The sequence below is a fragment of the Agelaius phoeniceus genome, chromosome 1 (genome assembly GCF_051311805.1).
Source record: "Agelaius phoeniceus isolate bAgePho1 chromosome 1, bAgePho1.hap1, whole genome shotgun sequence".
NCBI lineage: Eukaryota > Metazoa > Chordata > Aves > Passeriformes > Icteridae > Agelaius > Agelaius phoeniceus.
Genome location: NC_135265.1, coordinates 124,405,465 through 124,524,534, shown reverse-complemented (window position 1 = coordinate 124,524,534; position 119,070 = coordinate 124,405,465). Strand labels below are relative to the sequence as shown.

Here is a 119,070-nt window from a genome sequence, read left to right as displayed (position 1 = left end):
AGACAGAGAGGGAGACTCCATGACCCTCCCTGAACACGAAGACCAAAGCGAAGCACATCAGGAGAAATAATCGTGTAGCGTCGGCAAAGCATCCAGCGTCTCTGGATGGATATGGGCAGCAACTTGGATGGTGTCAGGGTCCCTCCACCCTCAGCACCCAGCAGCTGCACAGATGGGTGCTGATGTGTGGCCTTACTGGGTGTCCCCTTGCTAATGAGAAAACTAGGGCGACTACAGGAAAAACAGCGAAAAAAAATGTTTTCAGGTTCATGCCCTGAAAACAATTGCAGACAATGCACCCTTTCCCCCCCTTATTTTCTTAAATGAAAGAGATGCTAATAAAAGATTAGTTATCTTGATGGAATCTCCTGCTACAGGATAACATTTGAGTATGGATGTTTTTGGAAAACAGTGCCGCTAAATTGCCATTGGCTAGTGAATATAAATAATGCTTGATACATATGGAAATTTTTCTGATTATTTTACAAAAGGTCTCCACATTTTTAGCAACCAAAGCATTTCAGTATTTCTTTTTTCAAGCCATTATTTTAGAATTACTTCTTAAGATCTTTTATTTGTCTTTCTTGTGGCAATATGCCGTGAGCAACTAATAAAGTTTTTCTAAAGTACAATAAATCTTATAGAAATTACTGCTGTCTTTACAGGCACATGCAAATAATTTCTCTTCTTATGTTAGACAAGTTGGTTGGTACAGATTCACTTGTCCATAGAATCTCAATTACTGTCCTTATCACAGCACATCTGTGAATGCAACACAAAGAAACAAATACATTAAAACTACATTAAATTGGAGATTATGGTCATGTTGTCGTTTCTGCATCCCCTTAGCGCAGAACAAATAGATCCAGATGCTTCATGCTAAACAGCCAGCATGTAAATCATGACTAATATATGATTAAAATCATAGTTTGAGACCAAAAGCATGGGTACATATGGTAGTTCCAGCTGCAATTTTTTCCAGTGAATTTAGTAAAAAGTACATTTCAGATTTCCCTTTGGTCTCTAGAGTTTATGCTTATAAAATTACAGGCCATGCCAGAAGTAACTAGTTTGCTACCAAGTTGCAAAGTTCTAAATGATACTCTAAATCTTTGACACAGAACTTAAATAAGCCTATAGCTAGCAAGCATTTCCTGATAAACTTATCATTTGGATAGTGGATCAGAAGTGCACTTCCTTTCATGATATTTCCATATGTGGATTGCAAATTCAAAACCAGAGGAGAGAAGATGTTCTCAGTTTAGTGAAGGGTTTCCTATTAGAGGTGAATTTTGTTTGGTTTTGTTTATCGTTTCTCTTTGAAATTTCAGGGTTTTTTTGTTAAAAGCAGGGGCATATATATATAACAGGGGCATAATAACTTCAGGCCACCTACCTTCAAGTGTCTCAGTGTGGTGTCCACATCTGAGGTAACTGTCAACTTCCCTGGCACAGTCTGTAGAGATTTGTCCCTGTTGTTGATATGGTCTATGGGATCTGCCCGGCCAAAGTATCATCTGTTCCAGGGTAAGAGACAAGTGAATCACCAATATCTGCCTCAGAGCAGGATTCTGCTGAAAAACTAAAAGGTTCTTTTGGCTCTTGTGGCTGGTGTCTGAACATGAGTTGTGCAACTGTAACTGTGGACAGCACGCTTTAAAGGATCCTGATGCTGAACAGGAGCTGTCTTTTAACTGTGGTGTCTGTGTGGGGAGCAGGGGACAAGTCCTCTGTGATCACAGCCACTGTGCTACATGAATGCCTTCACAAATTCACCTTCATACTGAAAAAAACCCCAAGCCCATATTTCCTTCTGTAGACCTACTCTGCCAAACTCAATGTTTGATGCAATGATATTCCTATAATATTTAGGATTTTTTTTTCAAACCACATGCTAAATTTATTAATTGCTAGTTAGCATCATGTATACTTGTGCCAACATTTATTTCTGGCTTATGTATTTTATTGTTTATCTCTTTTATACGTTTATAGGGAACTAGCATCCATTCTGTTTCAGTATTTGGCTTGTCAGCCTAAACAAAATAGAGCTCTTCTGCACTGACTTCAGAAGCTATGCTTTCCATTTCCATAGCCACCATGGTACCCTTTATTTATTATGGTACCCTTATTCCATGTTAGTTCATATTTCATGTCTGATCAGAATCTTAAACTGTCCCAGAGAGGTGATCTTATCACATCACTGAGACCTCTTTGCCTCTGCTGGGAATGTTTCTATGAATACATCTTAGGTTACATTTGCTATGCTATGGTAAGCCTGTAGGCACTAGTATATATTTAGCTCCTCTTCCATATCAGTTGTTTTGTGGAGTCAGCAATGATGATAGAAATTTTTGCCTCTAAAAAGTAATGCAGCCTGAGCAGCTTCCATCCTGAATGTTCAGAGTCCTGAGTGTTTCTGAGAAGAATCAGGAAAACACAGCCCTAAATCCAAAATCTATAAATTCCTTACTCGAACTTTTTTCAAAGAATTGAAATACAAACACTAGCCCAGCCATGCTCACCCGTGCCCAAACTCCAGAAGTTCCAAAGAAGAGAGGTAAAAGTCAGTCTGAGGTTTGCTCAGATATTAAGCAGGTGTGTAGAGAGACCACCTAACATTGACACAGTTTCCAAAAATACTCAGGTCTCCTTCTGCTGGCCAGTAAAGGGACAGGTTTTTATTTTTTGTTGGTAAAAAAAGGAGTCTGCCCACAGGGATAAGTTGCAAGAGATAAATGGTGAGTTTGTGATATATTAGAAAAATCCATTTTCCCTATGGTTTGTGGGCATAGATAAAAGTTACAGATTTGTCTAGATCATTGGTTGCATAAGTCAGTCATTTTCAAGTGCCTAGAGACATGGAGTCATGGTCTAAGATTTGAAAATGTCCTGAATTTCAAAACTTAGGGAAGCAAAGTGACACCAAATCTTCCTGCCAGAATCTGTCAAGGCCTCTTGCAGAAGGACTGGAGGATGGTCCTCACAGGTCCCAGGTGTACTGCTGAGATGTAAACTTGTCTTTTTGCTTGTTTGTGATCGGTGGATGCTTATGACTGGCACAGCCTGACTGGCAAAAATAAATTCAACTCATTTCCTGTGTGTAAGCCCTGTTTGTCATGTAACCACTCTTGTGTGAGAGATGCCTGGAAAGGTAAAGGATATATTTGGTAAAATGTAATGCAAATAGCTCTGACATTTAGAAATACTCATACGTCCAACAGTCACTCCAAATAAAGGGGGTTTGCTGTTGGAAATGGGCTATGAATCTTATAAGCAGTTTAGACAGGCCAAGAGGAGCTGTGGAATAAATATGTCTACCTGTATATATCAATATAGAAAAATCCCTACACTGTACTTTTCCAAATCTTCAGTCATTTTAGAAAAAGACTCTGGGATCCAGAGTTTTGACAATACCTTGCCCCTGGTTTTTGCGAAGCAGTGCAAATAATTTCTTTGGGATGGAAGTGTCAAAAAACTACTAAGTCCTGTAAAATGATCAGAATTTCATTAACATTTCAAATGCTCTTTTTCACCATTTGAATCCCTGTCACAATGACTAAAATCTTTATAAAAAATCAAAACCTTTCCACTATCTTTCATGTTAATAATGAACACTGGATAAAGAAGGATCTCCCAGAGCGGTATTTTAATTAATACACTTTGCACTGTAACTAGCTTCTGGGAATTCAGATATGCTTGCACAGGGGGACTTTAAAATTTAAATATTCCTAATAAGCTTTTTCTTACAGTTAACGTTAATTGAGGACTACAGACAAGAATGATTACTCTCCTACTAAAATAATTCGTCAGTTGAATTCCTGCAAGAATGCCTTTTGTTCTTTTGTGGGTTATAGTCAGAATTTATATTCAGGAATGGAGTATTGTGATTTTGCTATCAATCTTTTTAGCTACCCAATTTTTTTTCAGTAGAGTTTTATAGTTTTGTTTGGTGTGGTTGTCCCAGATTAGACAGAACGAGACCAGAAACCACAATAAAACTTGGTAAGCAGTACTAGAGTGAACAGTTTGTGCTCTCTCAGACCATGAACTGCTCAATTTATAAAGCTGATTATAAACTGAAAAACATAAAAGTAAATGAGTTATAATAATGCCCAAAGGACCAAGAAAATATGAGTTTAAATTCTTGTCAGCTGTTGGGTAGATCTTCTCAAACTGAGTAGCCAGTAATAGAAGAAGACCGGGGTCTATGATTTTATCACTGGATGTAGTATCTCTGCTGGTTTCTTATTTCCATATATTGGCTTTTGCAACATGTATAACAATCTTTTATATGTTGGGATGTTATCTTTTACAATTCTACTAGCAGGGTAGGTCTTAAAAAATAAGAGGGCAATTCAGAATACAGAATATGTAAGTGAAACAAATTGACTTTTGGTAAATCCCCTGGACTGTGTTTATTTTCCAACACACTTCCATGCTTCAGCTTGCTGGTTTAGGACACAATCTGTTTTATAAGGCAAAACACAAGCCAAAAGTGAGAGATTACTGAGAAACAAAACAATGCTGCAAAGTTGATTTTGCAAAGCCAGAGAGTTCCACAGAGCACTTTATGTGTTTGTCTTTCCTAAATGTTTACTTAGAAGATGGACTTTGCTAGGTAGACATGTAAAACTTGGGTGCATCTATGTATTCTATGACCAAATTCACCACCCAGCTGGTGAAATACTTTGCTTTTCTGCTTTTCTGCCTTGCATGGTGAATAAAATTAAGCTTATACATATAAATTGAACCATGATTCTGTCAATGAGATGAGGTGATTTCACCCTTCAAGGCAAATTTTTTAAATTAAGAAATTAAAATGTCCTTATAAATTAATCTAAATTGATATTGTAATTTGATAGCTTATTTCTTCACTATGCAGAGGAACAGGTCATAGTAGATCATGGTAAGACTAGAAATTCTGTCTGAACTTAGATTTCGTTTCAGAATAAAATATTCTGAAGGGGTAGATGGAAAAGTTTCCTTTTTTATCACCTAAGATACTCAGCTCCTTTCCGAGAATGTGATCTTGTGATCCATCTGTTCTTCAACAAAAAACCTGGACAGATTATGCAGTGCACATCACCCCTTATCACATTGTGAGATATGACTGAATTTGCACATTTGCAGTTCTTTCAGAATACATAGCCATGAATATGCCAGTAGAAGTCCTTCTTAAATTATTTTTACCTAATAGTTTTGCAAAGAAAGAAAACACTAAAAGTTTCATCTAGTTTTAGATGAGCATTTAGTTTTGTCTAATCCAAGTATCTTTAAATTTGATGTACTTTTCCTTAAGTTAAACAGAGAGCCCAGTGAGTGAATTCTCCAAGCCTGTTCCAGTTGTAGCTGATCTCCCATGATTGTCTCTATTTATTTTTCCTTTCAAAGCCACAGACTCACTCCCTACGTTTCTTTGGCCTTTCTTGCTCTATCTCTTACCAGTAATATTTGTGCATGACCAAGGTAAGAATTCCCTCTGCCTTATAATGGTTTATGATTTTTTTCCCCCAAATGCTAGATATCTGCATGCCCATGTTGTTTTCTAGTATTAAGATGTGTCAGTGATTACATCTACTGAGAGTGTGGGATGAAAACTGATGCTCCAGCCTCTCTAACACCCAGCTCAACAGGGTATTGCAATCAATTTCTTTTTAAGTGTAGATCAATACACTAGGAGTTTTCAGGAAACTGAAAATAATTGTGGCAAATGTGGTGGCCCTCAGTCTAAGCTACTCTGAGATGGCTTTCTCTGTATAAGTTTGCTTTGCTATGCAATTAAATGCTTGGATAAAAAAATAATTTTACCATATGATGCAACTCCACTGATCTTTCCAGCTTCATGTGAGTACTTATGGAAGAATCTTGTCACATTTGGCACATAGTAGATTGTAAAACATTATTACTTGTGGTCATGAATGGTTGCTCATGAGTTACTTCAATAATTACTGTAGATTTAAATATAAAGAAAAAATGCTGCATTTTATTTTCTAATTTGCCATCTGGCAGGAAGTCTTCTGTGTCTTTATAAAAACTCTCCAAATATACACAGGCTTGAGCAAGAAACACAGAAATATTAGTCCATACTTTCACTTTGGGGAATGGGTCCATCAAACTGAATCATACTGGAATATATATCAGCAACTGGGTCGTGACATAGTTCTGTTTTTAATCTCAGAAAAAGAGGGGACATATGCTAGGTCACAATAATGTTCACAATATATTTTTAAATTTTTCATGCCATTTGATCAAGCTGTAGAATTTAGAGGTGCAAAAAAAAAAATCTTTAATTATTTGATTCACTGGATAGTATTTGATTAGACATAGCTTTTCCTTGATTCTTCTTTGGCTTACTGTGATATTTCATATTGATTTAAAAGATTTACATACATCGATCTCAGTAACTGAGTCAAGGTTTCTGTTTTTATTCAACAGCATGAGACACACTTTGAATTCAGAGCCAGCTTAAGCTGATATTTGCTCTAAGATACTGAGTGTAAAAAAACCACTAGTTGGATATAGAAGCTGTTGCTTGTGAAAAGAATATTCAGCAACTATAGAAGTTTCTTGATCTCAAGCCATTACTGACACTGGCAGAGTGAGACATTTAAAGAGGAAATGAAAGCACAAAAACCACAAGCAGAATGAAGAGGTGAAACTGTCCCCTCTGCCTCTTTTTCACAATCATCTTCTGTTTTGCTTGAGGAGAGGTAAATATTTACAAAATAAAAACTTAAGTATGTGATTTTGGCTTTCATTTAATAATGGGCACAAATGAGATTTTGGGAATCAATGTATTCCTCATTGACTATAATATTTTAAGATGGGATTTTTGTTTGTTTCATTTTCCTGATGTCACTTCTGTGATATTTGTGAGGATTTTGCTGATTTTAAGTGGGATTCAATTTTATTTTCTCAACAGATTATATATAACATAAGATAAAATGGGCCAGGCAAAATTCCTCCAATAAATATTTTTTTGTTTTCTGTCTCTGTACATCAATATTTCTTATGGGCCTCTTCTTAGTCTTTAACATATGAACATGTTTTAAGTGTTCAGTAGGTTTTTGTGTCCATTTAGATCATAAATGTATCAGGTGGTGCCAAGTATTGTCAATTAAAATGCAAAGGTGTCAGTCAGAGATCAAACATAGGGAGTAATGAAAGAAGAATAGTATTTTGCTGGCAGGCACTGCTGGTTGTCTCTTTCCTTATTGATTCCTCCCTTTGATTTTTCTTTAAATACTTTTGGAGAACTAATTCTATAAAAAGTCTCATTAAAACTGAAGGGAGCAACAAGGAACTGAAACTGGGCTTCAAGCCCAATTTTGTATTTTCAAGTATGCTTTTTTTGTGCATCTAACTTCAACTAAGCCAGCAAAAATCTTTTACAGCTCTAGATACTGCTTACACTTCCTGAAAATTTTGCAATATGGAGTCCTCTTACCTACATCTCTGTCTACCTCCCTCTGATTCTAGGGACCACTTCATTCAATTTCCACCAGTGTGAAACTCTTGCTTTTTGTGGCCCTAATTCATTAGCAATAGAACAGAAAGACCTGGCTTAGCAATGCTGTGCAACTGGCTGTTCAGGGAGAAACTCCACTGAATTCTATTACTCCTCTGAATACTTTAAATCAGTCTCTTGTGTTACTTTCATGACTTGATTTTCTCTTAATATTTCAGATTAGGCTATTTCCAAATACTCTCTCCAGGTATTCAAACATCTATTTCCAGAACTTTGCTCTCAAGAATTGCTCCTGCAACCTCAGGTTCTTCCCTCTCATTATTATTTCCCTCACTGATTTCTGTATTGTAAGCAGAATCAAATGAGGCCAGCTCCTCATTTGCACTTCTGATCTGGCTTGGATGACTATGTCTGTATTATCCCTTGTATCCATTTTATGCACTATAAACAAAATTGGGGACAGCAGAGTCAGTAGGAAACTACTTACACCTACCTTTTCCTGAAAACAAACTTATGCATACAAATGTGATTTGACCTTGTGAAAGGAGATTCTTGGGCATCTCAAAGTACTCCAAATTCTCTCACCTGTCCAGTGTCCTACATAAAATCACCATATGGAGTTGGGATAGATGGAGGCTGTTCAGCCATGCCTTGAGGGCCTGGGGCTGTTTGCACTTCAGAGAAATGTGTGACTAAGTGTGTTTCAAAGTCCCTGCAGTACAAGCAGACAAATGAGGAGATTTGCTTAGAGCATGGTGGCTGAGTCACTGTAAAGCAAGGCCCATTTACGTCTTACAAGTCAGCCCTTTGCATACCTGCTGAATACAGCCTTTAGCCCATATTTACAGATAGGCATGCCCTCCCTGCTGACCAGTCCTACAGGATATGTTACCTCAAGTCTTGGTGTCTTCACCCTCATGGCAGAGAGAAGGAATGATGTCCTGGGCTGCACTGACAAAGCATTGCCAGCAGGAGAAGGGAGGAAACTGCTGCTCTGCTCAGCAGTGGTACTTGGTACCAGTGAATACCACTGCATTGGAGTACTGCATCCCATTCTGGATAGCCCAGTGCCACAGAAATATGGATGTACTGGGCCTTCCAGTGGAAGGCCATGAAGATGCTGAAGGGACTGGAGCATCCCTCTGATGAGGAAAGCTGAGAGAGCTGGGGCTGTTCAGCCTGGAGAAGAGAAGGCTCAGAGGGATTTCATCCATGTGTGGAAATACCTCAAGTGAGTGGGCAAAGAGTGCAGAGCCAGGCTCTTATCCACAGTGCCCAGTGATGGGACCAGGGGCAGTGGGCACATACCAGCACACTGGAGGTTCCTTCTGAACATCAGGAAAGAGCTTTTTGCTGTCAGGGTGACTGAGCACTGACACAGGTTACCCAGGGAGGTTGTGGAATTTCTATTCTGGTACATATTCAAAATTCACCTGAACTTGGGCATGAGCAGCCTGCTGTATGTGGCCCTGCTTGAGCAAGGGAGTTGGAGCAAATGACCTCCAGAGGTCCCTTCCCTCCTCAACCATCCTGTGATTCTATAATTAATTTCAAACACAAAAGTCCAGCACAGTTCCTGGAAGAACCTGAACATCCCCTTGTACTATTATTTGTCTGTCAGAATTACAGTGTTATATGAATGAGTAGATATCTCTTAGGTCATTCAGTTTCCTTACATTCAGACCTCAAACTTTTTGGATGTTGTACCTCGTATTTGAATTGTCATTTTAGCTCTTTCCAGTTCTGTACTTCCCTCAAAGTCCTCCACAGAAATCTCAAATGTAATTTCCATCAGCTGATGTGTTTAATCCTCCATTATCTTAATCAGTCATCTTTTGTGTGTTATCCTATAGCTGTGTCAGTTCAGTTAATATGTTTGATGCATAAACATCTGGTTTGCTAACATAATGATTATTATTTTTGCCATAAACAGAAACAAGAATTAGAAGCAAATGCTGCCACTGACATTTTTTGAGGTAATTGGGTTTTTCTTTGCCAATGGCTTACAATTACTGTGTAGCTATTTTTGTATATAACAGATTTCATGATTCTAGTAGAAGGGATGAGGTCACTGTTTCATATCTATGGAGATATGGATCAGCATGCAGTATTCTACTTGATACAGTAATTTTCAGGAGCATTCATTTACTCTGCATTCATTTTGTTTGCACTGTGAATTTGGAAATCTGTACTTGCTATCAAAATAGCATATGCACACCCTTTAAGGCAAATTCTCCCCTCTTTTGTTTGCAGAGAAATTCTTTCTTTCCTGGTACCCTTTCAAGGCTTTTGTTTTCACCTTTAAAACTCCTGCCATTCCTAGTTTCAGGAAACACCGTTTTAACAAAAAGCATTACTTATTTATGAAATATTCCCATTACTGCTATGGATCATTTAAACCACCATGAAAACACCAGAGAAGCTGAATTTGGATGCTGCTGTGGTACAGATGATTTATGTCCTTATGCTTCTTTTAGTAATGCTTTGTGAAGTGATATTGACAGACACAAGGTTTTCTATGTGCAATATGGTTGTAGGCCTTGGCAAGGAAACTATTTTAGCTTCATTTTCAGATAGACCAAATTTTTTTAAAAAACAAAAATTTTCCTTTTCACAGTAATCACTTTTGGCTACAGTTCTTTTAAATGACCAGTAGAAAGCCTTTGTGTGAGTGGAAGGACATCCCTTAAAGTATGAAAAAATTTCTTGCTCCAGTGAGCTGCATGCTAAATAATCAGGACTGCAAAGTACTATCCAACCAAAACCAGGTGACTCGATATGGGTTTGCATTGTCATTGAATATCAGAATAACAAAACAAGCTTATTGTGCCTTTTTCTCACAGCAACTCCATTATTCCAGAAATATTAATAATAAAAAAGTATAAATTCTTCTCTATGCCTGAGAACAGATATGAAATACCATTTTTATATGTTTTGATCATCTTGTCTATGCCTATTAATCTGTCTGCTGCGGGGTAGAAAAAGAGATTGCAAAACCTTTTTTTTCAGGCTCTGCCTTTCATTTTGCAAGATGTGAACTTTTTTTCCCTTAATAATAACTAGAAAAGTTTTTCTTAAGAAGTTTGACCTGGGTGCTTGACTTTTTGTTTAAAGAAGGCTACACCCACGTAATTGATGTAGAAAAAATGTGACCCCTTGTTATCGACAGATGCTAACATTCTGTTTTATCTTTTCATGGGTTCAGTATGTGCTTCCAAACCCATCAGCCTGAGATCTGACCTCACATTCTCACAGTTTCTTACATTATTCTGAGATTCTTATAGTTATTATGCAAACCTCTCCATCATTTCAAATAGGATTTTGCTCGAAGGAGTTGTGCAGAAATGCTCCTGTTTTTATTAGAGGTGAATTCCTAAAGTTGTAAAGGTTCAGTGCAGTTAGGAAAATTGTAAGTAGGAGTAGAGAGTGAAACAATGATGTGGTCAAATGCCATTACAAAAATGATGTTGGCATTTGCCTAACAACCCTCCTGAAATCCAGGCAGGCCCTTAAAAAGTACTCCTTTCCTTCTAACAGCAAAGGCATTCAATCCCAGAGCTTTTTAGTAAGGCATGAAGGGACTGCTCCATAGTCTCTTCTTCTACATTCCTTAATTAACCAGTAAGACTTCATTAGTAAGGGCTATCATTCTCTATCCAAGTCTTACTAACAGGTTACAAAAAGCAAATGTCACCAATTACAACTGTCACAACTGCAATAATCTATTGTAACTTTTTCATTGGTGAGTTCTTCCATGTCTGTTAACTCGGTCAAGATCTGTGAGGGGAACAGAGCTCTCTCTGCAGTAGCCTCTTCCATAAAAAGTTTTTTACTGTAAAGCTTGTGCTGCCAAAGTGACTGTGTAGTCCTTTGGCATCTGAGCCTCTGCCCAGAGAGGATGCTCTGCCTGACTGGCTGTGCCACCTTTCTACTCAGGTCCCCAGAAGCATAAGCTGTCTTTGTTTTGGTACAGAGCACTGGCTTACAGGACAAGCTTTGTAAGTGTTCTTTCCTTAGTGCAATACAGTCAAGAAAAATGCTTGAGAAACTTGATAAGAAATGGGTTTTTTTTGTAAAAAAGAGGAAGAAGAAGAGACTGACATGATCTTAATAGGCATCCATCTGCTATGTGACTTCATAGCTTGTGAATGCTATGCTGCATCCATCTGCTATGTGACTACAAATGGCTTCCTGAAACTCTTAAAGAAAAGGATCTCACTATCTCACTCCATAACTCAGACTTGGAAGACTTCAAAGATGAAAGGGGCCAAGGTGAAGGGTCAAAAACAGAAGATTCACCTACAGCTATTCAGGAAAACAAAATTCTGACTTGTCTATGCAATTCTTGGAAGATGCTCCTGTCTGGGATATCTGACTTGCTGTTGGAAGATCCAGTCCCACCTGGAAGAGAAAGGTAACATTTTCTGTGACCAGCAGAACGAAGCCCAAGACTTCTAGAACCAGAGTTGCTAATGACACAGTTCAAAAAAGAGGAATGAGGCTGGGAAATTCAGAGGAAGGGTCCTCACAGAAGCAGCAAATAAAACCTGTCATTGCAAAGAAATCTAACTCTTCTGCTCTTTTCATAAAAATGGTGCTGTAAACCAGAAACTTGAACAAGAAGTGTGATGTTTATCAGTTTCCAGATAGGATAAAACTTGAAGGCATGTAGAAGATATCTGTTGCTAATGCATACCATTATATTAAATTAGCTAGTTCCATGTATTATATATATGCATTAAGTGATCTTATTTTTTACTGTTATATGAATTTCACCACAGTTCCATTTAGGTGACTATTTTGTGAGACAGTTTTGCATAATCTAGCTGTGATGAAAGAAAAATGAACTCAGCATTATATAATAAAACAGTAGCAACAATAATAATAATAATAATAGTAATCTCCTCTCATGACTCCTTAAAGCCTCAAAGCTGAATGTCAAATAAATATGAGGGGAATGAAAATAATCAAGATTTTGTTTGTGTTTCAAATGTATTGTTTGATCTTCTGAACTTTCAGAACAATATGCTGTTCTCAGATACTGCCATACAGCTGTAAACAGTAACAGTATTTGTAGTCATATGTTCAAAGAAAGAAGTGAACTTTGAAGTATCTTCACTGGATTCTGTTAAGAATAATTTTCTAAGATACAGACATTTTGCATTAAAAGGAACCCCAGTACACCACTGAACACCTCCCTCCTCCCCTCCACTGATGGACCTGTAGTAGCAATTTTCAGCAAATGCCCTAAGAATAAATGCGTCTATGCAGAGATTTAGATCCTGATAAAATATGAAGCTGCTTTACAGCATGGATTTGATGCAGAAATTACAGGGTATGGTTGACTCCTGCCCTAAAAGCCAATAAATAAATGTAATATTCACTTCAATACCATTACCCTAAATTTACATGACAGGAGCTGAATTTGCCTCAGCAGTCTCACATCTACTCAGGAACAATGGATTTCAGAGAGATGGAGTCAAGGGAAATGGCCCACTTGTAAATTTATTTTTTCAGCTGACCACCTAATTTCAGTTTCTCACTTCATCAATTTCTCCAGTCCTACTCATAGATTTATGCTATATTTTTCTGTCATATATATACCTATTTATATGCACATCAGATAAATCTTTCTGTTAAACACAGCTGTATAAGTTATATTTTTCCTATTAGTCTTAAATGTATTTTCTTAGTGAAGAATAGGTCTTTATTTTTAAAAGTGTTGTCAAAATATTTGTCTGGAATACTATAAAAGGAACTGCCAGGTCAGAAAAGGACTAAATCCAAGGATTTTGTAGATTTGTTTTTCTTCTGTTCCCAGATTTCATTCTTCCAGTCGGTAAAGGATGTCTTTGGATTTTTTTATGAATTATCAACATCATACACAAAAAAGGCAGGTTGTGTTATTAAGTTAAAAACCCTAGGATGGAGAAGCAGGGAGTAATTGACAGCTTCAAAAGCAGCTGTTTATCACCAACCTTGCCCAAAATTAGCCTGGAATATTTATGCCAGAAGGAAATCTGCTCTCGGATGCCAATGCTTAGTTGAGTAGTTTTAAGGTTTAATAGTTTAAAGATGTTTTATTATTCTTGTTGTTGGACAGAAAATGTTGGCTATATCTAAACTTCAGATCAGTTGTGGCTTGTGATCTCTCCCATGAGAAGAGTTAATAAATCTTGGACTGTGCTCATAAGGAGGATGCAACACTTGCAATTCCTTGTCCTTTGAGGATGCTTAGGCTGACCCTGGGTTATGGGCATGGAAATGTGATCTGCAGAAGTCGTGTGCCTGTACATAAACCTGTAAAGAATAGTACAAGGTGATGTCTAAGACCTGCTTGTCAAGGATGGAAATGTCTCCTTTTAAGCTTGGGATGCCTTTCTCTTCTTTGGCTTGACTACTCTTATTAAGTATGCAAATTTCTTTGAGTAGCTCCCTTTGAAGATGAAACCATCAATCCTAGTCTTTTTCCTTAAAGAACATAATCAGTGTAGTTTTGGACCCATTGTGAGGTAATCTAGTGGTTATGGCATTCACCCAGAAGAAGGTAAGTAAAGATTTAATTTTCTTTTTACACAGTGGGGAAATGCTTTTAAAGAAAGTCTTGAGAATCTCAGCACCAGAATACTTTCTTGTCTAGAAGGTAGATGGTGGAGATTCAAAGCCTCAGACAAATTCCCAATTCATATGGGAATTATGCTAAAGCTTTGATGCCACGGATCAAAGATTTATTTTTCAAACTGTTGTGGAAACAGGCACTATTGCTAAATCCTTTATTAAAAGTGGTGTGCTAGGAAGAATGACAGATTGAGACACAGTATACTGTCATGATCATCTGGCCTTTTTTTTCATGTATGCTTGAGGTACTTTCTTTAAAGAGCAAAACACCCCAAAGATCCTGTGACTTTCAACAGGAAAGAGGAAGAGATCTCACCTTCAGGCTCAAAGGGACACGGCATCTGGACCTTGAGCTACGTTTAGGACTCTTACTTAAGGTTTTGAGTTTTGACTTTAAAAGACTATTGGTAAAAGTGATCAATAGCTGATCAAAAGAGTAGGAACTTGCATTTCTGGAAGAACAAAGGGTTAAGGGAGCAGCTCTGAGTCTTGTACTCAGTGGCTGTTATATTCAGAGCCACAAAATGAGCTTAGTCAAAAACGATCCTTGTGCAGAACAATTCCCTCCAACGTTTATTTCAGCTCTCTGGCAAGGACAAGTGAGCATATTGGCTCATGGCTACAAGATGGTAATTGAAAGAGAGGGCTAACCTTTCCTATGTGTGAAGCTTCAAGGTTATATGCAGCACCTTCACTTCATGTACAGCACATTTGTACTTCCTTGTGATGCTATGAACCAGCCTGGCAGACTGGTTCATAGAAATCACAAATTTTAAAGCTCAAGCTGTCAAACTACACCCTGAAAGCTTTTAAGATAAAATTGTTTCCTTGTCTAGTAATGTGTCTTGAAAAAGCTTACTGTATTATCCTTACTGGAATATAAAAACTAACAAAGACATTTGAACTAAGAAAAAAATAATCTCACCCTGCCTGGACTTGTTAGGTATTATAAGGCTCAAGAAAAAAATGTTCTGCTTTTCCTGTGTATGAAGCTGAAAAAAATAATAACTGAATTGCCATGTGATTATGGTTGGTGAATTGAGCAATTTCTCTGCTTGGGGAATTGTACTCAGATTATAGACAACAGAGAAATATAATATATACATATAATATCCCTATATATCTATATGCTTATATCTGTATACAGGTGGCTAGTATATCTCTATGGCTATATCTAATCCATATGATTAGATGGAGATATAGATATAAATAAAGATATATAGGTCTAAAGATAAATATAGATATTTTATTGATGCACAGCATGGTTCAAGAAGCAAGTATTAAGAAGGGGCACCTTTCACTATACTGAACTCATTCACGTGTTAAGTGGGCAAAAAAACCTATTGCTCCTGGCTGAGTGGTGGAACAGATTGATTTTCTTAGTCAGTGTGCCCCCACATTATGAAACAAAGCCTCATCCCTCTGAAACCCTTCCTAAGTGTTCCCGGTGCTGGAGGCAAAAGAGCAGAATCACCTTGAAGCTGTAAGCTACAGAGTGCACATGCTTCTCTGAAACTGCAATTTCCTATATAAAAATGTTTTTATATTTTATATTTGACTTTAATATTTGACTTAAACAAGCCAAATGGGCTAATTTTTAAAGCATTAAAAGTAGATGTCTCAGGCTTAAACAAGCAATGTCTTCAGAAAGTGGAGAGAGAAATGTCAGAATATGGTACAGAAATAGTAAAAAAGGAAATAAATTTATTAATATTTATGAAACACGTTGTCATCTTATTGCAGAAGTTCCACACCTTCTTGGTGATTTCTCGTGGGCACCTCCTCACAGCACTGAGTCAACCTCCTTCACAGCACAGCCAACAAACTCCATCTCCCTCCTCACCCTGCTAACCCACTCTTTCATAGCACTCATCCTCACTGGACACAGCTGTGGCCTGTTAAGGGCAGGACTGCTCCTAATCTTTGGTGATTAGTACAGCTGCAACTCCTCAGGGGTGAGGTTACCTTCTGCACTATCTCTATTCTCTTACATTCCATCCCCCCACAGAAACATAAATAGGAAAAAAAGTTTTAGATTATATTTAATTATATTAAATTCTATTAAATATATTCAATTTCTGATATTACTACTGGTTTAATTTGTTATGCTAGTTCTGCTACATTCACTTTGCAGCATTAAAATGGAAAGAACACAGTACAGATGGAAATACCTTCCAAGTTGACATATATCTTCTATCTTCTACCTTCTTCTATAGGTAAGTGCAAAGAAATAAGATTATATGAAATACAGTATCATCCTGTCCCTTTACACTAAAATAACTGGTACAACTCAATCCACAGCTTTTTCACAAAGGAAGATGCTTTCAAGATTTCACATAAAATTTCACACAAAAAAAAGCACTGAAGGTGCTCTAGAATGACCCTGCTTGAGCAGGGAATCTGGACCAGATGATCCACTGTGGTCCCTTCCAACCTGACCCATTCTGAGACTCTGTGAAAAGCAGGGACTTGCAGCTGTTACCACTGGAGACACTTAATTGCCAGCTCAGTCATGTATTTTATGTGCAACGCAGTTGCTAAAGTGAACAAACTCCAGATGCCTGTTGCTGGGGTTATTGATGTCCTTTCTTTAGAACCTTGCACAGCTGGTCTAATTAGTGTCTTTTGAAGTACTGCTTTGATTGCCAGGTCAAATTGGGTTTTTTCAGGTCGGTAGATTGTCATATGTTGAGCAGTTGATCATTATGTTTAGGAACTGCAACCTTGCTGTGAATCATCTTGTGTCTAAATCTGCAAAACTCCATTCACCCAGTTAATGTAGTTCATAAAACATAATGACTATAGTGAAACTGGTACATATGTTTGTGTCATGGTTTAACACTGGCACAATGCCAGTGCCCCCATGAAGATACCTTCTCCCTGGTTTCTGCTGTGAGATGTGACCAGGAATAAGCAAAGCAGGCTCCTACTTAGGGAAAAAAGAACCAGAACTTTATTAACTACTCTAACACTACAGATAAAATGGAACACACACACAGGGAAAATGAAAACCTCACAAATGCATTTCCTCCTCCCCCCACCAAATTTCCAACACAATACATTTGTTCCTCAAATCACCAACTCTTGGTCCAGCAGCACCTTTTAGACAATCAATCCTCAGTTCATCAAGAGGAGAGGAGTCCTTCTTGTGCCATGGGCTTCCCCTGGAAACACAGTCGAAGCCTCGTGTGTTTCCGTGTCACTCGTGGCACTGCCCGGAGTACATCTGCCATCGTGACCTCTTCCTTTCATGTCCAGTGCTCTCACCACTGAACACGGACCAGAGCTGCTTCTAGGGTGGTCTTTTTAAGGATGCTCTGTCCTGATCCAAAAAGGCACAGTCTCTCCTTTGGGACACGTGTCCCCACAATCTCTCCTTTGGGACACTTGTCCCCCCCATATTTTTTCACCCCTTGGGGCCAAGGGGCACCAACACTGAACCCTCTTGGTTCTGTGGCCATTGCCTCCCCCTGGATGCAGTCTCAGTGTCACAAGGAACATGGTTCTGTCCATGGCTATACAAAAAGAGTCCAGCAAACACCACTCCATCATCTCTTCCCACTAGGATTCTTCTCTATTCTTCCACTACTTCTCACTTGCCCAGACCTCTCTCACACTTGCACATTCCTTCCTCATCTTCCACTCTATCTTCTAGAAAAGGTCAATGTTCTGTGAAGTTCTCATTCTCCAAAAAGGGGTTAAAAGCTCCTACAAGCGGCCGGCTGAACCCCCCCTTCTTCTCCGTCCCAGCCGTGCTGCCGGCACAGGCCCATGTTTATCAAGCTTCAAGGTCACAGTCTCAGGCAGCGGCTCTTTCTCTCTCTCTCTCTCTCTGTCTCTCAGGGGGGCTGCCCGATGGCTCCCGGTGTCTCTCTCTCTCTCTCTCTCTTCCACCCTTCCACCCCGGGGCTCAGGCCTACCTCTCTCGGCCACATGGCTTTCCCCTCCCCCTGCCCAGCCAGCAGCTGGGCCGGGGCAGAGACCCGAACTCTTTCCCGCCGGAAACCCAAGAGGGCCCTCCCAGGGGAGAGCTCTGCTTTTAACCCCGTGTTCTCAGAGGCGTGTCCATGTCCCAATGGCCAGATTAAATGCCAATATTAAAGCCTGAATATCCATTGGCCAAAACCACAGCATCCCAAAAAACACATTTCCTGTCAAACCACCACAGTTTGAAATACTTGTTCACTTGTGATATGAGCCTTTGCTATCTCATTTCATGAGAAAGGGAAAAATTAATAGAAAGTCAAGGTGAAAAGACAAGTTTGTGAGTCCTGATTCTTCATTGTGTAGGTATAAAGAAATATTTGTGCTGAAATATTTTCCCACTGAAGGGAATTGTCCATGTAACTAAACAGGAAGTCCCACCAAACACTTTTTATAGGGTGCAATTCAAAGAACCTAAACTAGATTGTGCTCCTTAATCATCCCCTGGAGAAGCTTCTCTCTCTCTCTCTAAACTCTCTCTCAGCCCAAACCAGTACAATTGGTTGGATGAGGGATAGGAATTTCTGGGTTCAAACTGGGGCAATGTATTTGGTGAAACTTCAGGGCAACAAATACCCCATTAATTCTCCTTGTGATTAAAACTTGAACACCAAAACTTAACCAGCTGAATCTGCTTCTGGTCAGAGTATATCTCCATGAGTTTTATACTTCTCCAAATTTGTTATCTTTAGTGAAGATAGTTTTTATGAGATTTCTCTATAACCTGTATAAATCAGATCCACATTTTTTAAAAAGTGTTATTTTTGCAGAAAGTGCTGAGCACTGTCTAGTAATTACTGTGTATGTACTGTGAAACAAAACTCAAAGCAGTTGCTTGCTTTTTTTTGTAGCTTGAAATAAACTGCTTGGTTCTTTACATTCACTATTACTGTGAAAATTTTCAGGATCTGGAATATTTACTGAATACTTTTATATGTCCTAAACAAAAAGAAAAACCAGGAGAGAAAAAAAAATACTTTTAATACAGCAGATGAAAGTAGTAATCTCTAAATATTTTCTGACCTCACAACACATGAATAGCAGTCATTGAAGTATTTTAGAGAAACAGAATAAAGCTTCAGAGAGCAGCCTCTAAATATCTAATGGAAGAAAGTAAGGAGGGACTATAAAGAGGCTGTGAGGTCTTGGGAAGATGTTGACTGGCCTTGAATGTTGCTGACATGGAAGCAGGTCTCCTGCAGGTAAAACAGCAATTAAAATATTATCTTGATAGATCTGCATGCAAGTTTTGCAGAACTACTGTAATTAGGGCCAGGGTTTGCTAAACTACCATGGTAGAATAAATAAGGGACTTTGTCTTTTGAGAAAAGTGTCTTCAGGACAGCACAGTACAAGGTGCTGACATTTACATTATTGTCAGATATTTTGTGGCCAAAATTTGGTAGAAGAATGCTATTTGGTAAGGATGTGGATTTTTTCTACAATATTTCATATGTGAACTTGTTTTTCTTTGACAAAGAGTCACAGAATCCTTGAAAAAGCTGAGTTGGAAGGCACTCTGAAGGACCATAAAATTCAGCTCCTGGCCCTACATAGCACCATCCCCAAGACACACCATGTGCCCGAGGGTATGGAATGTCTGCCTGATTCTCCAATCCTTGAATACTTACACAAACACACATATACATATATGGAAAGTAAATAGCTTTCATCAGACAGGTCTGTAATTTTCAGCTCTGAAAAACCAGGAAGTTTTAGGGAAGAATATGTTCCCAAACAAAAGCAACAGAATTTACAACTTACATGATTCACAGGTAGGTGGCTATGTACATTCAGGTTGCCTTCATTTCCCTGGAAGAAAGCTGTGCATGCAGTAGAACTGTGTTTGCTGAGAGAGCAATTTGTGGTTTTAGAGTGATACAAGGACAACACCTTTGCTACATATTGAAGAAATTCATTACTATGAGGGTGGCAAGGTGCTGGAACTGGTTGCCCAAGCCAGTTGTGGATGCTCCCTCCCTGGGAATATTCAAGGATGGGCTCTGAGAAACCTGGTCTAGTGGAAGGTGTCCATGCCCATGGGAGGGGGGTTGGATGATTTTAAGGTACCTTCTAGCTCAAACCATTCTATGATTCTGTTTGGAAGTACCATTGCAAAACAACTTACCATCCCTGTCATAATTGGTATTACAATATTCTGTGGATTCTGTATTTGTGAAAGCACAAATAAGCTACTTTAAGGGAATGAAATTTCTCTGTGGCTTTGTCTTATGCAGAACAGTTTCATAATCCTAAATGATTGGTCACAAGACTTGGTGGAGAAGGAACATATTCCAGACAGTGAAAAGAGAAAAAAATTGTTGATATAAAATTGAACCTGCTGCTGCACTACATCACCTTTCAGACATTAGGAAAGAAGGTAGAAAACAGGTTTACTCACCAGAGCCCTCTTCTGTTCTTCCTTTCTCTTTGAAACATCTTGGGTTACTTATGGTAATAGCCAAAAAATTCCTTTATTATTTGTCTTTTTAAAACCTAGTTGTTTGGCCTGGATCATGGGAATAGCACAAGGAAAGAGAGGTCTATCATAAACACTCTGTAATACTTTGGAATTTCCCTTCTTATTAATTTGACTTGATGACATTTCTGAGGGTTTTTTGTTTGCTTGTTTGGGTCCTTTTTTTTGTGTTATATTCTGAGGTTTTTTTGGGGGGGAATTCTAGTAAGCACAAACTTTCCATAATTTTCAGATGATTATTCTTTGGTTTTGCTATGATGACTATTTAAGTTTATAGCATATTTGATATACTCAGATTGTTAACTTCCTGATAGTAAATGTTACCAGGAATGTACAGTATATTGTCTGTGCTGCCAGACTGGTGAACACAGGCTGGAATTATTTTGGCTGTCCTCAGAGCTATCAGAGTTTGCATGAAGACCAGCCAATAATGCATTTCTGATTTCAGTTCATCTACTGAAACCAGTTGGAAGGCCTACTTTAAAACCCCTGGTTTATTTCCAGTAGTTATGGAAATCTTATTTATGGGGAACGGGTGCAGTGCCTGGGGAAGTTCTGAAAAATAATGTATTTTAAGAGATTAAGTACAAAAGGCAAGGCCATAATTCAATCATGTAAAAGATATATTTACAATACTCTGTTCTCATGATTTTCAATGCTTTTTCTCAATCCCTTAATCACCCTAGAGCCATCGTGGCTGTTTGGACCTTTGTTTCTATGGGTTGTTTTAATTTTGAATCCTTCTATGTAAAAATACACCCCAGTGCCACCAGGAGGTGTCCGTGTGCCATTTTTTGGTTACTTTTCGGGGTGCTTGCCTTTTTTTATTTTTGTGGGGAGAGCTCCATAATAATGCCATAATAATAGCAGTTTCTACAGAATCATTATTATTAATCTTATTATACACTGTTGCTGTTTGCATTTCCAAACAAATGAGGATGTTGTGTTTGTGTCCAGAGAGTTCTTCATTCTTTCCACGGATGAGAGAATTACAGATGAAAAAGACCTGTTGAGTCATCCATCTTCTTCCCTTCTGGCATGCCCTGTTCTCTGAAATATACTGTATAATGTATTGAGTGAGGATATCAGTCTGTTGCTAGGGAAATGATGACTATAATCAGATGTTACACAGTCTACATTTTGACTGCATTGCAGGATCAAAAATGAGGCTGTGAAAACAAAGATTTTTACTGAAACACTTCAGTTGTGCCCTATTTGTACTTGTGTATAATTTCCAGGAAGACTGGAGTGTATACTTCAAAAAGCTAAATATCTCACAGTATTTTTATGTTGTATATTCACATTTGGTCTGTGGTGTTTAATTGGAAAGTATATAGTGTAGTTTCAGTGCAAATACAGGAATAAAATATATACAGATCCATAGAAAATCACAAATAACTATAAGAAATTCTATTACATTTCAGCCTAAAGGAGAGCAATTTTTATTACCACATGGATATTCAGAATTATACATCAGAGTGAATAGTAAATCTGTTTTCATCTGAACATCAGTTTGGGAGGAAAAATTAATTGATAAAATATGCCTGGTGATAGAAAGTATGATTCTGTTGTACTCCACAGGGTGTCTTGAAAATCCTGTTCCAACCAACCTAAAGTACAGTGTATTGCAACAGTCACAAGCATTACCTGCAGATCCTGTGTCTGAGGGAGGGCTGTGTGCAGGAATGACACCTTTTTCATGGCTGTACAGTCAGATTGAGTTTTTCTACTTCTTACTGCATCTTCCAACCTATTTATTTTGATATAGTGCACACAATCCTTGTTGAGAAGAAGTAACATGAAAACAATTTCCAAATACAATGGTGTGTTGTATGGGTTATGGCAAAACTTCTTAAAATGTTAAAAGCTTTTTAAGCTTGCAGATCTAATTCAGTAGCTACGTTTCTGTGAGAATATGGTTTTCAGGCTACCTGTGTAACACCCCAAGTTTCAAGCCCCCCTCTCTCCCCAAATTTTTGCATAATGTTGATGTTTTATATTCATCTGTAACTATAATTTTCCACCAAAAACCTAGCATAGCCTCTTCCAGGGCCAGTTATTGAATTCCCACAAGTGATGGCACTCCCAGGACTTTTTAAAGTAGATCCTGACCCCAAGGTCCCATCTATGTTCTGTTCTATTGATAGAGAGAAATATTAAAGCAGCAGATACCTATCATTACAGTACATGTGTTCCTGCATCAATAGTCAGCTGCTCACTGAACTGGAAAGAATGTGGGTAACAGAAGACATTTTACAGGCAAGTGAGTTACTGTTACAAGTGAGTTACAAGTGAGAACATAATGTGGGAAACACAGTGAAATTTCACTGAGACTTAATGATAAGCTTCCTATATCAAAAACATGTCTAATACACATTGGCTAGATACTTGCCATTTGAGGACCCTAATAACAACTGAATTCTACTAAGAAAAATGCATGGTTTTTCTGATGTGCACATTCTGATGCTGAGTTTCTTTGCACAATCATGTGTTGTTCTTTTTTTTATTGAAAAGAAGAACCTGCAAATAAAAACATATGAGTAATGAAACTGAGCTATTAGCATGCTGTGTGGTTAAAAATATCCTGTTTTCTTTGCAACCTTGGAAGCCTGTTTTTCTGGGCTCATACTTAATAAAACTGTCTTGTGTATCTGTTTGCAATACCCATGTTTGATGAACACAATGACACATAATTTACATGCTAATACAACAAACCAGATGTAGAATAGATCAACTTACATGCAGAGCTTCTCAAAATTTAATCTCTCCACAAGGATCTCCCATACTTCTGGGTGATACATCACTATTTCCTGTAAATTGCTGCCAAGCTACCTTTTTAAAAAATTCATCTCTTATCCTTTTGTATACAAAAACCTGATTAATTTTTCAGGTTCAATAATTTTTTTTTCACAAAACTAAATCTAAGCATTAACTGATTAACCACTGATAAAATAGGTTTATCATTCAGCAAATACAAAACACTTATCATCTGTCTTTGCTATTGAAAGAAGGTGGTATGAATTTTTTATGAATGTTTTTGTCTCAGAAATTTTGGGAGCACTCAAGATCACCTGCGTCAGCTGAACTTTGTAAAACTATTTGCTAACACACTACACTCATGGATCAACACCAGAGAATTTCCTAACAGCAAACAGGATTTAAAGTGTATACTGATGGCTAATTTACTAAAAACTTACCTCAAGAACTCATAAGCAAGTCATCAGTAGCACTGGTCTTTCTATGAACATTTTGTTTCAGGGTACTGAAGCATGTGTTGCCTGAAAATACCAAGAGATCATTTATACAAACACACCATGTGTTGACAAGTCTGTCCTGTCCTCCATTCTGAATTATCAGCAGCTCCTAAGCCATAATGTAAAAATCAATGTAAAAGGACAGAACGTGAAGTCCTGCAGCTTTCAGAAGATGGGGATGATTTTTGTAAGCATGAGTGCACTATATTTTTGTTTAGCTTTACTCTCTGCTTTAAAACTTCTTCATACTCACTATTAGATAGTGAGCTAACACTCATCCACATTGATAATTTCTGTCCCTATTCTCTCGCAGAAAAAAATAAGTTCAGCCTGAACATGTAGAGAACATGAGAATGTTCCTGCCACTACCTTTATTCTTATAATTTTATTATCTGTTAAATGTTTCTGCTTTTTAAGAGCGTTCTCTGTTCTATGTTAGAGAACAAGAGACATCTTTGATTTCATTAGAACCTGGTGATACTAGGATTGGTCTCAAGGGTATGTGCCCCAGATTTATGGATGCTTCTGTTCTAGATTACTGTTGAGAACTGTAGTTGGTTCTGAAATCAAAATATCACCTAAAGTTGGAAGAATTTGTCTTCTTTTTAGCTATTATAAACACATCCTAACTGTTCATCGTATGATGGAGGAAGCTATTTTGTGCACTGGGCCCACCTGCCTTGCTATTAAGAAAAGATATCCTCCTTATATTGCTGGCCTGTCTTCTTGAATTCAAACTTCCTTCCTGGCTGTCTTGCTTCTCTCCTGAAAAGAACTTTGAAACAAATCTCACTCTGTGCATTGACCAAAAAGATTAAGTGAAACAGTCTTTCCTCTACAAGACTTTAGTCAGTCAATATACAATAATATAGCACTCCATGTATTTCTAGGGTATTATTTTACACTAGGGAACCACAAAAAAAACAAAAACAAAAACAAACCAGCCAGAAAGAAATTCAGAGCAAAACAAAGTAACAAGTCAGCAAAAATACAGCATGCAACACACGAACACTGCTGAGGTAAGGCAAACTGTCAAATCTGAGGTTACTACACTGTGCTCAGTCTCAACAGCAGCTCTCAGACTTTTCTCTGAACAAAATTCAGTGATGTTTCTGAAACATAAAATTAAAACATTAAGAACACCTGAAATTCTCCGATTTAGCTGAGAAAGGCATTCATACTGTAGAATTTCCATCTTAACCCCTTGGTAGTTGCTCCTCCTAGGCACCAGATAATTAATTATCCATTTGCACTCCTATGAGGATTAACCTTTTTCCATTTCAAAATTTTGGAAAAAAATGCAAGAAAAATTACACAGATGAGGATCAAGTACACTGACATTTTTTCCCATGCAGTAATTGTGTTATCAAAGGTCATGGTGAATTTTTGGCTCTAAAATGATGGTTTGATGAAGTAACAAATGTGTGTGCTTGCTGCTGTCTTTTAACCCATGCTTTTTGAAGCACATGGCCAACATTAATGGAAATAAGCTGAAGAGAGAAATGGCAGTATCTCTGTCCAATTATGGTGCTAAAAGTTCTGCTTGTTTGAAGTGGACAGGGAACTGAACCCTGAAAGTGCAATGAATATGGCCATAGACTTCATTATGGAAAAAAGAATGTGAATGCAGAGACTTTTTCAGAGATGGACCTTCAGAGTGACCAAAGCACTGAAAACATCTGTCTAAAGAGACTGTAAAAAAACCCCTAAACAACAAACCCATCACCATCCAAGCAAAGCCAAACCTTTTAAGGATAAAGAGTATTCTATTACGCTGATATTCCAGACCTAACTTTGTTGTGTCTATATAGCTTTTTGGGAAGATCTTTCTAAGGTAAGCATGGATTAAACAGACATTTAACTATCATGAACACCAGTAAATAGAAAGAAGATACTGGGATAGAAGCCAGAGTGTCAGGTGAACTGAAAAAGATAACTAACAAAAGCAAAAATAACCCAGTCAAAGTCTGGTTTTGCAATCAGTGTCCCTGTTATATGATGTGATTACACAGAAGTAAAGGTGTGAATATATTTAAAGTAGCTCCTCTGTAATTGCTTTGGTAACAATAATAACACTCAAGTTACAGTGCTGTGACTTGGCACAGACTAACCACATTTACATTAAGTGAGGCCTGCTTGTAGATGCTACAGAAATATCCAAAATTAAGACAGCAAGCACAGTTCAAGTGATAAATCAAGCACTCATACACTTTTGGGGGAAGAGGAACATAAATAGCCTTTTACTCCACTAAAATTAACGCTATTTTCCATCACAAAGAGATTGGTTTCAAAAACTGCAAAAGACACCATAATTAGTTTAAAAACAAGAAAAATAAAGAGGAGAAACAGAAGAAACAGGTACAAAATAGAGAGGAAAGGCTGAAATTAATTTTATTTAACAACACAAAAGAATTAAGAAGGAAAATATACCGAAATAAAGAAAAGCAGTGAAGGAAAATAAGGAAAACCATCACTTTAATATACTGTAAATACTTATTTCACTATTGCTTTTTCTGCAACATTTTACTGATGATGTTTCATGGATCGTCAATAACGTAACACTATAAAAAACCCTCTAGAATCCTATTTCCTTCTGGCAATTGTGCTAGATTGACAGTAACTAGTCCATGACAAAGGGCAACCAGTTCAGCTTGAAGACTTGATGCAAGATCGAAAGGGGGAGGGAAGATGAAAAAAAAGGTCAATAATAATGTGTTAAGTTTGAAAGGAACACCAAGTGAAACAAATGACTAAGAATTGTTTAAGGATAACAGTATTTCCAAAGCAAATGGACTACTTCTCTTACCAAGAAGATAGGGCATTTGACAGCTAATAAGACAGCAAGGCATTCAGCTTCCAAACACCAGAAGGTGAGAGTTAATATTACACGCATGAGCCACAAGCATACGGCCGGCTTGTTTTTATTAACACTAATAAATGATCTCATAATACTGATCAGAAGTGGGTTTTTTCCCTCCACATATCTCACAAAAAATTTTCAGGTGACAAGTACTATGATACATATGGTAGAAACAAACATCTGTGGCCACAAAGATGTTTTGTTAACTGATGATTAATATATTCAGGAAGCAATCACACTATTCATTAGTAAAAGTTTACAAACATTAAAAAGTGCATAACATTTGAAACCAACAACACAAAAATATATATAATATATATATACTATATATAAAGTGACATCACCTCCTATTAATAAAAGAAAACAAATCTTCTGACCTTGTGATTGGTGCTTGTGTGATTGCCATGGTTTACTATCAGTCACTCTCTTCACTCACCTTAGTCACACAGAGGTGTGGCTGCCCCATTTTGCAGCATTCAGCCTCATGAATGGCCTTGTCTATTGGGGCAGGACAAGGGGGAAAAACAAATCAATCAGCAATAGCTACTGCAGAACAGGTTATTAATCTGTAGATATTTTAAGTGATGTCCTGGATGGACAAGCTATCCTGGTATTTTGATGAAGGCCCAGTTTGGACTGCCATTTTGGAATAGATGAAATGGGAAAAAATCTAGTCTTTGGGTGCTAGATGCCAAGTCTCTCGCCTCCCTTTCCAACTCCAAGCCACAAGGCTACTGTAGCAGATTCTAGCACATGGCTGTTCTGGGCGCATCAGTAGCAGGCTACTGGCTATGCAAACCCAACAGCCTGATCAACTGAGGCAAAGGCAAGGAATAGTAAAAATCCAACCCCTGGCTGGATCCAGCCCAGGACCCACTCATTGGACTATACTGCATTCTAAAACTCCTTTCAGAATACATAATTGGTGATAACCTATGCCAGTTATTTTCCCATGTGTAAACAAGGCCTATCTTTTACAACGTGAATCAGGAAAACCTCTAGCACCATGGAATTAGTTTGAATTTTAACCCATATAAGGTTATAAATGTATTCTTAAAACTACTGTAACAATAAAATACTTGGAATAACATTTTAAAAAAATATCTCAGAGAAAGATTAAGAAATTGGGACCAAAATTAGAAAAATGGGTAAGAATAACATAAAAGATTCAATTTGAGTCTCTGATATGCAACTAACTACAGGTGAGTGGCAAAACTGTACCAAGGACACAACACACGCTCAAGTATTCACATTAACAAATCGTTTTGAAGGCTCATCTAGTAACAAATTCGAGTGTTGCTGAGTCATTCAGGTTTAGGCATAATCAATTTAGCAGTTGATGTTTAGATCTATCATGTGCACATCACCACCTTATGCAAAAAACCAGCCCTTTCAAAACGTGTGGTAGAAAAATTCACAGTAACAGAAATATTCTTCATAAGCAGTTGAGAAGGGGCAGTGTGGAGCATCTAAGTCGTACAATACAAAAACCATTGTAAATAACAGAGCTGTAAAACAGATGCAAAGTTCTAAAAACAGTGCTTTCTTTACAGTTCTTATAATGGGCAAACACTTTGGCCAGAGAATTTTAAACTCTGAGGATCACACAAGCCTTTGCTTAAGATACACAATTAGATCCTCTGATGCTTCAAAGGCCATTTGCTACAAGATTTACCTGCTCTACTTTCTAAAAGTGTTCCCATCGAGTAGTCATTATGAAGGGATCCATCTGATGACACTATCCCAAAAAATCAATACATGTTCAACCATTGCTAATGACAGAGGTAGAGAAAATTCTGTCTTCTGTCACAGCTTGTACCCAGATTTTTAGCATTGTGTTGAGTGGGTTCCAGCAGTGAAGACACATGCACTTTCTTTTCTACCAGCTTGCTCATGGAAACAAATTTGTTCCAGCACACTCTTGTAGCCTGAAAACATCCAGCAGCTGCTCCACTCGGTCAAAGTCGGATGTCAGCTTTCTTGCTTTGCTGCCTCCCCTTGGGCCTCCCCGGTTTGCTCACTTGGATTTCGTTGTGCATCTCCTTCTCCTTCTATAAGACAGGAAAAAAGGATGAGTAATCCACCCTAAAATAAAGAGAACCCTGATTGTTCATCCATCAGCTTGAAAAACAAAGTAAAAAGAAATTAAAACTGAAATATGAAACTCTTTACTACTAAGATAGCTATACTTTTAGAAAGTGTCTCTTGAGATGCAAATTCCTAGCTGCAGTCACAAGTATCACTAAATAAATAAATACCAAAGGTAGCTAAAAATTAATGACTTTAACAAAAACAGTAGAGTATTTTTGAAAATGTCTTCACTATGATGCTATAACAGTGTAAGAGAAAAAACCTTATTGCACCAATCTGAACAGTTTGCTACAAAGAGATGCAACTTCAATAAAAACAATAGTTTGTTAAAGCCGCTTTAGTTCTGTGCATCTGTTTTCAGCATCATGTCCATGGTGCTCAGTCCAGCTCAAACTGCAAACCACAGAACGACCTGAGGAACAGCTCACATCCTACAGAGGCACAGTGAGCAGGCAACTCACTGTCTAAAGAAGGCCAAGAAAAGCATTGTTAAATACACTTACTATCTATATGCAAAGTATTGTATTTTACATAACAATTAAAAACCTCACAGGTTCAGGCAACAGGAAGGTGAGTGCAAGTGAGACACAAGTCCCTGAACACTGGACTGATCAGCTATAGATACATGACAAGGAATAATGTTAAGACATACATGTCTCTTGTATGTTGAAAGGATTCTGAGTAATTTGTATGGAAATGGCTTGATAAGGGAAGAAAATTCCATGGCTAGGCTGTAAGGAGGTTTAGATAGATGTAGCAGTGCCTCTTAATTTTAATCTATAGATCTTTAGAATGAAGGCAGGGTTCTCATTGCAGATATTTATTGTTTCCTCATTTTAGATCACATGTTGCATCTGCAGATTTATTTCTGTTTATAGAAATAAGCATCATAAACGCCTTCTCTTTTCTGTGTAGAAGAAAGGGCACACTGGTAGGGGAAAAAAGTTCTTTGCCTTGCAAAGAGCATTGCAAACAACTTAGACATGACAGCTGTGTTTTGTGCATGCACTGAGTAGGCATGCACAAAAAAGCAAATGGAAAATGCCACAAAAACAAAAAAAACAAAAAGGAAAATGCCACAAAAGATACTGTGAACTATTACATTCAACCTGATGAAAAGTTGCATGGAAAGTCGATTACCTATTAAACAGTGAGGTTTGTTCTGTACATTATGGGTTGAGTAGTAAATACACAATTGTTTTACAAGGCCCTTTCCCAGAAAACTCTTCTTCACTTTCACCTCTCAAATTAGAAAGGATTCCATCAGGATGGATCTACATGTGATTATTTATTATTAGACAGAAATCCCTTTTGCCCCAGTTGTCTAAACACTTTCTAAAAACCTCCTACATTTATTCTGATACTGCAGAAGATGTGATGAGTGTCATTTCAGGGGGTAATTTCTTTTCTGCCTCTCTGCCCTCCATTTATTCTGACTACTACTACATGGGCAAGCCAAACTTTCCTGGTGGAAATCTTATTAACAAAAAGAATAGGGAAAAAGTCCCAAAACTGAAGAGCAAAAAACACTCTTGCAAGGCATTTTTGTTTAAAAGAAAAATCACTCTTGGACAAAAAGCCCAAACATTTCACTACCTGAGTGTCAAACACAGAACACAGAGACCCAGGAAAAGAGCACTAAGGTTCTAATATACCACTTCTTTAAAGATTCTTCTCAACTTGCTGAAAAAACTCATTAATCTAAACCCATTTAATCTATAATACACTATCTTGGTACCAGCTTTTTCTTTCTACTGGCAGAGTCTCTTACCAAAGGCTTTAAAATATATTTACAGAGATAAATTTGCTTTTAAGTTCTGAGAATCCCAAAACTACTAAGCACATGGCTGATCTTCCTTTAAAACCTGATGGCTAGAAACTCTCAAGAGCAAGATAGTAATTTTTACACAGCATTTTGAAACCATCAGGCAGTATTAAAAAAAGAAACAAAACTAAATAATACAATACCCTGAGCCACAATACAGTTGTGTGAGTAGGTCAGCTGGCTAGAGTTACCATTCCTGCTAATGTACAGCTTTTAACTCAGTTTTCTTCCTGTAACATTACTGACTCTACAGTGTCTATACTATTCCTCCTGCTTACACCCAAAACATTTCTACCATAGACTAAAATCAATTACTTTCACTCACTAATTTCTACAGCCAGTTCTTCATTTGGGTTATGTAGGTGTTTAACACCCTATTACCCTCATTAATTGTAGATGCTTGGACAACTACAACTTTTACAAGGAGATGTCCCTTTCTGTGTTCTATAGCACCTAGAAAAGCATCTGTTTTCTATAGCACCTAGAAAAGCAGTAGTTTGGTTTAGAGATTAGATTTGCAGAGACTTGTCCTCATTCCTCATTGTACTTTTACTTCACCACTTCATTTAGCTACAACCTGCAAGATTAAGTTTCTTGGATTGTACTGGTTACTTTGAGAGCGTTCAGCTGGAGCGCTACCTGCTGATTTCCCTGCTAAAAATCTTCCTTTTGCTTCTATCTTAGGATTTCTCTTCCAGTTTTCTATCTACATAGTGTTGCTTTTACATAATTCAGATAAAACGTGTTGACACAGACCTTGGAACCTGTATTTTGGTGTTTGGTAAATATATCCATTCCATAGATAATAACAGGTTGTTAGCTTGCTATGGACAAAGAAAACTGGGACAGTTGTTTTGAAGGGAGAGTGTCATACAGTAATTATGCTTATTATACATAATTATGCAGTAAACTCTTGATTATCTGTCATTGGCTCATTGATGAGGGGATTAACCATTACTCACCTCAGGTATCAGCTACTGAGTAACAGAAAAATACATTGTCTTTGAACAAGTCTAGTGCTGTTAAAAGCTGTTCTGTTTTTTTACAGGAAACTTATCTGCAGGCTTTCCAAAGTGAATGTACTAAATATGCTCGGGTAGTTTAATTTACATATGTTTTATAACCACCTTTTTTTTCCTTTAACATCTGCATTATCCTACTCTGCCATTACTCCATGCAGTTGAAAGAAAACACACTTGCAGTTTTGCAAGAAAATGCATGCAGCTGTAAGAGGAATAAAAGGAAGGAATCGAAACTTGATGTCTATATTTATATAATTAAGTTGTACTTAGCATAAATTGTTTGACATGCACCTTGAAAGAAATAAGATATAGCCCCCAAATGTGTTTTCTTCTTAATCCTGTCAGATGTGATGCACATATGCATCCTACAAGCATTAATATATTCCGAACTGGGATTTTACATGCAAAATATTTTTTAGCCTCTCTTGATTTGGAATGACATGAAATGATAATACACTAATACTCACATGAATGCTAGGTAAGACAATGCCTTTTTCCAGTAATTTTTGGAGGCTTTTACTTGGCCCTAGTTGTACTAATAATACAGAATTTAAATGTGTTTTCATTTTATCTAATGGAAATTGAATAACCTTCTGAAGAAGTATGCAGATGTTTCTGTGCTTCTACTATCTAAGGTAATTTTATTAACAGCTCTGTATGTTTTTCTGTATTGATTAAGTTACTTGGGCTTCAAAAGGGATCATCAAGAAGAACTAAAGAGGCTCCTGAAAACACATTTCTGGCTTATAAGAACTCCACTGGTTAACTTAAAAATAGGGACTGTTTTTATTTTCTAAATGGACAAGATCAAAGAAGATTTTGATAAGTGTAAATCTGAGACTGAACGTTGGCATTATGCCATTCAAATGGCCCCTACTTTTTATTTTTCCAACATTTTACACCTGTCCCCACTAAAATAAAATGACACACCTACACACATACTTATAAAGCATTTTTTAAACAGAAATAAACTAAAGGCCCAGCCCAGCTAGAACTGCATGCATATAGAATCTCTAAGTCCCAAACTGGCAAAAGGAATGACTTAGGATGCACGTTAGTCCCGAAGCCAAAACAAGAAGCCCTCCTTCAAAGCAGCACTACAGCCACCTCAACACCTTGCTGCCCACATGTGACTGTCCTGTGAAGAGACTCCCTCTCAGAACTCTTGTCTTTATCTCTGAGAAAAGCATGTGCACAAACAGGGCAACTGCTTACCAACAGTTTCGTCTTTGCTGCATTTATTATCTTCTGCTATTATTAAAATAAGTAAAACCATGCCTTCCCTAACATCTGAAAAAGGCTAATATCTGTAAGATCTATTCATTAGCTGCTATTCATCTAACATAAAAATAAATACCCAGTCATATTGCTACTTTTATTTCATGTAAGGTCCACTCTCCCTCCCTCCTCTCAACTGAATATGCAGAACCTTTTAAAAATGTTGGTAATATTAAAGATTTAGGATTGCTATACTGCTTGTCACCTTAAAAGAAGGACAAGTATCAGCAGAAAAGTGAAAGAGACAATTTACTAAAAAAAAAAGATCCAGGTAAAACAAACATCAATGCATTCCTATTGCTTTGACCTTTGGCAGCTGAAAAAAAGTTAATTTCACAACAACCTTTCAGCAAACACATGGCTTCTCCTACAGGCCTCAAATCAGAGAGATGCACAAAAGGATATTATGCAGACTTGGGTTTTAATAAAGACTTCCTTATTTTCTTCCTTATACTCTAATTTTCATAAAATTTATCCTGATTTGGACCCTGCCACTAGACACTCACTGCAGAACAACTTTTCTTTATTCAAGGATGTGTTGTACTTGCAAATAGTCACCCTTTCCATTTATGAAGTCAGTGATTTTTATTGCAGGCAACCCATGTTGATTAGAAAAAAAATAAATTTCTTCTGCTGAGGATCAAGGGAATAATGTGGGCACATAAACCATGCTTTGTGTACTAGTTCTCATTTTAGTTTTAAATAAATATAATAAAATCCCAGAACATACTCACCTGTTTTGTTTATATCAAGCTCTGATAACTTTAAGGCTAGTTCACTAGAGTTCCCACCCGGAGAGGACACAAGGATGTCATGTAATGCATTTCTTCTACCTGTTCTTCCTGAAGCAATAAAGTCTGCATATGTAGATTCCACATCAGTCATTGCTAACAAATATCCACATAGCAGTACCTGGATGGCAGGAAGAAAAGAAAAACAAAAACCACCACTTAGACCACCAGAAAATCAGATGACTTCATGGCTTAGGAATAGAACTAGAAGTTCCCATTACAGAGTAGATTGACACATCTTCTTTTACTGATTAGCCAGTCTCAAAATTTGGAGAAATTAGAGAAGAAACAGAGTAGAAAGCAAAAACAGCATGTGTATTTTATGCCATCTGTATTCAACAGTATTTTAACCAACTTCATTTTCCATGCTTCATAAAGTGATAGTGAGTACTTTATAAAAGCAATGACCTCAGCAACATAATTCCTTTACAGAGTTGTCTCTGCTTTTAATATTAGCTGAGATGTAGGAGGTAGGCAGGGGGTGGAACAAAGTTCTTTTCTACAAAAAGCAGAGTGTAACGAGTAAGAAAGTACAAATTGATAATGCTTTTGTGTGCAGAACCCTGTGCTCATACACAAGACACTGTTATGTTTTGTATATTTTCATTCCTGTTAGTATTAGTTTTGGCATTGTATACAGACCTCTTCAGGCTCAACTAATTTATTTTGGCGTGGAAATTTCCCTGATGTACATGCACATTACCATAATGGTCCTGAAATGAGGGGAGACATGCTACCAGAGCAAGCAGAATAGCTAAACTAGAATGCAGAGGTTTGAAAGCAGTGCTCTGTAAGCTAGGTATAATCTCAGAACTTCTTTTCATTAGAAAACAATTATTTCTTGTGTCATTATGGAATAATGTGATGATGTGCATTAATGCAAGACCTGACAAAGATACAGGAAATACAATATGCTATTTCAATCTTGGTAGGAGAAAGAATTGCCTCTCTGCTGCAATATATGTTACAGATCTAAGCTAGTAGAATTTTATTTTCCTAGCATATAAAATGTTAAAGAGTATGGGGAGGAGCACTTTCTCTCACTGATCACATTGCTTTTACAGTAGTTTCATGTGTACGTGTCTAGGTTTTCTGCAAAATGCTAGGCAACCATGCTTTCCTCATGTTTTATGTTTCCATGTCATAGGGGAATCAGGGAAGCTTTCTGCTAGAGGAGTACTTTAAAGAGAAGAAACACTGCAGAACTACTCAACCAAAGCAGCTCCCCCACAGTTGTATGCCTCCTTCATTTTAAGCAGAATTTCTCTGGTTCTGCACACTGCAGACAGAGGACATGGCCATGCAGGCAGCAACTCACAGCTGCCTACAGCAAGAGGCTTCAGCTGTTATTACTAAAGTAGCCAAAACTTCACATTGGCATAGAATTGATAAATCTTTTTAATCAGTTCCTACTGCAGGTGCTGGACACTGAAGAAGCTCTTGAAGTCATCACAAACATTAACAGCAGCAAAAGGTTCAGCTTTCTCTCTTCAAATAAACAAAAAAACCCCTCATTTTTTATAAACACTTTTTATTTTAAAAATAGATACAAAAAAGACAACAGCCAATCCTTCTCCACCCTCACCTCTGAATAACTTTACAAACCCTGTTCACTCCTCATCTTCATTCCATTCCTCACCTCCCCAAATTCAGTCAGCTGTATGAGGGTGTATATATGATGTGTGTGAGAAGCCAAGAAAAGAGTTCTACACCATATTTTATTTAGTCTAAATATAACTACATCAAGTATCATTGCAAGACTGACTGACTTGAAAAGAAGTTCTCTGCTATCAAGCTTTGGTGTCCCATGCCAAACACTGAATGGCTGACAGGCTAATTTTACTCTTAAGATCAACCACTATGATACAGGAAACTGCTTAAAATAAACCAAACCAACAAAGAAATAAAAACTCCAACAAATCAACAACCAAAACAAAAACCAACCCACAAAATCTAACACCACCACCTAGGGAGGGAAAAGAGGTCAGCATTGACTGAAAGCCTGCCTGACACACATAAAATAGCGCAGTGCCTCTGTTTAATAACATAAGCCTGCACGAGAATGAGACCACACGCATTTCTTCCTCTGAACTGCCCTCTTATTGAAACACTGCAAGAATATTGAAGCAAGTGAGAAGCCTACCATTTGTTCTTTGCCCAAGGTGCAGACACTGCAATGCCAAATACATCAACCATGTAGTAATGCAGCATGTAACTTGCAAAGGTGAGGGGAAACAATTAGGACAGTTTCTATCAGAAAACAGCACAAGTTTTCAAACTTATCTGACCCATTCACTGAATAGCATTCACCAAAATCAGAGACGAAAAGATTTTAAGCAGAAATCCCTTATATTTGTGCATGCTTTTTATTGCAACTGACTTGTAGAAAAGGAAGTGCAAACCATGAAAGCAATCAATAGTATTACAGCTTGGATTTCATATCAGTGTAGGACCAGTCCAAAGTCACCGTAGCTATCACCCCCATGAAGACATTAATTTATTTTAGCATAGAAAAAACCACCACAGAGTTGTTTTCTTTTCTTCTTTGAAAGGTGCATATGAGTGCATCAGGCCCAGAATAACTAGAGAAGACCATGACTGAGGTGGAACAAGCTGCAGGGCTGCAAGACTTGCAAAATAACCCAGGTTGTACTCCATGAGAAATTCCCTGGATGTACAAACTGCACTCCACAGAATATTCTGTAAGATTGTACTGCTCTTGAAACATTCCATAAAAATTGAGAACATCAGGAGAAATCTCAAGATTATTTAGTTTCAGCTACAAAACAAGCTATAAAGGCATGGAAAAATGTGCTTGTAGAGAACTTTTTAAATGTTCTTTTCTGTATGCTCAATATGGGATTACTAACAACATTCTGATCAAAAAATAATGTTATCAAACATACATTTATGACACTTCCAAATTTTCCTGTCTGTGTCTCCTCCGAAATAACAAATACCATTCTGTTTTGTATTGGCATTATCTTGAGACATTACTGCATAAATATGGAACTACACTGACATCACCCAAGAGCTCCCCTTCCAATGAATGGCTCAGTGCCCAGCAGTTTGTACTTATTCACTGAACCAGTCATTAAGGAATTAACATTCACTTCAAAAAAATCTTTTTTTCCCCTTCAGTCTCTGTGGAAGGAGTGGAATTTGCTAATAACTCTGTGAAATATAATTTGAATTTCCTAAATAACGGCATTAACAGGTACTCCTGCATTAAAGATGTGGTCACAGTCCTGCTAGTTCTATGAATATAAATTTTTCAAAAAGTTGCGAAACCAGTACTCTGCTATGTGAAATTAAACTGAAACAAGAGGGCTGCAAACCTCACTGTTTCTGCCAACTGAGCCAGCAAACCGAAGAAAGAAGGTCTAGGAGAATAAGGATTAATGAAACCTGCTGTTGGAAGATTGGATTCCTTAGTAACTCATAAGATACGATCCCACCAGAAATCCCCCCCAGCTGTGCTTTACCTTCCCTCCCATATAGAGTCACTATGCCTGATATGGGTTAGAGTTTGCATCACAGCCCAGAGGATTTTCATACAGCATCTTTTATTTCCTCAGATTCTCAATTTCATAAACATCAAGAAATGTGGGTATCTTAGAATTTTTTCTCTTTCCCCCAACTCCTTCCTCACAAAAAGTTGTGCTGAAAATTATTTACTTAAGAAATTACAGAGGATGAGAATGGTAGAGTTGTTACCTTGGATTTTAGCCAGTCTATCAAGACATGCCTGTATTGTTAATGAATATTCTGTACTGAACATAAGGGGTAGAGTAAGTATCTAAGGAATGCAGAAGGAGAAAAGAAGGATGCCAAGCATAGGTTCAACAAGGCCATGTGCTGGGTCCTTAATTTGCACCAGAACAACTCCATGCAATGCTACAGGCTGGAGGAAAAGCGGCTGGAAAGCTGCTCAGTGGAAAAGGACGAGGAGATGCTGGTCAGTATCTCTTGAACATGATCCAGAGAGTGCCCAGGTGGCCAAGAAGGCCAGTGGCATCCTGGCCTGTATCAGAAACATTGTGGCCAGCAGGAGCAGGGCAGTGGTTGTCACCCTGTACTCAGCACTGGTACAGAGGCTGCACCCAAATCCTGTGCTCAGCTCTGGGGCCCTCACTGCAAGGACACTGAGGTGCTGGAGAGTGTCCAGAGAAGGGCAACAGAGCTGGGGCTGAGTCTGGAGCACTCCTGTGAGGAGTGGCTGAGGGAGCTGGGGGTGCTTAGCCTGGAGAAAAGAAGGCTCAGGGCAGATTTTATGACTCTAAACTGCCTGAAAGGAGGGTGTAGCCAGGCAGGGGTCGGTCTCTTCTCCCAAGTAACAAGTGACAGGATGAGAGGAAATGGTATCAAGTTGCACCAGGGGCTGTTTAGATTGGACATTAGGAATACTTTTTTCACTGAAAGAGTGGCCAGATTTGGAACAGGCTGTCTGGGGAAGTGGTCAATCACCATCCCTGGAAAAGTTCAAAAGATGCATAGATGTGTCACTTAGGGCCATGTCTTGGTGTTGAACATGGTGATGTTTGGTGAATGGTTGGACTTGATGATCTTAGAGGCCTTTTCCAATCTTAATGATTCTATGATGAGAACATTATAATTTAACAGGTACAGAAAGGATCAGTATTTGTGTTTTCAGAAATTTACCAGAATACTCCTTTAACTCCACAATCAATTTATGTTAAATTTTCCATTTCCCCCCTATATATAGCAAATGTTACCCCACAAGTCTCAGAAGATAACAGTCAAATCTCTGTAACTGAAAAAATAAAATCTTAAAAAGTTACTGATGAGTTCACAAACGTAATCCAAATTTGACTGTGTTCTATAATCATTCAGTGAAACCCAGTATTACACAGTGCCACTGTTTTCAAGGGTTTGGGAGGAAAAGTACAGAAATTATGTGGTATACCAGCATAAATTAATAATCAGTGTCTCTATTGCTTATGGGCTAGAGGTACCCAGGGTTGTTGAACTTAAGTCTGTTTAAGGGACTAGATACCTAAAAGAAGCCCAAGTGAATGTGAAGTACCTGTGCTAACTGGTTTCATTATTATTTCAGAAGGAAGACAGAACAAGAGCAGGCACTTGACATACATACAGCTTGTCTATGAATTTGGCACATGCTGCTGGCAAGCACCAGAGAGCTGCCATTTTCTTGGCAAACCTGTAGTGTAAGGCTAAGAGGTAAATCCTTCAATGTATGCTCCCGCTCTTTCTCCATCAATGCTTAATGGCAGCATCAAATAAAAGATTTTCAAATAAATCTCTCCCAGGCTTTGGCTGCTAAATGTTGTATCACGATCAGCACATTATTTAAATGTAATTATCTATATTCAGCTTTCACAAGGGAACAAAAAAAAAAAGAAAAAAAAAGGGAGAATTTGTCATTTAATAGCATGTCTGATTTAGAGAAGATGTATAATTATGCTTTTAAAATAAATTTTGGTTCCAAATCTAGCCTAAGAGACAGGGCTAGCGGGCTCTTTCCAGTGAGGATCCAGACCTATTCCACAGCAATCTGTAGCTAGATTTCTACCTTATGCATGGTCTTCTAAGCTGAAAGCAAAATCAGAGGAACAATTCAACAAAAGCATTTTTCTTCCACAGAGATTCAATCTATTGTGTTATACAACAATGTGTTTTTGCACACACAGATGAACAGAGAAAGAGAATTAACTCCTGAAAGCAAATGAAAGAAAACATTAATAACAATGCAAGATATAAAGCTGGGCAGTATTTCAATCTGCACTTTGAAAATCATTCATGTAGTTTTTTTCTGTCTGATGTTTCTGAAGTGACCAGCTCCTTGAAACAGTAATGCAGAACAGGTCACTTGCATTTGACAATTAGCATACTTTTAGGGTGCACATGCTATACATAGCCATCCTAGTACTACTAAGATCTTAATAGAAATTAACAGGCAATTCAACTGGTTAAACAATAAAATAGAACTAAGGAAATCAACACCTGAGATTTTATTCCGGAAAAAAACCAAAAAAAACTTGTTTAAATCTGCATAAAAAAGCCCTTTGAAGTGAGATATCCTTCAGCTCACAACCTATACAGGCAGATCACTCACAAAGACAGTTAATAGGTTCTCCTTTTATGTTATCTAAATTGCAGTTTTCCTAAAGAGATCTACAGAACTAAAAGCCAAATAGTTACAGTTCTTACTATGTCCTTGCCCAAGCAAATTTCATTATGCCCGAGACCATAAGAATTTGGGCTATCATCCACCACTTTTCTGAGTTCACAGATTTAGTTTTAGCTTCCAGTGTTCCATGAAACTGGGCAGTGAATAGCAGCAGCAAATTAAAAAAAAAAAAAAAAGAAAAAAAAAGGAAAAAAAAAGCAAACATAACCAATAAAGCAATACTACAAGGACCTCAAGGACCTTAGTTCTCTGGAAAGATACAGCGCAGATATCATTGATGGTTCAGGAAGTAATTAAAAAACAACAACAAATGTTTTGATATTTTGAAATTAACACCCTATGGAAGAAACTAATCACAACATTTAAATATCTACATAGGGACACTATGTTAGGGAGCAGAAGAGGGTGACCTAGAATCTACCATCACTGTTCACTGCCTAACCTAAAGAACACTAATGGCAGGCAATGTGTTTGTGAGGAAAGGCATCCACTGCTGTGTGACTTTTTACTTGCAGCTTGTGAAAGAACCTCTTGGCTTGTGAAGGGAAGGAGCAGAGTGTTTTCAGGACACTCTGATACTCTCTATGAACAACTAAATCCATTGCAAGCACCTTACAATCACAGAGATAAAGGGCTCAAGCCAGGTGAGAGCATTTCAGCTCCTCACGCGACACACACCCGGCAGCCCTGCTGAGCATTCACACATCCATCTGAGCTGAAAGGAGGTCCATGTTTTAAGGTTCTGGGAGGATGAGGCCAGGTATGCAGCACCTGAGAATACTGTGCTGCTCTGAACCAAGGAACACAGGCAGAAGAACACTACACTGAACAAATACAGCGTTTGTTCAAAAGGACTGTTTTCAGCCTTTGGAGAAAGCCTGTCTATTGGGGTCTTTATATGGCAATTTAGAAGCACTTAACAGTTAGATGAAATAATAATTTTTGTCATGAAGACTACAACACAAAAATCTCCCCTCAACAATAAAAACAGGCTCTTCCTCAACTGCTGGGTTACTGGAAAAGACCAGTCTACTGAGAATCCATAACTGACTGGCAGCTTGGAAACACTCCGTGCAGGAAAGACAAGAATTGCTGTAGAAATGTGAAGTTGATGTCTGCTCAGGATCAGGATGTTTAGTAGGGGGGATGGGGATTAGGGGGGAGGTAAATTTGTGTGGGCTTTGCTCATGAAGCTCCTAACCTTGCCTTTAATTCAGGATTCGTGCTGTAATCAAGTTTATTCTCTCAGACACTTCTGTCAGTAGTGCCAGCATTCACAGCCAGTGATTTAAAGGTATTGATCAACACAGGTCTCATTAGGTGAGACTCTGTTCCTTAGAGAACTTGATATAAGCACTGCAGTGACTATTTTTGTCTCCTTTAGTCACTCCTACATACAACAGGCTGTATACAGATTCATAGGGGAAAAAACTCCCAAAACATTGAACAGTCATCATCAGTAACCTGCAAATATTTTGAGCCAAAGTGCTGTGAGCCACTGTCTTCCTTAAGGACAACTTTCCACTTAAAAAAACAAAAACACAGGTTTAGCAAACTTTTAACTGAAGCTCTGATAGCAAGATAATTCTGTGAATTATCCACAGGCAGGTATGAGCCTTCCAATCAATGGTATATAAGCAGTGATGTGGAAGACACTAAAAAAAAGGGTTTTCTATGGACAGATTTCCAATTTTTGGCAGAAGTTTAATGCTGTGGAAGGGGCTAAGAATGAGATCTTTAGACCATGAGAACTGCATTTGTTCAGCCTTGAGGAAAGAAGGTTTTAGGGGACACCTTATCACCATCTTTCAACATCTAAGGGGTGGCTAGAAACAAAATGGAGACTCCCTTTTTACAAGTCACATGGAAAAGATGAGGGGTGATGAGTACAAGTTACTACTGGAGAGATTCCAGTTGGACACAAGAGGAACATTATTCACAATCAGAACACTCATCCATTGGCATAATCTCTCCAGGGCAGTGGTGGATTCCCTAGTATTTGACACCTATAAGATTCAGCTGAACAGGGGGCTGGGCCATCTTGTCTACAGATGCTTTTGCCAAGAGAGGTTGGACTAGAAGATCCTTGAAGTCCCCTTCAAACCTGGTATCATATGATTCTATGAATCCTAACTCTAGATGCCCTAAAAGGATTGTGGTCCATTGAATTTTTTAATTCAGCATCCATAAAATGCTTATCCATGTAAGAGCTATTTCCCTCACTATCTCTCTTTTTTTACTTTGCAGTTATACATTTTGTTAGATATTACTTAACTAGTACTATGGCTTTTGAGGTCAAAACAATAACACCAACATGACCCCCCCAAAAAAAACTTCAAGAAAACCCCAACAAAACAAAATAAAATCCAAACAAACAAAAGGGAAAACCTTCATTCTCATTAAAAAATAAAAAACAAAAAAAAAACCAACAAACCACACAACCAAAAAAATTCAACAAACAAACAAGAAGTGGCATAAAGACTGTATGCAGTACATTGTGGTGCACTTTTCCATTTGAATGGGAACCAGCTCTGTTTTCCAAAACATAGTTCCATAGCACAAGGCAGCCTCCATTTCTTTATAAGGGCTCAAATACTCAGATGAACTATAGATTGGAATGGCTAAATATGCCTTAGTAATTCATTACAGTTGTTGCAATTCCTAACAGCAAACCATGAAACTAACATGAAGATTCATGCTCCTTTGTCACAAGCCAAGAAATGCAGCCCATTTTTTCTACATTAACATATGCCCAATCTGGTAAAATACTTTGCTATGCAAAATAAAGCTGTGTTATGCAAAGTGTAAGAGCTTGCTCTTCATTGTTTTAAAATATCAGTAAAGGTAATGGCTAGCAAGAAGATATTAATGAGCACTGCCAGGACTTATCCATGCATGTGCTGGGCTAGGGGAATATGATGGCATTGTAAGAACACAATATGGATGTGAAAGAATCAGATTACAGGTGGGGAGGTACGATCCTGACAGGGAGTCCATCTGCAGAACAAGACTAGACATGAAGAAAAAAGTATTTGGAGGTGGGGAGGAAGCAGCAATCACCTTAGATAATTAGAGTTCAGTTGGAAAAACCAGTTTACAACCAAAAAGGAAGACTGTGGTGGACTCTTCCAGCTGCCCTACCAAACAGCTCCCAGTGGGATAACTTGACTCAGGGACTTGACACAGGGCCACTGATTTGAATGCAGGGCTTGGCTCCCCCATTGCAATGGGTCGCTCCCATCCCCAAGTTAGCTGAAGTTTGCATTTTGTGATGCTCAGCACTCTGTCAGTTTGACTGATATGTTTACAGCATCTACAACAGCTGTCTGCAGGTAACAAAGCCTTTGAAAGGGAAAGCATGCAGTTAGAACAGCAAGAAGAAAATGTCTAGATAACAGTATCATGACAGCATTTATAACTTAGCATTTATAAAAGGAGGATGCTCCAGCATTTTCACAAGGTTCCTTCCACACCTATTTGCTAGGATTCTTCAATCTTTCAGTACAATGGTGTAGTCTGGCCATCAAATATTCAAGCTATCTAAATGCTCTACAGTTAAGTTGTCCTTAAACTCTTCCTTATTATTAAAACAAACAGCTGTTCCCCCTCCAAGTCACTTTTTTTCAAATCTTTAGGGTAATGTAAGCTACTAAACAGAAGCAGCATTTGTTGTATTACATATCTTTTCAGCAATTTCTGGTGAAATAGCTCAACTGTTTGCATGTGATTACCTTTTAAAATCATGCAGTCATGACTCATCAAGAAAGTATGTGTTGCAGCATCCAGAACAGAAAAGCTTGAGCTTATTACTGTTTCTTTTCGGGCAGTGGCAAATACTGTACTGAAAGGAAAGGATTTGCCTTTTTTTGATAGCAAGATCAACCACAACCATGTACTTCTAAATATTAAATATTGGTTTCCTATTTGCTTTTAATAAAATCAATTACCTCTCAAAAAAAAATAAAACTGCTATAGGATGATTTGCTTCTGTGAAGATCTCACATTTCACGTGCAAGCTTGGAGTTTCCAAAAATACACCCAATGACATCACATTTTTCAGTATTTGCAAAGATAAATACCACTGGGCTAGCCTGAAGACCTGTGAACACGACACATCTAAAGTATATTTTCAATGCCTGGAAGAGAAAAAAAAAAGATGGAAAAGGCAATTTATAAAATACTGATTAATGTATTGTGGCACAAAGACATTCACATTCCTGGTTTATCTGGTCAGCTTTTTGATTTGTTAATAACCAATTGCCTTTCCCATCCTTTTTTTTGTCCTGTGGAAGGCATTTTAAAACCTACTTTACATTTGAATTAGTTTTCTCAGCCATCAGACATTCTGCCTTTTAATTACTATCTAGAAGCTGCAAAAAAAAAAAAAAGCAAACAGTTTGGCTAACAGCATTTCGGTTTTTTTAACTTAAAAGCAGTTCAATATATTATACCTCACAAAACAGATTCACATTTTATATTGTATATCATTTCACTTTGGTTTCTCCTATTCTCAGCCTTACATTTTTCAAGGTTTCCATCATTTTTGCATTCTGTTCCCATGTGTACACTGACTACTTTAGAGACTAAGGACTGCCTGGCTCTGTTGCTATGCAACAGCATAGCCTACTTAGGGCTTCCTGAAATAATTGTCTCAAATGTGCTTTTTTTAGACTTGTTTCCAGCAGGAATACTTTACAGATTCTTTATAATGGACCACTGATATTACCACAATGTTAGATAGTGGTCAGCTGGGAAGTACTGGTAGATACTTAGGATTAAAACAAAGAATATTATTGCTTGCAAAATTCTGGACATACCTGCTGCATTTTCACAGAGAGGTAAATATCAAAAATATCCCCATATTTTTGCCAGATGTTATTCCTGTGTATGAGAGCCATATATTTATCAGAGGGAAAAAATTCTTAATTATTCTTTGTTTTATTTTATTTCATTCAAGGGAAAAAAAAGTTCTCTATGTAGAGTATGTCACCCACCACTCAGGAAAAATGAACCCTCTTTATACAGAGTCTAATATAAAGTTAATCATCTCAACAGAATGAACACATATGCAAATACTCTATTGCAATTTATTATCAAATAAGTTGATGTCAGAATTCTTTAGGACAAGGTTCCAAATTTTTAAAATCACATTATGGATACCAAAAATTGGATCTGCCTTTGCTTTTTGAGGTATCTTCAAGCAGCCCCTGAGAAACTGTCCTGTGAAACCTTCAATCTTTCCAGCCTTCAAAAGCATTTTTCTTGTTACAGCCTTCTAGTGCTCCTGCTTCAAGAGTGGAAAAATATGTTCTGTTTTCTTATAGCTGGCATAATTGGGAATCTAAGGTTAATTAATTTCTGTAAAAAAACATAGAGCAATATAAATACAAGTCTCTTAAAAACAGCATTGATTAATTCCAGAGGGCCAAACGTCTTACAATACACCAGGCTGAGGGATCAAAGCAAGGAGGTTTAACAGTCCAGAATATTTTAATGAAAGGAAATATTTTACCTCTTATTCTTTTTTCTCTCTTGTTCACCTTAGCATGTTCAGCAGCAGTTGCATCTACAGAGAGCAGCGTGTCAGTCCAGAATTGTGATAAAGATGTTTGTCAGAGCCAGAGAAAATAGGAGCAAGGTTTAAATTAAGGTCCCTGCAGAGGCAAGTCCACCTGCAGCCTTTTAAAGGAAGAGGGGGAAGAGAGCAGCAATTTCATACTATTTGCAAGATCCTAAGTCTTAAAGATGACTTTTTCTTAAACAGAGTGGACGGTTTCTCAAAACCAAATGCAGGAGGTGGCATAAAGGGGTAATTTTCCATATTCATATGCATAACCACATACATGCATAATAGCCAAGCTATCCAAGAATATGAGTCAGCAAGGTTCAGTGAGTGGGACTCTCCCAGACTTCAAGTCTCTGTTCTTTAAAACCACATAAGTAGTACAGCTCAGACTCAAATCTGTAACGATACTGTTTTAAAAGATAAGATAGCAAGACCTGAAGCGCAGCAACACTTGGAAGGATCTCCTTTGTGGCAAATAACCAGTTTGAAACCTCAAAAATGACCCAGAATCGGGTGGAGGAGAAGAAAGCATTAATAAAGACTCTATAATGGTGAAATCTGTTGTTATTATGTGCAGTTTGTATTTTATACTTTGCAGTATTTATGGGCATTTCAAAGATAGGCCAAATAATTTCTTTTTAGACAAAAGAAATCCCTTATGTTTACCACAATATGCTTGAAGATAGGAACCTTAGCAGCCTTTTTTGCATGTCCACATTTAAAAAAGAATTTAATTAAACAAAGAGGAAAAAAGTGAAACTAAGTCTCTTGCCAAATAATCCTTTGTCACCTAGGATCATTTTGTACACTTTGTATTGAAAACTATGCACTAAAACTATGCACTATAGAGTACTTTTCTGATAAGTTTCCATGTGCTGGAACTAGATGGAAAGTAAAAAAAATTAATTATTGGCTTGCATAGACTAATATTTAATTAGCAATTGTGCTGCATTACATAATCTGTCCATGACACTCAGATTTAAGATGCATTTCTAGATGCAAACCCAGGTATCCTGACAAACACAATACCCAGCCACAATCAAGGAACATAAAAGTTCTGCAAACCACAGCTGCTTAGAATCACTGTTACAGCTTTGAACCTGATGGTCAAATATTTCTCTTTGCCTCAATTTCAAATGAAATTAAAGCTCAAATACTTAACTCATATTCATCTAATGTCCCAGTTCTTCATCTACAAAAAGAAAATGCCAATCTGGGCAATTTACAAGGCAGTGATGGAAGCATATAAACAAAGTAGAATTTTCTGGACTCTCACACAGCTCATTGATTTCAGCCAACCCTAACAAATTGCTCAATAACTTTAAAAGATGGCCTATTAAAAACCACATACAGTAGACATTTTATATTCATGCCAAGAAAAGTTATCCAACCAAACACATATTTCCTGCAGCTCAATTTCTGCCTTGAAACTCTCCCTTTCACAGAAGTTGCTGGCCACTAAGAAATGTTAGAAAAGCCTAAGAAGAATCTGAACGTACAGTTCCTGACATATGCATAAACTCAATAAAATATAATAAAGTGTAAGCCATATTTTCTGGTTATGAGCATAAACATACAGGTATAAGCAGAAACAGAAGAACTTACAGAACCCCTTACAAAATTCCTGAGAGGAATTCATGTTGTCAGAGTACACAAATCCATCTGTATTTGAACAGCTTACTTGAGCTTCAGGGCCATGTAAATTGCGGATTTCCTCCTTTTTACTACCTGCTGGTGGATAATGAAACGAAGTACCAGCTGTCTGCTTACAGTAAGAATGCGTATGTGGGCAGAATACTTCTTAAGACTTCCAATTCTTAAATCCTGGCACAGGGAAAAACCCTTCCAGATCAAGAAGCACCCACAGATGTGAATTCCTGGATACCATATTCCCCATAAAAGGCAAGCTGCAGGTATAAATTCAGAGGAAGAAGGTAAAAATATAAAAAATGTTGCTCAAAATCAGAGGCAATGAAATCCACATCTCATAGTCACTAAGGAAGTGTCTTGTTTGAGTAAAGCTAAACTTTAGCACTAAAGAGAATAAAATAATTAAGTAATTGGGAGACAATGAAAAGACATATGGGCAGAGCACAGTAAAAAAGTGCATGAAAACAAACCCAAATAGACTCTCAGACTGAGAAGGAAGAAAATCAACTTGAAGTGTCTCCTGACAGAGATGAGACTGATTTTTATTTATTTTATAGTTGTCATTCCTCCTGGCAAAAATCTTGGGATGCTGACAGCTATCTCTAAGCCTCTATCCCATCCCAAGTACAACTATCCACCTTTATACCTAGAAAACCATGAAGGACCATAACACCAGAGAAAACTGGTAGAAACCAGTAATGTTCCTATGCAACAGTTTGAGTGTTCAGGGTTAGAGAGCTTTGAATATGACTTTATCTACACATGTAAATATATGTAGGTATACCTGCTGAGATGGGCATCATTAAATATTCACTCCATCTGCATAACTACTTTCATCTAGACATATATAGCAGTACAGTCTGTAAGCTTAGTAGATTTTCCATAAACTGTAAGAGAACTGCCTTACATCCCAAACCTTTGTCTATTTATTTGTGAAATAATTAGCTTTAAAGAACCACTTGTGGGTTGACCTTGGCTGATGTTCACCCTGCTCTCTCATTCCACCTCAACAGGGGGACAAGGGAGATGATGGTAAGATGAAAGAGTAAAGAACCAGCGGGTTGAGATAGAAACAGGGAGATATTGTAGTAATTATAAGCAAAACACTAGCAAAACAGACTCGACCTGGGGAAAACTAACTTACTGCCAATTAAAACAGTTTGGATAATAGAAACAAAGACAAGTTAAACCAACACCTTCCCTCCACATCAGTCCCCTAGCTGCCCTCATACCCCTGTGCCAAGGCTCAGCTTTACTTCTGTAGTTTCTGACTGCTCTAGGCTTCCCCAGCACCCAGCAGCAGCCCAAGGGGACAGGAATGGAATGTGCAGTTACATCACTCCCTAACAGTTGATGGTCCTGCTGCTCCTTCCTCCCCACACTCTTCCCCTGCTCCAGCGCTTTTCCTCTGCTCCAACATGGAAGGGAGCTGTTCCCACAGGCTCCAGTGTGGGCTGGAGCTCTTTCAGGAAAAACCAGGGAGCTCTGGTGGGGCATACACTGGCAGGCAAATACCTACTTCTTTATCTACTCCACTGTGGTCTCTTCCAGGGGCCTGGAGCAACACATCCACTTCCTCCTTTTCCTGCAACCTTTGTACTCCCTGTGCTGTGTCTCACTATCTTTATTTCTCCTCTACCTGTGTGTTTAGTGTTTTTTTTATTCCCTTGCTTAAATATGTTTTCACAGAGACACCACTGTCCTGGTTGAGGGGTTCAGCTGTATCCTGCAGTAAATCCATGGAGCAGACTTGATCTGTGTCTAGCATGCAGCCCTTTCCCCATAGAGGCTGCCCTAAGGCACCTCACCACCAACACCTACCCAACAACAAAATTCCTGTCCATCAGAAGATACTCAGTGGCTATAAATGACCATAAGTACTTACTGTGCTTTCCAGTGTCTTCCTTAAACTCCACTAACTGCTGAGACTGCCCTCCTGTCACTTTCCTTCACTTAAGACTTTGAAATCACAACCATGTGAGGATCTCACCCTGGTATCCCACAGCTGATAGGAGGTAGCCTCTTTCCAAGCACAGGCTATGTGGATGAGCACATTAACACCATGAAAGATAGTCACTAAGGCACTCTTCTCTACTCACCAGCTTCTACCATCACAGACCAAGAGAACCTCAGTGCTCATGATCACTGTAGCTGGGACTTTTATAGCACCAGAATCGATGTGTTTTTCCCCAAGACTGTAGCCCTGTTTTACACGAATCTTTTCTGTTATTTTAAATGATATTAGTACAAAATTAACTTTGACATTTTAAGGTTTCTGTACCAAGAAAGGTAAGAGAGGAGTATATACCAGCTTTTCAAACTTAACAGCTATTTCCAAGAAAGCATTCACTATAGAAAGTAAATTACAAGTTTTTTTTCAATATCACACCATATTATTCAATTGAACTAATGCTTCTCAGAAGAGCCAGAAGTGCCAAGAATGCAAACACACTGCAAGAAGCAACATGTTTGTTTTTGGGTCTACTCTAAGCATTGATTAGCTTGTTCATAAAGTAAACATTCCAAAAGAACAATAGGTAAAAAGATAATACTTGCCCATATGCCAAGTTTGCATAAGTAATTAGAGTATATAGAGACTCATATTCTCAGTTTCAGGTGACCAAGATGGGATACTACAAAGAACCTTATGATTCAGAAATTTGTATGAACTAATTTTTATAAAGTATTTAGGGTTAAGTAGTGAAATAAACTACCAAATGCAAGCCCTTTTATCACTTTTAAAAATTTGACTCAATGTAATGTTGAAATGTAGGACACCACCCATGAAATTTGAAGATAAAATGCAAATTTCAAGACCAAACACTGATGAAAAGAAAACCCCACTTAGATTTCAGCTCAGTCGGAAGTTCATCCAGACTGTAAAAAACATTAAGGGAGAAATACAGAGGGGCAGAAGAGAGAAGGCAAAGACCCTTTTTTTCCTCCTCCTAACCAATTAATGCCCACATTTTCTAACCTGCCTATTTACACCAGGATTAAAAGCTTCACTGAACATACACTCCACAGGTATTCTTTAGGTAAGAAAATTTTAACTTTTAGTGCAATACATTTGAAATTTGCTATCTCAACCACCAAGAATTATCTTTTCTACCCTGCCCTTTAACAAAATTTTCCATTGCTACTACATACCTTTTACCTACAGCCTCCTCATGATCCAGGAGAAACACTGCCAGTATTTTCAAACAAATAGCACTGATATTTGCACAGCAGATAACATTCCATATTTGTTTTCATCTGACTCCAATGAATTCAGAGCCAAGATAAAAATGGAAAGGCGATGTATCTTCAGTTCAGAAAAGCTTTTCAGCAGTCTGAATGAAAGAACATTCTGGTAAGACACATCTTAACTATACCATGCTCAGCCTCAAAGTCTTTTGAATCTTTCTGCACAAAATGCTTCTACCCCGCCTTAATAATTTGCTTGTTACACTTTGTGGGGAATATCTTTAAATACGAGTTTCAGAACCAAGCAATATTTTCTTCCTTTTGTGTTTTGCCACTCATCTTGTTCAACCCCCTGTAAGGATTATTCAAACGTTAGCACTCAAATATTAAAATCAACTAAATTACAAAAACCATTTATCCTGTGAATTATGAAATATAAAAATTTAAACATGCAAAGCACTGAAAGGAAAAAAAACCCCAAGAATCTGGAAGGCTAACTGCAATAGAAAACTATTTCCCCAGGGATAACTTTTGGATGAAGACTCACAAACTCTGGGTGCTACATTCCTGTGTGAAGCACTGCTGAATCCACATATCTTGACATGTGTCCCCTCCTTTCCACAGAGCTATTTTTCATGATGTCATTACAGGATTAATATATTTGTAACCAGACAGAAATGATCTACGTGTGACAAGATGTTTTTTGGGAATCACTCCAAATCTTTTAGCCATTTGACTCGTATGGAAAATGAAGCAAACTTATCTGTAAAGTCAAACTTGGTTATTGCCTGAAACTCCACATCTATCACACTACAAAACATGATGATTCTTAGGCTCATTAAAGCTATTTTACATAAGTTTTCCCATTTTTTGGCCTACTTCAGGATGCCATTTAAGGGACCTCAAAAGTTAATGGGGTCAACAGAAATTAATATCAAACTTAATCAAAATTTCCCCATGAAAAAGAAATATTGAAGGATTTTTTTTTCCTTTTCTTAAAAAAGATAAAACTGGACTGTAAACATGCACAGATTCTCTGAGTCTTACATTCAAAAGAGGATATTATATGAAGACAAGAATAAATTAAGTGCTATGCCATCCCCAGTAAAAACAGTAGAACAGGAAAAGGCATTCACCAAATTTGCTCTAGGAATATAAGGAGAAAGAAGGGAGGGGTGTTTATCATTAAAAATGAAAACAACTCTCTATAATTCCATGAAACACAAGCACATCTCTTCCACTCATCACATCCAAGACCAAAGAAATGCTTCTTACCCAATGAAGTTTAGTTGGAACAATTTTAACCAGTTAACTTTCTGGTTAAAGGACAAGTTGAAGAAAAAATAACCCAGAGAAGCTAAACAAAACAAACCACCACCTGTAATTTGATTAAATAGAGATTATGATTACACTGCCAGCAAAGGCAAACTGGTTTAGTCTGATTATTAAGCAGGTAATCAAAGATTCCACTGAGCTCTAATGTTACTGCATGAAGTTTTAATGAAGCAGCACAGCATCATGTCTTTTAGATGTTACACCAGTAGCAAGCAGGTCTTTTAAAGCAAAACCATATGAGACTCAGGTAATTTTTCTCTGCTCAGTTTCATATCATGTTCTTTTCTCTGCATTCTTCCTACTAATCTTGGGCACTCTAAAACAACAGCAATAGAGCAGAAGAGGTCCAGAGATGGAACAATGTCTGATACTAGGTAAGAAGGTTCTTAGAAACAAATTGTGATGAGGTACATCTAGAAGAATAAGTACTTCAAGTCAGATCACATGCTTCATTAAGAAAATTACTCTCATTATGCCATTATAAGGCTGAATGTAGTTTTTTCTTAAAACACACTGAGCTTTGAAGAAGACTGGAAAACATTGTGCTGATCGTGGTTCTCACCGAATAGATTAGGACAGAATTTAGAAGATAATATCCAATGATAGTTTTGTTATAAAAAAGCAAGAATTACAAATAGGAAAAAACAAAGTATAAACTATAATAGTGCAGCATGCATAAATAAAAAAACCCCTGTGCTCTATAGAAAGTGCTTTACTTCATATAATGCCACTAGCAAAATTACCACCAAATATACTTTTTTTTTCCTGTGAACTGGGAAAAAAGTGTTTTCTCTAGCCAGAATGAATATTTCTTAGTAGCTTTTCTTAACAGATCTGTACAGAAAGAGTTTGGCAGTTGTTTAAAATGAATGAACTTCAGGAGAAAAAGCTACAGGGTCTCCTAGAATAATGTTGACAATATTCACAATTAAAAATTAAAAAAAAAACAAAAACACAAGAAAAACCCCAAACAGTCTTGAAATTCCATGCTCTTTAATGGATTTATGTGGTTTCTTGTGTCATTCCCTCCCAGTACAATATGAAAAATATACTGTTATTAATTTAAATTAATTTACTTCCCAGGGTTCTTTTATGTTTCACAGATTTCAGCATGTGATGGAGCTTTTCTTGAATATCTTCTACGTGGGTGGATTTTATAGAAGGATAAATTTAGTTTGCAAGGCCTGTTGTCACATATCTGTGTTTTTCTGCACCAGAGTAAGGTACATTAAACAATGACAAAGTCATTAATACCTAAATATGGAATTGCTTATTATGTTCATATCTCATTGTCTTAGTAAGAACTTCATATGGAAAACAGAAATCATCTCTTTACAAAAAGGCTGTGGTCATGTCTTGCAGGTTCAGGAGAAAGGCAGCTTGCCACCACTCTCTCCTACACGTAGGAGTTTGAGACCCATTTCATCTCAGCACTTGAGCATTGCTCTGCTGCATTTGGATAATCTCAGGTGTAACTGAAGCTCTGTCTCTTGCATGATCCTTGATCAGCTTACTCCTGTGAAATAAGCACTGTGTGATGGAAAAGGTTGTCTTGAGCATAACAACGAAAGCTAAGAGGACTTCCAGAACTGCTCATGTATTTTACTCCAGAGATCATGAAAATCAATGCACTTAATCTGAGGAGCATGATCCAGAAGTGGAGGTCTCCTGGTCTTCAGCACACAAATCATAAGACTACAGAGTTAGGCATCCTCATCTGCAAGAAGGCACAGGGCCAGAAGGAAAACAATTACGCTTGCAACTGATAAACCAATTTCAACAGACCTTTTATACTGAAGGCTCTGTCCATGGGTTCCTTGAGACTGAGAACAGTCTGGATTACAAATCTTGTCCTTCCACAGAATGAAGCTATTATGTGGAAAATGAGCAGTGACATTCATTCACTTCTTCCCTACTTCCACACAGGTTTTTGAGTTAAACTTGAACCCTGAGTCAGGACTGATAGGTCTGTATGGGCACACCTAGTAAACCACCACTCTGAATCACAGAAAAACTTTGGAAGGGATATCTGGAGGCCATCAAGTCCAACAACCATTTGAGGTTAGGCAGGCTAACAGTCTGGCTGCTCAGAGACTCAGAAGAATTTTGAGTATCCCCAAGGCTGGAGGGTCCCCAGGCATTATGCCAAGCTGTACCAGTGCCAAGCATTTTCTAAGTGAAAGATTTTCCCTCCATGTATCTGGAATTTCTTATTGCAACTTGTGGCCATTGCCACTTATCCTTTTGTTGCAGAACTCCAGGAAAAGTCTACAGCATCTCCACAATGCCTCCTTGGGTAGTGTTGTTACATCTTGTAGTGTCCTTTTCATGCTGGACAAACTCAGTTCCCACAGTCCCTGCTTGTACACCATGTGCTCCAGCCTCCTGTTTTCTGTAGCCTGTACTGCCCTTGAGTAGGCATGTCAATATATCCCTGTTGAAGCAGCTGTCCAAATGACTGTGATGGCACGCTGGTGCCTCTTAGCAAGTTCAAGATCTGAGAGTCCTCATTACCACATCTCAGGTGACACAAGTACAAAGGTATGCAAAAACAGAGTCTGGCCAGCAGTTCTAGGTACTTACTGTTTTTAAATAAAATAGGAAAGATTAGAGTCTTGAATTCAGTTTCCTAAAGGCTGTATGTAGTTCTCAGATTTTTCTTGGCTCAAGAGTCCAGTCTCATTAAAAGCACTGGAGAAGTGAAGGATACAGGAACATTGGTCAATCCATGATTAGTGAGTTTAAAAAGTTATCATCATGTCATAGGTGAAATACAGCCCTCAACTAAGATACATAACTGGCAAGACAATTCCCTCACATTAGTACAGCCTGCTCCAGACTTGCTCGTTCCTGACATATAGTACAAGTAATTAAATATTTTCTGTCTAATCACACAACTGCATGGTGTTTGTAAAATCAGATTTTAGCCTTCTGCTTACTGGAGCCCAGGTTTACACTGAAGTTGATACGCCTTTGAATCCTGGTACAATGCAAAATGGTAACATTACAGGCCATTAATCTACAAAGGATTAAACTACAACATTAATCCACAAAGGATGAGAGTTCTAACTCTACACAAGAAACTTGTCCTCTCAGCTTGTGGTCTCATGCAAAGACTACCTGGGTTTCTGCTTACAGGCCTGAGACTCCAGGAGGCTGTCTGCATGAGCCAGGCTCTGAAAGATCCAACTGTGAGACAAGACAGCGTGTTTTAAATTACTGTCTGTGTAATTAGGCACAGCAAAGGCCACCTTCTCATGTGGAGAAAGACCTGTTAATTACTTTGCTGCCCCTATTCTGCTGCCATTCCTTGTCCTAAAGGACCAGCTGCCCTTTTCATCTTTCTCTGTCTTCTGCTCAGAATCTATTTCCCCTTTAGAAAAGGGGACCAATATCTACCTATCCCTCCCCTCCCACATAACAGTATTCAATTAGGAACATACCCCTTGATATTTTTAAGCCCCAAACTGTGCAATGGATTGAGTAACCATTAAAATTTGATTAATTAAGGTTGCAGAAAGTAGAAGTCTAATCTGATACAAAATTAATGCAAAGTGTTCTCAGGATACCAGCCTTAATTAACTTTACAGGAGAATTTTCACTGGCTGAATTCTCATCAATTTCTATCAATACAGTCAAAAATATGTAATTTCTCAAGAGAAGATGAGGATTTGCATACTTAACTTCTGAACTTGCAAGAATGCACATTCTCTGGCCTTCAAGCTTGATGATAGCCTAAAGGCTGTTATGCATTTTTCTTTTAATACATATACTATTCTATCTAATAAAGTCTTACATATATACTATACCTACCAGGTCAGTAGCATAGTACAAGAGGCAGAACAATTATCTCCTTTATAAACTGGCCCACAAATGAGCCTTTAGAACACATTGGGCAGGCACTGAAATAAGATTTTCTTTTCAAAAGAATTTTTGAAGTCACAAAATAAAAAAAAAATAGTAAGAAATTGTATCTGTTAACAGCATCTGGAAAAAATGACTTAATTATCCAGTTTTGTAGAGAGGTTTCCTCATCAGTACATTGCAATTATGAACTTCCAAAGCCTTTGTTTTCAAACTAGGAATTTGTGAAGGAAGCTAGGAGAAAAAGCAGCGGCTATATAGTATGAAACAATCACTCAGACATATGGATTGAGCGCAGAGATGACATTTCACATTGTTCTTAGAGAGAAAACAAGAAGAAAGGGGAGGGATACAAACACAGAGTAATCTTGAACTGCTAGAGGCTGAAAACAAAGGACTCTGCAAAAGCAATTTTCATATGGTGTTCTGGACACAGCATAGCAAAATATCTATTTTCTAAATAGGGAGGGCTTGGGGACTCTTTGTTTGGTGTTTGGGTATGTTTTAGTGGCTTCTTTTGGTGTTATTTTTTAAACTGCTTCTCGAGACTCCTTGAAAGATCTTGTTTATTATAACTGGTGAGCTTTTTCTTTGCATTTCTTCATCTTGCATTTCAAATGTCAGTTTCAATAACTGATTTGAAAGACTCAGTCAGCATGCTCTGACTGCAACAGACACAAGAGGTTCTCTTCATGCTGCTAGATAACATGCATAAGGCAGAGCTGGCAGTCTTCTGTTTCCACAGCAGTCAGGATTTCATTCTATCTCCTACAAGAGGAGTAGCAAAGATAGTGGAACCTTAAACCACTCCCTTGATTTTTCGGCAACATGCTGAAGTCAGGAAGAATCTTATCCTGTTGTAGATGGAACAAGGAGCTGCAATGGAGAACAGCCTGTACCAAAGTTTAAAATGCAAAAAGACAAATAAAACTAAGTTCTTACTGTCCAGTACAAACAAAGTAGAAAGAACCAAGACACACAAAATAATGACAAGAAATTAATGAGGTGCAAAACATTTATTGAGGCAAACAAAGTGATGAGTCATTTGGAAAGAAACAGAGATGTCCAGTTTCAGTGTTTCAACAGTTTGACAGTTTTACAGCAAGAAAGGGACCATTTTAGTGGATTTAATATATAAGTTTGCAATGAACAGGATCACAGGTGCATTACATGTAAACAGACAAAATTGCACTAGTCATGCAGGTCTTTTAGATGGTCTGGGAGAACTCTTAATCTGCTTTGTGCTGCCTTTGAATTCTCCTAACAAACATTCTTAATGAGCCTTAGGGAGAGGTATTTTTAAGACACTGTTGAGAAATTTGCTATACTTATGTATTCTGAGTAACAACACTTTTGAACAAGTAAACTTGGTATGCATTTCTTTGGTTTCAGAGTTTTATTTCAAAAAAAAGATTTGTGTCAAGGTAAGTTATCAGTAGGAAAACAATTCTTTCCAAATGGTACAAAACAGCAGCTGTATGTGACATCATGCAGCTCTCCAGATATTCACAGCTCTTTTGAGCACTTCTGAATTCTGTTTCTACTCTCTGGTGTAGGAAAAACTTCCCTCTTGCTTTATTTCTTGGCAGGGCAGGTGAGGGAGGGGGTGGTAGTCAGGGAAGAGACAGAAAAGTAAGGGAACACTCACAAATATTGCAAACCATTGCAGAGACAGAGCAAAGAAGGGAAAAACAGGCATTTGCCTTCAAATAGATAGTCATTGGTATTTTCTGAGGAGGCAAGACTCTCACTCCATCTTTTAGGAGCCTTTTCACAGTGGACCCAGAAAGAGCTGCTTACACTCTGGGCCAGTGCTGATCTAAACAGCACTATGAAGTACTTTTTGGGAAGTTATCACACATATAGCATATAGGACAGGTACAAAAAAAGCTGCAGTGGGTAATTCATAGGTATGAACTGAACACATCTGAATGCTGAAACTACTAACTATTGATGTTATGTTGAAATAACATCAATTTCTATTTTCATTGAGTAACATAGGCTTAATAGGGTATTTCTTGTAATCTCCAAAATATGCAAAGCCAGCATGTCAGGGTCTCTTTGACAGGATCTTTTTTTTCATTAACCATAAGTGATTTGCATTAATTATAATCCTGTCTCTCAATATACTTTACACTTACAGCTTTGCTTTTTCTACTGTTTTGCCTGGGATTTATCAGATCAACAGACCATGGTAAATAAGTCATTATATTCACCTTTTTTTGTAGAAGAAGATCTTAGATTAGCTTTCTTTTGACTTCTGTAATTTCCTTGCTATTCAAAAAAAAAATTTAAGTGAAGAGTACATAAGCATGGAAGAAGGAATGGTGAACAGTTCAATTGAAATTTGAGTGACACTGTTGGGCTTTTTAAGCAAGTTTATCCAACAACGTGGGACAAATAAATTCCACTCTTTTTGGTAGCTTATATACACATAGTAGGAGAAAAAGACTAGAAAATGGCTCACAGATGCCATCTGAAGATGAGAAGAATACCACCAAAGTTCCATAGAAATAAATGGATGTCATAAAAGGCTTGTAGAAAAATCTCCTTTGAATATAAAAACTCTCTTGCCTATGTCTTCTCCCAGGAAGCTTGAGGAAGGAGACAAAATTATTACAGTTATTAGGTGAAAAAAGTGTCTTTTCAAAAAGACACTTTAGCTCCCTAAAAACACCTGGCAGAAAGTTTGCATGTTGAGATAAGTCTTGTAACTGTAAATATGTACTTTTTATTCAGCTTCAGATAGATGGGAAAGCATCAAGTACATCCTCTTCCAAGCAATTGTGGAAAGAGAAACTACTTGCCAAAACAGGTATCTTCACCAGAAAACTAGGGCTAAACCACACTTTCTGATAGATCCTACTAGATCTGCTCCAGCAAATGAAAGGTTTGAAGTATTACTCAGTGCAAGTAGGAGACTGTTTTTTTTTTTCATTTTAAAAATTATAAGAAATTTCAAAGAAAAAAAAAAAGTCTGCCTGTAGAAAAAGCAGTAAAATGTGACAGTCAGTAAGACCAAACAACAAAGTTGCATGTTTCACAATTACTTTGCAGATTTGTCATGATTAAATGTCAGGATGAGACCTAGGCATTCCCATTCTCTGCACCCCGATTCCAGTTTCCATGGAAAGGACATGCACATGTGCACAGTGCAAGTAAGTATGCTGTGGATTACCCAGGTGCATATGGTGAGGCACAGTTGGCACTTAAGAGCTTATTCCAGTCTTTGTTTATTCCTCTGGTGTTCAGAGACAAAAGGATTTTCAGAGGACAATAAAAGATCCTTCAGGAGTAACTGGTTATTGTCAGATATAGTTGTGTGCAGATTTCCCAAGTGAAATCAAACAAATAACTACAAAAGCAAGAATTATGTTTTCATCAAGCTTGACATGAAGCGCTGGAAGCAATCAGTAAATAGGGAAGGAGAAATACAAAAAGAAAGTAACAGGTGTTCTGCTTTGGCTAGGTTTTGAACAATCAAGCATTTGAAGGAATAAAACTTGAATTAAACTGGTGAGAGTTAGCCCTTTCAGACAAGCCAACATTCATCAAGGCCTTACATGCGACCTTCTTTATTTATAGAACCACATGGATATTGACTTGAACGCTGGGTCACCCTCAGATGTCACTCATGCCACCTTAAATAACCAACAATTCTGGTCAAATGTGTCTAAAACCATCCTCAAGGGTAGGACAGAAGAGACTTCCACTCAGCTGATTGTGAACAGGTATGTAACAGCCACCTCAACAAATTTACTTTATCCCTAATAGGCTTCTTTTCTTTCTCTATACTTGATCACTTGTAAACCTAAGACCCTGATTCAATGCTTTCAGTAGCTGAAAGGATTTTTTAAAATCATCTTCTCTGATTCCCATTTTACATTAACTTCCCACAATTAATGCCTCTTTCTTTAGCTTGCTTTTAGCTTTCAAAGGCTGCTCCTGCATGGAATAAACCCTTATGCTTTGCTATTTAATCCTACTGAATCTTTTCATGCTTCTCTGAATATTTTTCCCTTTAGTGATAGATCAGCTGGGTTCAATATAAACAGCCTTCAAGCCAAATATAAGATTTTGGCTTTCAGTGAGCTGGCTAGTTGGAGAGAATAGTAGAAACCTGTAAGAAAACCCAACACAAACCTTTGTTCCTTAGCTTACAAGAGGTGTTTATGCCCAAACTGAAAGATAAAAACACCTAACTAATACCCAAATACACATACAAGTAGAAAAGAAAAAAAGGAGACTAAAAGTTCAGAGCAGAGATCATGGCTACCTTTACTTTGGGTTACTAAAATTTTGCTTTTACTAATCTTCATAAAAGGAACTACTCCTTCACTCACATTGGGCTCACAATTGTTCCACAGAGAAGACACTTCATTTGGAAGAAGAGAGAAAAAGTCAGCCACTGGACAAACAACTGACACATCAACGTTACCATGTGCACACAATTACGTTTTTAGATCTTATGGTTTTGACTTATCCAGAAGTGCATGCACTAGATCCATCCTCCCATTCTTCTGCTAGCATTTAACTCCTATTAACAATTTTCCAACCTGTCCACATCTATGTCCTTACTTACAAAAGGATCTCTTACAACAGAGGAGTGCTGGTGACAAAATAAAAGTCTAGTATTTTGGCTATGGTTATCAGAAAGTTAGTTACATTATAAATTAGTTGTTAGTTACATTAGAATGTTAGTTGCATTATAAATTAATGTAACTATATAGGGATAATCCCGAAATTTAAGGTGCTAAATTATAACATCTTGGATTTTCACATCACTCACAAAAAACCCCACATGTAGAAAGTAAATCTACTGAAAGTATCTACACCTGTTACTATGAAAACCATGATACTCCAAAATATTTCTCTTTCCTGAACAAGGCTTTCAAATATGCTCAAAAATAGAGATAAAGTAGAACATTTTACTGAAATTACTGCTCCATGAGCAGAGCAGGAATATTTCAGAAAGGGGGATGGGAAGGTGAAATTTCTTCAACAGAACAAATGGCAGATATGATTACGTGTTCTAGAAGAATGTCACAGAAACAACATTAGCTGAAAGACAGGCATCACAGGATGCAGGATGCATAGAAAGCTCCCACTGTTTTCAGCAATTTGAACAGAGAAAAACCAGACAAATTAGCTAAAAATCTGGCCTGCTTCAACAGCAGCCACATCAAAGGAGAGACAGGTAAAACTAAGAGGCTTCTAAAAGGAGAATTTATTTTCTAAACAACATTCAAATCACCTACTGGGAAATGGCATCTAACCCACAACAATTCCAAGAACAAATTTTGCCTTGTTCCGAAGGACAAGCTGACCTAAGTCGAAAATGCACAAAAAACCTTGACAACAGTTTAACAGTCATGAAACTGTCCTAGTCCTCAGCAGAATTCAGAGACATTGTTTACCTCAGAACAAAGAGTGCCACTCCGATCCTGCTGATAGCCATGCCTTACAAAAAAAACCCAAGAAAAACAAAAAAAAACCCACCCAAACTCGGAAACTCCATACTTGCCACCAAAATTCATACAAGAATGGAATTATGAAAGATGACACTGAAGAGCAGCCTTGAGCGTGTAATGAATCATTACCAAGCACAGAGACACAGGCAACTGCTCCTCTCAAGAGGAGCTGCATAAAAGACTTCACTTGCCAGAAACATGCTTGGACACCAAAATGAAGTGCTCAGGTGCTGCCTTAGGCTCAAAAAATACACAACACTCAGATTTACACAGTCGGGAAAGCAGAGGAAACTTAGGATGTTTTTGGCACTTCTTTATTCTCCCACTGCAGTAGGAAATTCAAGCAACAAACCACCACAGGAATATGGACATTTATTTGGACATTGACCTCAGAATACTGGTAAAGTTTTCTTTCTATTCAGCCTTGTAGTTGACTTTAGAAATCAGATGCATTTATTTAAGGTGTGCAAACTTTTAGTCTCCAAATAAATCTTCAAGACAGTAGTTAAGAAATACGGTACTACCAAGAGGGACAGAATTTTAAACTCAAAAATTGTACACAAAAAAAAAAAAACAGTAGAAAAATACACTTGCAAAACGAGTACCAGTCCCTACTTTAGCCAAACCAAGAAAGCTAGAGGGAGATGGAGGAACAGAAATGCAAAGAGTGAACTTGGAAGACCTAGAAAACTTACACAAAATATATTTGCATAGTGTGTTATCCCACTAGAAACACTGCTTAACAAGCAGAGCAGCAGTCTGTAACGGATGAATGGTCTTCAAAAATTGCTTCTGTGAGGCACACAAGTGAAAGGAAAGAGAATTTTCTGCCTGGAAGGAAACAGCACGGGTCAGCGTGCTGCAGCAGTCATCAGAAATCAGTACCTTTTTCTGGAGACTTGCATAAGTAACTCCCTGATCTGCAGCCTTATTGGCTGTACAACTGGGAAAACAATGTTTAAATAACAGCTTTCATCCCTTATTTCCAAATATTGTCAATGAAAATGGAAGTGCTGAAAAGCATTTTGAGATCTTCCATGATTAAAAGGGCCACATAAATAATACATTTCTCCAGTATCTGAGAAAAAGAGGATCACAAAAGTGTGTTTCTTCTTGCTCTTTGGTCTGTACAGCAATTCCCTAAGTGTGCAGAGTGTACAGCTGAAAAATATCTTCTCAAGTGACAATTAGCTAAATGAATTATACTATGCAAAACACTTTCAATTCCTTCCTTAAATGCTAATGAAGTCATTCCCCATTATTAGCTAATATTAAAAGCCTACTGTTACATGAACATGTAATGAATGCTAAAGTATCAGCAAGGAAGTGATATTACATGCTTAAATTTCTTATACAGTATCTGTGTTCCTCTGGGTGCAGGCTATCATGTTCATCTTCTATAAATACCCATTCAAACTTTATCTGTTCTGGAGATGCTTTTTGCACGAGATGGGGATGACTGAAGGCTTTGCACCTGTTATTCACCATGTAGCAGGGATTTTGCTTTTGTAAAACTGAAGAGAATATTGCCATTGCCCCAGTCAGGCCCAGTCAAGTAGTACCACATAGATATAGACAGAAAATTCGACTTTAAAAGGACACGTAGCAGTGGTGGCATTATTTTTGCCTATTGTCACTTAGAGTGAATGACACTAGCATCAATACAATTCTTACTATCATATAATATTATAGCTGCCATTCAATAAATCACCACCTGTAGTCCCTGCAGGCAAATAAATACATAGAAAAAGGTGGGGGGAAGTATTTTATAAAGCCTAAAGCTATTCAGAATAACTTAAGAGAACTCCCTATTCAGGCCAAATACTTTGCTTGGAAAAGGCTTTGGTGTTTGTAAACATTATTAACTTGTATATAAACAAGTATATGATAAAATGGGCTTATTTCACTGATAAAAAGCTGTAGTTTCCTTAGGCTTTACATGCATGCTGTAATCATTTTGATAAGTTATGTCTCTTTCTCAAGTCATACAGCTTCTATATTTATGCAGACTCCATTCACATCTCTTATCACGCTTTGACTCCACGAGACCTTACAAATAACAGTTACTTAAAATGCAGCAGTCTATTTTTGGTTTTGTGTGGTTTGTTTTTGGAGTTTTTATATAAAGTGTTTCACATTATGCCTGCCTTTTAGAGTCTGAATTATTTTCACATGCTCCAATTCTTATATGCATTAACAAATCCTATTCACTTATTTTCTGTTTCCCATGCCTGAGCTCAAAAACATTAGCCCAATCCAGTAAAGCTGCCATCATCCAACTATTTTAAAACAAGAATAACACAAAACAAAGGAAGGACTTATGACTGAATTTCTCTGTAAGGCCACACACTACAGTGCGTTCTTTCCGACATTTAAAATGCATTTTTGATACCCAGCTATCAACTTTTATGTCTCCTGCTAATGGCACCAGTATCTTAATGTCATGCTAACATATTGTTGTATCAATCCTTCAATGAAAGGAACCTCATAGGGACACAAGAAATCAGCCCAATTGAAACATAATGAGTAACTGGAAAAAAAAAATGCATAGTAAAAAAAAATGGGAAAGAAAAGGGACATAAATATGAAATTATTGGACTATTAAATAGAGTTTCTAAATCCTGCATGTCAGAAATAAATTCTCAGAAGGTATAAAAACAGTGTCAAAGAATAAATCAAGTATGAAATAGAGTCCATATGTACTGAAGGAGTGCATACAGTAAGACAACTCTGTTTTTGAGGAAAAAGAATGTGACAGAAAAGCTTGACTCGTAAGAAACTGAAAAGGAAGCAATTGTTTAACATTACTCACACCATGTCAATTAAAAAGGCGCCCAATTAAACCACTAGGCAACAAATTTTGAGAGAAAACAAAGAGACTTTCTTCCTTATACTCCACATGCTCTGAATCATGCCAAAGGATACTGTGGAGCCTGAGAACAGAAATCAGATCAACCAAACACAGGCAGCAAGGACACGATGTCTCCTGCAATTAAACGTAATAGCACAAACATTGCTTTGTGCCCAGGGAACTCCTAATCAATGCTGAGCAACAAACACTGGGAGACTGTATCAAAAGATGATTACTCCACCTAATTTAGTCATTACTTCTCTAAGAATTCTTTACTGGAATCTTGCCAGCCATCTTATTTTAACAACAGACTTACATTCTTACAAGCTACATTGTAATGCACCACAGAGTTTTCTTTCTTGAACAAGAAGAGATTTTTGCCCATCCTATAGAATTGGAACTGGCAGCTGACAGTCACTGTTCTAGCATGAGCAACTATTTCTTTAATTTATTAGCAACACTAAACTCAAACAATCAATGCCATCTGTCATGTACCACAGGAAAAAAATATTTCATATTTCATTAAAAAAAAACCCACAAAAAATCCAGAGCTACTCATACTACTAGTTATGAGGAGTTTTTGCTAAACTTGAACGAAACATTCTTTTGTTCCTTTTTTTTGTTATTTTTTTCAGTGTACAATAGTGCTGTCTTGGAATTCATTAGCATCATACAGATATCAAGAACTTTCTGTGCCTCAAGTGGGCACCTTGGGAAGGTTGAAAGTAGCTCAGTCTGTTTGGCCTGACAGCACTTTCACATTTACATGTCAGCAAACTGACCCCTAACATCAAGAATTTTTCTTGGTATACCTGCAGATAGACATTTTCGGAGGAGAAATACATTTTTACCTTCCACTTTGAATGTGTTAGAAAAAAAAATCCAAGACAAATGTAGAGAGCTGTAGATCAGAAACATTAGGCAGAAGTCTAGAAATTGTTTGAAATTAAAACTGAGAACCCAAGTGACTCATGAGATTGAACAAAGAACACAGGAATTGATGGAACATTTATGTACCTAAACTTAATTTAGTGAGTTTAGAAATTACTTTTCTATGGCAAAAAGATATATATATATTAGCAACAGTCTTGGTCAAGGTTAAAGTTTTGCAATTATTTCCTTTCCCTTGCTTTGAAGTGTGAAAGTGCTGTTGAGCTTGTCCTCAAGGAATTCACTTGAGCTGAGCACAAGACTTACAAGTGTATATAATCTGTGTGCTCATGATTTTTGTAGCTCTTGGGGTTGACCAGCTGTCTAATAGGCAGCAGGCATTTCCACAGAACACCTTGTGAGGGATTCAATGACAGCTCACTTGATGAGCACCACAATTTTGACTCTTCTGTGGAGTTTATCTCACTCCTACCTACTAATGACCGACAAGTTAAGTCAAGATGCTGAACAGGAATTAATTTAAGGCTGCTGCTAAAGTAATAATATCCTTTACCAACATGATCCACAGTATTTTAAGTGAGGTTTCACATGTACTATAAACAGCATCATGGAAGGACCATTAATAAGCATCTGTGCTATTTTAAAACAACAGGTGGTGAGATCGTTTCACCAAAGTTATGTGCTCACCATATGTGTAAGTGGAAATACTGTAGGAGGTAGAAGGCAAATGAGTGAATAGTTAGCAAATATATATATTATATAATATATATAATTATATGGATATATTAAGATCTATATGATCTCATTAAAGCTGCAGCACATTTCACGGACTAGCTAACAGCTGCCAAAATAACTTCAATATACCTTTGAATCTTTTGGAATAGCTGCTAGAACAAAAACGTGACAAAAAGAAGCAGTCAGAGTAAGAGAAACTAAGACTGTATGTTGGCATTAGACCTATTTGCCTCTAACATCTGATGAACCATTGGGACATGAGTGCAGAAAGGGATACAGAACTGTGCAGAGACCAGGCAGTTGCCATAAAGGCAGGTTAAATTCCTCATGAGTCCTGTAAAGCCAAAGAACAGCAATGCAGTCAATTTTTTAATTCATTTTAATAAAGGTTAGGAAACAAACCAAATTCTGCTAGAGAGAACTACACCCCAGCTGACATGGAAATTCTTCTACTGCAGCTCTTCCTCACAGTTCATGTTTTATACTTAGTTCAACCAGGGAAGAAGAGCAGAGATACCCTGGAATCACTTTACAATCACAGAAATATGACCAGCTCAGAAATGCAGCATGTCTTCAGTATTTTAGGGAAGACAAAACCCACTATCATATTTTATTGGTTCTACCATAAGAATAAAAAGAAAAATAAAAGAAGTTTTTTGATCTGGCATTTGGCTGGGAGATTTGCACCAACCATACAAGTCCATTTTGTGTTACTTTCTCCTCCAATATGATTGTCTTTTGAGACTGGGATATATACTAGAAACATACAGTTCCTGTACAATCAGATCTTTTCTTTTATAATGTTGTCTTAATAAAGTAATTTTCTAAGAGTAGACAATATTAAGAGTCTCTCAAAGCTAGTCTCTCTTTAATGACACGTCATGAAAAAATAGATCCATGCTTTTGCTGCTGTTTACATGCAGTTCCCTTCAAGGGAAAAGCTTCAACCAGCTTTCTTTTGCAAGAAGCATACATGAACTCTGCATTTCTATCTCCATATTTCATATTAAACTCAGGGGCTCATTATCCAGGTTGTGAAGCACTGACTTACTTGAATGTGTCAAATTCGAAATAATATTATCAATACCTGGTTTGTTGCCACCACTAATATACTATAAATGGATAAAACTCTCAGTTCTCTTTAATGATTGCTACCTTTGCAGTTTAGTGGGCGCTCACATTAAGATCCTCTATTGACAGTTAGTCCAACATGGAATCCATCCGCATAATAGGAGACAAAGTTTCAGTTTGTGCCTGGCATTATTTTCAGAAATCAATTTTTTCTCTCCCAGAAACATGAGCTATTGCACATGAAGGACATGCACTTTGAAAGTGTGAATGCATTTCTTCTTCAAAATAAAAATGGTATGTTGAAATACTCTTGATTGTTTGCACATGATAAAGTTTTAAGTTCATTGTGTAATATCTGTCCCCTTTTACCCTGCTCAAGCCTTTTTAAATAGAATTCTTAAATTGGAAAAAATAATCCAACTGAAAGCCTAGTAACAACATAAGTAAAAAATGACCTGCTTGCTCTGAGACACGGTTATTTCAGTTAGTTCAAACAGCACTTGATAACATCATTTTTAAAATTCTCATAATAATAGAAAATATATTCAGCTGAAGTGTTTCATCTCAGCCCTTGGAAAGGACCAGAAGTGAAAATCAAACCTCTGCAACTTCAAGTGCATTCAAGGTCACTGGGTTTTCCAGTTTGTTCTGCTAAGGAAACAAGCCTTTTGCAAACATACCCATCTGGTCCCCACTAATAAAATTGGGTAAATGAACCTGCTGGTTCAAAGGCTGACAGCAGCCTAGAAACCTCAAAGATAATTAAGCTCTTACATATCTGAAGAACAAACCCAGATGAAGTATTCCAAAATAGCAGAACCTCTGAGGAAAAAGACAACTAAATCTCAGCTGCTCCCCAGTCTGTCTGGCACCAACCAGCTGGCCAACTAGGCTGTTCTTCCAGTCAGTGGTGCTGCTGCCCCAGATCAACCGCAATAAAGATGCTTTCCTTTGGCTGGCAGAAGTATGGAAAGTTACAGTAACAGAAGGAGCAAGAGTTCTGGGAAAGAAATCTGTAGGCAGTGGATTTACACCAGTTATACCACTGAACTAGAATCACATTGATAATTAGATATACTTTTTCTTCTATGGACATGCACGCATTACACCACCTGCCTGTAGAGTACACAAGATAAAAACAAAAGCAATTCAAGTTTGCAGCAGGGTTCTTGGTCAACCACTGCTTCATCTCTGCTACCATATTGTTTTAAAAAAAAGTTAATTTTTGAGAATAAAGAGTCTTGAAAAATTAGGTTTCCCAGGAAGGATGAAGAGGTAAATTTGCTGTGATAACATTGTGCCAACATTAGTGAGTAGTCATACTACACTGAGCTTGTAACAACTGCCTGGGGGGGCCATTATTTGATTTCTTCACTCCGGTGAAGAAACTGACTTTATATAGACTGGATGGCTAATAGGTGAAGCATCTGAACTCAGCTACATGGTTTCTTTTTCCGACTAAATGCAACTAGAGAAGAACAGAGCAGCTCTGAAACCGTCAGCCATGCTTAATTCTAGAAAGCAAAAACCAACAGAAATGTCCTAACCAATGCTTCAAAGTTTTTACAGGAACAAAATAAATGTATGGTCGATGAAAGACACAGGGTTGACAAAACTTTGTTGGCTTCTTTTTGAGTTTGAAATATATACATTGAATGTGCCACGACTTACTTAAAGCAACAAGCCTATACAGGATCATAGTTAATGACCATGCTTTGGAGAAAAGATTTGTCTGTTGGACTGATTTCTGACTCTGCAGTTCATCACTCGCTCTTTGTTTCAGCCCTGTGAAAGCTCAATTGTTTTTTTATACACATTTTCTGTCTCTGTAGCTGTCATTTGCCTTCTGCATACCCAGCAACAGTACAGACTGCATTTAAATATCTTCCCAGAAACAATGACAACAAATAAAGCAACTCCCTGTTATGTCCCTAAGGATTAAGTGTGTCACTCTAGCACCATGACCAGAGGCTTCAACCACAACCACAACTGTCTGAGCTTCTGTGAACCCTAGGGTAACAGGATCCTCGAAGATGAACATACAGGTAAATAGACATTGAATAAAATAACCTTCAGCTTCCGGCATCCTGCTTCCTTTTTCATTAAGAACAGATTAATTTCCAATTCTTTCCTTCCCAGAGACACAGTAATTTCTTCCATTTCCAAACCACACAGAGCCATTAACTGTTGCATACAAAGATAGTGCCTATTCTAATGAGCTGTCTCTGCATGCCAACCTCCTGTATTGCTATAAACCTGCTTTAGGGCAAGTTTTCTTTTTTTTAAAGCAGAACAAACAAAAAATAAAAACAAACCAATCAACAAAAAATAAAACCAAACCAAAACAACCCAACAAAAACCACCAGTGTATCAGGCACAGAAATAGGTCAGGCAAATTTTTTTACCTTCTCAATTCCAAAATAACATTCATTTGATGTTAAGACCTATCTACGCACCACAACGTGCAATCTTAACAGCCAACCTACAATATGCATACGTTCTTTTTTCCGCTTCTACAGGTGATATGATGGAACAGCAATTCACTAATTCTTCCATTAACAAACAAATGCATTTGAATTTTGCTGCTATTTTGTTTGTCGGGAACCTTAGGCTAGATAAAAATGAATAAAGGGAAAAAAAACACGCAAGTCTTGGAAAAAGACGACAGAATCCATTTTGGTGTAAGGGCCGGTTCCCCAACTTCTACACTCTTTAGTTTCCTGTGAAGCGACTTCCAAATCCAGGAATGTGCATGAAATGACATCTTTTTTTGCTTCTGTTCCCCTGAAGCCCTTCTGCCCTAAGATGTCTTCCTCGTCCCTTGAGGAACGCCGGGGCAGCGCGGGGCGCAGTCCCGCACCTGTCGCAGCCCTGTCGCTCCCGCCCCCGTCCTGGGCTACGCCACTGACAGGGTGCCCCGACACGGGCACGGAGAGCAGCCCGAGCGGGGGCTGGCACTGAGCCACCGCACATCCTGGCCATGGAAGATAAAACGCACCACTGTGGCGCTTCAGAGAGCGCAGCCTTGCCGCTTTTGGAGGGAACCGCGGCAGAAAAGAGGAGAGGGAAAGAGAAGGAAGCTACGAGCCCCAGCACCGCTCCAGGGCGGCCGGCAGAGCCGGAGTGGGGGGCTCGCAGTGGCAGCGCCGCGCTCCCCCGGCCGGGCAGCGCCGCAGCGCTCGCCCCCGCACCCGGCAGCTCCCGCTCACCTTTCAGCGACCGGCTCAGCGCATCTTCCTCCCTCCCTCCTTCTCTCCCGCAGCGGCTGCTGGTGGCGGCCCGGAGCCCCCGGGCTCGGCGGGTGCCCGACGCTGTTCCTCCCTTAGCCGGCGGCAGCTCCCGCTGTCACTTCACCCCCACATCCCGCCGCCGGCGGCGGCAGCTGCTGCTCCTAAATTCACGGCGCTCCGGCGGCATGAAGTCATCCTCCCCGCCCCCTCCGCGGGCCGCCGCACTCCGCTCCCGCCGCGGAGGGGGAGACGGCCCCGCCGCCCGGCAGTCCGAGCCCCGCGGGGCCCTGGCGCTCCACCCGCCCCGGAGGGGCCGCCGCTCCCGCGGGCGCACCCGTGCCCGACTGCCCGGGAGCCTGCGAGGGGCGGTACCGTCTCCCGGGTGCGGTGGCGGTCCGGGGGACCCTCCCCAGGCACGGCGGCGGGATGGGCCGCTCCGCCCCGCGCCTGCCGTCCCCTCCCGGGACTCCCCTCCGCTGCAGCCCGGCGTGTGGGGCTGCGCGCCCCGCTCTGGCCCCGGTGCTGGGCACTGCCCGGCCTGTGGGGCTGCGCGCCCCGCTCCCGCCCCAGGCTCGGCACCGCCCGGCCGTACCGCGCTGAGGCGGCGGGGAACGCGGCGGGGCAGCTCCCGCCGCGCTGCAAGGCCGGAGCTAAGGGAGAGCGTCCCCGGGCAGAGCTCTCTGTGTATCTGGGTCTCGCCGTTTGAAGGAAAAGGCGCTGTAACCCCTCGGGCTCGTGGGTGGGCTCCCTGTTCCCACTCTCACCTCCCGGCCTCAGGACGCCCAAGCGCTCCTGACTCGTGCCCTAAAAAATGCAGCGCTCCCTGGGATGCAGGAGAGCTCCTCTGGCAGTGGCTCCTGCTCTGTGCCTGGAAGGGGGAGCAGGGGACAGGCACTGTGCTGTGCTCAAGGTCACCTGGGCAAACTTCCCCCTTACCAAGGGCGTCCTGATATTTCTGAGACCCAGCAGTAGGCAGCCTGTCTATTTTTGTTACTTACAGAGAGCTGTGCACGTACTGAGTGACCGACAAGCTTGTAAGGAAGGCCAGATTCCTATCACAGTTTGCAATTCCATGACCCATCCCATGTGCACAACAAGCACAGCTATGTTGGTACATAAATGACACCAGGCAAAATAGTGTGGATGTCACCAGTGCATGCCAAATCATTGTAGTCTGAGAGCTCTTCATATTTTACCAGCAAGGCAGGGTTGTGTCTGGTCAAGAGAAGCTGTGCTGGATGAGCTCCCAGGAAAAACAAAACACAGGAGTTTCCCAGGTGCCGCACCTGCTCAGTTGACCCAGTGGTCAAGTGGTGCCTCAGCAAGGTTTTGGAGTGGACTCGTGCTGGAAATGTTGACGATCTCCATTGTGGTAAGGTCTGAAACATGAACTGCTGCTTCACTGGCCTGGATATAGGTAGGAAGATTGTCTGTAGTGGTAGAGGAAAACAGCAAAGAGAAATGTCATTAAGGTAAAGTTCTTAGTCTCCCAGATAAAATATAAAAACTCTGAACCTAAGTTCCCTTTTGGAAATTCATTGTGTTTATTTTTATGGTGGTTATGGTACGGCTTTTCACCTGTGCAGTTCTACAGTTGCTCTATTTTGGGCTGCTCCTGTTTACTCCCTGCCTTGAACCTCTTCTGTTGATTGGCATTGCAGACCTGAATGTGCAGCTCCGGCAGCATCTCAGCAGTGTTACTTAATCTCAGCTGACAGTGTGTTGGTGCGGTGATTGAAGGCTCATCTCCACATGCACAGAGGAATTTAGGGGCACTTGGGAAGGTGGGGGACCCAGGTCAGGAAAGGGAGCCCATTCCCCACCCCTCCCAGGGAAGCCTCAGTTCCCATGGAGGTAGGGGACACACCCAGCACTCAACCAAAATCTTCTGTGTGGGTTACTGCCTAGGGTTATGTGACGCACTGTGGAATGGATAATGGAGCATTTTGGGATTAAGATTTATGAGATGTTTAGGGCAAGAACCAAAGACAGGGAAAGGAAGGGATCAAGGTGATATGGGAATGAGCACATGTGAGAAAACAGTGGGATGAGGAGGTAAATAGGGCTGGTCTGGTGTAAACAAATTGCTGATCAGACTGCTTGTCTGGCTATGCCCTGCACCTGATCAGTGCAGTCTCTCCTAGACTAGACTGTGTTTCTAAACCTTACTGTGTGAGAAGTCTCCCTGTGCTATATGTGTGCCTCTGCATGGGTGTAAGTGCCAGCAGCAGGAGTCACACCTCGGGTTACAGGGACTCATGCCAGAGAGGAGGGCAGGATTTCACCGTTCATGCCATCTGTGTTTGAGTGAGTGCTTCTGTCTATGTTGATCTGTGTGGTTGGCCTTGTGCTTATTTATATATATATATATTTGTGTGTACATACTTTCTGTGTGTGTATGCCTGTTAGGAATATGTGTTCAGACTTGCTGCTTACTAGGCCTAGGAAAACGTTGCTATGGCAGCCTCTCTTCTATTGGGCTATGTGGTTCAGCAACTCATAACACAATTCACTAAATGATTAGCATAGTAGAAAATCCTAGATCTGTGCAAAAGCAGGAATTATTAGTATTTAATTTTTATTACTTCTTTGGTAGCAGTAAATTCCAGAGTCAAGAGAAGCAAAATGCTCTTGGCCCAAGGGTTTTAATTAGTATTCAATATACATGATTGCAAAAACAAGGCAAAGACGGAGACACCGATAGGATTTTATTTTAGTAGAAAAAACATTTAGCAACATTCAAAAAGCCTGTTTTAGTCGGAGGATATAATCTTTGATTTACAAATCATGGGTTCGAACAGTTTAAAATGAATGTCAATATAAATTGATTGAAATCTAAGCATTTCAGCTTTAAAAAGTATGCTGTAGGGAAAATAAAAGGAAATAAAGAGTTCTCATGAATATCTGAATATGGGGAAAGTCTGGAAATGTCTTTAGTAAGTGAGAAGATTGTATAAGGAAGATTGCTTATTTGCAAAGGGAGTGACTTCAAAGAGGATTACAGAAGTGTTAGGAGGAGAAAATTGTGTCTTAGAGGTTAGAAACAGCAAGGATGAGTTTTTTCAACATTCAAATTGAATTAGATTGTTAAAATAAATAATAAACAGCAAAAGGTGCATTGTAAAAATGTAAAGAAACCCTGAAATGAAGAAGTTGAGCTCTTTATTTAAGTGAGAAAGGGGTGAAAAATCAAGGCTCTCTTACTCAAACTGAGTACTGGCTTTCCTGATAATTGCTGACTGGAGTAAAAGGTGAAGCAAAAGAAAAACAATGAAGGGGAATAAATGAATCTATACAAATGGATGTTACTATTTTCACAGGGAGATTAAAATCAAGAGTTGTTCAAGTCAGAGGAGTAAAGCTCCACCTAAATTTGTGAAGTCAGAGGTGCTGCCCCATTCTTGGAGATTGTCAGGTAGTACCAGTGTTTATGAAATAAAAAGAGACCCAGGAATTTACAGTTACATGGCTTAATTGGTGATAGCATGCAACACCACAGCCAGTAGTACAAGAACATAAGAAGAGACAAGGACCACTGCACACAGGTTTCTTTATACTCCTGAAACTAGAGAAAATTGGTTGTACTGAGGATAAAAAAAGAACTCTTATCTCCCATCCACTTTTATTTCTGCCTAAATAGCCTACTTCTTACAGACCTGCTTGTGTGGCAATTATTTATGGTAAGTTATATTCATGTCTTCCAAAATTCGGATTCTTTGGGAGTTTCTGCAGTGCAAGCCAATGTACTGTTTCCTGAAGAGCAATAGATTATACTGCAACTGTTATAAACAGTTATTATAACTGTTATAACCAGCTTTTTTGTCAGTTTGCCATAAGCTTTTTGTTTCCTTTTAATATTAAACTGAGAACTAATGTACACTTTAATAACAGGGTTTTTCTGAATATCCTCAGACTGCATTTAAATGAAAGCAAGACAATGAAAAAACAGTTCTTATGAATTTTTGCAGTTTTTTTAACAGATGTGGGCAAAAATTTTACATAAATATTCAAAAAACGATTGAAAAAAATTGTCTCATGTCAACAGCAGTGCAGCTTAAGATACTGAGCATTATTTTATGGTTCCTATGGAGAATATAGTAGAGTATAGTAGAGTACAGTAATATTCCTACTGGATATCAAAACAGTCTTACTCATGTTGAAATACAATGTAGGAGAACACCATAAGAACCCTTAGTTACACTCCTTAATAAGTTAATATCCAGCTGATCCATCTGTTTATTTGAATTAATTTCAGGTCCCACAAGTAAAATTATGCACAAAATAAAAATTGCTATAGGCTTTCTACTGAGAAAAGACAGTATTTAAAAATCTTGACATTGTAAGCATGGTGTCTGCAGATATTTTTTAAAAGCAAATAGATTAAGCTGTTTTTCCATGACCACTGTTTCACTTCCTTACTCTTCTTTTCTTTCTTTATTTTTTCTTTCCATTATGGCTTTATAAGCTCTTGAGTAAATTGAGTGAGTTAACACATTTTGTTCAATTGGTTGGGGTGTAATATATATGCCAAAAACAGTGACTCAAAAGTACTGTGATGAAGAAGAATATTGCAAGATGAACTGCAATGTCAGCAATACTCAAATAGACTTCTTTATAACTGAATCATTATCAAGAAAACATTTTTAAAGTAGTTCTATATTTCTCCAATAATTTCCAAACCATTTGTAAGGGAATAATTTTTAAATTAAATTCTGGTTGATCATTTAACAGCTAATAAAAGAATATGAATTAAAAAGTATTCAGTATATTATTTTCTAATTCTCAGCAATAGTAAATTTGAAGTAATATGATGTGGTTGTACGTAGTTTAGAATAACCAAACTCTGGATACAGACAGTCTCTGCCAGTCTTTTTCAGTATTCTCCTCTTAATGCTAGTTGCTTATTTTCTTAGACTCAAATTTTCAAGGCAGGGACTGTCAAAGATTCAGTTTGTACAACATTGTTAGGCATGAGCAAAATCCATTGATAATAATTTTTGGCACTTAAGAATACTGTGAACTTTTGACTTGGATGCACAGGACTCAGCTGCACCCTAAGTTACAAGTTACTTCAGCTGACAGCAATGGTAGCTGTGTGTGCACAGGGGCAGAGCTTGGCCCTTGGCCTCCTTGATGTCACTAGGAACAGATGTGTTTTCCTTTCTTTTCTCTTGGGGCTTCCAGCATTGTCTTATTACAAAGCAGTCCGAATTTCTTAATGCTTTAAATTGAAACCTACTTGGGTTTTCTAATTTTCTACTGTCAGCTTCATTGCTTGCCTATATGTTCTCTGAAGTTGGTAGGAATAATAGTCCCATCATAGCATTTTCTATGCTTAAAAATACATTACTAGAATTGTAATATAAAGCACCCCTCCAATGGGAAAAATAACTTTTAACAATATAATGTTGCTATAATGCATATGCCATAAGTGGAGAAATTAAGACATTAATCAATCTCAATTCTGGTATTAGCTACAACGTGTCTGAGTTCTTGACTTGTCAGCCTCTGTTTTCTCACATTTTTTGAAGTAGTATGTGAAATCTGTTATTTTTTTAAAGAAAAAAAAAATACTGTCATGACAATTCTGATACCTACATAGATCTTCAATATGTTTACTTATGTGAATAGATATCTAGTGACCTTGTGTAAAGTTGTCCCTGCCCATGACAGAGGGTGTGGATTAGGTGATCTATAAAGGCCCATTCTAACCCAAAAAATTCTATGATTTTATGATATTAAAGTAAGATGTAGTACTTTACCTTTTGCTTCTATAGCTGTTTGTCAACAGTACAAAAACAAAAATGGGAGAATCCTGACATTTGTTGTTCATGCCCTCTTCTAACTGTCTTTGCATCCTACTGGATCTTCAACCTAATTCCCATCTGCAAGTTTCTTATATCAGCCTATTTCTTTGACTGTCATTAATACAAATTTTAAATTCTGTAAAGTTTTAATCCTGAGTTCAGCTATCTTCTCTTACACCTGTTTGTTTTAGTGGAGGAGCCCATTTAAGATAAGTCAGTGAGTCCAGGTGCTTATTGTTATGTAAAAGTCTTTAAAAAGAGATTTGTCCAAAAGATCGTCTTCTCTTCATTCACTATGCAGCAGAGAGCCTCTTGCAACACATATCTTTAATTAAAAAGAAGAAAAATAAGAAGATTGCTACCAAAATTTGCAGTGCACAACAAGGAAGAGAGAAGCAAAGACCATGAGAGCTGCCAAAACTCGGTGCCTTTGCAGATGCAGAAAATTTGACAGCAAAAATGTGTCACAGTGTTTCTGTATATCTTTGATTATTATTCACTGCCAAAGCAATAAAAACCAGCCAAGAAACATGAGAATCCTGTCTATCTGACCAGAGAAAATATATATTTTCCTAATTCCAGATCTAGCACATCCCATTTCGCAGTAATGTCCCAGCACCCATAAACTTTGCCTAAAGCAATTTCTAAAATTGAGGACTGCTTGTTTTCATTCTGTATGTTGGGTTTGCTTCCCATTTCCCTTTCTGTATCCCTTTCTGTTTAATATTTTTGGGCAAAAAAAAAATCAGTTCAGAATTAAATAAAAAACCCAATGATTTTGGATGGTAACTAATCTTAGTTGGCTAAATAAAAGAAGCTTGTGGGTTGCTTGTAGTTTTTCAAATGTTGGTGAGTAGGTGGCATTTAAACATATCCAGTTCTGGTTTTCAAGGCATTTATAGTTCTCAGTTGATTCTTTGGGTACCACCTTTTGAAACTTTTGATTAGGTCTGTCCTCTTGCCTTTTCTTGTACAAGGGTAATTTTCCTGACTTTAGTGCAGTCAGGACAAAATTGGACATGTGGAGTTCAAGATTTTATCAGTTAAGTCAGCTGCCTGTTTTCTGAGAAATCTTCTCTCAATTGTACAGGTGTGTATATTTTGTGCTTTTTTTTCTTCCCTATAGACTAAAAAGAAGAAAATTCATTAGTAATTGCTGTGCCAAAAGCTGTGTTTGATGGCTTTGCTAAAGCAGTCGGGGTGTTGGAGCTTTCTTCTTAAAAATAAATTTCCCAAACCAAGTGTTGTTGTATCAGTGCTAGCAAATATTCTTTTCCAAAACATAATTGTATAAAAACTAATTGACTTGTAATTAGTTGTTTTGGTTTAATTTTGTTATTTCATTTCTGAATGCATGTTAGAGAATTCTGTAACTGCTACTTGTGCCTGCCCACTCACAAGCTTGATGCCTATATAGAAATCCACTTTCAAATCACTCTTCTGTTATGATTGTGGATTTCTTTGCATCTGTTTATGTTCCTAGAGCAAACTGTGTCAGACATGAAAGAGAAGAAAGAACAGTTTTTGGAGACTTCTTTCTCAACAGTGGGCTAGTGGGACATTTTTTTGTGTTATGAAGGGGAAAACAGATGCTGGAAAAGTAGACCATTTCAGCAAGAGCTGTATGGAAGATACAACTGTCACAAAATTCTTCTACAAGGACATTTTTTTCCAGTCAAGACAGAAAGAAAGGACTACCAAGGAACAATTTGTAAGAGAAGTAGTAGGTGTTTTAATGAGCTCAGATATTAGTATTGTGATAAACAGGGGAATAAAATGGTACTATCAGTGGAGCATTGACATTTTATAATGTGTGGAATTTCATTGTACTTGTAGAGCAATGAACACTCAGACAGATAAAATTATATGAAATGAGCCTTGGATCTAGAGGTAATATCAAATTGCATGATAGTGGAGCAGGAGAGCATGCTCCACCTGAGAACTGCTGTTGGACAGTGTATGCCAGCTATCTCAAGGCAATAAAAGATTATTAAGTGGATAAGTAGCTGACTAGCAGACTTGTAACTTTCAATTTGTAGGGCAAATATATTTTTTTTCCTAATCTGACCTCTGATGCTGATGCCCAAAGATATGGTTTTATTCACTTCAGTTTTATGGGCAACAACAATTTTTATTATCCTTTGCATATGAAACTACAGGTGTAGGAATGCACAGAAATGCATGCTGCAATCAAAGTTATGGGATAGAAAGTTCATTGATGTAACAGTGTTATGACTTTGTAGGGCATGGGGCAAAGCAAAAAAAAAAGGATATTGTGGTAATTCATAAGAACATGAATGAGATTTCTGGTTGCATAGCAAAACAGAAAAAAGAAACCTGAAGCACATTTTAGAAATGTTTTGAAGACAGACCGTGGCTGAAATAAAATCTGAAAGGACAACAGAAGAAGAGTAAGGACAGAACTCTGATAAGGCAAAGACAAGAGCTAAGCAAGCTACTTTGAAGGCCACCCTAAAAGAAGTGGGAAGAGACCAAGGATGCTGTTTCACACAAATGAAGGAAGAGCAAGATTCCACAGTAAACAAGTTAAAAATTAGTGGGAAGAAGGTAGTACTCCTGGTTCTGATATTTTGGTAGAATGGTGGTAGGAAAGAGGAAAAGTTTGTTTTTTCTTGCTTTTCCCTTCCTTCCCCCTGTAAAAATTTCCTTCTTTTGGTTTCTTAATACAGCTACTGTATAAATCAATAATACAGTATTGTTTTCTAGAGAAAACATTTTTTTAGTTTTCTCTAGAAATATGAGTGGATATATTGCTCTATATTGCAGTGCTTTCCAGCTGAAAATTGTCCTTAGATGGGGAATATAGACACTATTTTTTGCAGTTATTTACATTTCAAATGTCTCTAAGAGACTTTTTATTATGATCTTCCATTTAATTATTGTAAAAACCCTTTTCTAAGTGAAAACTACATCCAAAATGTAACATACATACGTAGTATGGGCTTGGTGATCTTATGAAATGTAAAGATAATTATCAAGCAGTAAGACCTTAAAGAAAATCCTTTTACAAACAGCCACAACAAGATTTCTGTGTCTTAAGTGCTTGATGCTGGTTTTTGGTAAATGTTCTGCACAGATAATGTTCTTATGTTAATTTTGCAGCTACAAGAATCTTCATTAAGCCAGCCGATTAAATGTAGTTTTTATTTTAAAAGAGACAAAATTAAAAGACTTGTCTATCAACTTGTTTATTCATAGATTTGTCATTATTGCTGCATCTTCATTGAGAAGGAACTGCTGGGCAAACTCTGAGATACCGTCTAAAACTCTGAATAGGCAATGTGAGTAGCAAATCTGTAGAAATAAAACTAGAACTTTCATTCCCTGGTATGCAGTAAAGTTCTCAAAGGAAGTCTGGACCCCACAATGTTTTGGATGTTGTACCTACACATAATGATAAAAATGGCATCCTTGTCACCTAGATTCTGCCTTGCCTTGACTCTCAGTATTTAAATTTTTCTCAAGTCCAATTTGGAGTGGCTCTCCAGAGAGCACTTAATCTCTTTTGCTGTCCTTAAAATTCCTTGTATACCTAAAATTAGGGTATGGATATACTGAAGATACAGACAGACTGAGCGTGGAAATCCTTGCCTTTTGCCTAAGCCCTATGCAGTCTGCAGTTTGTGCCTGCTTACTTGAGCCCTAGAGTAATTCTGCCTTGCAGCCTGGAGAGCAGTTAACTGGTGCTGACAGCACCCCAGCCCTAAAAAGCATGGCATGGAACCCACCTCATGCAGCTCTACAAAGGCATTAGTGTATAAATGGTGTCTATAGGGTGTATATCCCAGGTATCTTATAGTCTGAATCATTAATTCACAGAGGGGTAGAAGAAAGAGAAAAGGAGTCTTTCATTTCTGCTTCACCAATGGAGAAATGGAGCACATTAAAATTTGAGCAAGGTTTGGAATCTGCTGAATAAGGCTGCTTCAGCTTGCCATGCTGGGTAGGTATGATGTCTGCATGGGAATTTAAAGCTTTTCCTAATGTTTCCTCAAAGCTTCATCAAATAGAAAATAATGTCAGTGCCAAAATTTATCCAAGTGTGCCTGTCCCTGTCAGGCTACTATTGACTTTTCATTATTCCAGTTCTAAATTGAATACAGCCTCAGGGAAGGAAATATTTATGTAAGAGGGTGACAGTGAAAGAATCTCTGTCCTAGTCCTGCACATGAAAAACAGCCTTGGAACCAGCATGCCTTCAGCTATTTAAATGTAGCCATTCTTCCCCTTCAGGAGATGTTTTTCCCTGCAAACTACCAGGGAGCTTTACCATCTTTTTCCTTTGTCACAGAATAACTTTGGATGAGGAAAATAAAACTCAGCAAGTAAAAGTCTTGATAGAATTAATGTTATGCAGTATTTGTGTGCTTGTATAGGTGAAAAATCTTTAAAGCATATTTGTGTAGGGAGCATTCCCCAACAAAGTTATTTTTCCTCTGTTGCTTGGTTTTTCTTCTTCCATTTCTCTATTTAGTGTTTAGGGAAATAGTCTTTTGAGAAGGGTGTTTATACTGATTTTATAGGGAAGACTTAGCCTCTTTCAATTATGCCAATGACATGAAATAAAGAGATTCAGAGGACTAGTATTTTTTAGGCTATGTTGAATTAATTTATCATGTGTCATAAGCATCATTTTATTGATGTCTGATACCTCAAATTATGTTGATTTGAAGCAGCACAACATTTGAGACCTCTCACTGGTTATAGAATAGGTAGCTGCTGGATGTGGCTATTCAAATCTACATAATGTGAAAAACATCATGGAAGAATTAATGTTTAATTACAAAGGTTACTGAAAATCATCCAGATGACTGTTAAAATTCAGAAATACAGCTTGTGCACTTAATCACACAAAAGCTAAGTTCATCACTTATCAGCATTCTTTGTGTCTAACAATGCCATGGGAAAACAAAGGCATGTTTTTTCTCCTAGAATGGACTGAGCAGCTCTGTTTCTTGCCTCCCTTGTTTGATTTACAATATATGTATTGTCTGAACACTTTGTATGAATATTTTTTGCAGTGGATGCCTGGTCTGTCTTGGAACTCTCTAGATCCAGTGCTTTAATATTCTGAAGCATATGCATATTTGGTGCATATTCTCCATATGCATCAAAATCTATATTTTATTGGCAACTTTCATATCTAAGCCTCAGGAGAAGAAGGAAAATAATTGTGAAAACCAGACCTTGTTGTCTGTGAGAAATATGCAGTATAAATTCACACACACATACATGTAATGCAGGGTATGAATTTTATGGCAAAGATTTTTTTCCCTGGGACATCTAGTAAAGTAAGAAAAGCTGCATTATCCATCTGTTTAAAAAATAAAAAAAGTCCAACTGTTGTAAATAAAGTATCAAGAGTAGTCATAATTATGGGGATAACTAAAAGGTTTTTATTAATGATCATATGATAATCAAATGGTAATTAATTGATGATTGAATGAAAAATGGTGATAAAGAAATAGCTTAATGTTAATTGAACCATGATGTTAAATTGATAGAGAATTATTTAAACGTTCATTGAAATGATAGTTTAGATTAGACATTGATTTAGACAACAATTTGGATAGTAGTCAAACATTGCTACTTATCACACTTCTAATAATTAGGCTACAGCTGGATATATGTTAAGGACTTTAGCCTAAATGTAGTTGAGGCCTAATGTGATGTATTACTTACCTTTTTATAGGTGTCAGATGCTGGTGGCCCTGCTGATGGAAGGTTGAGATGGCTGCTGTGCCACCAGCAGTGCTGCAGGAGAAGGCAGTGGGCTTGGGTGGGCCATGTGTTTTTAGGGTGTAAAGTGACTGACTTCAGGCAGCCCCTTCTCTTGGTGCAGGCACAGCTGTGTGGCTGCAGCAGTTTTAGCTCTGTCCAGCCCCATTTCGGGCTCCTGATGAGACAAGGCCTGGACTCCTTTGTTCCTGAGAAGATGCAGCCCAGCACAGGGCTCACAGCCTGCCCAGAAGGGCTGGTTCCAGTCCAGGCACACTGGTTGGTGGTGCTTGAACCATGGTGCTCTATAGTAATGGCAGGGCAACCCCAGCGATGGGGAGAAAGTGATGTGTCTGACTCTATTGATATCAGAAGGTTAATTAATTACTTTATTATACTATATTATTCTATATTATGTTAGACTATATTACATTACATCTAAACTGGATCTGCCAAGCACTCAGCTGCACTCAACTGCCCAGAATCTTGTGACTGTCTGCTGATAGTCCTGACACACACACATGCTTGACCCTGATAGGCCAAGGAAACAAAACACCATCACTTTGGGGAAACAATCTCCATATTGCATTCTACTTTGGCACAACACAGGAGCAGCGAATGAGATAAGAATTGTTTTGATCATTCTTTTCTCTGCTTCTCTCAGGTGCAGAGAATGCGAATCCCACAGTGCTCTTCACCTCTGCAGGGAGTGCATTCATCACACCAACTTGTCCTTCAGAGAACACAATGAGAAGCAGCAGCAAAGAGAATGAGGAAAGAGACAGCGGGGTCTTCTCTGGAGTTACTAAAACCTACCTGGATGCAATCCTGCTTCAGGTGACTGTGCTTTAGCAGGGAGTCAGAGCTCTCTTTCAACCTCCAGAGCTCTCTTTCAACCCCAGCCATTCTGTGATACTCTGAGTTTTGACTCCTCTGGAAATGCCTATTATGAGCACAGCAAAACATTTTGTATGCACTTTGGATTTTGTTCCTTCTTCCTTTTTTTTTTTTTCCAGTAAGTTGAAAAACTAGAATGGCATACATAAATTGAACTTTTTTAAAGACTGTATAAAAGCAAGATAGAGAAAGAGTACAGCTGACCTAACAATGTGGGAATGCTGGGGGTTTTATAAAAGATCAGGTTATGACTTGTCCTAGGTCTCAAACACAAAGAACTAATTTTTATCCAAGTCATTTAAATTTGCCAAGCAAAGTAAATTTGTCAACCCACATGAAAACCTACTGAACAAAGTTAAATTCTTGGTAGCATAAGCATGAGAGAATAGAAAAAAGAAAAAAAAAGAATAAAAAAACAACCCAAAACAAACCCCAAGCCAATTTCCAATTCAGAAAATAGAATCTGCAACTAAAAGAAGAAGCAAAGGCCAAATTTGGCATCCATGAAAGTTGTGTTGCCAAAATCACACCAGCCAACATGAGATCATCCAATGCTGATGTCTCTAATATGGTAGTGTAACAACAAAGTATTGCTCAAACTGCAAGAGTCAGAATATGTCTATATACCATACACAAAAGAGAACCCTTCAGCTCAGAAGAGACCATGGGAACAATAACATCAGTACAGCAAAATTTTGAGTTATTCCTAGTCAATTATTAATGCATATATTTGCAAACTATACTCACCAGTTATATGTCTTGCACTGTATTTAATAATCCTTAATCTGTTGATAAAATTTAGCTTTGTCTTTCTTTGTCTATATGCATGTGGTATTTTCTAATACAGACCTTGTGAAAATTTTAGAAAATGCAGCCAAAGTTCATTAATGTGGAAAAGTGATGCTAAGACATCCTTAGTAGTTAGCTTGCAAATTTATTAAATAAAAATTTATAAATCTTCTAAAGCTAATATGACATGGTACTAATTGTTTTTATTTATTAATTAACAAAAAAAAAACCATCAATTTTTTTGTGCTGAAACATATCCTCATATGCTAACTTTACTATTATGCTTCTGGTCCTTATGCCTGTGTGTCTGTAACAGGAAATAAGAAACACTTATTTGGACTCTCCAAACCCTGGTTGCTATTTGATTATATTTTTTACAAAGAGATTTATCAAGACCAGTGTAGTTGACTTGCTGTGAAAATTCTGTTTGCACAGGGTGTAGTTGTTGGAATTCACCCACACTTCAGTTCTTGCTCTCAGGAACTGACAATTTTTTCAGGATCTGAATTTTTTAATGCAGAAACTAATGGATTGATGTTATAATCTGCAGCCTTTAGTATTCAAAGAAGGAGTGTTTAAATGGAAGAATTAGAGTATACCCAAGATAATGTCAGAAACAAGAAAAAGTACCTATTTATGCATAAACCCAAAAGCACTTGACATAAGTCCATATTGACATTTTAAGATCTTTGTATTATCAGCAATTTTGTTGAAAAGTGCAATCCTAACCCCCTTCACTAATGTAGGGAAGTATATGAGATTATACTTTGTAACTTTCTCAAAGATTGAGAAATGTAATGTTCATGGTATGGCTGTTGTGACATCAAATGAACCATGACAGTAAAGCGGCTGTTGGAGGCCTATGCATATGCCAAAAACTAAGGCAAAGTCTGCAGCTGATAGGGATGGCACCTTGGAAAAACTGAACTCAAATGGGCTGTTTTGTATTGGCTGAAAGGAGCAATGAGCTTGTTTGTGGTAAAGTCAGTTAAAGGTTGGACTTGATCTTTTCCAACATAAATAATTTTGTGAAAATTCTCTTCACTATTACATCCATGGGCTAGTGGATGATGATATAAAAGAAGAAAAATAGTTTAAAATCAGATTCTGGGTCGATAAGTAACTTTGCTAAGTTACAGTATTGCAGAAACAAATGTGTCATTGACTAATTCATCCTTCATGGAACACTGAACCCCTCTGTCTGCATGGTAAGGAATTACTGTCAGAGCTCCTGGGATCTTGCAGAGTTCTCAGGGAATCTTTCAGAGAGATGGGGAAAAACCACAGAGATACAAGGAAAATTGAAGAACATGAAGATGATGTTTAAAAAGGTCATTATGGAAAAAACTGCCATTTTTTCCAGAGTATTAGGACCTTTTCTCTCAAACATATTTTTTTCTTGTTCCTATATATATAATTCAGCATGTGTCAAATTGCTATTTAAATGGTTTCCAGTTTTAATGTATTTCAAAAGATCACCCCTCAAAAATATTTAGTATGTAAATATGTAGTTGCAATCAGTTTAAAATTCGACCTGAACAGAATTAAATTTAACAAGATTCTGTAGTCTTCCCAAGACTGTTTACTTGAGAAAATGTGATATAAAGATAGTAAAATTCCTAATTTCCTAATTTTCATACTCTGTTGACTCTCAATTAAAATGTTCCTTATGCAAACAATCTATAGTATGTCTTCTTTCAGACTCTATCATTTGTAACAGTTTTGTGAGAAGTAAACCAGTTACTTTATACTGGAGTTTGAGGTTTGGTTTGTATTTTTTTTTTCTGACACATTAATGTTGAGTTTGAAAGCTATATTGAGCTACATTAAGTTTGAGACTATATTGCTAAAATAAATTTCTTTATGTTTTGTTGTTGGTTTTGTTGCTTAAGGTGTATTAGATTTGTGAAAAAATAATTTGCCATCAACTTTCGTTTTGTGCTTAACCATCAATGCATTATGTCATTAAATAAGTGGGAATGGTTCTCAGTTCTCAGTCATGGAAAGTTTATTCCAATCCCTCTTCTTCATCTTTAGAGAGACTAAAAATTGCAGTTTCTTCTCTGGGGATAAATTTAATATTGGAAAGTAAGAAAACATTTTATGCTGCTTTCAGCTGTAGAGAAAGGGATGCACATAACTTTTCTAAGTGTCTAAAACTAGCAAAATGACATAGCTCCCATTATCCTGAGATTTTGGAAGATGAGAAAGAAATATAAAATGTATTATTGCATCACTGGCAGAATCATTTTATGACTTACATTGCATTTTGCTCTGTAGGAAATGGGCAATTAGCTAGAAGTGAATATTTGTTTTTATTCTCCATTAATTTGCAGACAGAGTAATATCTCACAAAGCCAATGGCTGCCCCAGGAGAGCCCCAGCCCCAGTATCCTGGTATAAAATCCATCATCATGACTCACTGGGAGTAGGTCTCCACCTTTCCAGCTAAGAGGGGTCAGTGCCTTGTGATGGGACACGTGATGTGATGCAGAGGAAGAGCATCTTGGGATGAGGCAATAGTCATGGAATTCCAAGCAGGAGCCAAAGATGAAAAGGGAGGGATTTAGGAGATTTGGGGAGGAGCAAATGTGGAAAATAGGAGGATAAGGAAAAAAAAAGCCTGGTAAAATATAAATGTTTGGGTGGTTGGTGCATTTGTCCAGCTGTGCCCTTTGCTTTAGTAGTGCAATCTGAAATTCTGAATCCTTTCTAAAATCAGTGTTTTGATCGACTTTCCATAAGAGGTATGTGGTCTTATTTAGATACTGTAGGCTATACATTTCTTTGAGCAGTGGATAATTTGCCCACATTTTCTTGATGTTAGACCATGCGTGACTCTACTGCAGAATTCCTGAATCCCATCCAAATATAACTTAGACTTACAATAGCTAACAACCTAAAGCAATCATACAAGATTTCTTGGGATATCCTGGAGAGGAAGAATGCTTTCAAATTAGTCATGCTAATGTATCTTTTTTACTAAAAACTGTAATACCTTTCTATCACAAGGCTTGCAGTTAGCTGTATTTCTCCTAAATAGATACACAAGAATATATATGCTGCCAATAACCCAAACACAATAAAAACTTGTGATTAAGTATTTGATGTCAAAAAGCACCAGAATTTACATCACAAGTAACTGCAAATTAGGCCATGATGAAAATTAGAAAGGTGATAAAACAGCCCTTTATCAATACTGGAAGCTGGCTAATGTTCTGATTTTCAAGGGCAAGGAGGACCCCAGAAACTACAGGCCTGTCAGTCTCACTTCAGTGCCTGGTAAAATCATGGAAGAGATTATTCTGGGAGGTGTTGAAAAACACCTGAAGGACAACACAGTCATTGGTCACAGCCAGTACAACTTCATGAGGGGAAAGCCCTGCTTGTTGAATTTCCTTCTACAACAGGGTCACCCACCCAGCTAATCAAGGGAAGCCAGTAGTTTTAATATTTTGGACTTCAGCAAAGCTTTTGATACTGCTTCTTACAGTGTCTTACTGAAATGTCCAGCCCACAGCTGGATATATGAATCATGGGATTGGTGAGCAACTGGGTCACAGGTTGGGCACAAGGGGTTACAGTGAAAGTGGTGGCATCAGACTGACCTGTCCCTGGTGGGGTTCTGCAGGGCTCCATCCTCAGCCCTGAGCTCTTCAGTGTCTTCATAAATGACATGGAGGCAGGACTTAAAGGATTGAGTTTGCTGACAACAACAAATTAGAAGGAACTGTCAACACACTTGAGATCAGAGAGGCCCAGCAGTGAGACCACGAAAAATTAAGGAAATGGATGATCACCAGTTGTATGAGGTTTAAAAAGAGCAAGTGCCAGATTCTGCATCTAGGATAGGGCAGCCCTGATTGTGGGCATAGACTGGGGAATGAGATTCTGGAGAGCAGCACCGTGGAAAAGGACCTGGCTGTCCTGGTTGATGGCAAGTTGAGTCAGCAGTGCCCTGGCAGCCAGGAGGGCCAACCCTGTCCTGGGGTACACCAGGCACAGCATGGCCAGGTGGGCAAGGGAGGGGATTGTCCTGCTCTGCTCTGCTCTGCTCTGCACTGGGGCGGCCTCACCTCGAGTGCTGGGGTCAGTTTTGGGCACCAAAATATAAAAAGATTAACATTAAACTATTAGAGAGTGTCCAAAGGAGGGCAATGAGGATGGTGAAGGGCCTTGAGGGGAAGCTGTGTGAGGAGGTAGGTAGTAGCTGGGGTCACTTAGTCTGTTGAGCCTGGAGGAGAGTGAAGGGAGACCTCACTGCAGTCTCCACTTCCTCACATGAGGAAGTGGAGGGGCAGGCACTGATCTCTTTGCTCTGGTGACCAGTGACAGGCCCTGGGAATGGTTTGAAGTTATGTCAGGGGAGGTTTAGGTTGGATCTTAGAACCCATACAGTGCAGAGGGTTGTTGGGCCCTGGAACAGGCTACCCAGGAAAGTGGTCACAGCACGAAGCCTGACAGAGTTCGTGAAGTGTTTGGGCAGTGTTGTCAGGCACATGGTGTGACTCTTAGAGATGTTCTGTACAGGGCCAGGAGTTGGTGTCAATGATCCTGATGGATCCTCCCAACTCAGTGTATTCTGTTTCTGTGATTTTAAAGCTGTGGAAACAGTATTACCTTCAAAGTTTTGAACACCATTTTTATCTGTTCCTGTTAATAGAAGAGCACAGAGAAGATTTCTTTTAGCAAGTATTGGAGAATCAGATTAATAAGTTATAAGGAAGAAGAAATGTGTTTTGGGGCAAGGTGGTTTTGGAATTTAGAATCTTAAGAATAATTAAGTTGGTGCTTAGTTATAATGAAATAGAAACTATATTATTTTCAGTACTATATAAACACTTTAATACCACTTTTCTTGCAAAAGTATTTAATTGAACCATTGCTGTGGCTGGATTCCAGAGTATTTAAACAATGCAGACTGTATGGTCAGGCTGACTATCTGTGTTCAAAATGCTTCCCCACCTCTTTTCAGAACTTTCAGAAGGTCTGTTCCTATGTTTAACAGTCACCCTCCTCCATCTCAAGGAAGATTGCAAACTGTATTTAAAATCACTGTGGGCCACTGAACAATGAGGCAGTATAACTGGGTCAGCTCAGAAAGTATAATTCTTTAAAATAGCAGTGTAAAGTCTTTCCTGGATAAGGTACTAATGTCCAGCCATTGCTGGGTTGGTTTGCCTTCTGGTGTCCTGCTAAAACCACATAGCCCTCAGTTGTATGGCTAGATCACATGAAATTATTTTGATGTGGGATAACAAGATGAAAACCAAACAATTCTCTTCTCCAATATTCCCTCCATGCCTCCTTTCTGCCTCCCTCTCTCCTTGCCTTCCAATGTTCTGGGTAACCTTGATAGTCTACCATTGCAAATACAATGCAGATTTTCATGATATCCCTACTTCATATTAAATGGAAGTTCCAAATACAATATGAATCGTGTCAACTTGACTGCATTTCATAAGATCTCTGAGTCCTTTTGAAGAGGTGATATCTGCAGTGTCAATAAATGTGATGCTGCCTTCAGTCAAGATCTGCTCAGCCTTTCAGGTGCTTATGACACTCACACTGTCACAAGCTTTCTTTTGTTCGTTTGAGAGATTTTCTGAAGGTCATTTAAGAACTAAAAACCTGAACATCTTCACTATAGTCTGATTCATATTGTAGAGTCTGGATTTTGTGTAGTAAGAAAAGCATTTGTCTTTTCAGCACAATATTAATATTTTTGTAAATTTATTACCACTCTTCTTTTGAAATAGCAGTTTTGCCATCAGTGGAACTGAATTCACACTTTTTGAGCTACAGTAAGGATCAAAGTTCAGAGCAGTTATTGACACTGACATTAAGGAGTCTGTCATACATTCACCTCCTATTGCTGCCTTCTTGTGGGCAATAGGAGGTGTCAATAGGGCCTTTGCAGAAGCTTCAGTATAGAGAAAATGATGGAATCCAAGCACTGTCCTCACTGGATACATGTGTGGTTTGCATTTGTCACAGAGCACATACAAGTGTTTCACACTCATGGTGTGAAGAAGTTTGTGCAATGAGAGCAATCCATTAATAGCTGCAAAACCTCAGTTTGCTTTGGCTGTCTTGCAAAATAGTGTATCACTCTGGTGAAAATTAAAAAAAAATAGAGAACAGAAAAAAGCCCTTTAATTTAAATGAGTATCTCAATGTAAAAGTATACAGAATTTAAGTTACATAACATGGGTTCATAGCAAATGGCATGTGTTCAACTCTCAGGCAAGATATGCAAGATTTGTGGGGATTGTAATGCAGAGAGAGCAAGAGCATCTAGGCTAAAAGGATTATTTTGTGTGGATGAATGAATCTAAGAATATGCAGAAACACATTTTGAAAAAGAAGCTGGAAGCATAGAGTGTGAGCCTTGCAGAGTAATTCAGGACAATCGTGTTTGAATTAACTCTGTGAGACAGTGGCTGGAGGGGACTTTTAAATGAGAGCAGAGCAGGAGTGTTGGTTGAATGCAATGGCAGAATCAATGAGAAATCCAAAATATGTCCTACTGTTGAAACTGTAAATTATTTGATAACTTTTCTTTATGCACATATTTTCGGGCATGGTTTTTCTAGACTATGGCTTTAGGTAAATCACGATTTCACAACATTTTTTCACTACAGCTATCTGAGCTATTGTTGATGTGAAAAAGGGCAAGATATATATTACACTCAGTTCTCCTTTCTTGTTTCTTGAGACCCTGTATTCTATCATGGATGACTATTAGTTGGTGTGACAAGGTTTTTATCTAGGCAGCCTAGGTTGGCACTTCCTCCTTTCCTTTGTGCTTTTCAAGAGCTTACAAATTTCTTTATTGCTTGTCAGTATTTTATAGTTCTGAACTGAGATGGCTAATCTACAATAATTTGGCCTCTCCTTATTCTGCCCTGCTCTCAAGATCTCCCACATGTTTTTCACTTCTCTCTTTTTTTAGGAAAGTCACCTATCTTCTATTTATTTTGCTCAGCCACAACTGCTAACAATGCTGAGGTTGCTTCAGGGCAAATCCTTCAGGATTTGCTTGCAGTGTAAGTGTAATATAGGACACTTATATTTTGCTTTTAAGTGCATTACATACTTCAGGACAAATCTTTGAGGCCCAGTTGACTGAAACCATCTAATTTGTCTTAGTAGTCTTTAAATTGTTCCTTTTTTGCATTCTTGAGCACTTATCCCATGATTGCGGATTTTGCCACAGCTTATTAGCTTTCTCTCCCGAAGTTTGACTGAGATGAATTTCAGATCAAATTAGCTATTCAGAAGAGGTCATTTGTGTTGGTTTTCAGTTTCTGAGTATCAGTGGCAGAGTTGGGCTTAGAACAGCCGGATGCCAGCATGGGAAACTGCTGCTTAATTACCATTTTATTACAGGATACGAAATGACTGCCCTCAAGTGGCAACGTTGGAGTAATACCACTTGTGGTACGTTTGTATCTTTATTTGCTCCAAACAAATTTTTATTAGTAGTGAGCATCAGAAGATTTAACTAAAACATTAATCAGGGTCTGACGGCTTAACTTTCTGTTTCAGAGATTGCCAAAGGAGCATGCAGTCCTGAATGGGCAGGTTCTCTGTAAAAGCTGCTGTGTCTCACTCAGGCAGGGCTTCTTAGAATTTTTCTGTTCTGTTTAGTTTCCTTTTCTATAATTTATTAAGGTATTTTAAAACTAATGATGAATAAAATTATTAAGAACTGTAACAAAATGGCTAAGACTGATTAATAAATGAATGTCATTATGAAATTGGTCTTCTAAAATGTAAATACTGTTTGTCACTGGAAATTTAGAGCAAGGGGACAATATTAAAATCTTTTCAATCAGATTTTTTTTTCCTAAAAAGTAAAAAGTAACGGTCTTATGCTGTTAAAAAGAAAATAATCTTCTAACTGTCACAGCACTTCAGCCCCATTCTCAGAACCATAGCACTTAGTCCAGGGAAATTTGAAACACTGAACAGCAAGTGCACAAAAAGCCACAGAGAAACTTTTAAAGTCTATTCCTCTATGACTTCTTCATCCCTTCATTTTGGACCTTCTGTGACCCACCATTAAGCCATGATCCATGGTTAATAGCAAAGAGAACAGAAAATTCTGGCAGAGCACGTTGGGAGTCTGGGCTTTACAACTGGAGCTGAGAAGTCAGGAGAACAGCACTTGTGGTAGTGGTTCAGTGTGTCCTCACGAGGGGAGATACAAATAGTGCATCCTGATGGACAACTTCACTTTTAATTGCCTTTCTTCTTGCCCTTTGGAATGAGGTGTTTTGCTTTTGTGTGAGTGGGAGTGAGGTTGGGAGGTAAAGCCATAAGTTTTTTATTGTCAGGACTTGTTTAGGATGAGGACTGTATGCTACCAAATATTCTTTATTTGGAGAAAGTGTGCATCTGAAGTAACATGGGCAATGTATAGTCAAAGTGCTTTAGCCATACCATTCGAGAATTTTCTCTAGTGCAAATATCTGAGCAACCTTTTGACCAGCTATATAATGCATGAAATAGGCATTTATTTTCTGTCCATTCAAATGTCAGGTTACAAGTGAAAATAACATTTTCCAGTGACTGAAGTTTTCCTTGTAACTCCCCAACCCAAACAGGCAAATACTGTTCATTTACTGAATCTTCTATCACTATTTTTCTTGGGCACAAATGGTTTTGGGGCACAGTTTTGTATTGTAGCTCCTTTTCTGTCTCCTTTTCCAACAATTGGACCTTCAGTCATGTCCTGTCAATCTAGAGCACCTGGCCCCTCCTAGAGGCCTAAGCTGCCTGAAATTATGTTGCATGAGATGATGAAAAGGCATTTCCCATGGAGAGGTGGAGGGTGACTGTTTGCCTGTAATATATTGAGCACAGCTCTTGAGTTGGCAAATCCTGCACAGTGGTCTGACTGCATACTGTCTACTCACAGTCAGTCTGAGGAAGCTTTTTTAACTGATTAGAAGCCTGCTTCAAAGTAAATTAAAATTATAGAGGGAAGATATTTATACACAGGCAGAAAACAAAGAGTAACTTATGTGTGGTTAATTACCTCCAGTATCTTCCTAGTTAGTTAATCAAAGGCAACTTGGATATTTAGACCCTGAAAGACCATGCCAGATTCATGTGAAATTAGACAGAAGCTGGAAAATTCAAATGACAGTCTTCCCAAATAGATGGAAATTGATTTAGGGTCACCTTATACCATTGTATTCAGGAGAATTAATCTACAGCTAATTTTAAATTTTGAAGATAATATTTTCTGCTTCTTAGATAAGTCTGCTTGAATGCTAAGGGTCTAGTTATAAATAGGTGTGAAGGACAAAAGGTGGAATTTATAATGGTTATAGACATCTAAAAATTACTCAAACACAGCTTCATAATAAGTAACATTAATATTAATCACATCAATAATTAATGCTAATAGCTCTATATTGACTTGGATGGTAAACCTTTGTATTCTTTCTGGAAACTAGAAAAGTCTTGTTAATTCTCATTTCTACACCTTGCAACTCATAAAATATTTTATTACTTGGTTTGAAGCCAGAGCTAAATGCTGTCCATCCTGGGTGATGTTAAGGATAGTTTTGGGACAGAAATGTGGTGTTTCAGAACAAGACAGAAAAAATACATTTATCCAGTTTGAACTGTAGGGAAAAAAATAAAGAGGTTTTTATGTGTTTAGCATCTTAGAATGATTGAAGTACCCTTGGCTGAGATGAATTCATTTGTTTGCTCCTATTGGAGCAGTTCAGCACAATGATAAAAACAGCTTTTCATAGTGATAATTATTGCTTCTTCTTTTTTTTTTTGAGTGTTTGTGCATTTGTCCATGTATCATTATAAAAAATATAATCCTGTAATGGTAAAGTGCTGGCTGTGTAGACTTGACCACATGGGCTATAAAAATAAGGATGATATGGCCTTAGAAGTAATGATTCCCAAAAAAGCCTGTGTTCTACCGAGTCAAATCTTAAAAAGGAAAACAAAGTCAAAATAAAGCATTCTAAATCAAACTGGCTTTCTCTAAATTGTCTAGAGACAATCAATATGCATGAAATTTGATATATGTGGAAAATTATATCTTTATAGAGAACTCAGAGATGCATTTAAGTATCTGTATCATTTTCTCACAATACTCTGTTCAAAAACACACTAGGCCAAATGCATTTGCCTTTCTCTCATGAGAATTTCAATTACAATCCATGAAACTAAGTGCAAAAATAAACTGAACAATCTAGGGTCTAATATATCTTTCCACTGGCATCAAGATGAAAACAGAAAAGCTTTTCAGCCTTTTTTTTCACTCGCATTTCCTGACTTTGAATTGTTTCATTTCTGAATGTTCGTGCTGAATTAATTACAGCCTATTTCATGATATGTCCTTGGAAAGAAAGACTATGAAACGTTAATGAGGTTCTAACATACCAGAGCAGGCGAGTACCTCTATACACATCACAATGCTGGCATCAGTATGCTGCATCTATTTCTGTCTTCTGCATGAGAAGAAGTACCCTTCACTGACAAATGAAGACCGTACTGGTAATACATATGATAGATTTTCCTAATCTTCTTTCCCAAATTCTGACAATCTTATTTTCTTCAAGTCAGGAAAGCTATCCGGATCAATATGTTATAAAAAACCATCTTACTGGAAAATAAACTATGGCTACCTGTATATTATTCAGGAGTTCTGATAATGTGATGTATGAAAATGAGGCAGTAATCTTAGTAATGGTACTTTTCTGAGGTAATCTGAAGACTGAGATATATTCAAATAAACTGGGGTAAAACTAGATGTGGCAAAAGCTATGAAAGAATTCCAAAGGAGTGGATGGGTACACATAAATGCCATACAACTATTTTTTTCTGAAAAAAAATTTTGGTTTTCTCTAGTTCTGAAGATAAGATTTAGCTTTACTTTTCTTCCATTAGAATATCTAGGTATTGATTTTCACAGCGCTGTGGTGTATTTGCTAATCTTATTATGATGTGAGGTTCAGAACTAGAAGTTAGATGGATCCAACTTAATCTTTTGAGACATTACTTTTTATAAATGAAAAGCCCATTTTTGAGTCCTGTCTTTAGTTGTGTAGTAAAAAAGAAGAACCTTTCCCTAGATCAGGGTGCTCAGAGCTCCATCCAACCTGACCTTGAATACTCATGAGAATGGGGCATACACAGCTTCTCTGAGCAACCTGTTCCAGTGCCTCACCACCCTCACACTAAAGAGTTTCCTCCTAATTTCTAAACCTACTCTTAGTTTAAAGCTATTCCCCCTCTTCCTGTAACTACATGCCCTTGTAAAAACTCCCTCTCCATCTTTCTTGTGGGCTCCCTTTGTACTGGAAGGCTGCAATTAGGTCACCCTGAAGCCTTCTCTTTTCTAGGCTTTCAGGCTTCGGTCTCAGCTTTTCCCCTTGGGAAGGCTTCCTCCAATCATCTTGGGGTCTCTCATCTGGACTTGCTCCAAAAGGTCCATGTCCTTCCTGTGCTGGGACTCCAGAGTTGGATGCAGAGCTCCATGTGAGGTCTCACCAGAGCTGGGCAGAGGGGCAGAATCCCCTCCCTCCCATGCTGCCCATGCTGCTTTGGATGCAGCCCAGGACACATTTGGCTTTCTGGGCTTTGGGTGCCCATGGCTGGGTCATGTCCAGCTCATCCACCAGCACCCCCAGGTCCTTCTCAGCAGGGCAGCTCGTAATTTGTTTATCCAACAGCCTGTGTGATAGCAGGAGTTGCCCCAACCCAGGTGCAAGGGCTGCAAGAACATGATGCAGCAGAGAATGAGCAAGGCAGGTGCCCATCTGTGCGAGCAGAAGTTGACAAATTTTGAAGATACTGACTCTTCTCTTTACAGCAGAACTTCCAAACAGACACCTGGTGTGTGGGTACATGTGTGTGAATATGCTGGATTTTAGTCACAAAACATTGCATGAAAAATAAAATTAATAAAATGAACAATTTCTTTGAACATAACTTAAAATGCTTCCCTTCCCTCTAAAAAAATCTTATGTGTTTCCCAGTATAACCTCTCAAATTAGTATGTACTTTAGCTTATTAAATTAAATGGATACATTACAATGATGTTAAAATTAAAAATTCTCTTCTTTGTTACTTTATTACTAAGAAATACAAAAATTTAGAAGATTAAAAGTTATTAGGTAGTTTTCTATCTTTCTCTTTTGCTGGTCTGTAGCAGCTTGGGAAATGAAGACAGGCAAAAAAAAAGGTTTCTGTTGAGAATCATCATTCAAAATTTTTACCATTCTATCATAGATGCCAAAAACACTTCTACAATGCAGAATAGGCATTAGACATATGTGATGAGATTCATAACAACTGCTGCCCCTGAGCAAGGGATCAGCTAACCCAGTCGGTCAGGAATTTGCAGAGAAGCAGCACACAAGTGTCTCCCTGAGGCAGCAGTTAGGCTAGGATTAACACATTAGGCTTAAGTCTCCTCCAGCTTTCTTATTCAGGAAGGAAAAGCAGCTGAAGGTCTCTCTCTCTTTATGGCAGCTTAAGGAAATGGCATTCAATTTCTTTTTGTTAGTGGACACATAAAAAATTTGCATTAGAGGTGTGAGTCCTACAACATAAAATAAATCTCTTACAAGTAGTTTGCTATGTAGTTTGCTCTATATATGCCCATTATTCCTAGTCATATTTTTTATTTTACTTCTTAAGAAGGATTCATAGGTCTTCCAGACTGGAAACCACAGGTAAGAGTTAGAGCCCTCACTCAGGGAGGGAGATGCTTCAGCTATGTCTACATCCTGTGTGAAGACTACATTTGAGTTCAGTCTCTGTTCTGGAAAATTGACTGCTGCTGCTTCCATGGGCAGACATTCATCTCAACTGGATTGAATCAACTTTATTAGACTCTTTATTTGGTTACCTGTACAAAGGTATTCACTGCTCTCTGAGGCACGCTGGGGATTCATGGCAGCTGCATGGACTGGCATTGATGATACAGAACCTGTGGGAAGATCCAGGTCTTCTGGAGAGGCACCTTAGGTCCAAGTGAGGCATCTGAAGACATCTCAAAAGGATAAATACCTCTGTCTGGCTCTCTAGATGGTCTTGATGTCTTAGGTTTTAACTTTTATATTTTTCAGATTCTATACTGCTTTAGTGTGTTGGTCTGGGCTTCATTTTAAGGGATAGTAAGCTCTCTTCACAGAGTAAGTAGACAAAACAATTCCTTCTCTAGCTGGGGACAAGGACAACCAATCCAAATTTCAGGCCCAAGAGCATAAACAATGATGAAATGAAGAGGAAAAAGCAGGAGGGATGGAACTTCATAACCTAAAGCTGTAACTGGACAATTAACTCCAATATGCAAATGGACCTGAACTTATAAAATGTGAGACCCCATGGCTGGTTGTCCATTCTGTGACCATTCTGGGTTCATCTTTTGTGTAGCCCTGACGGGGCTCTTGTACTGCCCAAGGTGGATCCATTGAGGCTTTTTAATAAATACCTACTTTATTCTTTAACTCCATCTAGCCTCTGTTCCAGGTCAGCCTCCACAAGGCATCAGTCTAGATGGTCTGCCAGGTTGCAAGGCTTACGTTTCAGTTCAAACCTTACATGTGGGAACTAGTTCTGGACTAGAAGACTGAAATGTAATTTTTTATCAGTAATTGTCTACATGAGTCGTTGATACAAATAGAACCAACTATTTAGGGTATGATTCTGTTGTTGAAATGTAGATCCAATGTGGACCTTTTGATTCAGCCACAGGTTCCCTGGAGATTGTGTTATATTTGACATCATCATGCAGGTGTTTCAGAAATCCTGTGGTGCCTCAAAAGTGACTTCCTTTTCAGGGTTCAGGGTTTTGAATTGAGACTTTTTGTCCACATTGTTGGTGGAACCTGAAAAGTTACTGTCCCCAAAATAGGTACTTGCACATAGGAATAACAGTGAGCAACCTTGTATTTGTTTTGAACTGCACGCTCCTTCTTGTGATCTGTGTGGAATGTCCTCCTTATATTGTCTTTTTACTGTCTGTGCTTTTAAAAATGAGAATGGTATTTGTGTTCTACCTCATTTCACCTGACTTCTTGTAGGTGTTTTGGGGGATTAGGACATGGGGAGCACATAGATGCAGTGTCTGGATCAGCTCTAAGGATGTGGCAGATTGGTGCCCCCAGCAATTCAGGGTGAATGGAAATAACCCAACAAACCCCACTGCCAGTCCCTGAGTCTGCAGAGTACCTTCCTCATTTTCCTATTTCCCTTCACCTTCATCCCAGAGGTGCAGGTTCCACTGACAAGTCTTCCTTTTTTTTTTCTTTCTTGGAGTTGAAGTGACTTAAATATTTGTTCTCCCAGAGATTACTCTGCACACCAGGGAACTAAGCTGAGGGTGAAAGAATACTTCTTCTGTTGAACTTGAACATATGGCTCCATAACATGGTGATGTGAGCATCTGTCTGGGTGGGGAAGACCTGAGTTCTGCTCTCTGCTCTTCACTTCCTAAAATTTTTGGTATACAGGCCCCAATTACAATGTGAAAACAAAATTTCTCCCTCTTTGCTGTCTGCCATTTCCCTTTCATTCCTTCCTGCATGGCCCATACTCCACCCTCACGATGTGCTCCTAGATGGTGGGAGTGCTCCTGGATGGTGGATCTGTATCCCTTCATGGATGAAGGAGTCTGAGCACTCTGGTTCCTATTTTTGGGAGAATGCATTAACTGATGCATGTGATATGAAAGCTGAGACCTGTAGTTTCACTCCAGTTCCCTGATCCAAGAAGCCACGACCTCTGCTGTGCTTTGTGCTCATCCTAATGCTTTCAATTCGTATTAAATGTTTACTCTGAACTTCTGTTTGTGTCCCTTGGGTTCCTCATATAGTTAGAGGTATTTTCTGGGCCCCACATGAAACTGATACATTTAATAGATGCTGAAGGTACTTTAGTTTAAATTGCAAGAACTGGAAAGAAATTCATGATAATGAAGTCATACCTAATTCATATAATCCTCTGTACCACTGTTCTTATGCTTCACTGTAATTTCTGAAACTCTTGTACATACTGGTAAATACAAAGGACAGAGAAAAAAAGTCAGTGTGAATTCCAATGTCTCAGCAAGAAATTTATAATTAAATTGGAATAAAAATAGTGTTTTCAATGGTTGAGTATATGAATTCTTAAATTTGTAAATTTCTAAAACATATATATCTGCTTATGAAGGCTCTTAATTTTAAAAACATTTGCTAGCAAAGATACTTGTGTGATTTTAGTGCATTTGGGTTCTCTGGCCTCATGGTGGCACAGTTGGTTAAAAAATCTCCCGTTCCTGCAGTCACGAGTCGTTCCCTGAGTTTTCAGGAGAGGCGCAGATGTGTGCTGGAAAGCAATCCTGCTGCTTCTTTCTCTCTACAGAAAAGGACATTTTTCTGAGTCAGATGCTTTTTGGTTTAGAGAAAGGCTGTGAAATATTAGCTTTGAAAACAGAAGTGCAGTGCCAGCCTAAGAAAGCAGCAGCAAACCCATCTGTTTTTTCAGTTTTCCTCAAGGACACTGTTTGAAGAAAGCTTGGTGAATATACTAGTTAGGCAGATAATATTTACACTGGTTTAGCAACTTGTATTTTGATCTACTGTTAATTGTAGAATTTCTGAAACAATGAGTATGCAGTCTATTTAATAAACAACAATTATGCTCTGTTAGCTGCCTCATGTTTCATAACAGATTGACTTTTGCAGAAACTTGACTTTGAGTCTGCCTTGGAAAAACACAGGGCAAAGCCCAAAACCCCTCACTGATTATTAAATAACATTTAACTTGTCTTTTGAAAATGGTTTTTAAAGTACCACAGTGAGTATGAATTTTAATAAGATTTCCCATGTTTTGTTTAATTGTGAATTTCACTGTTTGCAGAGATAAATGCTGACACAGTTATTCAAGTTTTTCTTCTTTCCTAACTTACAGAAATTCCTGGCAACAATGATGGAAGTTTTTGGGGATGAATATTGTTAAGGTCCTAATCTTGAGAAAAAAGCCAGGCCAGCTACTCCTCAGTGGCATTGTGAGGGAGCAACTATCCTTTAAAAAGACTCTTTTGTATGATTAAAATTTTAATATTAAAAAAATCTCCAAGAGCATATGAGTAGTGTTTGTGAGACCAGAACTTCAAAAGAAAAGAAAATTGATTTTTTAAAAAAATTATTTTCACCTGCATTAGTTTTCTGTTGATCTTGTACCATGCATCTATACAAATTCCAGGAGAAAGGAAGAAATACAGACACCTGAGAGAGAAGAATCAAGGATTGTTTTTCTTGATGGGCAGCTCTGAGCTATATTAAACAGTCTAAATGGATCTTACAGATTTTCATAGACTCTTTTTTCTCCCTTTTTATGAGTCACTTACTTAAAAGATTTCTGCTTGGTTGCTACCAGGGAGAGGGTTTTATTCTGAGAACTGTAACAAGAAAAGCTGGTATGTTTCTATCCCCAAGGAGACAAAGAGTTAGTAGGAGGGGAGAATAGGAAGGACATTTTATTAAAAAGACCTTAATTTTCAAAAGAGGGAAGCAATCTTATGTTTTTGTAGTAGACAGGAAAGCTGAGATTTGGATAGAGAGTGCCTCAGGGATTTGTTTTTCAGTAGCTTCACAAAAATTATTTTTCTATTTCTCTACATCATAATGCACATGTAAACTATTTTTTTTCTGAACCAGGTTGTCTGTGTTCAAACCCAGTATGTATGTATGAAGGTGGATGCATGAAAATAAAAAGTTTTGAGAAAAATCCTTTACATGCCACACATGACAGTGCATATAGACTTGGAGTTCTTTCACAAAGATGTATTTTGCTCAGATCAGTACATTTTTCTTTTCAAAGCAAATAAACTGCTTTTTGTTTATTTTTTGTCTTTTCTGTTGGGCAGGGAGGAGTCTGTTTTCCACTGGAAATCTATATGATGAGAATGATAAATTTCACCAGGGAATGATTTCATCCCTCAGCTGTGCCTGCCTCTGTGTCATGCCACCAGCCCTGCCTAAAGGACCACGTTCTGCGCTTCCCTGGGACATGCAGCTCCTTCAGGTCCAACACAAGAGCAGTGAAATGTACAGACAGATCCTCCCTGACTTGAGCAGGCTGGTGCCCTGTTGTGGTGTGTTTTATGCTTGTTCAGTTTCCCCCCATTGTTCTCTCAGAAAGTCCTGCCCTGTTACCAGTTTGTGTCAATCCCCAAACCCCTCCCCAGTTGTCTTGGTTACCAAATGTATCTTTCTTGTTCCCCACCCCTGGCAGCCTGCCTGTCACTCGACACCCCTGCCTCTTTTTCTAGAGAGTTCGGGCCAGGGTGTCGAGTGATTGGGTTAGGGGCCAGGGTCCCTCCCGCAACTGTGTTTGATGGGTTCTCCGATCACGCCAATCCTTAATGTATCCCTCTCTGATTTGCTATCTTTCACCCCTCCCACCCTCTGTAAAACCGAGGCTTTTTCCCTGCCTCGGGGCTCTCAGCTTCTTCCACCGAACCTGCACGTTTCCCTACCAATAAAACCACCCCCCCGAAGAAACTGAGGGTCGCCTCTTCATTTCATCCTGCGACTTCGGAGCTCTTTACTGCGGCCACACGTCCGCAAGGCTTGACATCGCCTTGGGCACGAGCCCCTGACTCCGGGTTGGGGAGGTGCCTGACTGGCTGGAGGTTGGCTGGACACTTATCTAGCCTGGGCGTTTCACTTTTCACCGGCCACTGCTCCAGTGCCCAGGCTGTCCCACCACCTGCTAGACACAGAACCAGGCCAAGCACACTGAGTTGTGCTGAAGTGCCTGGAGAAGGGCTCTGCCTGTGTGCAGTAAATAAACTATGTGGGTCAAATGGAGCATGGAACAGCTTGTGCTCCCTGAGCACAGTACACCCTGGCACTGAGGGAGAAAGCACCAGGCTTTTGTTTTAATCAGAATAGGTGGTTATGTACTGAGAAGGACAGTGCTCACATACGGAAAGGGCAGAGTTAAAGTTAGCTGGTACTTTTGCAGTGATTGTTTCCTTTTGCAAACTTAATGCTTTTTAAATTTCTTTGCCATTTGAAAGCTTTGTAAAGGCCTTCGCTGTCGTATTATCAGAAGTTATTGTGACCTCATTTAAAATACACTGAATATCTTGAGTAGTTATCTTAGACCATCTTGACTTGTAAAAGGGGATGAGCTTTATAAATAAAAGGGTAAATTATTAATGCTGTGTCATATGAGTCTAGACACTGGTGTTTGAGTAGGACAGTGTCATAGCAATAAAATTTCATCAGAATCAGGAGATCTAGGGATCACAGTAGAAATGTTTTTCAGCTCCATTCCTGAGCAAGAGAAAAGTGTTCTGTCTCCTCTGTTAAATATTAAATTGTTGATTGGTGGATATTTTTTCAGGCATTTGATGCATCTGGAAGAATTGTCTTTTGTACTACAAGGACCACCTTTTATAGTACAAGTAAAATTGGAAAGTTGTAGAACTGTATCTTAATAATTCAGCTTTTCATGGTAACATACAATTAAGATTTCCACTGGGAATGTGGGGAATGAACCTGTATTCCCATAAAATCCTAAGAAATATTAAATGAGATTATTTCCAAGCAAGAGATACTGAATTGCAGTGAGATAAAGACAAAAGAATTTTTTTCCAGGAAAAATACCCTTAAAAATAAATGTATGAGAACCATCATCCAATACAGCATTTGGGAATTGCTTGTTTATGGTTTCCTTTCTGATTCTCGGTGGCAAAAAAAAAAAAAAAAAAGCCTGATCTCATTTTGTTTCAAAATGAGTGTTTTTATATAAAGCAGGTATTCTATTCCATTAAATCCCTAGGCATTGTGCACAAATGACAGCAAAGGTGTGGCTATTGGTCCATTTCCAGGCAAATCTTGTATTGGCTGATATTCACTCAACTAATATAAAGCCTTTAAAAATAGGATACAGAATGGAAAAATGTTCAATCAAAGCATATATAGAATACTCTTCCTAATGCTCACAACTGTCATTACATCTCAGTTATTTGGATTTGCAGACAGGAGGGAATCATCTGAAAGAAACATATTTCAGCACCAGAAATTGAAGGAAAATAAAAACTAAATAATAATAATAGTAATAATAATAACAATAATAACAACAATGACTATAATAATAAACTCTGGGTTTTGGAAAAGGAGCATCTTTAAATCCATTCTATTTCAGTTTTATTTTCATGTCTTCCCTTTAACTAAATTAATTTCTACATGCTGTTGCAGAGAAATAATGTCACTGAAATCCAGGCAGTCCTTCCTTATCAGTCAACAGCTGTCCCCAGATGCAGCATTTTAATTTTGAAAGGAATATAAGAGCAATACATTTTCACTGACAACCATGCAGCAAACAACACTCATTCTATAATAACTTGTCTACAGTGTTTCTATTCATAGTGGTTTTCTGCCTATTTCATGTAAATGAATTTCATATTCACCTTTTTTACATTGTTTAAAGAGAAGGTTGTCCATTTCTGTTTATAATTTAAAAGTTCATTATTTTTGCTGGCTCCTTTTCTCTTCAGTACTGCTTCTTATTTGATCTGTTCCTGTTGTCCTACCAGCAGGAATTCCATTGTAACCAGACTGCTGTGCTCAGTGTTCCTGCTGTTTTCCATTTTAATTGCTATTATTATGTTTGCCTCTCTACTATAAGACTTGGTAAATAAAGTAGTTACTGTACACCTTAATCTTTGCAAATATATAAACTGTATTAAAAATTCTGCTTTTAAACTTTCATAGATTCATAAGATCCCTTCAGAGCAAACTGTAGTCTTTTAAAACTCAGAATAATAAGACATATTCAGTTTGTTCCTAAGAATTTACATATCTTTTAACAAAATACTGTAAATCAGTTAAAGCTACAGGAATGTTTTCCAGAGCAAGTTTTCATGATTATTATTAAAGATTCTTTAGCTGTCATTACTTGTCATTCATGCACTGATATAAATGCAATTGGTGTTTCTAATTCTTTTATGCCAAACTCTCAGGAAGCCATCTCATTAGCAAAGATAATACTGCTAACTATGCCTTTACAGGAGACTGTCAGGAATTTCAGTTAAATAATATCTAATTTTGTAAGATATTATCCTCAATGTTTCTTTGTGTTAGAATATGCTTGGAAGAGAAAGATTTTTTTTGCATAGTTCAAACTAAATTTAGTTTTGTTTGTCTGGGCCTGGAATATAGAATATTATTGAAAACTAGAACCCCCAAGCCCTATCTTGTATCTCCAAAGCTAGAGAAAGCATTAAGGGTGAGCCAGAACTGTCACTGTAAAAGCCAGCTGGGAATTTGCCCAAATGTCAGGTCATGATTTGACTTAGCCCAGTGTAGATTGGTACCAGACATAAAATTTGGGTCAAAATTCAATTTCTCTCCAAGGGCCTGATGTGTTTCCAGTCAAGCTTTCCCATTTGTATTACAGTCACTTGTCTGAGTTTAATGGTGAAATCCATATCAAGAATAACACTAGGAATACAGGCTGTTGGATTATTCATGTCTGTGGAATTTGGGAATTCCTGCTGTCATGTCACAATGACACCACTGGAAAACCAATGTACCTGATTGATTTTGTGTAATTAATCTGATCGTGCATTTCGTGTTTCAAAGCATTCCAGATTTGGAGGAAAGAGAGTATGCCAGACAAAGAGAGGGTTCCTTGTAAATGCCGCTGTCTCATTCTAAAGAACTGAGCCAGGGCTGCAAAAATAGTCTAAGAGTCAGGGGCTGATTCATCTAGTTCTTTCTGGGTATTGACTCTGCTGTTCTGAAGCAGCCATAAGACTGCAGTTAAGGTTTTCGTGAAGATTTTCAGTTTCATAACATAAGGATTTATTTTCACATTCCAAATTGTTTGAAAATATTGCATACAAGGATTATTATTTTAAAAGTACTTGTATTTCTGTGCTTGATTTTTTTTCTTTCTATTTACAGCCCATGCAGGCGATGATAGATATTTGTGAAATATTTTCCTGAAAACATCATGAGAAATTTGAGGCCCCAAGTGCTCAGCTAATTAGATACTGCTTACAGTGTTCCCTGTAATTAAATACACTAGAATGATGAAGTCCTGAAATACTGGGTTTATGTTTAAAATGCTTTATCTCATCCCATTTTAAAACCTCCTTTTTTCATATCTTTTTCTTTGTGTAATTGTATGAGCAGAATGCATGAATGCGGAGACATCTGATTCAAGCAGAGATGCAGGCACTGAATTAAAGGATTATAATAAACTACCCAATGGAAAAGGACAGGGATACTGGTCAATAGCTGTCTGAGCATAAGCCAGTGTCTGCCCAGGTGGCCAAGAAGGTCAAATGGCATTCTGACTTGGATCAACAATGGAGTGGCCAGAAGGATGAGGGCAGTGATCTTCCCCCTGTACTCAGCACTGGTGAGGCCACACCTCAAATCCTGTGTTCAGTTTTCTAAAGAAAGACATTGAGGTGCTGGAACGAGTCCAGGGAAGGGCAATGGAGCTGGAGAAGGGTCCAGAGAGTAAATGGTGTGAGGAGAGGCTGAGGGAGCTGGACGTGTTTATCCTGGGGAGAAGGAGCCTCAGAGAAGGTCTTCTCACTCTCTACAATTACCTGAAAGAAGGGTGTAGCAAGGTCAGGGCCAGTCTTTCCTCGCAAGTAGTAAGTGAAGAAATGACCTAAAATTGTGGCAGGGGAGAGATAGATCGGATATTAGGAGAAATTTCTTCCATGGAAGAATGGACAGGCATTGGAACAGGCTGCCCAGCTGAGTCACCATCTCTGGAGGTGTTTAAAAGGCACAGAGATGTGGCACTTAGGACATAGTTTAGTGGTGGTCTTGGCAGTGCTGAGTTAATGGTGGGACTCAATGATCTTAGAGTGCCTTTCCAACCTAAATAATTTTTTGATTGTCTATGCATAAATATGGCTGATCAGTCATCCATATGAGTGCTTCTCCATTAATTTACAAATTTACAATAATCCTATGTGCAGATTAAACACACGTAACATGCAATGAACACTCCAGTTGGGCTGCAACTGAAATGGAGTTCTACTCTGTCATTCACTGCTTTGGTCCATGCTCTTCTTGGTATGTATAGTTTTGCACGACCAATATATGGAAGTCACTGTGTATAGGCAAGTAATATTGTCAGTGAAACTGTAGGTAATCTCTGAGTGAGCAACCACCTTAAGTTCAGTTTTTTCAGGATGGGTGATCTCTTTATGGTACAACATACAAAGTTGTAGTGACCAAAAAGTTTCTGTCAAATAAGAGAATGTAAATATTTTCTATATTTTAATTCACTGATGTGCTGTGTAATTCAAGAAGAGTCATCATCTAGTTTTTATTAACTTGACTTGTGAAATGAACCACCCATTTTCTATTCTTTTTGTAAATTTTTTTGCTCCTTCTGACTAGGAGGTTGAACTGGAGGATTAAGGACAATCAGATCAAGGCAGTAAAATTAAACCTCTATTAGACTTTCACCTCATTTTGCTCCAACTGCAGGAGCTCTCATGGACTTGGATGCTTCCCATGAAAGCTTCCCATGAAAGTATAGGTGTTTTCCTGTGTCTTTAAGGATCCATTCTCTTTGGGAGTCAAGCAGCATTTCTGAAATGTAATTCCAATATGAAAAGGAGAACCTAATGTGAAAAAGATTTTTGCACATGTAATTGAAGAAAATTTCAGCAAATGGGTATTTCTTGGATAGGGAGCTGCAAAGAGCCTGGATAAAGTAGTAATAATTCAGAATCATTCTAGATGCATAGTGACTGTAGTGAAAATCCTTTGTTTCACATCTGTAAGAGAAGAGTAGATATGTATAGCAAACTCTCATACTGAGAGACAATTCATGTACACTAGGTATATGCACATATGTGTAGAGAATTATGGCTTCATTCTGCTTCAGCCTTCTATTGCTTTTTTTTTTTTTTTTTTTTAGGGGATAGAGATGCTCTCAGAACATCTCCAAATGTCTGTATGGTGTCAAGTTTAGCTTTCTACCACCCAGAAATAGAAATGTTCATTGCAAGCTGTAACCTGACTGCATGGAGCTAAATGATCTTTAAAACAGAATAGACTCACAGACCTTAAATAATTCCTTTTCTTCTTTGTCAGCATTCACACAATGAACTTACACAAGTAATGACATCAGATATGTACAGCATGCTCTGAGTACAGTCACATGCTGTAACCATGTCATGCCTGTGTTCATTTATATTGTTTTAATAAAGGCTATTGCCCCTCTATTCATTTTATACCTGGCTGCATATTCTCGCTTAGTCAAAGGAAGCTTGAGGCCTGAATCATTTATAAAGCATGTATTCATGCTTTTGGTCAGTTACCTTAGATTTCATCAGCTGCCTGTAGTAGCCTGCAATGTATAGCAGCTCAGGAGCTTGAGGAGAATTTATTATACTTGACAATATTCCCAAGCATATTTGGTAGAATGGTCTGAATATTAATGCATCTCCTGAGTCAGTACAATCCCTTACTGTTCTGTTGTTACTGCTTTCTTTGAAATTCAGTCAACAGCATGCAATACCAAAACAACAAAAATATGTGCACTTATCTTCAGGCCATTAAAATCCTACAGCTGTGTTTACCTTCCTTTTTGTGCAAGGAATGAGTAAAAAGCTTTCAATCAAATGCATGTAGAAAAGAGGAAGGACAGGGAAACTCCCTAGCAGGGATTAGAAGCTGCTGCCTTCCTGGCACTTGCTGCAGAACAGAAACATCCTGTATAATGTTAGCTGCCCTTTTCATTTCTGTTGAAGCAGTGACAGAGTTTCTAGCACCCCCTGCTTAATGGCTAAGGGGCCCATGGGTACAATTCTGCAATCTAATCATTCCAGGTAATTTGCCGTATGGATGGTTGGGTTAAGGCAAAGTGGTCCAGAGACCTGAATTCATTTCAACCCCGACTTATCGTCACAACTGGAATGAGATTCATGTTTTAATCTTAAACTTTGTCCATATATATTAATGACTTCTCTCCCACCTCCCACACCATGTGCAAAGGAAAATGACAATTTGTTGTTTTAATTTCAATTTGGCTGATGAAAGGAGACAGGGAATTTAATGTATGTATGAGTAGGGAGAGAGACAGCTCTCTCGACTGATCGGCTCTTTGAGTTAATTAATACCTATATCATCTTGCAAAACTATGTGCCTCCCATGCTTGTATTTTTTTAAGAGCTATGACTGTCATTCTTGCAGGAACCCTTCGTGTTCCCTTCAGAACAGGGCCTATTTTGATCTAGACTTGGGTTTTTTTTATTGCCTTGCCTTTTCAGAAAGGAAAGCAGATTGATTCAAACACACATTTTGAAAACTGAAGCAAACAAATGACATCCCTTCCCCCCACTTTCTTACTGGAGTGATCTGTGGTAAAATTTTATTTTAAAAAAATTATTCAGTCTTTCTGCCTCTCCTTCATTTCTCCACCCCAAAATAAAAGAAAGACCTAACTTCTCACGGAGCAATTTTTGGAAGGTAAAAAAGGTCACCCATTTCTCTTTTCATTTTCAAATCCCAAGAGGAGATTTTCAAGGATACTAAGGGCTGTTAAGCACCCAATTCCCACTGAGCATCAGAGAGAATTGGACGACTGGCTGCCCTTTGTGTCTTTGATTTATTTCCCTCTTTGGTCTTTACTAACAACAATTTTTTCTCATTTGGAACACACTGATTGAAAACATCCAAGGTCAAATTCATTTTGCGGAATTCTACTGAAGTCAACAAAGACACACACCATGATGGAGTTGAGTCTATAGCTGTACTTTTAGCCTCTCATTAGTACCAAATCTTCAGGTTTTTTATCTCCATTGGAACCACTTGGAGAAAGAGAGGAAAAGACGACTTAATAAATGCTCAAAACTGAAGAGGAATGAAAACCAAATTGAAATACAGTTTTTTGCAAATTTTATTTTTAAAAGTATTATCAGGAAAAAATATTTTCTTTTTGCAGGTTTATGTTCCTGACATAAATGTTTCCTTGGAAAACTTTACAAGAAAAAAGATGGGCTTCTTGCTTAACTAGGTTTTTTTCCAGCTTTCTTTTTCTGTATATCTTCCAGTGGTTGTTAAGAGTGGAATTCATCTCACATCACTTTACAAGTCTGCAATCTAGCTGTCTATATTTGAATTACTTTTCCTAGGCTATATTTACAGTCTTAAGAAAGACAAAGGCACTGTGGGGCATAATTAATCTGACCTATCCTAAATAAGATGTGAGGAATAACACCCTATGTGTACTTGTTTTTCTCTACTAGCAAGAAGGGTAATCCAGCTGGCTGGATCAGATTTGCACTGTAGGAGTCTACATTTGATCAGATGAATCCTCCCCTGCTGTCATCCATTTCTTCTTCCTTCCAAGGCTAACCTTGTTCAGTCTGGTGTGATTGTGGTTTGTAAGATAAATTGCATTTGTGAATCTTCACGTGTTTTATTTTTCTGATGTTTGTACATTAAAAAAGACAAATTTCAAACTCATGAATATGATGGAACAGAGCATGTAAAATTTGGCACATTTCTCTGCCTGACATATTATGTTGGCCTTTGTCACAGAAATATATAAGCACTTTAGCTGTCCCTATCCATTTATATACTTCATTAAAAATAATTTATTTTTATTCAAGTGTAGTAGCTTTGTTCTGATGTAGTATAGAATTATCTTGGTCAAACTAAAATACATTTTTATTCCTATCAAGAATATACTGAGAGCTAATTGGAAGGATTATGGTTCAGGAACTTGTAGCATTTGTCATGGTGACGAGTACAAGTTCCAGGTGACTGGAGACTGGTGGTTCACATCAGACTCCTGAGATCTCCCTGAACGACTACTTCAGAAATGCTGTTATGTGGGATTTGTTACTTCCTGGGGCAGTTTCCAAATTTACCAGTGAGGTTATTGAAGGTGCTGTCTGTCATTATTAGCCACTTCAAGCAAAACTCTGTATTTTCTGATAGCATGCCATAATGAAATCACACTGCAGCTGATATAATTTCAGTTTAATTCTCCATGATCTGTTGTTGCTGTGTTGTTGTTAGGTTAAAGTGTTTTCATACTTAATCCTTGCATTGGTATTTTAAAATGCAGTTTTGCTTAGTTAGAGCCATTCTCCTTTGATTGTAATTGTAGGTGCAGAGAGGGTAGGGAAATGGGTTTGTCTGCAGCTCAGATACAACCAGTTTTAGAAAGCTTAGTTTTAATGACTTGGGCCTCACTTAAAAAACTGGACAATCAGTACTTAAACCACTATGTGTGCCCACTGACTGTAATATCTGAGCTGCAGCTGCAAATGAGAACTATCCACCTAGTTTATTAAGTTTTTGAGAATATCACTACGTGGCAGGAAAAACGGAAGATTTACATGACTACTCTGCTGTTTACATGTCTGGTTTAGCTCTACAGTTACTGTTGAGCTGAAATTCAACAAAGCCACAAGGAATACTGAAAAGGTCTGAATTCTTTTTGTGGATCAAGAATATACATCTTGAACAATTTGATTTTAGATACTGTCTCAATCTGTTATTAGAATATGTTTCCTAGGTAGAAGGGTAGGAATCAAAGGTTGCTTCACTTTTAAGGTACTTTGTCAGATTGCCTCATCAATAACTCAAACATAATCAATTTTACTTACATTGTTCCTTATGGTTCCTTGTTTATACAGTATTAAAAATCTCCACTCATGAAGATTCCACAACTTCCTCAGCCCACCTCTTACAAGTTCTCATTTTCTTTTACTATCATACAGGCTTTTTGTCTTTTTACCTAAGCCAAATCTTCATTTTACCCCTTGAATGCAATTCACCATAAGCTGAGAAAACAGATTATTCTGATCTTTGATATTTTTTGGGATCATGTTATCATACTCTCACTTTTACTTTCTCTTTGGCGTAAACTACTAAATGCGTTCATTCTTTCCTCCAAGGTATTATTTCTAGACAGCTGATGATTCTTACAGTTTTTCAATTTTTGCTTGGTCCACACCTTCATTCAAGTGCAGGGAAACTAGCTAAGATTTACCAGTATGGTGCTTATAATATTTTGCAGCAGGATGATGCTGTTGGCACTTGCTGAATGTGTTAAGGCCCCCAGTGCTTTTTTTTTTTTTTTAAATTTACTTTAAGCATAGATGAACAGCCAACATACAGAATGACTGTATGGACATATAATATTTGTTTGGAGTCTATGTGAAGGACAAGACAGCTGCTTTGTACATAATCTCATAGTGCCAGGCCTTTTAGTATTCTTATGGTAGCCTTAAAATCTGTATTATTTTTCCAAAGAGCCTCTGATTAGGTGTTGTTCTAGCATCAGGGACAGTCTGCGAAGTTGATTCTTCCTGACACTGTTATTATTGACCGGTTTTCAGGTCAGACCTCCACCTCCGGTTTCTCAAGGTGAGTTTTAATTCCTGGCTGTCCTCCCTATCTTGTTATCTGAAAATGTAATTATCTGCACATTAAATAAGTACCCTCTTTATTCTCTCATCCAGGTCAATGGATACCAGATCTGGAGCAGACTCCCATGGATACTCACACAGTATGTTCTTCTCTTTTGACAATGAACCATTGACAACTAGAGTACAGTTACACTATGGAGTACAAAGGAATACATTGAAAATGAGACCAATGAATCAGAAGCAATTAGTGATTAATATTTTGACAGGTTCTGTTGAAAGTTAGTTACTTATTGTCATTCTTAGTGTAATTTTTTTCCTTTTTTGTTTATCAAAACCCCCCAAACCCACCCAACAAAAACACAAATGAAAGAACTAAACTGCTTGCTCTTTGAAAAGAGGCATTATGAAGAGATGAATCGCTGTCATGATATCTATTTCTGCTGTTTAAGGCTATTTGGTACTTTCAAGTAAGTTAGTTTTTAAGTGTGTCAGCAGAACTTAACATTTTGAGGAAGAGCGTACTCCTTGCTCAAGATATAAAGCAAAGGACTCAGAGAAATTCTGAATTAGTAGTAGAATGGTGTATAATGAAGATTCTGATGATATTGGTAGACCTCTAACCTTTATGGAAGAACAATGCTTCTAGGAATGTCTTTGGGATATACCACCAACCATAAGACACTTTGGTTTATAGTGTGAGCTTTTAGTTTTTTACTGAAATTCTGGTTTGGTTCATAGCTTACCTGAGGATCTTCATGTGTATTTATGCACAGACTCAAAAAAAAAAGTGCACACACACCCACACAGAGAGCCCAAATTCTGCCTTTTACTGTGTATTCCATAAAACTGCATTCAAGTCTTTGTTGGGTTACACAATTGCAAAATTAAAGCTGAAATTGACCTTCCAGTCTATAAATAAATATCTTGGTCTACAAATGAATAAAATATAAAGTATTGCCTATGAAAAACTGTTAGATGAAGCTGAGCAAAGAACCCTGTCTCTCCTATTGCTTATAGAAACCAGAGTGCAGATGTTCAGCCCCTGACTGCTTATTTGCAATGTTACTGTTCAGGTCATGGGTGACCATCTGTTTCCTTTCACTTTATGACATAGCACTTGCCCTCCATGATTCTTTCTGAGTTTCCTTCTGATATGATGGCAAAAGAGGAATGAAAGAAACACTTATTTGGACAAGAGGCAGAGGAGCTTGAATGAATAATATTATTGTAGTAAAACAGTGTGATTCTTCTCTTTAGGTATCAAGCATCCCTAACAGCATCGTTAACTACTCCTCAAACAAGACGAAGAGAAAGATACAGAGCCCTATAGTTGTGTGACTTTAGCCCCTTTAGCCCCTTAGGGCTCTGTTTCTTCCCATTGACTAGATTGGCCTCCTTTGGAAAACGATAAACAGAACAGTAAGTATCTAAATTAGCTGCCATGGTATGACCCCCCCCTCTAAGGAACTGGATTAATACTTGGAGCAAATGTTTGTCTAAACTTTGTAGCAGTAAAACATTAGCTCTTTCAGAAAGCTGAACTGGCATTCAGTACAGTTTCATGAATCAGAAGTCTTTTCTGTAACACAGATGGGCATTTTTTAGATTAATTCTAACCCTATATTATGAATAGTTCTCTTCATGAGTGGGCCTGGGTTTATTTCTACAGGGAAACAGTATCTTTTCTTTTTTGAACAAGATACTTCTAAGCATAAGGGGAGAGAACAATGAAACAATGTTGAAAAGAAAAAACAAAATGCAAAGTTAACCACAAATTTCCATAATGAGGAAACAAACCACAATGTTCTCTGAGATGGTGCCAGCCAGTCCCTCACTGCTTTTCAATATAAAATAGACAGTAAAAGAAGAAAAGTTAAGGGACTTTCAAATGATTTACATGTCTGTTGATTTTAAGTCCCAACTTCTTTTGTCAAATATATATATGGAATACTGTTGCATGCAATTGTACACACTTGAATGAAATGACAACAAAATTATGTCCAACATATACATTGTGTAGGGAAGCTAAATCTTAAGCCAGTATTCTGACTTTCAAGAGCTTGCTTAAAATCCAAACACATAAACAGTCTGGAAAGATGGGTTCTATTTTTTGTATCCTCAGTAACTATATTGCAAAATGTTGTGCTTATAGCACAGCCACTGTGCTCAAAAGCCTGGTACTTTTAATGGTTTGAGTCAGATTTAAATCAGTTTAATTATGACTGTATGTACATGAGAATAATTTAACCTATTCTTTCCCACAAACACTTTTTGTAATTACAATTTCAGATATGAAATACACAATTTAAGTAAGTGGCTGAAAACTCTCATATGTGTTCCAGCTTATCACAAGCTGTCTTGGGTCATTACTGACTGTCAACTGAGTGAATGCACTCAGATTTGAAACCATTTAATTCCAAACCAAATCTTTCCTTTTATAAGCCTTATCATTTTTAGTTGACTCCAGAATCCACAGACTTTTCAAAGCTAATTTTGCCATTCTTCACAAACAGTAGATCTAGGTAAGTTTCAAAATGGACCATATATAACCGTGGGCTCTGTCAGCACTATTGGGACTTAATATAAATCAATGAGGATTTCTGATGTCTACAGTCTCAAGAAAGACGTCCAACAGAGGCTTCTGTATACCCAGGTTTTGGCTGTCACACACAACACTTCCTTTATAAATAAAAAATGGAGAAGAACCAACAATTTCTTTATTTTCCTGAGCACTGAAATAGTCATTTGATGGAAAAATGTTTGAATTCAAATAATTCATGGGTGCACAGAAAATATACTTTTCAACTGAGATTTGACTCTCACGAGATCCACAATTAACCCCAAAATGTTGATAACTATTTAACTCCAACAAGAATGGTTGCTGATCAATATTTTCCTTGGAAGAACTAATCTGAAAGAAGCTGATATTTCATGGAAGGTTCTACAATTTTCACTGGAAAATTCTAGAACTTTCTCAAACTCCTTGTGTATAGCCCTGAATGTCACTAATTCTGTTCTACTTTTGAACTCATTTACCTAGCAAACTTTATCTTATTTGCAGAAAACTGTAGAAAACACAGTATCTGCTAATTAACTTTTGTCTCAAATAGAGAAATCATCTTGACTTGGGTTTCATTTGTAGTATTTCCATGTAATTTTTGCTTTCACTGAGCCAAGAAATCAATATTAGTATTACACAATTGCGCACCGAATCACCTTTGAACTGTAATGCTAAGTGCAGTGAAGAACAGAAAACCTTCTGTATTTTTCCAATCTATGTCTACAAACTTAGAGCTGTGAAGGAGGGTCTCAGCACCTTGCAAAATAGGGTACTGAATTTTATTAAGTCAATACATTTCCTACAGATTTATGTCACTATAAATAAGTTAAGTGAGCTGAGTTATTACTCAAAACACTGAAACAGAAAGTCGATGCATTTGTGGAAAAGTAGTATATTTTCTTCTTTAATCTCAGAACGTTTGATATAGAACATTTGCATTTGACTGGACTTTGTATAAAAATGCAAAACAGTCACCTATTACTTCCCATGGGAAATTAGTCAGCAGTCCAATAGTTCTAATGCTCAGGGTGCTTTTTTCACTTCATCTTTCTATTTCTTTATTTCATTTTATTAATTCTCATTGCACAGGTACTGTTTTAAATTATTCTTATATCCCTTTGATATTAATGCTGCTACATTTTCAGCTCTCTAGCCTACTGCCCAGAAGCATCACATTATATTCTTCTTTTTCAGTAGAAGAGACAAGTTGTCAAAAGCTAAGAGTGTAGTTTAGGCTACCTATGCAACTCTGTGTTAGGTAGGTAGATTAAAGCACTTATAGACATGTTCACATAATTTTTTACTAGATGTACAGTTGCACTGTCAGGGTCCACTTAAACACATGATCCCAGCAATTTTTAGCTAGAATTTAAGGTTAGGAAAATCTTATTCTGATGTCCTGGGGTGTTTGAGACACCCTAGATATGCCTGACATAGATTGTCAGGCAGCAGTGTATGTCAGACCCTGGAGATGAACAGCTAATTAGAATCCCTGAGATCATATCTAACTTCATGGGTGCAAGGGGAAGTTGATGCTTCTGGCTGCATTTGCATGAGAGACTAATAATTCAGCTGTTTGCCAAAGGACCTCTTTGATCTAGCTCCTCACTGTAAGAGGATTTTCACATCCAGCTTTTGTGTTCTAGGAGGGCATCTGTAGCGACAGTCCCTGGAGTGATTTGACCATGACTTAGCTTCTCTTCCTATTATCACTGAGATACATTACAACCAGAAAGGGAAAGTCAGTCAGACCAGATAGTAGGAGCCCTGCCCTGTAAATAGTTGTTTGGGCATTTGGCCAGAAAGGATAATATGGGGTCAAGTCCCGCACAGTCTCTTTTTTCTCATTTTTGTCAAAGGCCAAATGCTTAAACTACCCTGGGAGCAAACGGTGTCTAAAAGCAGGAAATTATGTCAGGCCCTTGGAACCTGGAAATCTGAACAGTGACCATGAAGCAGGTGTTTAAAGCAGGAAAGTCATTTTAGGCACACTGAAACTCTCCGAGAGAGTGAGATCACACATCTTTATGTTCCACTTACTCTCTGCCCTGAATCCCAGTCTACAGACTTAATTTTTCCTCTAGACAATGTAGGACAAAGTTGGATCTCTGACTCAGCTTTATGAATTCCATTTTTTTGAATATGCTGAGTGCATGACTTTTAAGCATTGAAGCACTGAACATTATTATGTCAAAAGCCTTTTGTTGAGTGATTACCATGGTGAAAAATACTCTACAATTATGTTTCCAGAGTGATAGAGAAGTATTTTCATTATTTGGCTTGATGCATAGCTCCAAGTCTCTCATTTCCTGCTCATTATTTGCACCTTCTGCATGTAGGGATCAGTGGTACAGATTGATAGCAAACTGTTTCCCAGGCTATAGTCACCACTGTCTGGGTTATTCATACCCATCCTGTCTCCTGTCTTCCATTTTTACCCAGTTTCCTTCTAAATAGTTTCTAATTCATCCCAGTATCTATTTTTTTTGTTCCCCTTTGCCCTGATTCTTCCTTAACTTTATCTCACTATTTTGTTTTGTGCTTGAAAGCCAATCTATTTTTTTCAGTACATTTAAAGGTTTAAAGTCAAGTCTCCAAAACACCGTTCAATGTCTGAATGATGACCCCCCCCTTTGTCTCCTCTTAAATTTTCTTCCTGTGTTTGCAACAGTTTGATTATGGACATCCTGTACCAAGAACACCTTATTTTATGGTGTTTGTTTCTAATTCACAAGAGCAATTCACCACATCTCTTCCACTCTTCTGATATACATCCACACATTTTCAAAATGCAGGTGTTCCATTCTATGTCATAAGCAATACATGAACAAGGGCTGATGTGTGAACTTCCCTACCTCCTAAACAAAACCCTTTCTTTTTGTTTGAGTGTCATAATACAGGAAAGAAGGGTTCTGACATATGAAATGTCTTGAGCTTTTCCATAAAAGTCTGTCTGCCTCCCCCTCCACTTCCAAAGGATGGGCACTGCTGTATGTACTGCTGTGATTCCCCCAAGAGTGATTCTCCTCACCTTGCAATCATAAATGCTGATATCTTTTGTTCCTAGTCTTCTAAAAGATACTGTCTAGAATCTGACAAGTGGAATTAGGTCCAAATGACTGGAATTAATCCAAGTTATTAATATATATATATGAGTCCAGTATAATTACAAAGACTTACAACAAGAAGGTAGCTTTAGGACTGCATAGATCCTAACCAAAATTTTACTTCTTGTTCTTCCTTATAAATGAATTCCTCTAAATCCCTACATCAACAGCAAACGGAGCCCACTATTTTCTAGGCAAGAATATTTGTATTATAAATATGCATGCAAAATTTGTGATTCCCTATTGCCAAAACATAATGCATGGTCTTGTTTAACTGTACATTGGAAGATTCTGCTGGAGTATGCATGCACATGTGTGCACTTGAAGAATGAAAGATTGATACTTCCAGTGCTGTGTCTATCCATTTTGATTCTGTGAGCATGGACAATGCGTTGGAGGAGAGCTTCTGACAAGGGAAGTAGTTTGCTTTTCCATTGTCCAGTGTTGTCTAACAGCTCCTTGGGAACATTTTAAGGACCTGGAGAGATGAATAAAGTCTTTCGTTTTCTTTGAGAGTCTGGCATCTGGTCAGGGTTGGTAGGTGAAAAATGATGATGGTCTTCCACTTTTCTTATGCATTATTTCCTAGATGTCCAGTGTTTCAGAACTGAGGGGTTTTTTGCTTCCAACTGGACAATGCAATCTGCAGGTAATTAGGATCTACCACTTCGGTGGTCAATATTACATTCCAGAATTAAAGTTTTTACTCTTGCTCATCAGGAAATGAATATATTGCAGTATCTATAATATTCTCATCCAAACCACCTGCCTTTTTAAAATTTTTTTTCAAATCTTACTGAGCACATCCTTTTCAATTTTTGTTTCCAATGTGGTTGTATTTTAAATTAGACTCACTCAAACTCCTGAGCAAACAACCGTGAAAAGCCCTATGTCAATAACCTCTACACCTATAAAGCAATATGCAGTTAACAGAACCTGTTTTGTTCTTCCCTGGCCAGCACAGTTCCAGGAGGCAGTGTGCAGCCATCCAGGTAACTACAACACTGTTTATAGAGCTAGCAAGTGGGCCACCACAGCATCCCAAAGCTCCAGCAGTTACAGCCTTACCCTGTCCTTTTTAGGTTCATATTGGCTTTTCTTGCTGTGGTACCAGCTTAGATGACAGCAGCAACACACAGCTGTGCATGGGTAGGCTGAATTAATCCCATTAAAATCAATGGAATTACTCCTCAGGAGATACACAGGAAGCAGAATGACAGGCACTAGAGAGCTCTAGATCTTTGTATACCTGATGTATTTTATATGAGCACTTGGTAGAAAATTTACCTTCATAAGTGAAACACAGCTGGCCTAGGTAGGAGTCAGAGGTAGAAAATATTGTCTGGAATTCAGGGGAAACCATCCAATCCCTGCAAGAAAACAGAGATAACTGCATGGTAAGCAGCCCCAATTTTCAACTTTCTTAGCACTATTCCAGCTCTTGAACAAGTGAAAATTCAATTGTGTTGGAAATTCTGGAAAGAGCAAAGAAATAATAAAAAAGAAAAAAAGGGAAATCACTTGAAGAGCTAGAAATAACCTCATTCACAAACTAATGACTCACCTCTTCTTTCCAATCAACTCCTTAAATGAGATTTTATCATTGAAAATAGTCCACCTAAAAATCATAAAATAAGAAAAACCTTATTGAAAAGTTCACCCACACACCCTCTAGCTAACAATTGGCTATTTATTTTCTTCCAGTTGCTTTATAAATTCCCATGGGAACAGAGATTTCTTTTTGATTTCAGGCAGGAAATATCATTCTGTCAATATGCTTGTCTAACATATACTAAGTCATTTTTCTCCAAATAGGTGACATTTTAACATCGAATTTCATTTACACAAAGACCACAATATTAGGAAAACTTAATGTAATCATTTTTCTTGTATGAGTAAGAATCCAGATACAAGTCTGGAATGAATTTTTCAGCAGTGTTAAAGGTAATAATGGTTAGCTTCCTAAATGCTGATGTCTGAATTTTGGCCTTTTCCACTTGTGCTTGTTCAGCTTCTTGAGTAGCTGTGAGCAGCTTTATTTTTCTACTTGACATTGTTAGTTTAGTGAAGACTCAATCCAACAACGTTCATAGGTAAATCTTAAAGGAGTAAAAAGCTCCAGCAAACCATTTACTTCTGTGTATTCCTTGTCCTGTTATTTTGGCAGCAGGACCATGACCTCATTGGGAACCTTGTTTGTCAGCTTTGTTGGTCCATCCCAGTCTGTGAAAACTGCAAATTCAAAAAACCAAAAGCAACACTTAGTGTGTTTCTAAGGGAAAGTTGGATATAGGGCAGACATGCTGCGGTGGTCTGTTAGGAGGATGCAGGACTGCATCCTGCTGTTTACAGCCAATGCAATCATTTTCCTGTTGTTATCTTATTGCAAAAGTCCCATACCTTCTTGGTGATTTCTCATGGGCATCTCCTCACAGCACTGACTGCTCCTTCTTTACAGCACAGCCAACAAACTCCAACTCTCTCTTCACCCAGCTAACCCACTCTTTTGTGGCATTTGTCTTCTTATTGGACACAGCTGTGGCCTATTAAGGGCAGGCCTGTTCCTAATCTTTGGTGATTAGTACAGCTGAAACTCCTCAGGTGTGAGACTACCTTCTGCACTATTTTCTTACATTCTATCCCTCCACACTTTCCTATCCTCCTTATTGGGCTAATCACAGTGTGGCTGGACAGGGCCCAGGCAGAAAGGGACATGAGGGTACTGCTCAACAGCCGGCTGAACACGAGCCAGCAGTGTGGTCTGGGGGCCAAGAAGGCCAAGGGCATCCTGGCCTGCATCAGGAACAGTGTGGCCAGCAGGAGCAGGGAGGTCATCCCTCCCCTGTACTCAGCACTGGTGAGGGCACACCTTGAGTGCTGTGTCCAGCTCTGGGCCCCTCAGTTTGGGAAGGACATTGAGACACTTTGATGTCTGACACATTGATTGCATCCAGAGGAGGCAGCGAGGCTGTGAGGGGCTTGGAACACAAGCCCTGTGAGGAACGACTGAGGGAGCTGGGGATGTTCAGCCTGGAGGAAAGGAGACTCAGAGGTCACCTTATCACTC

General features: G+C 38.2%; 1 protein-coding gene across 2 annotated transcripts; it reads right to left on the bottom strand.

Annotated features, from left to right (window-relative positions):
* Positions 1-26,171: 26,171 nt before the first annotated feature.
* On the bottom strand, positions 26,172-70,023 carry PKIA (cAMP-dependent protein kinase inhibitor alpha). 2 transcript variants are annotated; one of them, XM_054633166.2, is made up of 3 exons: positions 69,672-70,023; positions 33,614-33,791; positions 26,172-28,714 (listed from the first exon to the last, which is right to left on the bottom strand). In XM_054633166.2, exons 2-3 carry the CDS (start codon positions 33,762-33,764, stop codon positions 28,635-28,637), a joined length of 231 nt encoding a protein of 76 aa, XP_054489141.1. In that variant the 5' UTR covers positions 33,765-33,791; positions 69,672-70,023; the 3' UTR covers positions 26,172-28,634. The 2 variants fall into 2 exon arrangements, with proteins under 2 accessions (XP_054489141.1, XP_077042765.1); XM_077186650.1 differs by lacking the exon at positions 69,672-70,023 and adding an exon at positions 45,355-45,552.
* Between the last annotated feature and the right edge of the window lie 49,047 nt (positions 70,024-119,070).

What these genes read in the sequence shown, in the direction of transcription:
- PKIA (XM_054633166.2), bottom strand. Translation starts at nt 33,764, where the DNA reads ATGACTGATGTGGAATCTACATATGCAGACTTTATTGCTTCAGGAAGA. An exon ending in GCTTGATATAAACAAAACAG is followed by an intron (nt 28,715 to 33,613) that starts GTGAGTATGTTC and finishes CCTGTCTTATAG; the next exon opens with AAGGAGAAGGAGATGCACAA.